This window comes from Schistocerca gregaria, chromosome 5 (assembly GCF_023897955.1).
Source record: "Schistocerca gregaria isolate iqSchGreg1 chromosome 5, iqSchGreg1.2, whole genome shotgun sequence".
NCBI classification, from domain to species: Eukaryota; Metazoa; Arthropoda; class Insecta; order Orthoptera; family Acrididae; genus Schistocerca; species Schistocerca gregaria.
The window spans coordinates 156,641,604-156,778,311 of NC_064924.1; the positions used below are offsets into that span (position 1 = coordinate 156,641,604).

Genomic DNA, 136,708 nt, shown 5'->3' on the forward strand with positions numbered 1-136,708 from the left:
TGTGCACCTGATTTCGACACACCAACTTCACGTTCAATTTGACGTGTGCTAATTTGAGGATTCATAGCTATGGTAGCGAGCACAGCAACTTCAGAACGTTCATCTGTGCCTGTTCTAGGACGATGTCGAGGTCTTGGATTTAAGCTTCCCGTTTCACGTAGACGAGATGTGAGGCGACCAAACATGCGGCGCGAAGGCGATGGCTTGTCAGGGAATCGTCTTCTGTACAGTCGTTCTGCCTGAACAGCATTTCGTCCACCTACAACAGGGTACATTACAGGTATGTAGAAAACAGACATATTTACTTGATAATCATTATATTCGCTAACAGTACTATCAACAAACAAGCAATCTTATAACGTAATTCCCGTCAACGTACGTTCTCCATAGATCAACAGCATTTCTACCATACCTTCATGTGTGTACATTATACTGTACAGTGCAAGTTCCACAACACAACGTTTATTCACAATGTGTACTACCTCCTTGCCGTCACTAGATTACTCTGATGCACGACTACACTGGCAAGCGGTGTACTGCACGCCAAAACAACAACAAATGGGATGCTCGGAGGGTGGTGGAATACAGGAGTTTGCATGGGTCGCAAATCATAAACAAGGTGAAGTGGTAACTGTGGCAGTAGTGGGAACAATGTTGGACACTTGACTAGGTAGAGCCAGGCCCTACGTGACAGCCACAATGGGTCATATAACGCATTAGATAAACCTTATTTTGGGTGTGTAGGATAAATAAGACAACCAGACGGGTGTACACCGATCGGTACTGGTTCATATTGTGTACGTAGATACGTAAAACGTGCATTATGTGCTTTTGAGGGTTGATGGCAGCAGACCGTATTATTCGTTTCGGACCTCTTGATAAGTAAGGAGGTGTGATTACACATGTCAATCACATCGAGATTACGGGCAGCATGGGGTTCACGCCTGAGCCTCAGGCCGTGCGCTAGCAGCGCATGTCGGGTGTTTCAAGCGTCAACTTCGCGTCTCAATATCTTGGGAATATTGCGATGCAATGAACGCCATTGTGTATGTGCTTTGTCATGCTATGGATTGCTGAAGAAACAATATAGGATGTCCATTTAAAAAAAAAACATAAGTTTGTGTTAAAAACACATATGCTTTCGTTTTAGAATGTTTCCAAATATGTACATTCATGGGCCCCAGGGTTACATTGATACCGGTGAAAGTCGTTTTCCTATAGCTGTTATTGTTCCAGAGATATTTTGGGTGGACAAGATAGCTGGGGCATCCATATATATATGTGAGGGTTGGAACTTACATAGTGGAAACTATTTATTCACACAGCATTTTGTAGAACCCGTTGCCAGAGATGTGGAAGATGTAGTATACTGTTAGCACAGCCTGTTCTTTGATGGTGCGAGTGGATCAATCTACTGCCTGTCAAATCTCTGGAACAGTTCTGAAGCGAATGCCACGAAGTGTTTCCTTCATCTTCGGAATCAAATCAAAGTCACAAGGACCTAAGTACGGTTGGTATGGTGGATGGTACAATACTTCCCAGTCCCATCGACTGAAAGAGTAGCCACAGGTTGCACTGTATGCGCCCGTGCATTGTTGTGCAAAATAATGGGTGGGTTGTGAAGAATGTGCCATCGCTTCTTTCGCAAAGCTGGTCACAGGTGATGCTCCAAAAACGAACAGTAATACGACTTAAGTCCTTGTGACTTTGATTTGATTCCGAAGATGAAGGAAACACTTCGTAGCATTCGCCTCAGAACTGTTCAAGAAATTCGACAGCCAGTAGACAGCTCCATTCGCACCATCAACAGAACAGGCTTTGCTAACGTTATATCACGCCTTCCACATCACACCGATGGGGACTACATTGAAGGACAGTAACAGGTGCAAACATGTAACACTTCTGTATCAGTTGTGAATAAATAGTTGCCACTATTTAAGTTCCAACCCTCACACACACACACACACACACACACACACACACACACACACACACATATATATATATATATATATATATATATATATATATATATATATATATATATATATATATATATAATTACGAAATTGCCACTTAGACAGATGTGTTTTAAAAATATCAGAATGCAGGCAGCTTGGGAATATTACAACCACTACACCTTTATTTGCTTTAGTTGCCAGCGTATTTTCATTGTCCAGTAGTATAATGAAGCCTTATCCTTAAAAAATATTTCCATGAATCAAAAAAATCTTGAATTACAGGTTGCCTCATGCTATAAGAATGGTAAAAGCACCTTTGGAATCTTGGTAAGCCAGTTTCGAGTGATGCTGACAATTTACATCCATAAAAGTGACGTCTATATCACTAACAGTCTGCATACTGCATAATACATTAAAATACGAACTGTACTTTGCTGACCAATAAAAGAAAAATTCAAAACTTTCTGCAATGTGGCAGGAAAAGTTCCTTAGCAAAACAAATAAGCTAAGTGTACAAAATGCGGAAATTACTTATGTAGTAAACGTCTTGCGTGAGTGGCTGCAAATCATCTTCCAAGCATGCATCACCTACAACGTTATTTGTCCTTGTCAATGTTTTTAATGTTTTCAAGAAAACGTAAGAGTGGGGACCAGTAAATACTTAGTTTGTACACATCTAGAGTCGCTGTCTCCAGTCCCCATACTTCTAGCGATCTATAAACATATGTGAATGGAGTAAATAAGGATAATATCCAAGAACGCTTGCAAGCGATATAAACACATCAAAAAAGTTTTGCCTCACCTCCGTTCCGAGAGTTCCGGAACCTGTACAGAAAACTGGAATAGAGATCAACATAAACATCTTTTCTGCTCTTTTTATTGCTCGTGAAAACGACACATTGCATGTTGTCCCACCATACAGCTAGACCTTCAGAGGTGGTGGTCCAGATAGGTGTACACACCAGTACCTCTAATACCCAGCAGCACGTCCTCTTGCGTCGACGCATGCCTGTATTCGTCGTGTCATACTATCCACAAGTTCATCAAGGCACAGTTGGTCCAGATCGTCCCACTCCTCAGTGGCGATTCGGTGTAGATCCCTTAGAGTGGTTAGTGGGTCAAGGCGTCCATAAATACCCCTTTTCAAACTATCCCAGGCATGTTCAGTAGGGTTCATATCTGGAGAACATGCTGGCCACTCTACTTGAGGGATGTTGTTATCCTGAAGGAAGTCATTCATATGATGTGCACAATGGGGCAGCGAATTGCTGATATGGTTGCACTGTCGGTCGGAGGATGGCATTCACGTACTTTACAGCCGTTATGGCCCCTTCCATGACCACCAGCGGCCTACGTCGGTCTTACATAATGCAACCCTCAAAAAATTAGGGAACCTCCACCTTGCTGCACTCACTGGACAGTGTGTCTACGGCGCTCAGGCTGACTGGGTTGCCTCCAAAAACGTGTCTGATGATTGTCTGGTTGAAGGCATATACGACACTCTTCGGCGAACAGAACATGATGCCAGTCCTGAGCAGTCTGTTCGACATGTTGCTGGGCCCATCTTTACCGTGCTGCCTGGTGTTGTGGTTGCAAGGATGGACCTCGCCAAGGACATCGGGAGTGAAGTTGCGCATCATGCAGCCTATTGTGCACAGTTTGAGTCGTAATACGACGTCCTGTGGCTGCTTGAAAAGCATTATTCAACATTGTGGCGTTGGTGTCAGGGTTCCTCCGAACCATAATCGAGACGTCTGGACACTTCCCTTGTTAAAAGCCCTTCCTGGCACAAAGTAACAATGCGGACGCGATCGAACCGCAGTATTGACCGTCTATGCATGGTTGAACTACACACAACACGAGCTGTGTGCCTCCTTCCTGGTGGAATGACTGGAACTGATCGGCTGTCAGACCCCCTCCGTCTAATAGTCGCAAGGTTTTTTACATCTTTGAGCGAACTTAGTGACATCTCTGAACAGTCAAAGGGACTGTGTCTGTAATACACTACCCACAGCCAACGTCAATCTTCAGGAGTTCTGGGTACCAGGGTGTTGCGAAATTTTTTTTTATATGTGTATTTCGGACGTGCGACTGCCGCGGAGCAAGATGTCGATTCATTTTACAATGGTGAAGTAATCTGTGGCAAAGAATCTCGCTTCGAGCGACAGCACTGACACATAATAAGTGGTAAAGACTATTTATTTTCAGCCTTCTCTTTCCTAACTGTCCTTCCCCATCTTTATAACGTCATCCTGTCTACCGACTTCTACCCCGACCTGTGGAAGACTTCCCGCATCCTCTTATTCCTCAAACCCAACAAACCCCCTTCCGTCGTCTATTCCTATCGTCCCATCTGCCTCACCTCCATCTTCAATAAGATCTGTGAATCCATCCTCTCCCATTGTATCCATAAGTACCGTAATCAACATCACCTCCTCCCCCTTACGCAGTGTGGCTACTGACCCTCCTTCTCTACCAAAGACCAACTCCTTAACCTCATTCACCTTCTCTCTCTTCAGCTTAACTACTGTCGCTCTGCCAATTTTGTTTCCCTCTGCCTCCAAAATGCTTATGATCATGTATGGCATCCTGGTCTCCTCTTTAAACTCCAAACCTACACCTTGCCTATCAATTTTGTCCATCTGGTCGCTTGCTTCCTCTTGTGCCGTCCTTCCTATGTCACCCTCCACAACAAGAACTCCCATATCTTTTATCCCACTGCTGGTGTCCCCCAGGGCTCCGTCCTCTTCCCTCTCCTTCATCTCTTGCACACGGCTGATACGCCCAAGCCACCTCAATCTGTTCATCTTCTCCAATATACTGATGATAACGCTTCCTGGCTCTCTATCCTACCCTTCAACGGTTCCAATGCTCCCTCCAAACCCACCTTGACCACTTCACCACTTGGTGTAACCAGTGACTCCTTCGTCTCAACCCCTCAAAAACCTAGGCAATCATCATAGGCCGCACCACCTGTTCCTTTTATCTCCATGATTTCTACCTCACCCTTTATGGTCGTCCCATCCAACTCACCTCCACCCTGAGATACCTTGGCCTCACCTTCGACTGTCACCTGGACCCTTCACCTCCTAACCATCCAGCAGAAAGCCCATTCTCGCCTCTGCCTCCTGAAACTCCTGTCTGGCTGGACATGGGGACTGCATCCTTCCACCATCCTCCACACCTACAAATCCCTCATCCGTCCTATCCTCTTATATGCCAGCATTGCCTGGATCTCCGCACCCACCCACTTTTACAAGGCCCTCAGAATCCTTGAACGCCATGCACTCCACCTTGCCTTCCATATCCGCTTTCCTTCCCCCATACAGCTCTTGTATGATCTCATCCCCTTCCTCCACCTCCTCCTTTTCCTCCAGCATCTCCACATCCTTTACACTGTCTGCAGGCTTCATCCCACCACCCCCTGGTTTCCTCCTTCCTCTGTCCCCCACCCATTGCCTTTCCTCTATCGCTGTATCCCTCTCTCTCTCTCTCTCTCTCTCTCTCTCTCTCCACCTCCATACACTCCATCTCCTTCACCAGGGCAAGTTTCAGCACATCCACCTCCCAGATGTTGAACTTCGCCATGACATATATCCTTCCTTCCAACTGTAACCTGGCCTTGTTCTCCTCCTCCCCAGGGCCCCCCTTTTCCTCTCCCCTCCTTCCCCCAGAGCGGATTTTCCTCCACCCCACCTGAGTCCCTGTACCCCATCTTCACCTCTCCCACGTCCTTCCCTCCCCGGCCCTCTTTGGGACGCTCCCCGCCCGTCTCCCCCATCTCTTCCTCCCTTCTTTCCCTTTTCCCCCATCTCCTTGCACCTGGCAGATCCTTCGTTTTGCTTATCGTCATCAGTGTGCTACATGTGTTGTGTTTGGTGCTGTTCTCATCTGCATCGCGAGGTGTGATTTTAATTGTGTGCTGCTCTTGCACATAGTGTTACTGTCAGTGACTGTTATGTGCTTTTGTGCTCTTTTCGTACTTCTCCTGCACTCCTGAAAAGGCGGACATACTGGTGCAAAACGACGCCATGATACGCTGACCTCTTACAGTTCCTCTGTCAAAGATATACAGGGGTGTACGTGCACCACTCATAATCTCACTCCACACCACCAAACCACGACCTCCATACAGGTCCCTTTCAAGGACATTAAGGGGTTGGTATCTGGTTCCTGGATCACACCAGATGAAAACCGGGCGAGAATTGCTGTTCAGACTATACCTGGACTCGTCCTTGAACATAACCTGGGACCACTGTTCCAATTTTAACATTTTTAAATGTTCTGATAATAAGTTGCCGTCTCTTCAATTTAAGAATAGATGATCAATGCAGCTAGTCGCTATATCTGTGTAATGTCTTGTCTGTATAGACGTGTATCTGTTGCCTTTAAGATCCCTTCACTTTCACACATAAATCTATACAGTAAAGTAAGGCCCTCCCAGTTCTCTGCTGATCCGTGATAAGACAGGCGAAAAATTAGACTAATGGAGGATTATTAGTATTATCTCTATTTTCATTCGCTCTCTCTCTTTCTTTCCTTTATCTATGTACAGTTTTTAATATAATATTTCATTACGTGATAAAGGTATTCAGAAAAATAGAATCTTTGGTGGAGTCCTTCGTCTTGGTAATCAGCGGCTGGCTTGCTTTAAGATATCTTTACATTTGTTATTACTGTTAAACACTGCAGTCAGTCGGGAGAATTAATCGTTTGGACAATTTGTGCCTTTTACGAAAGATTGCGAATTCCAGATGTGTAAGAAGCCTTTCTGGGCGATTTAACTCAGACTCAGTGATTGCAGGCTCTCTTCGACACAACTGAAACTTCCCCACTAATTACAGGGCCAACGTGATCAACAAATGATTCAGAAAAAAACTCATTCGTTCATTCACTCCAGAACAAAAAAGTCACAAACCTTATTTATGGAGGAAATCGTGTATTAAATCCATCTCCACCACATGTCCAGTTCTCCGGTCATTCAACGCCTTAATTATTTTCCTTTTACAATCTCTCTCTCTTCAAAACAAACCGCTAGCGTCACAAATGTTAATTGGCTCGCTTTTGCGAGAAGAAAAGCAGAATATGTGTCTCTCAGATACACGTCAATCTCTCAACAGATACTCCAGAAGTTCTCCTAGTTACCACTGTAACAACCATGGAGAATGCATATATGCATGTCTGTTATTTCAAAGAATAAATGCATTAGAAAATACTTTGGCGTCGACGAGCTGTCGCCGCATTTATTACGAGAAAATCAGATCAGATAACTTTTCCAAGGTGAATGAATGTGGATGGTTTGATTGAAAATGATTAATTGGTGCGTGGTAGAGGGTATTTGCTGTGTGGACATTACACAATGACCATGCACTGTGTTCTTGACACCAGGCTCTACGGGCTCTCCTGTTACCAGGGGTCAGTGGAATGCACCTTGCAGGTCTCCTGGCGAATAAACCATGTCTGTTCAGCCGTCTGTAGACTGTGTGTCTGGAGACAACTGTTCCAGTGGCTGCAGTAAGGTGCCGAGCAAGGCTACCTCCAGTACTCCGTGGCCGTCTGCGGGCACTGATGGTGAGTTATCGGTCTTCCTGTGGTGTGCTACGACCTGTTGTGTCTGACCAGCCTCCAGGCGCCCTAGTATTCTACCCCTCATAACGCCATCAATATGTGTTCTTTGAGCCATTTTCAACATACAGTCACCATTAGCATGTCTGAAAACGTGTGCACGCTTACTCGCTGCACCGTACTCTGACATGCACCAACACGCCTCTGCGTATGCGGAATGCTGCCAGTGCAACCGTGCGACGACCGCGGGTCAAATGCATCGCATGGTCATACTCCAAGGTGATTTAAACCCGCAAACGGCCCATCAGAGCGTTGTTTCACCATGTGTCAGCATTATCCTTAATTTATGAGCATGAGTGTAGTAGGAAGGTACATCAGGAAACTCTGACAGGAATAAAACTGGTATACAATCTGTGTCGGGAGACCTGTCTTTATTAAGTATTTGGAACTGCTTTGCTACTCTAAGGATATCTACTTCTAAGTTGCTCGTGTAGGCAGCAGATCTTGATTCGAGTTCTGGAATGCCCACTACACTTTCTTTGGTGAAGCAATTTAGGAAAACCGTGTTTATTAACTGGACTTAGTGGCACTGCCATCGGCAATGTTACCATTGCTACACGCAGTGAAGATATTGATTATTTCACGTAGCTGGTATATTTAACATACCTGCAGAGTCTCTGCAGATTTTCTGCCAAATTTCGAGACAGAGCTTCGTTGTGGAAATCATTAAAACTACCTCGCATTGAAATTAGCACTAAATTTGCAGCCTGTGTAAAACACCGCCTCTTGGTGATTTTGCGTTCTTCTAAATTTGGCATGCTTTTTTCGTTGCTTCTGCAACAGTGTTCTGGTCTGTTTTGTGTACCATGAGGGATCAGTTCCGTCTTTTATTAATTTATTTGGTGTAAATCTTTCAAATGCTGCCTGTACTATGGTTAGTTCGGAAGAATTGTCGATGGTCTCTTACTAAGGCTGCCAACACTATTTCTTTGAATCTAAGTCACATCTGACCAATTTTACATAATTAGTTCCGAAGGAGTGGAGACCATCTCTTAGGTACGCTGCTCTTTCAAATAGACATAATAAATGTTTAAAGCCGGACGTAGGCATGACACGTTGTCCGAAATTGTTCTAGATGCGTTTTCAGAAGATTATATTGGATAATTAGTTCAGGAGTCCACTCGAAGTGTAAACGGTTGCGAAAACATACTTGAGCTCTTAGCAACAAATAATCCTGAGCAAATAGGGATCATACGGATTAGTAACCACACGGTGGTTGTAGCGAGACTGAATACTGTAACAACCAAACCCACCAAAAATAAATATGGAAGCGTAGACCAGATGTGGTTTAAATCCAAAGAAAATATCGACGGCTTTTGAGACGCATATACCAAATTACTTAATAATAAGAAATTGTACTGATCGCCCATGGTATATTAACAGGTCAGAACACTATTGCAGAAGAAAGGAAGACAGCGTGCCAAACTTAAAAGAACGGAAAAACTCTCAAGACTGGTAAACTTTTACAGAAGCTGTAAATGTAGCACGAACTTCAATGCGAGATGCTTTTATTACTTTCCACAACGAAACTATCTCTCGAAATCTGGCAAAAATCCAAAGAGATTCTGGTCATACGAATTTACACCAGCAGTAAGACACGATAACAATGGCGATGTTACTTCTAAAGAAAACCAGCGGAAAGACATAGTCAATACCTCCACTGCGTGATAGCAGTGGTGATGGTACTTTGTGAGAATGTCACTTACGCAGATTTACTAAATACGGTTTTCCGAAATTCCTTCACCATAGAAAACGACGTAAATATTTCAGAATTCGAACCAAGAACAAATGCCAACATGAGTAACTTAGAAGCAGATATCCTTGCTGTATCAAAGCAGCTTAAATCACTTAATAAAGGCAAGGTTTCCGATACCGACTCTATTCTAGTCAGGTTCCTCTCAGAGTATGCTGATACAATAGCTCCATATTTAGCAGTCATGTACAACCGATCTCTTGTTGAAAGATCCATACCTAAAGACTGGACTGTTGCACAAGTCACACCAATCTCAAGAAAGGAAATAGGAGTAATCCGCTAAATTTGAGATCTTTATCACCAAAGTCGATTTGCTGAGTTCGAACATTATGAGATATCTCGAAGAAAACGATTTATTGGCAAACAGCCAACGCGGATCCAGAAAATATCGTTCTTGTGAAATACAAATAGCTCTTTATCCTCACGAGGTAATGAATGCTATTGTCAGTGGATGTCATATTGATTCCACATTTCTAAATTTCCAGGAGGCACTATACCTCATAAGCGACTTCTAATCAAACTCTGTGTGTATGGACTATCAAGTCAATTGTGCGACAGAATTCGTGATTTATGTCAGAAACGTCTCAGTCATCGAGTTACAGAGAAGTAATATCTCCCGTTTCCGAAGAAAGTGTTATAAGCCTTCTGCTGTTCCTGATCTGCATAAACGATTTAGGAGACAATTTCAGTGGCACTACTAGATTGTTTGCAGATGATGCTGTCATGTATTGTCTTACAAAGTCATAAGATCATCAAAACAAATTGCAAAACGATTTAGACAAGATACCTGTATTTTGTGAAAAGTTGCAATAGACACTAAATAACAAAAAATGTGAAGCTATTCACATGAGTACCGAAAGGACTCCGCTAAATCTCAGTTAGACCATAAATCACGCGAATCTAAAGGATGTAAATGGTTCAAATGGCTCTGAGCACTATGGGACTCAACTGCTGTGGTCATAAGTCCCCTAGAACTTAGAACTACTTAAACCTAACTAACCTAAGGACATCACACACATCCATGCCCGAGGCAGGATTCGAACCTGCGACCGTAGCAGTCGCACGGTTCCGGACTGCGCGCCTAGAACCGCGAGACCACCGCGGCCGGCAAGGATGTAAATTCAACGAAGTACTTAGGGATTATAGTTACAAATAACTTAAGATGGAACTATCAAACAGATAATGTTGTTGGTAATGCAAACCAAAAAGTACGATTTATTGGCAGAACACTGGGAAAATGCAAGAGGTCTACTAAAGAGACTCGCCACATGACACTTGTGCATCCTCTTCTGGAGTATTGCTGTGCGGTGGGGCAGTTGCATCAGATAAGTTCGACGGAGGACATTGCAAATTTGAAAGATGGATAGCTCGTCTTGTACTATCTCGAGAAAGGGGAGAGAGCGCCACTAATATGTGAATTGGGGTGGCAGTCATTGGGGTGTTGCAGGGTCTTCTCATGAAATTTCAAACACCAAATTTCTTCTTAGAATGTGAAGATATTTCGTTGGCGACCACCTAAATAGGGACGAATGATCGTCACAATAAAAAAAAAAAAAAAAAAAAAAAAAAAGAAACCAGAGCTCACGCAGAAAGATTTCAGTGTTCTTTCCTGTGCACTGTTCGGGAGTGGAACGGTAGAGAAATAGCTTCCAGGTGGGTTGATGAACCCTCTGCCAGGCACTTAACTGTGAATTACAGAGTAATCATTTAGATGTAGATGTAGATGAGACCTCTTTCGATTCAAAGTGACATACATCATTAGTAACAACATGAGCCACCACCTGCAGCTGGCTGCACCCTGTGCTCTTCGTGGCATCTGCAAGGACCCAATTCATACCTGGGATGATTCGTAGAGTGCACACTAAACTTTTTCCTCTCCTTGGCAGATATATCCCTAATAGACTCCACTACAAGCCCATATTGTGAATGACCAATCTTTCAGGTTTATCGGCTTCCTCTGAAACAGGACAAGTTACCGCATCTGGTTCAGGACCTTTATGGGCCGCAGATAGCAACTGAAACCTATTTGTCAAACCATGGAGGCCTTTCGGGCAGCATTTTGGAAAGTCTTTCGCCATCTGCCACACCTTGGAATGACTCCCACTCGATCACGGTTGGGAGGTCAACCTTAACACGGGCAGCAACCGAGGCGGCAACAATAGTGGACCAATAGGGGGACATGTCCACGTCCATCTCCCCACAGCGATGCCCGTTGTAAACAGCCTCAATCTGGTGACCGAAGATTGCATCGTCTGGAGCTGTTAGCGAAGGATCACCAACTCAGCCTGCATATTGTCCGTATGAAGAAGGTTGTTTTGGTTGGTTTATTTGGGGGTGGGGAGCAAACAGCGAGTCATTGGTCCCATCGAATTAGGGAAGGATGGGGAAGGAAGTCGGACATGCTCTTTCAAAGCGATGCCTGAAGCGATTTAGGGAAATCACAGGAAACCTTAATTAGGATGGCGGGTTTGAACCGTCGTCCTTTCGAATGCGAGAGTCCACTGCGCCACCTCACTCGATACTGAAGAAGACGGAACTTGCACCATGCAGTAATTAAAATGCGGGAATGTGTCCAGTAAGCACATAAACACGCAAAGAATTTACAAATTAAACTACTAAGCACACAACTGAATGAAAATAAGTCGCTTCTAGATAGAAGCAAATAAAAATATTTCACAAATTAACGCAGCACTGTTGGGGACTTCTGGAACAAGAGCTGCCGTCTAACTGAGCTCTTTAACTGACACTGGCTGTTCGAACCAAAACAAACAAACTCCTGCGACGATACAGTTAGTGGAACTGTACACTACATAGTTATTATTATAACTACAGTCTGATTTCCCCTGCTACCTTCAGGATTTCGATGAGGGTATTCCAGTCAGCATTGTCAAAAGCTTCCTCTAGGTCTACAAATGCTATTAACGCAGGTTTGGCTATCTTCTAACATAAATAGTAGCGCCAGTATTTCCTTGTGAGTTTCTACATTTCTCCGGAACCCAAGCTGATATTCTCCAAGATCGACCTCTACCAATTTTTCCATTCTTCTGTAAAAAATACTTGTCAATATTTTGGAACGACGCTGTATTAAACTGATGACTCAGTACTACTAACACCCGTCAGTAACTGCCTTCGTTGGAACTGAAATTATTTAATTCTTACTGCTGCCTGGGTGTATTTCACCTGTCTGGTGTATCTTGCACAGCAATTTCTATAATCATTCCACGGCTGTCTCTCAATAATTCAGAGGGAATTTTGTCTATTCGAGGACTTGTTCCCATTTAGGCCTTTCAGTGCTTTGTGAAATTCTTCTCGTACTATCATCTCTCCCTTTTTATCTTCGACTACTTTTTCTTCTATTTCTACAATATTGTTCTGAAGTTTGTTTCTCTTATATTGATCCTCAAAGTACTCCAGAGGTTCCTAACCGGAGGATCATTCACTCTCAAGAGTAAAATAAAATTTACTGGGGGGTGAAAACAAATGAATTTCCAACAGCTTTACAACCGATGTCAGAAGTTTGTTGTCGCTAATGATCATTACTTTGAAGGCCAGTAAAGGTATTTTACTTTTAACTTTTGCTTTCTTTATTTCTCAGACCATTCACCGAATTTTTTAGACGCGCCTTGTAGGTAGCAATAGACCAGAAACTGCTCCATTTTCACATCGCAACAATAACCGAACCCACTGGCAGCACAACACAACAATAACTATGTAAAGCTACTACACTGCTTAGGATCTACACTGTAATCTTCTTCTTTTATCGATCTCGGCCATCTATGGATCATACGGAGTAACTTCCTCATGATTTTGTCCTTTCCTGATTTTAGGTTTTTCCAACATTTTTTTCATTTTTCCACAGTATCCTTTTCTTCTTTCATCTCTCCTCACCGTTATGCGTCTTCTGACCATCTCCTTAAAACTCTCGAAAAGTTGGCCTATCTAGAATTTCTGCTTTTGTAACTATTTTTGCTATTTTTTTTTTTTTTTACTTTCCGGAACCAACTGATTTCCGTTTCGGGATTTTTGTCGAAGTGGTGAAGTATGTTTAGTCAGTCTTTCCGGGTTCATTCGAACACGTGAAAAATTCTCCTTTTCCTGAGAACACCAGACAGTTTCTCACTTTGGGTGCAGATTTCTTCGTTGCTTCTTCTTATCGAGGTACTAACTTTTATTGGACCGAGTATTTTCCATAGTACCTTCCTTTCCTTTCCCCCCAACTCTTCATTTTCTCCCTTTTTGATGAGGAGTTACTATCCTGTTGCCTAAAGGTAATCTGGTTTTCTTATTAGCGTTATTAATGGCAGTGGCCAGACAGTTTGTCTTGTAATTCCTGTCAGTTCAGAAGTGAGGAGTCAAACAATCAAGTGATTTACAAACACTAGGTCTAAGTACAGTGTACACATTTTAATTTGTTTGATTTTAATTGGGGGTGCTGAGTAGTGAAGAGGAAGAATGTTTTGTGACAAGTACCAGTTGTCCCATCGACTAATTAGTTCGTAGCTTAAAAAATCACCTACAAACATTAAATATCAATTATTTTTGCTATTCAAAAATGGAAGTTTTCAAATAAGATTCTTTTTCATTCTTAAGTTAGGCGCTAGTATTGGTGACGGTGAGTGAAAAGGGTGGGGAAAGGGAACAGTGGGAGAGGGGGATTACTTGCTAATATCTGATTGCATTCAGGGGTAATGGTCATAGAAATGTTAGGAATCTCTGATACAGGGTGGGCAGAAACAGTCTGAAAAGCGTGTATGGTTGTTGCAGGGTAGATTGTGCTGACAAATAAATCAATCGACAAAAATTCGATATGTTGCGCCGTTTCCGCGTTAATTAGCATTGAAGTTAACCAATCAGGCCGTTGTGCGTGCAAATTCAAGCGGTCAGCCAGGGACGGAATCGCAAAACGTGTGCTTCGTTTGGTTTCCTAAAATCGAACAATAGAGCGATACAAAATTTGAACAAGGGAAGGTAAAAAGAATCGAATCCGAGCCAAAGGCTGAGTGGTCTCGCGCGCTGTCTCCTGTGCTATGAGAACAACTGACACTAATAACTGTATCTGTCAGGCCGCTTGAATTTGCTCGCAACTGCCTGGTTGGTTAACTTCAATGCTAATTAATTCGGAAACGGCGCAATGCAACGAACTTTTTTCTTAGCAATTATTTTTCAGCATAACCTACCCTGTAACGCATTTACAAGCTTTTCAGGCAGTTTCAGATAGTTCTGACTATCCTGTATAAACGATCTGACGGATAATCTGCTACTGTTTGATGATGATACTGTAGTGTACAGGAAATTTTCGTCGTTAGGTCGCTGTAGAAAGATACAGGACGACTTGGATAGGATGTGTGCTTGGTGTGACGATGTCCTCACAAATAGTCAACATTAAATGCGATTTTTGAATGAGGAATGTGCTGCCATATCATATATGGAGAATGAAAATTGCATTTCTCCTACCTATCTCGTGCGGCTGCACTGAAAATACTAATCGTTTGCATACGTAACATTTAGTACAGTCTGACTTTAAAGCTGCTGCAGTTTTGACGCTCAGTAGTGTTTAAGACTTTCGACAATTGGTTGAGTACTACAGTATCGTCTCCTATTGACGCGAAAGCAGGAAGAAAATCATCAGGCCGACCTTCAAAAGAATTTGAAGAATTATTAGACAGAGCAAAACGATGGAAAACAGAGGCTTTTGTGTGAATTACAGACCCACTGAGCCATCATTCACTGGGCAAATAGGTCTGCGAGCTTCAGGGAAATTATGAGTTTTAAAGTCAGCAAAATTCGTTTCAACTTCCAGTATATCCAATGAAACTTAGAGTTGTATAGCAAGGGTTTCAATTCAACATTTTTAGACAAATTTGATGGCAATGAGGGCATGGCAATATTTCTTGCACTCAGTTCTCCAAATCTTTTGAGTATTTGAAAAAGGAAGACATGGCAACCGGGAAGCATCAGCGTGACTGTTCTCTATTCAGTGGATGCTTTCGATAGCACTATTGTCAAGGCAGCATAACTAAGTCGTACTGGGTGACTACGAGTCATGGTACACGAAGACTATGGCTCGCCATACTTCGCCAGTTACGATGGGCAGATGATTAAAACGGTATTGAAACTAGTCGTTCAACAAATTTATATTACAGCTTCACGACAGCCAAATTATCTTTCTTGTCGAAGAAGGGATTGCTCTAATTTTTGACATTGGATTATCAAAAGAAAAGTATCAATTATTGACAAATTGAAATAAGAGAAAACACTGCATCATTTTCCATCGAACTCGGCTGCTTATTCTGCAAAGAGAACGTGCTCTCCGTATCATGAGAACCTTAACCTTTTCGGAATCGAATGGTGAGGTAAAACTGCAAGGCTTTTTGGATCATACTTTGGAACGTATTCTATCACTTAAACGACATGACATTACAGAAACGAGTGATTTGTAATTGGTGAATATGATTTTCGACCTACACGTACATTTGTTTCAAAGAAATACCCCCTACATAAATGCAATATTTCTCCAATTACACTTTAAAATAATAGTCTTTTCTACTTACTTTTTAGTTCTTCCATAGACTGTTTCACAATTCTTGTAACACATAATATTCTTATCCAGTTTTTGTTAAAAAAAGACACTTCCTACCTACAGGCAGTATTTGTCTAATAATTCTTTAATATGCGATGTTTTTTTAACTTAGTTTTTAGTTCTTTCTTTGATTATCTCATAATAATCTTCTGTAAACGAAATTTTATGGTTTTTGGATCCATTACTTTGGATTTCCCAATTTTTATGACAAATTGTTGATTACAAAAATCCCAAATTTCCAATTTTCGTCCAAATAATCGTTTCAGTCGGATTTTGTCGACCCTATTAGACTCGCAGTTTCGAACTTTTCAGTTTTGGTATCAGAGGCGTTATCACCCATATCACAAAAGGAATTATTCCGATTTCTCTCCTCACTGAATGAAGTTTTAGATTTTGGTCATGTTTCCATAATTCTGACCCATTGCACAAAGCACCGACTACATAAAATGAAGCTTATGGGCCGTTTTCCAATACGAGTTCCTTCAACGGTGGAGAACATGTACGTAAATGAGCCACGGTGACACTGCCGGGCAGAGTCATATGATCACAAGAACAACAGTGTACTCAGAGGTTCTGTCTTTACAACATACAGTATGTTAAAGTAGCAGGAGGGAGGATATCTAGTCAACAGCTGGTTTGCTTCAGATATTTCATGTTGCTTGCAGATTCATTCTTACGATTCACTAGCTAGTCGTAAAATCGTTATCAAACAACACTGTTGGAATTTCAGTGCAGATCTTACATAATCCGCACAGACGTCAACGCACACTGCCTCCGTACATTAGGTAACATTAATCTCTCTATGACGTCGACGCTGAATATAAAAAACACGTTAAGCGCCAGCAATAAGATACCACACGACAACAACAAAACTTCCAATCCTGTCTCTTCTTCTTCTGAATGGCGTTCTGGGGAACGTAGCTTTTGAAACAGTGAGATGAAGGTATACGTCCTCTGTAGTCGACAGAAGAACACACTAGAACATGAGAGCGAAGAATGTGAGAATTTTATTTAATTCCTAGTACTGAAAAGCTTACCAACGATGTGAGCTAGGTCGGGGTCGAAGGGTGAATTGTGATTCATATTGCACTTCAAGGGGGGAAAAAAATTCGACGCACCTTGAGAAATTCATGCTTGAATATAAATGCAGATACTAACCAAGCCTGCAGACTGCGCTGTTGTATTTGACAACGAACATCACCCGTCGAATGTCCTTAATACGTTATTAAGTATCAGTCGTGCTCGGAACACAGTTGTATGTAGTGACTCATTATGTCGGAACTAAATGCACTCGAACGTAGGAAAATTGTTGGTTCTTGTGTGGAGCGCGCTTTCGTAATCAAGGTAACTGAAGTTTTTGATTTTCAAGAGGCAGCATGTCAAGATTTGTATCAAATTCAGGGTAAGAGGGAGAGGGAACGCATCATCCGCTAAGTCATAACGCGGACGAAAGTGAGTGTTGAGTGATCGTGACAGATGGTCATTGAAGACGACTTTGACGGAAGCTACAAAAGTCACGTAGAACTGAACGTCGCACTAGCGAACCCTGTCAGCACCAAAACAACACGAAGGGAGCTCCGTAAGCAGGCAACTGCAAGGGTGAGTCGGACATCCAGAACCTCTCATCAGTGATCCCGTAACCATAAAATCTGGACTATGGTGAAATGGGAGACTGTCATGTGGTAGGATGAGCCTCGTTGCGCACTGTATCCTGCTTCTGGCCGAGTTTACCTACCAGAAGTGAAACATAGTGGGCGATCGGTGATGCTTTGGGCAGCCATATCGTTGTCTTCCATGGGGCCTATGGGTACTCGGCAAGGTTGCATTACTGCCGATAGTTACACTACTGGCCATTAAAATTGCTACACCAAGAAGAAATGCAGATGTTAAACGGGTATTCATTGGACAAATATATTATACTAGAACTGACATGTGATTACATTTCCACGCAATTTGGGTGCATAGATCCTGAGAAATCAATACCCAGAACAACCACCTCTGGCCGTAGTAACGGCCTTGATGCGCCTGGACATTGAGTCAAACAGAGCTTGGATGGCGTGTACAGGTACAGCTGCCCATGCAGCTTCAACACGATAGCACAATTCATCAAGAGTAGTGACTGGCGTATTGTGACGAGCCAGTTGCTCGGCCACCATTGACCAGACGTTTTCGGTTGATGAGAAATCTGGAGAATGTGCTGGCCAGGGCAGCAGTCGAACATTTTCTGTATCCAGAAAGGCCCGTACAGGACCTGCAACATGCGGTCGCGCATTATCTTGCTGAAATGTAGGGTTTTGCAGGGATCAAATGCAGGGTAGAGCCACGGGTCGTAACACATCTGAAATGTAACGCCCATTGTTCAAAGTGCCGTCAATGCGAACAAGAGGTGACCGAGACGTGTAACCAATGGCACCCCATACCATCATGCGGGGTGATACGCCAGTATTGCGATGACGAATACACGCTTCCAATGTGCGTTCAACGCGATGTCGCCAAACACGGATGCGACCATCATGATGCTGTAACCATAACCTGGATTTATCCGAAAAAATGACGTTTTGCCATTCGTGCACCCAGGTTAGCCATTGAGTACACCATCGCAGGCTCTCCTGTCTGTGATGCACCGTCAAGGGTAACAGCAGCCATGGTCTCCGAACTGATAGTCCACGCTGCTGCAAACGTCGTCGAACTGTTCATGCTGATGGTTGTTTTCTTATAAACGTCCCCATCTGTTGACTCAGTGATCGAGACGTTGCTGCACGATCCGTTACAGCCATGAGGATAAGATGCCTGTCATCTCGACTGCTAGTGATACGAGGCCGTTGGGATCCAGCACGGCGTTCCGTATTACCCTCCTAAACCCACCGATTCCATATTCCGCTAACAGTAATTGTATCCCGACCAACGCGAGCAGCAGTGTCGCGATACGATAAACCGCAATCGCGATAGGCTACAATCCGACCTTTACCAAAGTCGGAAACGTGATGGTACGCATTTCTCCTCCTTACACGAGGCATCACAACAACGTTTCAACAGGCAATACCGGTCAACTGCTGTTTGTGTATGAGAAATCAGTTGGAATCTTTCCTCATGTCAGCACGTTGTCGGTGTCGCCGTCGGCGCCAACCTTGTGTGAATGCTCTGAAAACGTAATTATTTGCATATCACAGTATCTTCTTCCTGCCGGTTAGATTTCGCTTCTGTAGCACGTCAGCTTCGTGGTGTAGCAATTTTAATGGCAAGTAGTGTATGTGGCCATTTTCGCTGATCAGATCCGTCCCTTGGCACAATTTTTATTCCCCAAAGGTGATGGTGTGCTCCAAGACCACAGTGGCTCTTCACACAATTGACGTCGTACAGGACTGGTTTTGTCAGCACGACAACGAATTGTCTCATCTCACCTCGCCACCACAGTCACCAAATCTCAATATTATAGACTCTTTGAAGTCTCCTTCGGAGAGAATGGTGCGTGATCGCTGTCCACTACCATCGTTACCTAACCTTGTCTCTTTTGCACGAAGAATGGTGTAAGATCCCATAAAATCACGCAGCACCTATAGTTGTCCATTCCGAGAGGACTGAAAGCTGTTTCGAATGCCAATGATTTTCCTACAACGTATTAGGCGCTGTAATGTGTAATATACGTGGTATTTCCATATTCCTGTCAACACCCTGTACTTGTACATTCTTCCTGTACTTACATTCTAGAAGATTTTGACACAGGCTGGTAACACGAGAAAGAAACGTCGCTAACTAAAAGTACAACTCTTCTGGGTACTTCTGTGTCGTTGGGAACGTGAGTGGCTAGAAGTGACGAATAACAAGCTCCGTGTGATCAAGCCCACGACTCGGCCGTGGCGTACTTCCTTCCAGCCACGTCGACGGGACGACGTCATCCTTACTCGTCTTCGCATCGGCCACAGCACTATGAGACATGGATTTTTACAACGGCGAGAGGACCCTCCGATGTGTGGTGCTTGTGGCGTGCAGATCATGGTGCACCACATTTTATTGGACTGCATTTTATTTGCTGACCGGCGGACTGCAGTGGATTTGCCGGCGGATCTGCAGTCTATTTTATGCGATGCTCAAACGAATGTGGTTCGGATTTTAAAGTTCTGTGAATTGTCCCACATTTTTAACAAGATTTTTGGGAGATATTTTTAATGTGTCAACGGGGTGGCTGGCTCACACAAATTTTTTCGTAAGTGGTGAGCCAGTATCATTTCCCTGTGCTGTTCTTTTATATCTTTTGTGGTTTGTTTTCCCTCTTTTACTTTGTCGATTGGCTATCTTGCCTCCTCATTGGTTTTAGTGCATGTGAGAGCTCCTGTGCGATATTCATTGTGTGGTCGTTTCGTGTGCATGCGTGTACGACAGTATTCGTTCTTGTTTCTGTTTCCATCGATGTCAGAGCGCTGATAACCCCGCCATTGGGCGCCCATAAGATCTCAAACCACACACACACACACACACACTAAAATCAAGAGCTGAACGACGAATTGTTCGCCACTACAAGATCAGTTTAATCTCTAACCAACAATTTAACTGGATGTTGCAAGAGTGACCCACAGTTACAACTAGTGAGAAGAATAATACTTACGTGAATAACCGCTGTAAAATGGGATACGGCGAGGGAAATAATGACGAACGACGAAATAGTTACAACATTAACGATGAATGGCACTGTGTTCACACCACAATACGTTATGGCTTTCTTCATGTTTATACTGAACTAAAGCTTCTGTTTGTGTGGCGAGGCGGGGTCCGAATTCGGTTTGCAAATCAGACACAGGTACATAACAGTGATCTCAGTAAGGTACCAATTAGTTGAATGTAGTCAATTGCAGTCACTGGAAAAGGAATGGACAAGGTACAGGACACAATTCTAGAAGTGGCCAAAGAATGTCTTGGAACAGTAGTATGTAAAGGTAGGATGAAGCAAACAGCTTGGTGGAATGACACAGTCGAGGCAGCCTGTAAAAGTAAAAAGAAGGCATATCAAAAATGGCTGCATACTAGAACTCAGGTAGACAGAGAAAGTTATGTTGAAGAAAGAAACAAAGCCAAACAGATAATTACAGCATCCAAGAAGAAATCTTGGGAAGACTATGGAAACAGGTTGGAGACTATGGGTCAAGCTGCTGGAAAACCATTCTGGAGTCTAATTACCAGTCTTCGAAAGGGAGGTAAGAAGGAAATGACAAGTATTTTGGACAGGTCAGGAAAACTGCTGGTGAATCCTGTTGATGCCTTGGGCAGATGGAGGGAAGATTTTGAAGAGTTGCTCAACGTAGGTGAAAATGCGATCGGTAATGTTTCAGATTTCGAGGTAGAAGGGGATAGGAATGATGATGGATATAGGATCACATTTGAGGAAGTGGAGAAAATGGTCAATAGATTGCACTGCAATAAAGCAGCTGGAGTGGATGAAATTAAGTCAGAACTCATCAAATATAGTGGAATGTCAGGTCTTAAATGGCTACACAGGATAATTGAAATGGCCTGGTAGTCGGGACAGGTTCCATCAGACTGGACAAAAGCAGTAATCACACTAATCTTTAAACATGGAAACAGAAAAGATTGTAACAACTACAGAGGTATCTCTTTAATCAGCGTTGTGGCTAAAATCTTCTCAGGTATTGTTGAAAGGAAAGTGCGAGTATTAGTTGAGGACCAACTGGATGAAAATCAGTGTGGGTTTAGGCCTCTTAGAGGTTGTCAGGACCAGATCTTTAGCTTACGGCAAATAATGGAGAAGTGTTATGAGTGGAACAGGGAATTGTATCTATGCTTTATAGATCTAGAAAAGGCATATGACCGGGTTCTTAGGAGGAAGTTATTGTCTGTTCTACAAGATTATGGAATAGGAGGCAAACTTTTGCAAGCAATTAAAGGTCTTTACATGGATAGTCAGGCAGCAGTTAGAGTTGACGGTAAATTGAGTTCATGGTTCAGAGTAGTTTCAGGGGTAAGACAAGGCTGCAACCTGTCTCCACTGTTGTTCATATTATTTATGGATCATATGTTGAAAACAATAGACTGGCTGGGTGAGATTAAGATATATGAACACAAAATAAGCAGTCTTGCATATGCGGATGACTTAGTTGTGATGGCAGATTCGATTGAAAGTTTGCAAAGCAATATTTCAGAGCTAGATCAGAAATGTAAGGACTATGGTATGAAGATTAGCATCTCCAAAACGAAAGTAATGTCAGTGGGAAAGAAATATAAACGGATTGAGTGCCAAATAATAGGAACAAAGTTAGAACAGGTGGACGGTTTCAAGTACTTAGGATGCATATTCTCACAGGATGGCAACATAGTGAAAGAACTGGAAGCGAGGTGTAGCAAAGCTAATGCAGTGAGCGCTCAGCTACGATCTACTCTCTTCTGCAAGAAGGAAGTCAGTACCAAGAGTAAGTTATCTGTGCACCGTTCAATCTTTCGAGCAACTTTGTTGTATGGGAGCGAAAGCTGGGTGGATTCAGGTTACCTTATCAATAAGGTTGAGGTTGCGGATATGAAAGCTAGGATGATTGTAGGTACTAGTTGATGGAAACAATGAGGAAATCAAAGAAAAACTCGGAAAGAACTCTGTAGATGTAGCAGTCACGGCGAACAGGCTAAGATGGTGGTGTCATGTTACACGTGTCATTCTTAACCGAATCCAGGTACCTAATCCTTGGTCTGCCCGACTACTCCTACCCTCTATGCTGAACCCATGAGTCTCTTGGGTAACCTTGCTTCTCCACAGGAGTTTTCTCCCATGCGTGGGAGAAGCAAGGTTATGCAAGAGACTCATGGGTTCAGCATAGAGGGTAGGAGGAGTCGGGCAGACCAAGGAGAAGGTACCTGGATTCAGTTAAGAATGATTTTGAAGTAATAGGTTTAACATCAGAAGAGGCACCAATGTTAGCACTGAATAGGGGATCATGGAGGAATTTTATAAGGGGGGCTATGCTCCAGACTGAACGCTGAAAGGCATAATCAGTCTTAAATGATGATGATGATGATAATGATGATGATGCCACGGTTCACGCCACTCCCCCCGTTGGAGGTTCAAGTTATCCCTCAGGCATGGGAGTGTGTACTGTCCTCAGTGTAAGTTAGTTTAAGTTAGATTAAGTAGTGTGTAAGCCCAGATACCGATGACCTCAGCAGTTTCGTCCCATAGAAACTTACCACCAACGAAGCCAACGCTTCTTATACTAGTGTAAGGTGGCGTGGTCTCCTGACATTCATTTCTTACATGTTCCGACCTCACCATCGTATTCTGCATATCAAGACGTTTCATTCGAGCCCAAACTCGATAGGGTAGAGTCAATTTTACATATTTCGATTTAATTGATATGCAAATCTAAAAAATAAATCGCAAGTGCACACCGAGATTAAAAAGTCAAGGCTGGCATACACAAACCTTCAAGACACGACGGCCACAGGAGTTTTTGTTCGGCGGAGGCAACCAGCCCGCTGGAAAGTATGTAGGACGGTGAGTTAGCAAGCAACTGCACTGGCCGGCCGACTGCCCACAGACCAAAACAGTTTTTGCCAGAGAAAAGAGATAATGGCCTGTGTGTTCACCTTAAAAGCAAAACCCGCTGTATTGTTTGGGAGAGCCCCAGTATACGCATTTTTTTTTGACGGACTTAGTGCGCAGCTTCAGATTTCTCACAAGTGGAGAGTAAACGCCTAACACAGATACTATATATTTAGGGATTGGTCGGCTAAGGCCTTCTCCCGTTTGTAAGAGTAACGCTGATTGGTGGACTATTTCTGACACATGAGCCGGGGGAGTGAGGAAAAGACAGTGGATGATATACCCTTTCGCTTTTTGCGTAGAGGGAAGTTGTTCCGGTGACGGTCTTGTAGCGGGAACACGTAGTGGGAGCGAGTGCTCTCGTGCGTGTACGCAGAGTGTGAGGAACAAAGTCTCTACTCAGTACTGCACTGAGAGAGCACCTGTCTCGCTAGCGAATCGGATTGATACTCTATATTGAGTCACTCGCGATTATTCGTTTGTACACTATGTTGGCCACGACACTTAATGTGCGGTTGAACTCAGACAGAGTACTAGTAAGCGCCTGCGAGCGAATATTGAGTGGCATCACGGTGGTCTGGTTATCTGACCGGTGTACTACGCCAATAGTTAGACTAGGGGCAGATAGGAGCCCTTGACTTCATCAAGGCGTAGTGAGAGTTCGATTGACGAAGGTCAATCCAGACAGAAAGAGACAGTTTTGTTGTTTTTCAGCGGCGAGCGACGCAGGCAGCACTCATCGCAGCTCACGGTATTGTGCGCTATAGTGTAGGCGAGCCCCATCTTTCCTCCATTAGAATTAACATACTTCATTCACGTTACTCCATTACATTTCTCACGCAACAGCCTCGACCGTACTTAGGAAAATTCAGTCGGATAATTATTCAAGTTGAGTAGGCGCGGCCCTCAGCCATTCTGCCGAGTAAATAACGTTCTTAAAGAAAAGGGATAAAACAGGTTTCCCACGCTTTCTATACAGGGTGTTACAAAAAGGTACGGCCAAACTTTCAGGAAACATTCCTCACACACAAATAAAGAAAAGATGTTATGTGGACATTTGTCCGGAAACGCTTAATTTCCATGTTACAGCTCATTTTAGTTTATTCTTCCACCTACGCTCATAGGAGCACGTTTTCATGATTTCATACGGGATACTCTACCTGTGCTGCTAGAACATGTGCCTTTACAAGTACGACACAATATGTGGTTCATGCACGATGGAGCTCCTGCACATTTCAGTCGAAGTGTTCGTACGCTTCCCAGCAACAGATTCGGTGACCGATGGATTGGTAGAGGCGGACCAATTCCATGGCCTCCACGCTCTCCTGACCTCAGCCCTCTTGACTGTCATTTATGGGGGCATTTGAAAGCTCTTGTCTACGCAACCCCGGTACCAAATGTAGAGACTCTTCGTGCTCGTATTGTGGACGGCAGTGATACAATACGCCATTCTCCAGGGCTGCATCAGCGCATCAGGGATTCCATGCGACGGAGGGTGGATGCATGTATCCTCGCTAACGGAGGACATTTTGAACATGACCTGTAACAAAGTGTTTGAAGTCATGTTGGTACGTTCTGTTGCTGTGTGTTTCCTTTCCATGATTAATGTGATTTGAAGAGAAGTCATAAAATGAGCTCTAACATGGAAAGTAAGCGTTTCCGGACACATGTCCACATAACACATTTTCTTGCTCTGTGTGTGAGGAATGTTTCCTGAAAGTTTGGCCGTACCTTTTTGTAACACCCTATATAAATGTCATTAACAGGGTTCCTGTCCATAATAGGTAGCCTCCTATTCCGAAAAGAACCCGGAAATTTGTGTATCAGTTTATAAATAAAAGTTTCACTTGATTTTCTTAAATTTTGCAATAAATGATATTTTCCGTTCGTTTAATGTTTTTCTTACACTAACTAGCAATACTCCAGTACCCTAGTATCCCACTAGTCAAGTAAGAAAATACAATATTTTTGTGTCTTTTTCTTACAGCAGACGACTCCAGAAGATATTTATTGCTCAAAGTTTTTCTGGCATTTCTTTTTGGAACGTTAGTAGCATCTGTCTGACTTATGTAGTAGTGCGGGGTGGAAATTGCTTCTTGCAGGAGCCAAAGGGTACTTGTCAGATCAATCTGTTGCCCAACTCGTCAACATAACACCCACACACTGAGACTAGGCGTCTTTTCATATTATGGTGGCCTCCCTTAAAGAGGAAGTATGTAATAACTGAAGAAAATGATAGCGACACTTCCACACAAGTGAAACAGCTAACAACAGAAAGTGTTGAATTTTTCACGTAATTCAGACAATTCTGCCAAAAGCAAATAAAGCTGTGGCTGGGCCAATATGTCAGGTGTTATTTGGCACGGTTCTCAAGAAGAAAGCTCTTATGATTCTAAAAATGAGCGACAGTGAGTTGAATCTTGCACAAAGCAGTGGGAAGTTCAGTGCAACTGCGCACTTGCAACTAATCTCATGTGAAGTGAAAACAGTGAGCCATGAAGAGGAAATTTATCTGTAGATTCCTGTTCAATTTGTGTGGAAGCAAGAAAGGAACTGTTAAACATTTGCAACGACAGTTTACATTGAAGAAAATAAACATAGCATATGCGTCTTTTCACTGAGGCTGTTTCTTTAAATTAAATCGAAACACATTTCGATAAAAAGGTTTGACTGTACTGAATTAACAAAACAGAATTTTTCTTTATTATAAAACTTATTATCTTAAATATCTTGAGACAGAAAAGTACTTATTGTTGTATCAATAATTTTGATCGAGAAATGTGTCAAATTGGACATGTATATGCAGTGAACGTTGTAATGACTATGTGCATTTGCAGATAAAGAATTTTCACCCAAAAACTAGTAATCTGTTGGAAAAAGTTATGCACACAAAATTTGTTAAAGATGAGGTTAACTGTAAAAAAATACTGTCACGTGAAACACTACTAGTGATTTATGTTAATCTTTGATGGAAAGTGAATTAAGTGAAACAGTTGAATAAGGAGAGAAGGAAGTAATTATGGTGCATCGTATTATTAAAAGATTGAATTGTTTGCCACTACAAGATCAGTTTAAACAGCAATTTAATTGGATGTTGCAAGAAAGACTCAGAGATACAATGAGTGAAAAGAATAACACTTCCGTGAATAACCTCTAAATGGCTCTGAGCACTATGGGACTTAACATCTGAAGTCATCAGTCCCTAGAACTTAGAAATACTTAAACCTAACTAACCTATGGACATCACACACATCCATGCTCGAGGCGGGATTGGAACCTGCGACCGTAGCGGTCCAGACTGAAGCGCCTCGAACCGCTCGGCCAGGCCGGCCGGCCGAATAACCTCTGTAAAGTCCATTGGCGTGGAACCGTTGATATACGACTACAGAATAGCAGTAAGTTCAAATTTTATTAGGAGCATTGCAAAGTCGGTAGTCTAGTCATCAATTTTGATTTGACTGATTAAAGGAATTTACAGTGACATACAATTAAATCTGACAACGGTGAAAATTACAGAATTTTACTGCAGGGCCGCGCGGGATTAGCCGAGAGGTCTCAGGCGCTGCAGTTATGGACTGTGCGGCTGATCCCGGCGGAGGTTCGAGTCCTCCCTCGGGCATGGGTGTGTGTGTTTGTCCTTAGGATAATTTAGGTTAAGTAGTGTGTAACCTTAGGGACTGATGATCTTAGCAGTTAAGTCCCATAAGATTTCACACACATTTAAACATTTTAATGCAGATTTTTGCGTTATTTATGCCTTAACTTCGTTCCGTCGTGGATATAGTCTACTGTCAACGGCTTTTAATTCGTTCCAGAGTGTTCCGACAATATTATTTGACTAGGAACGTAACGGTAGATGTGAACTAGGCTCTGAGCACTATGGGACTCAACTGCTGTGGTTATTAGTCCCCTAGAACTTAGAACTACTTAAACCTAACTAACCTAAGGACATCACACACATCCATGCCCGAGGCAGGATTCGAACCTGCGACCGTAGCAGTCGCACGGTTCCGGACTGCGCGCCTAGAACCGCGAGACCACCGCGGCCGGCTGTGAACTAGGTAAGGGTGCCAAAGCAATGCTACTCCAATTAAAGATAAGATTATTTGCTTTATGTCAAGACTAAGTTTCAACTGCGATAAACGCACGGGCCTAAAACAGTCAGAGACAGACGACCTTAAGAACTTTACTTACTAAAAACAAAAGATTTTAAATGAAGTTTGGATGAGTGAGCAATCATTAACAGTGTGAATATCCTAAAATGATGCTCTATTTCATCGTGTCAGAGTAAATTAGATCGTGATACTTCTTGAAGTCGATTTTCCCGTATCCAAAATACAACTAAATACACCAAATGCTCAATGCGGGTGTGTTAGTATTACCCTCACATCCTAATTTAGGACCTTGATGCAATAACCGCATTTATCTGTTTACGATTTTATTGCATAAACACCATATTCAGAATTCCAGAACTCTCTGCTGTCCAACAAACTGTGTCGTAGTTTCGTACACAGCTTCTAGAGATCAGATGATAGAAGTGAACGGCGTGAACATAAAGCTGTTGTTTCAAGGAACGGGAGCGGCTCTGCAACAACAGCGCAAGTAAGGGAAAATGGCGCTTGCTAGTGAGACGATGCACGAGGAAACGGGACACATTCGGTCTAGTTGCCCACATTGTTATGATTGAGATGTGGCTAAGGATGAAAGTTTTACACCTATGTCGAGAGGAAAGAAAAGGAAGAGAAACTCCGATAGCTGAAAGAGAAACGTTGCAGAACGTGAGTTAAGCAGAGACAATAATTACGTTTCCCTCGCAACCGGCAAGGAGGCGAAGAAGAAGATATTTCGGCATGTAAACAAATCCTGTAGGAAAAGGTACCGTCCCGTAGTGTTTGGTTTACATACTCTTTATTCAAGCTGGAACACAAATAATTTGCAACAATTGTAGTATCGGACTTTTTGCGTAATTTTCTTAGGATGTTTTGAGGCTCTCGGGGAGGAGGAACAAAAAGACAGCTTTAAATGGTTTTGGGAAATTGGGGACAAAAAATGCAAGACACAATGTTACTGGGTTACTTGGAAAGAAAGGAGAAGATCTTTCAGAAATAAGAAAGAACATAAGAGAGGCATAATTTACGGTATTACTACATCAAAGTGAGAAATGATGAAAAATCCATTTTTAGGCAGTTTATACTCTCTGTATTGCAAATATCTGAAATGAGAGTAAGGACTCACAACGTTCTTTGAAAACATTAAGTATTTCTGAAAATAAAACATTTATGCGTTATACGTATAAAGATGGTTGTGGCTAGTACTGCGTGAGGAAACGAATCTTATTATTTTCATTCCATTATTGTCTGCAGGTGGTGTTCTAAAAGCCCGTAGGGGAAAACATACCAGTCACCACAATACAATGAAGGAAGAAGGGTGGCAACTTGCGGAAGAACAGTGCAAGCAGATTCCTCTAAAGAAACCTGTTATAGCAGAGCAAAGACAGCTATAACTATTTTGAAAAGGTTTAACTGAATGTTCTGAAATTGTATAAAGCATTCAAAGCCGTAGTTTTATGTCAGAACAGGTAAGCCACTGAAAATGTGCGGAATGCGAAATATCTTTGAAAAGCAAACCCAGGCAGTGAATATAAAATACAGTTTAAATGCCTTCAAAAGAAAGCTGAAGTGTACAATAAAATAAAATCAGACATTTTGTCCGATGTAGGTAACGACAGTTCCGATTTACTAGTGCTGGAATTTGATTATGCACAGAATCTTCCATTGCCTCCTTTAAATATAACTGCCTTTTTTTTTTTTTTACAAATGACTGTTGTGGCTGTATACATTAAATCGGCATTGTCACAATGATGGGATTAGTATTTTCTATTGCCTGTTAGAATCTGAGCTGAAAGAGGATCCTAATTCTGTATATTCGTTTCTGTATGATTTTATTGTTCATAAGCTTGAAAGAATGCCCAACAAGGAAAAGCTAATATTGTCTGATTCGCGCGATGAGCAGAACAAGAATATTGTCATGACAATGTTTTGCACACGACTGTTCAGATTCTTACAAGTAGATATCGAACACCTTTTTTTTTTTTTTGTAAGGGGACATCATTGAATCAATGTGACAGAAATTTTAGCAAATATGACATGACTCTGAAACAGGTAGAAAGTATACAAACTGCTGAAGAGTACATCAACATAATGAACATGTGCAGAAAGAGACAGATCCCTTCTTTTCAGCTATGCCAGCCAGCTTAATAAAAGACTGGGCTTCAGCTCTTAAACCACTGTTTCTAAGAGTACCTGCTGAACAAGGATATAAATTCTCAACTCATGTTCATTATGAAAAAGGTATTGTGTCTATGCCTCAGACACACTTTTCAGCCATTTGTGTTCCTAAATGAAAAGATTGACTTTCTATTTTTCAATGACTTAAAATTAAGCAATGTAAATAAGCTTGGTGTGAAAGCACAAGAAGGGGCTGAACACAAAGTTCAGGATGTGATTCCGATTGTAACAACGCTGAGTGAAACATAGAGTTCATCTCAATGGAAGTTCAGAAAGTGAATCCGATTGTAACAACGCATGAATGAAATAATTAAACTGAATGAAAAATATGTTAATTAATTCAAAAAGTAGGGAAAGTTTTGGCATTAAAAAACTAAGTAAGAGAAATACATTTTATTATATACATCTGAAAGAGCGGCTGACATACTACTTTTGCACATAATCACCAAACACATTGAAAGACCGTCGTAAAATTCTGCCGCCTGAGACTTCAGCCAGTGAGTCACGACCGCCTGGAGTTCCGCGTCCTCATCAAAGCTCTGCGTTGCTAGCCAGTTCATCTGGGGAAACAAGTGAAAGTCGCTTGGTGCAAGATGGGGGCTGTAGGGCTGATGAGGGAAAATTTCCCATTTGAATGAATTAAGAAGTTCTTTAGTGCAGTTAGCTAAGTGATGTCTGGCACGGTCGTGCAAAAACAAAATTTAGGACGTCAGCTTCGCTCGGCGATTGTTTTGAACCGCTCTTCAAAGGCTGTGCAAAGTTTGACAGTACTGGGCAGAATTTATGGTTGCTCCACGTTCGAGAAAATCAATAAGAAACACACCTTACCTATCCCAAAACACTGTCGCCATCAACTACCTTTTTGACAAGGTTTGCAAACATTTCCATGGTTTTTGGAGGGGACCTTGTGCACCCCCGCTCCATGAACTGTAATTTTGTCTCGCAATTAACGTGTTTACCCTAGTCTCGTCATCTGTTACGATTCGATCCAATAATGAACCACCATGTTTGTGGTAGGCCTCCAGAAATTTCAATGTTGCCCCCATTCTCTATTCTTTATGCTGCTCTGTAAGCATTTTGGGCACCCATCGTGCACAAAATTTGTTGTAGCCTTGCTTTTGATTGACAATTTCAAACAACAAAGTCCGCGAAACATGTGGAAAAGAAAGCGGAAGCTCCGGTTTTCGCGAACCGTTTCATCAACTTTAGCTACAAGATCGTCAGTCACAATGCTCGGGTGTCCACTCTTCATCATGAACGTTGGTTCGGCCATTTTTAAACCGAATGCACCATTTCCGGACGGAACATTCACTCATTACGTTGTTTACGTACATTTCGCACAGGTCACGATAAATTTCTAAAGGTTTTAGGTTTTTTTGCCAACAAAACCCGTATCACAGACCGCACCTCACAACGGGCGGGGTTTTCGCTTGTAGCGCACATTTCAAATTCGAATATCGAAAAAAGCCAGAGGCGCAGAGACGTTCCCTCTGTCATGGATGGATGCCGACCGAGCTGCTGAGCACGCCCATATCTTATTTTAGTGTTCAACCTTGAGGTTGGTTTGCAACAGAGCGCCACTCCTCTCTTCTGTCTTCCTTTCGGTTCATTCCCACGTATGTGTTACATCCAACGTCATTCATCATCTGTTGCATGTATGATATCCTTGGCCGCCCCCTCCGATTCCTTCCCTCAGTAGCTCCTCCTGCTATTGTTCCAATGATGTTGCTGTGTCGCAGGATGTGCCCTACAAGTTTGTCTCTTCTTGTTTGGGTGTGCCTCCACAGAGATCTGGTTCCCTGTACTCTTCTAAGCACCTCTTCATTTGTTACTTTGTCTCTCCAGTTGATATTCATCATGCTTCTATAGCACCACATCTCCAGGGCCTCTAGCCGTCTTCTCACTTCTCTTCCAATTGTCCAAGTTTCACTTCCGTGTAGGGCCACACTCCAAACGGAACCTTTCATGATACGTTTCCTTATTTTCAGACTGATGTTGTTGCTGGTGAGTAAGTTCCTTCTCCGATTAAATGCAATTTTGGCCTTTTGTATTTTGGTCGCAATTTCTTTCCGGCTTCTACCATCTCTTGTGATTTTGCATCCCAGGTAAGTAAATTCCTCTATCACTTCCAGCTCCTCTCTTCCAATTTTCATTCTGAGAGGTTCATATTCTGCTCCTGCACTGCATACCACCACTTTAGTCTTTTTCTTGTTTATTCTCATTCCATACTGACTGCATAGAATTTTTTTCATTGTTCTGAGGACTTCCTCAAGATCTTCTTTTATCTCCGTGACTATGGCAATTTCATCTGCATAACGTAGCACGTCTATCTTCTGTCCATTAATTTTGGTCCTCACCTCAGTAGTTTCTCGAATTTGGTCTATAGCTTCTTGGATGTAGGCATTGAATATAAGAGGAGAGTGAGCACATCCTTGTCTTACCCCTTTTCTAATATTTGCTTCTTGTTCCTGGTGACAGTTCCTAATCGCTGCCACCTCTTTCTTATAGAAACTGAGTATCGCACGGACGTCTTTGTACTTTATCTCACTTTTCCTCAGCACTCTGAACATCTCTTGCCAGATTACGTTATCAAATGCCTTCTCCATGTCTACAGAGGCAATATACTCATAAGTTGGTTTATTTTTCTGTAATTGCTTTTCAATAACGAGCCTCAGTGCCAGAATCGCATCTCTTGTTCCCAATCCCCTTCTGAAACCAAACTGATTTTCACTCAGCATATCCTCCACCTTCTCTTCAATTCTTTTCAGAACTATTTTTATGAGAATTTTTGATGCATGTGATATTAGGCTTAGAGTTCGGTACTGTTCGGATTATGTAGCTGCTGCCTTCTTTGGTATAGGAACAATGATGCATTTCTGGGAGTCTGTCGGTATCTCTCCTGTGTTATAGATGGACCTAATAAGATTAAGCAGCATCATTTTCATGCTGTCACCAGCATTCTTTATTAGTTCTGCAGGGATGTCATCAATACCCGTTGCTTTGTTGTCCCGTAGTTCTTTTGGAGATCTGTCAAATTCTTCTTGCAGAATGTCATCTTCGTCTACCTGCTCTTCTCTTCCTATTACTTCCTTCGAAAGAGGTGTTCCGGCATACAACTCCTCTATGTATTTTTTCCATCTTTTCACCATGTCTTCATCAAACAGCATTTTCTCACTTTATTTTCTATTGTGCCTGAGAGTGTTGTTTTACATTTGTTAAAAATTGATTTGCTGTTCTGTAGGCTACATCAGTTCTTCCGTTTTCTTAGACTTCTCTGCACATTTCTTTAAGAAAATTTTGTTTTGCTCTCCTAGCTTCTCTATTGACTAAATTCCGTAGTCTTCTGTATTCCGCTTTTCCTTGTTCATCAGTTGCATTTTTGTATAATCTCCTGTTTTCCAAAAGCTCAATAATGTCTGCTGTAATCCACTTCCTCTTGTTTTTGGGGGTCAGACGGATACGTTCCCTACTTTCTAAATAGCCCTCGAATCATCCAACATTGTCTTCCAGTCACAGTTGATCTGTATTTAGCCGATGTAATTACTTCGAACCTGCATTTACATAGTATTTCGGCGTTCCATGGAATAACAGCGTACAACTTTATCCTTGTATCTCGTCAAGATAATAGAGCGCAAATTTTAGAATGTCTTGTCTGATTTTGAATAAATTATGTTTACGTATCACATTACCTTATATCTGAACTAGTGTTTTTATTATGCAGATTTAAAAAATTGACTTCCTATTTCTAAAAGCAACTTAAATCTATTAACGCTGTCATTGCATGCAGATCCTCAACTGCAGGTTATGATATGAAATGAAATGATCGTATGGCATTACTGGTCGGAAAACCTCACCTGGAGTTGTTCGATCCCGTAGGGTGCAAGTCTTTTTATTTGACACCACTTTGACGACTTCCGTGTCGAGATAGTTACAATGACAGTTTCATAGAGTAACATGGGGTCTATGTTGGGTTACTGCTGTTTTGTGGTGACGATGTGAAATGAACGAAAATGTATATGATACCTTTGCTCCCATCATAGGTTGATATGTAGCGTAGTCCAAGACCTAGTTCGTCGTTTGCAAAAAACACTTCATTTGCAATACACGTCATCATGTCGAACTGTGCTACGTGATTTGTTCAGCATGTATGTAAATTCGGACAGAGTTCGTCGGCTCACGAATTTGCACCATATTTTATATATTTGTAAATGAATAAAATCGCAATTTCGAATTGTACATAACAGAGAAATCTCTCACGAACGCTGATACATGTTATGTACATGTTGTCTACATCAACTAAGGGGAAGGAGGCAACAAGTAGTTGGTTGGTTGGTTGTTTGGGGAAGGAGACCAGACAGCGTGGTCATCGGTTTTATCGGATTAGGGAAGGATGGGGAAGGAAGTCGGCCGTACCCTTTCAGAGGAACCATCCCGGCATTTGCCTGGAGCGATTTATGGAAATCATGGAAAACCTAAATCAGGATGGCCGGAGAGGCAACAAGTAGCCCCCAGCCTTATGCTTACATGAAAGTAAGAAGTAGCAACAGTTCAGAGTATTAGATGTGTAGATGTAGCTCTTTCAGACTGATCATACTGAATTTCTGGGCGTAATCCAAAAAAATAAGACCTCTGCTTCAGAGAAGTTAACTTGATACCGCAAGTGAGAACATATCTGAAAGCACTTCATTCTACGAGGGTCACTCCAAAAGAAATGCACACTATTTTTTTTAAATCCATCTCTTATTTTACATGTTTCAAAGTTTTACAGTATGTAGATACATTCTTTGGGAACAATATTTTCATTTCTCAACATAATTTCCATCCTTCTCAACTGCCTTACACCATCTTGGAACCAGCGCCAGTATACCCATGTGATAAAATTCAGGACCAACCTGTTGGAGCCACTGTTTGGCAGCGTGCACAAGGGAGTCATCATCTTCAAACCTTGTTCCACAAAGAGAGTCTTTCAGTTTCCCAAAGAGATGATAGTCACATGGAGCCAATTCAGGACTGTCAGGCGGGTGTTTCAGTGTTGTCCATCCGAGTTTTGTGATCGCTTCCATGGTTTTTTGACTGACAAGTGGCCGTGCATTGTCGTGCAACAGCAAAACATCCTGCTTTTGCCGATGTAGTCGAACACGACTCAGTCGAGTTTGAAGTTTCTTCAGTGTCGTCACATGTGCATCAGAATTTATGGTGGTTCCACTTAGCATGATGTCCACAAGCAAGAGTCCTTCGGAATCGGAAAATCACCCTGTACGTTGTAATACACAAATGATTAAGAAGGGGACCTTAAAGAGTGTATTTGTAAAATTTGAGGATTAGTCAGACGTTAGTTTCCTTCGCCAGCACGACGCAATTCTCAAAAACGCTGAAAAAATGCCTTTGAAGTAAGATTTCCGAGTACAGCCTTTCTTTAGGTTTTGATCTCGTGTAAAATAAAACACTTAGGGTATTTTGAAATGAAAATTTTTATTTGTTATGCCACGTAAGGCTAGTGTAAATATTACGTTACTGCATTAAACACAAAATTAATATATAAAAATATAATTAACATAAAAAGATTACGTTATATATAAATAAATATACAGGTTTCAGTTGGAAATGTAGATCGAAAGTTTGTAAGTCCGCTGACGGATTCGCGGCCTCACTGCGCTGTTCGTGGAGGTTTGCGCTTGGAGATGCACAGGCGGATCCCGTTCTGCGCGGACAGCACTGGTGTATACGGGTCCAAGACCAGCGGGATGTCCGTTTCGCTGCTCACGTCCACCGTGTAGTTAGACAGCAGGTGCACAAGTCCCAGCTTCGCCTGGAGCAGCCCCAGTCGCATGCCTGAAACATATTTCGTCGTGTTGTTGGCAAGTGGTAAACGCAAAGAAACGGTTGCAAATGACAAGAATTCTCCGTTGGCGACTGTTAAATGGGTAAATCTACACCACTTGAAGTCTCTAGACATTACAACTACAACTGTCCGCCACCGGGAGCTGCGTGGTCAGCGCGATAGCGTGTCAATCCTAAGGGCCCGGGTTCGATTCCCGGCTCGGTCGGAGGTTTTCTCTGCTCTGGGTTTGGGTGTTGCGTTGTCCTAATCATCATCATTTCATCCCCATCGACGCGCAAGTCGCCGAAGTGGCGTCACATCGAAAGACTTGCACCTGGCGAATGGTCTACCCGACGGGAGGCCCTCGTCACACGACAACTCCAACTCCAGAAAAGATGGGAAGTATGAACTTTTACTTATTGTGCATTTACAGTATAATGGAAGAAATACTTCATGAAATTTATGATTTGGTGGTATGCGTGGTGCACGAAGCATCGATCGGAATTGAGCTTGAATGACTGATACAGAAATCACGTTCTGTGCTGCTTCACTTCTATGTTAAGAGTTGATCAGAGATAGTGGCTGCCGGTGGCGGGGCGACATTCTGTCGGTAATAGTGTTTAGTGTATCTGGGATTGTAAAACAGTTAATATCCTTAGACACCAGGAAGGCATCTGGCCCAGATTTTATGTTGACTGTGCTACGAATGTAGCACCATTCTTATCCATCATCTGTCAGAGATCGTTGGAACAGCGGGAAGTTCCACGGGACTGGAAGAAGGCCCAGGTCATAGCAATCTATAAAAAGGGTAAAAAATCGGATGCACACAATTAGCGGCCAATTTCACTGACATCGATTTGCTGTAGAATCGTGGAACACGTTTTGTGTTCAGACATAATGACCTTTGTAGACTCTGAGAAGCTCATCTGCAGAAACCAGCTCGGTTTTAGAAAACAGCGGTCATGCGAGACACAGCTGGCCCTCTTTGTGCATCATATACAACAGGCTCTAGATACCGGCTCCCAGTTTGATGCCATACTTCTCGACTTTCGAAAGGCGTTCGACAATTCCACACTGTCGCTTGATACATAAAGTGCACGCTTACGGTCTATCCGATGACATCTGCGGTTGGATAGAAAGTTTTTTAACAGACAGGGAGCAGTATGTCGTTCTGAACGGGGTGACTTCAACAGAAACAAGCGTAACTTGAGGTGTGCTCCACGGCAGCGTAATAGGTCCTCTGCTTTTTACGGTTTACATAAACGATCTGGTTGATTGTATTGACAGCGGCCTTAGACTGTTTGCCGATGATGCTGTAGTCTACAGGAAAGTAGTATCACACGACAGTTGTGAACAAATCAATGAGGATTTGAAGAAAATAAATGCGTGGTGAATGACTGGCAGTTATCTCTCAATATTAATAAGTGTAACCTACTGGGTATAACAAGGCGAAAATCCCCATTAATGTACGAGGAGAAAATAAATTCCCAGTCTTTGGAAGCGGTAACATCTGTGAAGTATCTGGATGTGACTATTCGAAAGGATCTCAAATGGAATGAACAGATTACACAAGTAACGGGTAAGGCGAACACTAGATTGCGGTTTATTGGTAGAATCATGAAGCGATGCTGTCCTTCAACAAAGGAACTAGCTTACAATACGTTAGTTCGTCCAGTCTTGGAGTATTGTTTGTCTGTATGGGACCCTTACCAGTTGGGTCAGATTCAAGAGATTGAGAAGGTCCAAAGAAGAGCGGCAAGATTCTTGATTGGTACATTTAGCCATCGCGGGAGCGTTGCAAATCTCATAGTTTGAAGTGGGACACACTTGCAGATAGACGGCACGCTAAACATAAGGGGCTGCTCACTAACTTCCGAAATCCGGTCTTCACTGAGGATGTACACTCCTTGCTCCGGACACTGCGAGAGGGCTGTACAAGCAATGGTCACACGCACGGCACAGCGGACACACCAGGAACTGCGGTGTTGGCCGTCGAATGGCGCTAGCTGCGCAGCATTTGTGCACCGCCGCCGTCAGTGTCAGCCAGTTTGCCGTGGCATACGGAGCTCCATCGCAATCTTTAACACTGGTAGCATGCCGCGACAGCGTGGACGTGAACCGTATGAGCAGTTGACGGACTTTGAGAGAGGGCGTATAGTGGGCATGCGGGAGGCCGGGTGGACGTACCGCCGAATTTCTCAACACGTGGGGCGTGAGGTCTCCACAGTACATCGATGTTGTCGCCAGTGGTCGGCGGAAGGTGCACGTGCCCGTCGACCTGGGACCGGACCGAAGCGACGCACGGATGCACGCCAAGACCGTAGGATCCTACGCAGTGCCGTAGGGGACCGCACCGACACTTCCCAGCAAATTAGGGACACTGTTGCTCCTGGGGTATCGGCGAGGACCATTCGCAACCGTCTCCATGAAGCTGGGCTACGGTCCCGCACACCATTAGGCCGTCTTCCGCTCACGCCCCAACATCGTGCAGCCCGCCTCCAGTGGTGTCGCGACAGACGTGAATGGAGGGACGAATGGAGACGTGTCGTCTTCAGCGATGAGAGTCGCTTCTACCTTGGTGCCAATGATGGTCGTATGCGTGTTTGGCGCCGTGCAGGTGAGCGCCACAATCAGGACTGCATACGACCGAGGCACACAGGACCAACACCCGGCATAATGGTGTGGGGAGCGATCTCCTACACTGGCCGTACACCTCTGGTGATCGTCGAGAGGACACTGAATAGTGCACGGTACATCCAAACCGTCATCGAACCCATCGTTCTACCATTCCTAGACCGGCAAGGGAACTTGCTGTTCCAACAGGACAATGCACGTCCACATGTATCCCGTGCCACCCAACGTGCTCTAGAAGGTGTAAGTCAACTACCCTGGCCAGCAAGATCTCCGGATCTGTCCCCCATTGAGCATGTTTGGGACTGGATGAAGCGTCGTCTCACGCGGTCTGCACGTCCAGCACGAACGCTGGTCCAACTGAGGCGCCAGGTGGAAATGGCATGACAAGCCGTTCCACAGGACTACATCCAGCATCTCTACGATCGTCTCCGTGGGAGAATAGCAGCCTGCATTGCTGCGAAAGGTGGATATACTCTGTACTAGTGCCGACATTGTGCATGCTCTGTTGCCTGTGTCTATGTGCCTGTGGTTCTGTCAGTGTGATCATGTGATGTATCTGACCCCAGGAATGTGTCAATAAAGTTTCCCCTTCCTGGGACAATGACTGAAGTGCCTAGAACCGCTCGGCCACAACGGCTGGCTCATCATGCTAGGATTGGACCTGTAAGATGATGACGAATGCATTGTGGCAACGTAGATGCCTACACGCATGGATATGACCACTGTAATGCTGCATGCTGTAACGGGACTCGTCTGAAAAGACGACGGGATCCGATTCCTGCGGCTAATGCCGTCGTAGGGCGGGGCGCCACTGTCTGCTGCACCAATCGAAACCGCGACAACTATCGCCGTCATGCCGGTTCTTAACGCTCCAGACGTCGCAGTATCCCTGTGGATACCTGTCGTTTGGGAAATAGCTGCACGGGGCCACTGAGATAGTGCATGGCGTTCAGTATGGCCCTCCTACACCCTTCGAGTCCATTCTCGTATGACTGTCGTGAGATCCGTAACGACGCGAACAGAAGAATTCAAGAATGGTAAACCGCAGTCTCGATACTCCACAATCTTGCCTCTGTCGAATTATGACAGATCTCCTTCCTAAATAAGGCATAACACGATCTTCCCAGAAACAGACAACATTCAGATGGGATATCTGCTTGAGAAACTCTATACATAATCTTTACTTATGTGTAGAGTGAAGATAGTGTTACACCTACTAACGACAGGTGTTCAGTAAGTAAAACAACGTATTTGTTCTCGGCCAATATCGGTTGAAAAAAATCGGATTCTTTGTGAGATATCATGGAATATTCTTGTTTAGCCCCTATACTTTCATCATGTTCCATGGGTGGCGACGCTGTATGAGCCTTCAAAATGGCGGCTGTAACGGAGGTGTGTTCCAAGTAGAGTGCTGTCATTGAGTTACTTTTGGCGAAAAACCAGAGCATCACAAATATACATAGGCACTTGCAGAATGGCCATGGAAACATAGCAGTGAACAAAAGCACGGCGAGTTGTTGGGCGAGCCGTCTGTCACCATCGCTAAGAGGTCGTTCAAACCCTTCCGATCTCCTGCGTGCCGACCGGTTGCACTCAGCCGTAACTCGTGCAATGTTGGAACGTGCAGACACTATGTCGAGGTGACCGACGGTTCACAATCAAACACCTCGCTGCACAGCTGTACATCTCTGTTGATGGTGCTGATACACTCGTCCACCAGTTGGTATAGTCAAATGTGTGTGCCTGCTGGCATCGACCCTACAGACCGGATCTCGCACCTTTCCGATTCCCATCTTCACCCTGCCAGTAAGATGGCATAAGGTCGTCCCATTGAACAGAGATTAAGTTGAAAGACAATGTTTTGTAGCGAAAAGAGTGGAGAATAATATGGTATATTGAATTCCTGGATAAAATCATCTTGCTTTCAGAAATTGTTCAACGGCCCTCGTATTCTGTTGACCCCCACTTACAAAGAGTGAACTGATCAAGGCAATAGAATAAGAAAAACCAGAAATCACACTAAATATTTAGGTATTTATTTTCCCCGTGGACTGTTTGAGGGTGGACGGTCGAGAAATAGTCTGAATATTGGTCTATGAATCCTCTGGCAAGCACTTAGGAGTGAAACGCAGAGTGATAATCTAGGTGTATATTGATGACATTACGACCACATGCTCAATAGGTTGTTTTCCCGTCATTGCAACAAAATACACCACTGATTCTGTGTATCATGGACCCGACAATATGTTAGTAGATTTGTGGAGATATGTGGTATCAGATGTCGACTACACACAGGTTATGTAATTCGCGTGAATAATGCTGCTGATATGTGTACACCGTGATGGTGTCCGATAGCGACCCAGATGGGTTTCATAGGAAGCGCTGGAGAATGTCTCCCCTGGCATAATACTGCTCCCACCAGCGTGCATCTGTGGTGCACTGCATTCTTCGAACCGCCATTCACCTCAGTCAAGGCTTTTGTGGAGACGACTATCCACCTTGTGTAATAAAAATGTGATTCACCCGAAGAGTCAACACTTTTCTATTGATCGACGGTCGAATCTCGATTGTCCTGTGACCACTGCAATCATAATCGACCATGCCGTTGGGTCAACATATCAACACTTAGGAGTGCTCTGCTTCAGAGCTCCAAGTTCAACAATGTACGATGAACAGTGTGCGCTGGAACACTTGTACATGCACCGCTCATTCGGCAGAAACGCCACAGATTACCATCTATCCCACTTTACAGACCAGACAAGCCCCTTTGTCAAAGCCGCTTATCTGAATAGATTTCCCCATTTGCAGCTCATACACTATGTGATCAAAAGTATCCAGAAACCCACAAAAATATATGTTTTTCATATAAGGTGCAATGTGCTGCGATCTACTGCCAGGTACTCCATATCAGCGACATCAGTAGTCATTAGGTATCGTGAGAGAGCAGAATGGGGCGCCCTGTGGAACTCACAGACTTCGAACGTGGTCAGGTGGTTGAGTGTCACTTGTGTCATACGTCTGCACTCGAGATTTCCACACTCCTAAATGTCCCTAGGTCCACTGTTTCCGAAGTAATAGTGAAGTGAAAACGTGAAGGGACACTTACAACACAAAAGTGTACAGGCCGACCTCGTCTGTTGACTGACAGAAATCGCCGACATCAGAAGACGGTCGTAATGTGTAATAGGCATACATCTAGCCAGACCATCACACAGGAATTCCAGACTGCATCAGGATCCAGTCCAAGTTCTATGACAGTAAGGCGGGAGGTGAGAAAACTTGGATTTCATTGTCGAGCAGGTGCTCATAAGCCACACATCACGACGGTAAATGCCAGACGACGCCACTCTTGGTGGAAGGAGCGTAAACATTTGACGATTGAACAGTGGAAAAACGTGTGGAATGACGAATCACGGTACATAATGTGGCGATCCGACGGCAGAGTGTGGGTATGGCGATTGCCCAGTGAACGTCATCTGCCAACGTGTGTAGTGCCAACAGTAAAATTCGGAGGCGGTGGTGTTATGGTGTGGCCGTGTTTCTCATGGAGGGGTCTGGCATCCCTTGTTGTTTTTCATGGCACTATCATAGCACAGGCCTACATTGATGTTTTAAGCACTTTCTTGCTTCCCACTGTTGAAGAGCAACTCGGGGATCGCGACTGCACCTTTCAACACGATTGAGGGCCTCTTCATAATGCACAGCCTATGGCGGAGTGGTTACACGACAGTAACATCCCTGTAATGGACTGGCCTGTACAGAGTCCTGACCTGAATCCATTAGAACACCTTTGGGATGTTTTGGAACGCCAACTTCGTGCCAGGCCTCACCAACCGACATAGATACCTCTCCTCGGTGCAGCAGTCCGCGAAGAATAGGCTGCCATACCCCAAGGCTAAGGGTGGGCCAACACCATATGGAATTCCAGCACTTCCGATGGAGGGTGACACAAACTTGTAAGTCATTTGGATCACATAATGTATCTTCGATAGGGTGATCCCCTGTCCGTGTCTGCTCCGCATGCATTCTTTGTCACCACTTCAGTGCCCGTAACGCCAGCTGGTGGCAGGCAAGGTCGCTGTGGGCAGTGGTCATAATGTTTTGGTTTTCCAGTGTACATATGTTGTAGGGTTGAACTCACCTATGCAGAAACGTGGTCCCTCGCCGAACGGCAGGTAGACGAAGGGATGTCGTGAAGCTTTGGCCTCGTCTGAGAAGCGTTCGGGATCGAACCGCTCGGGGTTGGGATAGTGGACAGGGTCGTGGTGTATGCTGTGCACAGGGATGACGACGATGATGCCGCGGTCGAGGATCACAGCTGTGTCGCCGCTGCCGTCTGCGCTCGGCAGCCGGTACGGCCGCAGGGTCTCCCGGTTGATAGTAGTCAGTGGTGGGTACTTCCTCAGCGTCTCTGCAAAATTTCGATGCTGCGTTAGTTGTTGGGAGTGACAGTCTTCACGCAGGACTGGATGTAGATGAACTGATGAGAAGTAAGCTGATGTACAGCTCCTGGACAAAATCTTAGGTTGGTGCATAAAAATGGTTCAAATGGCTCTGAGCACTATGGGACTTAACTTCTGAGGCCACCAGTCCCCTATAACTTAGAACTACTTAAACCTAGCTAACCTAAGGACATCACACACATCCATGCCCGGGGCAGGATTCGAGCCTGCGACCGTAGCGGTCGTGCGGTTCCAGAATGTAGCGCCTAGAACCGTTCGGCCACTCCGGCCAGCTTGGTACATGAATTCGAAGCGGTTTTGTTTTGCATGTTGGTATTCCGATTGCTTTGGAATTATCTATTAGTTGTCTTTTTTTATTTGTAATTCACAGCTCCTATTTCAGTTTACATATTGTCATGTTGTATTCTGGAGATAGTGGGTGCAGCTATAAAAAATCGAGTGCCGACTGTAGAAATCGGAACACTCACGACTAATTATTCTGCTCGAGTTCAGTAGAGGGGTGACAGCAGCAGAGACAGCCAGAAACATTTGCGCCGTCTGTGGGGATAATACTAATGGACAGAGCACGGCAAAAATATGGTTTTTTCGTTTTGAGGAGAATCGTTTGACATTAGTGACTCTCGTTTGATAAAGATCGTGTAAATGCATGAAACCACACTTACCCACATCAATGTACTCGAGAACTGGTACATGTGAGGAACTGTGATCGCTCCACCATCAGGCGACAATTGCATGAAATGGGGAAGATTTAAAAATCGGGTGTATGAGTCCGCACGCTCTAAGGCAAGAGCACAAAAATCAGCAGGTGGTCATACACTACTGGCCATTAAAATTGCTACACCAAGAAGAAATGCAGATGACAAACGGGTATTCATTGGACAAATATGTTATACTAGAACTGACATGTTATTACATTTTCACGCAGTTTGGCTGTATAGATCTTGAGAAATCAGTACCCAGAACAACAACCTCTGGCCGTAATAACGGCCTTGATATGCCTGGGCATCGAGTCAAACAGAGCTTGGATGGCGTGTACAGGTACAGCTGCCCATGCAGATTCAACACGATACCACAGTTCATCAAGAGTAGTGACTGGTGTATTGTGACGAGCCAGTTGGTCGGCCACAATTGATCAGATGTTTTCAGTTGGTGAGGGATCTGGAGAAAGTGCTGGCCAGGGCAGCAGTCGAGCATTTTTTTGTATCCAGAAAGGCCCGTACAGGACCTGCAACATGCGGTCGTACATTGTCTTGCTGAAATGTAGGGTTTCGCAGGGATCGAATGAAGGGTAGAGCCATGGGTAGTAACGTCCACTGTTCAAAGTACCGTCAATGCGAACAAGAGGTGACCGAGACGTGTAAACAATGGCACCCCTTATCATCACGTCGGGTGATACGCCAGTATGGCGATGACGAATACACGCTTTCAATGTGCGTTCACCGCGATGTCGCCAAACACGGATGCGACGATCATGATGCTATAAACAGAACCTGGGTTCATTCGAAAAAATGACGTTTTGCCATTCGTGCATCCAGGTTCGTCGTTGAATACACCATCGCAGATGCTCCTGTCTGTGATGCAGCGTCAAGGGTAACCGCAGCCATGGTCTCCAAGCTGATAGTCCATGCTGCTGCAAACGTCGTCGAACTGTTTGTGCAGATGGTTCTTGTCTTGCAAACGTCCCCATCTGATGACTCAGGGATCGAGACGTGGCTCCACGATGCGTTACAGCCATGCGGCTAAGACGCCTGTCATCTCGACTGCTAGTGATACGAGGCCGTTGGGATCCAGAACGACGTTCCGTATTATTCTCCTGAACCCACCGATTCCATATTCTGCTAACAGTCATTGGATATCCACCAACGCGAGCAGCAATGTCGCGATACGATAAACCGCAATCGCGATAGGCTACAATCCGACCTTTATCAAAGTCGGAAACGTGATGGTACGCATTTCTCCTCCTTACAGGAGGTATCACAACAACGTATCACCAGGCAACGCCGGTCAACTGCTGTTTGTGTATGAGAAATCGGTTAGGAACTTTCCTCATTTAAGCACGTTGTCGGTGTCGCCACCGGCGTCAACTTTGTGTGAATGCTCTGAACAGCTAATCATTTGCATATCATTGCATCTTGTTCCTGTCGGTTAAATTTCGTGTCTGTAGCACGTGATCTTCGTGGTGTAGCAATTTTGATGGCCAGTAGTGTATGTTTATCTCTGCTTGATCATCAATTTGCTCGTGAACGGCGACGACCATTTCTTCCCGTACCATTACTGGCGACGAAAAATGGTGTTTTTATGCTAACATAAGGGAAAGGGAAACATGGTTGAGCCCAAACAAAGGAGCAACTCCGCGTACAACGGCCTGAGCGCATCCACAAAATATAATGTTATGCATCTGGTGGAACAGTGACGATGTGGTGAACTGCGAACCGCTTCCGCGACGTGTAACCATAACTGCTAACATTTATAGTCAGTAATTGAGACGCCTTGATGACGAAATCCAGGAACAACGACCAGGAAGATTGCGTGAAGTGATGCTACTGCACGATAACGCCCGCTGCGAGACCGACAAAAAACACTATACAGGAATTGGAGTAAGAAATCAATCCGCAACCACCTTATTCACATGTCTTGTGCCCTAAGATTTCCAGCTTTTCCTGTCTCCATCGAACAGCCTTCAAGGAACTTCCTTTCCGGATGAAAATGCGCTCCCAACGTGCCTCGACGAGTTCTTCCCCTAAAAACTAAATAATTTCTACAGTCGGGAATCGGAAAGTTACCCAAGCGTTGCTAGACTGTTGTAAATAGTGACGAAAAAAAACACTGTTTATGAGTAAAGTCTCTGTTATGTCTACCTGTTTACTGAACTTACGGAAAACGCTTCGATCTTATCCACCAACCCAACAAGAATATCCATCTGTACGGTCTAAAGATAGCTTTGTCATCTAAAACAAAGAATCGATACGTACAAATACTAAACAGAGTTTAGGGTCTTTACGGTGTTCCTCGCAAAGAAAATGTTCCAGTCATGGGTTATTAAACGTTTCTTCATTGTTTCAGCAGTATAGTGCACAAAAGACGTGTTAAAAGACAGGAAAAGCTGCTTATTTAATAGTCCTGTTGATCGAACCATTATTGAAAATCATTTTATTCCTCTGCACTTTGATTTCAGTACTCTATAAGGGGGAGTCACGGTAGCGAGTAAAATCGACCTTCAAACTAAAAGAGAACACAATTTACAACGTACGTAGTAATTCGGATTGTCACAGTCGTCTTACACGTTTTATTTTTTTTTTTTTTTTTGTAGCGATCTAAATTGTGCACCGTTGCTTGGATATCGGTTTTACCTGCTACCGGGTCACCCCCTTATAGTCTATTGAAATATATGTACAAAGGGAAACAACGACGTGATTTGGTTTTATGTTGTATTCATTTGTGCACACTGTAAATATTTTTTAATTTCCCAAAATTTATTTGTTCCTAAAAATGTTGCAGAATGGATGTTTTTCGGTAAATTTGGTAATGTAAGTGATATTTAATGACGTCGACGTCATCAGAGTGGTTGTTATAGAATAACTTTGGAACGAGCCAGTTGCAGTCGGTAATGGAAAGGTGGATAGGTCTATGTTGTATTGTACTGTATGTATTGTATGTTAACTGGGGACCTAGAAACGACGGAGAGGCTTCGTCTCCGCCGCAGCCGCAGTGGTCCACAACCCCACGACGACTACCGCAGTCCACTTAACCCTCCCGCCGCCCCACACCGAACAGGGTTGTTGTGAGGTCGCCCCCCCCCTTTCTGTAGCTGTCTGTATGTGCCTAAGTTATGAAATGTAGAAAAATGTAAGCCAGCTTGACACAGTCACGTCGTTTAAATATTTGGTATAACGTTGCAAAGCGATATTTATAACGGAACGAGCATGTGAGAATTGTGGTAGGGTAGGCGAACGGTCAGCTTCACTTTATTGGAAGAATTTTAGGACAACGTGGTTTACCTGTACAGAAGACCTCATATATAGGAGGCTAGAGCGACCTATTGTTGAATACTGCTCGAGTGTTTGGGATAAGCACCACCCACGTCGAATCAAACGAAGACATAGAAGGAATTCAGAGGCGGGCTGATAGATTTGTTATTGTATTCTCAAATGCTGTAGTGTCTGCTTATTACTTAAAGTATTTCCATGCTATGCATCTCCTATTAATTTCAACAGAAGTAACGCTGTTTTTATAGTTTTCATACGGCTACCAGGGACCGACTGCCTGTCGGCAAACGTCGTAGTTAAGGCAGAAGGCGCATTGCCATTTACCTTGTTTGTGATTTAAATCAAATTTCTTTTAATATGTGGTGTAGTATAGCAAAGAAAATTCCCAGCTCTGTCTGGTCCCTTATATTTCTCTGTTCGTAGTTGCTATGTCTCGTATCAGGTCGTGATCGACACATGATCACGACACAAATAAATTAAGGCGGAATGCGAATTCTGTTCTTAATCTCGAGAACGTTACGTCTTCAGCAAACTATTTCAGGTGACATATAAACTATCACATACAGTACTTCAGTTTTTGAAAAGTCTTTGTTCTTCCCGCCAAGAAGTGGTGCAAAAATCACAACAGATCTCTGAATCTTCACAAGAGAATAGTAATTTAATGAAAATATAAATATGTTTTTAAGAGAAAAAACACCACAAACACTTTTGAGAAAATTTGGAGAACCGACATTTGAAGCTGACTCAACATTTCGCGCAAGGACCTCCAAAAAATATACGAAAAATTAGGGCTCTTACGAAGACATACTTACTTTGCAGTCCGCTTGATAATGGAAATAGGCCGAAAGAGATCTGTCGTGTAAAATACTAGAGAAACATCATCGCAGCTGGTTTCGAGCATTCATTTCCATATTGTCTTTTACTGATGTATACTATGCTGCGGGCCCAACAGAAGTAAAATATTGACGACAGTGCCATACGAAGTAATGGCGAATATTCTGCGATTTCTACGCTTAAAGATTAAATTTTGCCGTCGCTCTATCTGCTAGTGGGACAGGAAAGGAAATCACTACTAGTGGTACGTGATATCCTCCACCACGCACCTTATGGTGATGTGCGGAGTGTGCATGTAGATGTAGATTATGGACCTACTGATTTCAGTGAGACAGCTACAAAGGACTGAGAGCGTACCTGCCAAGACTTTGTCCAGGTACTTCATCTTGCTGAGAGCGTCGTACGTGACGGCTCCACTCTCGGCGAGTACGGAGTCTATCTCATTCTGCGCATGCTCTTGGATGTCCGGGTTGACTGCCAGCTCGTAAATGGCGAAGCTCATCGTTGTCGACGACGTCTCGAAGCCGGCGGTGTAGAACAGGAAGGCCTGTGCTGCCACTTCGTCCTCCGTCAGTTCTACAAAATTTCGTAAATCGAAGTTATTCGTAGTTAACATCTAAAAGAGTAAGCTCTACCGTCGCTGCTTAGCAACAGCTTTTGGAATGTCCTAGAAAGAATAAATGTAACACAGAATCAAATTTTCTTAGCTTAGAATGGATTTGATTTTGTTAGGTTTTAATTCATACCAGTGTCCATTTCAGGACATGGAGATAACGGTAGAGATAGGATGAGGGAGTTAGAAAGAATCCTTGTTGGTGAGAGTCATCTGAAGTGTTGTAGCAGAACCATAAGAAATGGCCAGACGGTTATTTGAAGTCGAATCCTAGCTCAAAGTGGTTGAAAGAGCTACAGAATTTCATTACTTTTGAATACATTACGGGAAAGGCAGTTATCAATGTCTTACAAATATTTACTATTAAAAACAGTCTTGATCACGATTTATTTATCAAGGTGACCGGTTTCGACCACTACTGTGGTCATCTTCAGACAATTGAGTAGGACCCTCTTTCTGTTGAAGAATCACCGACAAAAGAGGTTCCTACTCAATGGTCTGAAGATGACCACAGTAATGGTCGAAACCGGTCACATTGATAAATAAATCGTGATCAAGACTGTTTTTATTAGTAAATACAGATTTCAATCCAAATTATACCCAGGTGCTCCAAAGTTTGTGCCAAACTGGCATAGCTAGATACTCTGTATCTAATAATTATTGTCATGGAAAACGACATATTTCTTTGGCTGTCAAAGACTGCCCACACTATTAGAAGAAGCCATTAAATGCATACACATTATAAAAATTTGTGTGTGTGTGTGTGTGTGTGTGTGTGTGTGTGTGTGTGTGTGTGTGTGTATGTGTCCTCCTAAATCACTCGAACGATTTCGGCCAGATTTGATACAAACATTCTTTGCTGTCGGGAAACAATCGCCATAAGCATCTACCTAATAGAGTTTAGAAGATATGACGCCATAAACACTGATATGCGTGAAAAACTGCCGCATTATGCTGGACGTTTAAATTTATTGCTCATTTTCTACTAATACTATCGCAACATGTTTCACAGGCCGCTGAATGTACTTACATGAACACACAGTTCAAGAGATATGAGATCATAAAAACTGAGATGCGTGAAAAGTTGCCGTATCATGCATGACGTTTTAATGAATTTATTCTTTACTTGTAAGACACTCTACAGTCGAGTCAAATTAACGTAATCCCTGACACCTGACAGCTCTTTTGACAGCTTTCAACCACGAAGCACAAACGGCTGGGGGCAAAAAAAGTAGCAGTCTATAGAGCCACGAGGCGCCGCCATTGAGACGTTTACAAAATCGCGTTGTAGCTACGCGAAGCATCTGTGCTCAGCGAACAGAAACTGTCCGGAGTCGTGTTCCTTAAATTGGATACAGTAGTTATAAATTTGTTAAATTTCTACAATACACATATTTCTTTTTACGACTGTTTCATAATTTCAAAAATGTTTACGTGATACGTAGAAATGAAGTATTTTCGATACTTCACTACAAACACATTTCATTTTTTTGTTTTCGTTCCTGATAAAAAAAGTGCTAAAATGAATAACGAAGGACTGCCGCGTTTTTTTTCAGCTAGTGTTCAAAAACAGAAAAATGAAAATAATTTGAATTTGACAAAAGAAGTATGAGCCTTAACAACCCCCTCTCTCTCCCTCTGATAGAAAAAGAGAGAAAGAAACAGATTTTGCAGTGATTTTTTGTGCCGAGCAAGCTTTCCGTAATATTTTGACAGCCAACAATAGCCCAGAAATGAGTGGGTTAGCGGCTGGATTCTAGTTAAGCGTGCATTTCCAACGTTTTATTTATTTATTTATTTATTTGGCAAATTTAACCAAATCCACGTGGAAGTAACTAAATATGAGGAATAATCAATCTGATTTCTAACCACGGTGACGTGATCTTCCGTTTCGGTAACCTTAGTATAAGTGGTGGTCTCCGCTGGTCTTTCTTTCTTTTCGTAAGCGTTTACGCGGTCTTAGATACTGATTTAGCTGTAATCAAGTTTTGTTGGTTTTATTTTTATGTAACTTTGTGGCCGGATGCCCTGACTGCCGTCGCAGTCATCAGTTATAGCTGTAAATATGAGTAAAGCTTTTGCGTTCCGTGTCTGCGAAGATTTTAATCTGCCAGGAAGTTTCATATCAGCGCACACTCAGCTGCAGAGTGAAAATCTCATTCTTGATAAACTTTGTTCACTGTGTGATCGTATTTCAACCCTTATATGATATGAAAAGTGGGGACCAGCCTAGCATATGTCTAAATGAGCGTGGGAAACCGCTCAAAAGCCACGGTACGGCTGGACAGTACAGCGCTTGTTGATGGCCCAGCATTGAAATCTGCAGCAATTTGCGGAAGGGTTGCACTTCTATCACAATGAACGATTCTCTTCAGTCGTCGTTGGTCTCATTCTTGCAAGATCTTTTTCTGGCCGCAGCGATGTCGGAGTTTTGATGTTTTACCAGATTCCTGATATTCACGGTACACTCGTGAAATGATCGCACGGGAACTGCTACGTCGGAGTGCTGTGTCCCATCGCTCGTGCGCCGACTATAACACCATATTCAATCTTAAATTTTAGTAACCCGCCATTGTAGCAGCAGTAACCGACCTAACAACAGTTGGTAACCTGCCATTGTAGCAGCAGTAACCGATCTAACAACCGCGCTAAGACAATTGTCTTTTATAGGCGTTAACGACCGCAGCGCCTTATTCTGTTTGTTTACATATCTCTGTATTTGAATACGCATGCCTATACTAGTTTCTTTGGCGCTTCAGTGTAAAACTCCCTATTGTTAAATTTTACGAAGGGAAAAGAGAGCAGGAAACAAAATTAGATCCTCCGGAATGGATGGCGGACCTCGCATTTTTCATGTACTTGACTGCACGCTGCTTACAGTAAGAAATTGCAAGATATGGAGCAATCCATTTCTCATTTGATGGTGACGCATTTAAAAATAAAATCGCCTGACAAAACACACCACCCATTTCCCTAATCGCACAGTTCTTAACGAAAATGCGAGTTTTGAAGAATTCAGTACGGCCTTGAAAGAATTATAAGTTTAGTCTTCTAAACGTTTTGAGGGGAACGCCAATCTTACATCTGTTTTCCAGGTGTTTACGAGACCGCTTGTCGGTTCATTTGAAATTGCACCTGTGTGTATGCTGATGGAAACGATTGATCTGCAGTGTAATTCACGTTTAAAAGGCAACTTCTTCTAGGTTAAAACTGTCGAGCACCTCTACATTGTTACCATCAGGAAGACTAACGAGGTTGGAAACTTGATAGAATATTTAGATCTGCTTCTGTGTGTCAAAAACATTTTTCGATTATGAAGCTAAGTAAGTCACAATAACGTGGCAACCTGAGTGCAAAAATCTATGAAATTGACTGTGTTTGTCCGTATGCCGACAGTTTGTACCACATAAAAATTTTATGTCTTCAGCGCGCCAATAATAATTTAATAATATTTAAAATTTGATCTGTGTTGTTGATAAATGTCAAATATAAAATCAAATCGTATGCACTGCCACTACGCTGCCATTTAAATGCTTTCGAGCCTGATTCCTGACCGCCCCTTCCATACAGGATAGTTATTCTTGTTTCGATGACTAGTACCACCTCTCAATATATGCAGAACTTTTTAAACATATGTAATACGTATGTAAAAAGCTTCCTAAATGTCGACATCTGCATTTATAACTGTTTTGTGAAATATCTGGAAAACTACAAATCTGATTTTTTAAAAAAAAGTTGTGAAAAAGCTCTTCCTCTCAAGGTCAGAGGGCAACGGCCTTGCCTTAGTGGATACACAGGTTCTCGCCAGATCACCGAAGTTATGCGCTGGTGGGCGTGGCCGGCAGTTGGATGGGTGATCATCCGGGCCGCCGTACGCTGTTGCCGTTTTACGGGTTGCACTCAGCTTCGTGATGCAAATTGAGGAGCTAGTCGACTGAATAGTACCGGCTCCAGTCAAAGAAAACCATCATAACGACCAGGAGAGCGGTGTGCTGACCACACGCCCCTCCTATCCGCATCTTCATCTGAGGATGATACGGCGGTCGTATGGTCCTGATGTGCCACTTGTAGCCTGATGACGGGTACGAGATTTATGAGACGGAGTGCTCTCTTAGGGAGACATCCAGTGACATCAAATTCGCCCCCCCCCCCCGCCCTCCCCCGCTACCCCACCCTCAGGAGACTAGAGGGAAGTCTTAGATAGGAACGCCCATTTTCTTATAGCGGATTCGGTTTCTCCGCAAAAAAAATACGTAACTTTTGTAGACAACATTTTCTCGTTGGGTGATGGAACGCGCTGTAGCAGATAAAAATCTAAATGGGTTACAAGCGCTGAAAAATGACAATACGCCAAGAAATACGGGTCAGTTTAGGAACCCAGGAGATCAGAAAGGCAGTTATTCTAAAAAATTTAATGAGAAATCGGTTCTTATAGCAAAAAAACTTGATTCTCCAGAATATAATATAATACTTTGTTCATGTTACTGGTGTAATTCATTTCACAGTTCCTGGGTAACTCTGAAAGTAGTTTCTAATTCATTGAATAAACCAACGAATTGGTCCAACTGCTTTTCATCTTAGTAACAAATGCGACAGAAATTACACCAGACTAATTAAAGTATTATGTTCTGGAGAATCAAATTTGGTTGCTTTTAAAACATGTTTTTCATTAAAGATTTTAGAATAACCGCTTTCATAACATCTTGGGATCCTTATCTGATGTACTGCGTGATCAAAAAGTCAGTATAAATTTGAAAACTGAATAAATCACGGAATAATGTAAATAGAGAGGTACAAATTGATACACATGCTTGGAATGAAATGGGGCTTTATTAGAAGAAAAAAAAAGAAACTGGAGTTCAAAAAATGTCCGACAGATGGCGCTTCATCCGATTAGAATAGCAATACTTAGCATAGCAAAGTAAGACAAAGCAAAGATTATGTTCTTTACAGGAAATGCTCAATATGTCCACCATCATTCCTCAAAAATAGCTGTAGTCGAGGAATAATGTTGTGAACAGCACTGTAAAGGATGTCCGGAGTTATGGTGAGGCATTGGCGTCCGATGTTGTCTTTTAGCATCCCTAAAGATGTCGGTCGATCACGATACACTTGCGACTTCAGGTATCCCCAAAGCCAATAATCGCACGGACTGAGATCTGGGGACATGGGAGGCCAAGCATGACGAAAGTGGCGGCTGAGCACACGATCATCACCAAACGACGCTCGCAAGAGATCTTTTGCGCGTCTAGCAATATGGGGTGGAGCGCCATCCTGCATAAACATCGTACGTTCCAGCAGGTGTTTGTCAGCCAGGCTGGGGATGATGCGATTCTGTAACATACCGGCGTACCTCTCACCCGTCACGGTAGCAGTAACAAAACCAGAATCACACATTTCCTGGAGGAAAAAAGGCCCGATAACGGTAGATGTGGTAAATCTAACCTAACCCGTGACTTTCTCATCGTGCAATGGAGTTTCCACGACAGTTCTAGGAATTTCGGTAGCCCAAATTCTGCAGTTGACAGACCCTCGGAGCGTGAAATGAGCTTCATCGGTCCACAACACGTTACTCAACCAATCGTCATCTTCCGCCATCATTTGAAACGCCCACACCGCAAATGCCCTCCGCTTCACCAAATCGCCAGGTAACAATTCATGATGCCGATGGATTTAGTACGGATAGCATCGGAGGGTACGCCTAAGTGCCAACCAAACAGTAGTGTATGGAATGCCGGTGCGACGTGCGCTGCAGTCTCCTTCCTGAACTGTCTCAGCAGCATTACGCCTTGTGCTTGGTCGGCCACTGCGGAGTCTATCGTCTAAACAACCCGTGGCTTCGAACTGCGAAATCATTCTCGCCACAGCTGCATTTGTCAACGGACCTTTACCCGTTCGAATCCCGTTCCTATGGCGATAGGATCGTAACGCTGAAGTAGCACATTCTCCATTCTGATAATACAGCTTCACTTAAAGCGCCTTTTCAGGTAACGTCAACATGCTGCTACTGCTGGCGCATCTCTTTCTCTCTCTCATTACAGCTCCTTTTATACACGATTGTAATGCGCAGTCACTGACGTTTTGCTGTCCATCGCCATCTGTCGGACTTTTTTTTTTAGTTCTCATAAAACCCCATGTCATTCCAAGCATGTGTGTCAATTTTTACCTCTATCTACATTATTCCGTGGTTTATTAAGTTTTCAAATTTATACTGACTTTCTGATCACCCGGGATATTTCGTAAGATATTATAATTTTTTATGGGTTTTTAGTCCATTTTGATTTTTGTCGATTACAGTACCATCTGTCAAGCAACGAAAAAAATGTTAAATTCAAAAGTAAAAAAATAATGCGGGTTCCTATTTAAGATTTCAAAGTCGACGCCCCTCCCGCTCCCTGGGTGTCGGCCAGGAGTGTCGAGTTTAGCGTCATTGGATGTCCCCTTAGAGACGAATAACTTTTATTTCAACTTTTTGTAGATCCGATTTGTAGTTTTCTAGATATTTCCAGTGCCCCACTTCATTGTGATGAAATCTAAATATTCTTTGCAGGACGTAAACAGTAACGATTTGTATCACACTGCTTTAAGAAATCTTACTAAGCTTACGTAAATTATGAAATGGGGATAACATCTTTTAAGTAGTAACAGCACATTTGCAAATAGACAATCAGTACTCACTCCATCCCTCGCCTCCATTCTTCTCCCCGTCGACGGAGCCCTTGGTGTGTAGTTGAGTGAACAGGTCCATGAAGTCGTTTCTTTTTGTACCACTCGTCAGGCGCTGCTGTAGCGTTTCCTTTGCCATGTCATCGAAGTATTTGAAAACGTCCCTCCTACCTGCTTTGTATCTGAAAAATAAATGAAAATATGCTGAAAGAAGTTTTGAAACCGGTACCGTGAATAATGTGAAAAGAAAATCCCTTCCTAGACTGATACATTGTCTAAACTGAAAACAGTGATATTTCTGTGGGGTGATTTTGAACAATAGAAACAGACTGTGAAAGACAATTCCTAATCTGTCTCACTCCCCAGACTTAGGATTAGGCTATAACAGTACAGCAATACTATACAAACGGAACTGCGCTGTATCGTGTGATATAAGAAGGCACTCAGTGAATTGTATGCCAGGATTTGTACAAACGATAGAAGTCGAATGATATCGAGCAGTATTAGCTAATTTCTAGTTGTTGCCAGTTTAATATAACAAACAGTAACATGGTTTTTTCGAAATGATCTGGATATTCAACCAGGCGGCGTCGTCCAAATGGTGCGGTATTTCGGAAAACTGCCTGGTTGCCATCTTCAGGCGGCCCTGATGACTGACTGTCTTATGGTCGCTTATCTGTCGAGCACACCTTGCTCGGCTTGTGCGCAGGTTAAACATTAGCATGTTATTTCTGATACACCTCACGTTGTGATATCATGATTACCTGACTTGACGGATGGTGAGTTGCTTGTCCTCAGTTTCTGCGGACAAAACTACTCTAGCACAAGGAGTGGCGTCTGGTGATGTGGAAGCGAATTGTCTTCAGGCAGCTGCAGAGAAAATTATTCTCTCAGCAGGTCTGGCCAACGTGTTATCGCTATGTGATGTTGTTGGCGACCCAGTTCCAGGAGGAACCGACTGGAGGATGACTCGACTTCTCACATGGAAGGCCCTTCCAGTGAGGTAGGACCAAAGAAAGACCCAGTGCGACGTCAGTAACCCGAGTTCAAAGAGCTTGCACACAAAGCCGTCGAGCCATATGGAGCCAAATGCCCTGGATACGTCGAGAAGCACATCTCCAAGGTGATAAGGTACTCACTTGTTTCCAGCACCCTTATCGCCGGTTCCATCAGCAGCAGCAGCAGCAGCTGGTGAGAGGTGGAGTGGCCACTCCGAAATCTAAACTGTTTGTCTGGTATGATACCCTCTTGACTGACGTGTTGCATGCGCCTCTTCATGTACAGACTCTCGAACACATTCTAGATGGGCAGAAGGAAGCTGATGAGACTGTAGCTGGCTGTCTGATGTTGTTCCTTGTAGGTTTTTGAGATAACCACTGCTTCCACATGCTTCCATATGGAGGTGTAGCTTACGACCGATGTATCTTACTGAAGATATCGGTTAATGGCTGATGGATTCCTGGTGAAAGGTTCTTCGGCAAGTGGTTGTTGTCCCCACCACTGTCTCCTGCCCTCCTGGAGTTCCAGTGACCAGAGTCGCAGAGCTACTTCTTCCTCTGCGTTCAGCTGAATGATGTCTGCCTCTGCCATGGCTGCCAAGAAGGCGGGCAGGCTCCCTTCAACTCGACGGAGGTGATTCTCCTTCACGGTGTCAATAACTGGCTTCAAGTTGGCCACAAATGTGTCGACCAGCACTCTGGCCTTGGCGTCTGGCTCGCAGATGAGTCTTGGCAGACCTGCAGTGGTGGGATGCGCTGCTGGTGACGCAGAAAAACTTTTGATAACTCTCCATGTGCTGCTGTCATCAGGATTGTCTGTGCACACAAGATCTGACCAGTTTCAGTCCCTGTGATCTTCAACGGCCACTTTTACCTCCTGCTACACGCGACTGAGGCAGCGTTTCGTGTCTGATTGGTGGGTGGGCTGCCAATCAGAGAACAGCCAGTCCTTCTCGGTGAGCGCCGCCAGCATGTGGGACGGGAGTCGGCGTGAGAAGTCTGTTGTGCTGTTCAGAGTGTTCTGCAGTTGAGAGAGGCTACTAATGCTTCGGCCCCGACTTTATCGGGAGTGAGGTAAGTCGAGCGCTCGCCGTCCATGTTTCGGTAGTTTGGGCAGCTAGCTGACAGCTTTGCACCGATAACGTCCACGTCGAAATTGAAAGGGGCGTGCTTCAATGACAGAATGTTTTGCGTCATGGCAGACTTGAATTGCCCTACAACCCAGTGGAGGACAATGTAGAGCATCAAGTTACCTTCCATTAGGAATGTGGGTGCAGTCAACGACTGTGATATGACTTTCAAATGATAGACGCCAGCAAACAGGCATCCTTTTCATTCAGGTTTTATTAGGCAAATCTAGATTTTGGCTATTGCCTAGCCATTATCAGTGCACTATTTCATGATATCAATGCATGTCCTAGTACGTCAGTCCCTGTTGTCTGGGTTCATTTCGTTCAAGAGTAGTCTGTAACAGAAGCCCGAACAACAGGAGATGGACGTACTATGACATGCATTGATACTACGAATGAGTAGTCTTGAACGAACTGTGGCAGAAGCCCACACTAGGACATGCATTGATAGTGCATTGATAATGGCTAGGAACTAGCCGAAAACTAGATTTCCTTAATAAAACCTGAAAGAAAAGGACGACTGATTGCTGTGCTCTATCATTTGCAAGCAATGTAGAGCATGTCTGGCAGGCCTCTGCTGAGATAGCTGGTGGGGTCGAATGACCCCAGGGTGACAGAGCCGTTTCGTTGTACAGCGTGAGAAAAAGGACGACCACTGGCCAGAATTCCATTCCGTGCTCTTTGTGTCGAAATCGACCGCAATAAAAAGTCCCCACCCCCTCCCCCAACATCACGGCGAGCAGGGGGTTGAAGTCTGCCTCTTGGAGCAGTCCTCGTGTGGCCGGTTCCACGACGAAGACTATATTCCGGCAGTGGTGTTGACAGGCACCCCTTTGGTTGGTGTGACTAACTCCGGCAGATGGATCTGGTGATGCCGTAGTGATATCTAGACATACACTCCTGGAAATCGAAATAAGAACACCGTGAATTCATTGTCCCAGGAAGGGGAAACTTTATTGACACATTCCTGGGGTGAGATACATCACATGATCACACTGACAGAACCACAGGCACATAGACACAGGCAACAGAGCATGCACAATGTCGGCACTAGTACGGTGTATATCCACCTTTCGCAGCAATGCAGGCTGCTATTCTCCCATGGAGACGATCGTAGAGATGCTGGATGTAGTCCTGTGGAACGGCTTGCCATGCCATTTCCACCTGGCTCCTCAGTTGGACCAGCGTTCGTGCTGGACGTGCAGACCGCGTGAGACGACGCTTCATCCAGTCACAAACATGCTCAATGGGGGACAGATCCGGAGATCTTGCTGGCCAGGGTAGTTGACTTACACCTTCTAGAGCACGTTGGGTGGCACGGGATACATGCGGGCGTGCATTGTCCTGTTGGGACAGCAAGTTCCCTTGCCGGTCTAGGAATGGTAGAACGATGGGTTCGATGACGGTTTGGATGTACCGTGCACTTTTCAGTGTCCCCTCGACGATCACCAGAGGTATACGGCCAGTGTAGGAGATCGCTCCCCACACCATGATGCCGGGTGTTGGCCCTGTGTGCCTCGGTCGTATGCAATCCTGATTGTGGCGCTCAGCTGCAAGGCGCCAAACACGCATACGACCTTCATTGGCACCGAGGCAGAAGCGATTCTCATCGCTGAAGACGACACGTCTCCATTCGTCCCTCCATTCACGTCTGTCGCGACACCACTGGAGGTGGGCAGCACGATGTTGGGGCATGAGCGGAAGACGGCCTAACGGTGTGCGGGACCGTAGCCCAGCTTCATGGAGACGGTTGCGAATGGTCCTCGCCGATACCCCAGGAGCAACAGTGTCCCTAATTTGCTGGGAAGTGGCGGTGCGGTCCCCTACGGCACTGCGTAGGATCCTACGGTCTTGGCGTGCATCCGTGCGTCGCTGCGGTCCGGTCCCAGGTCGACGGGCACGTGCACCTTCCGCCGACCACTGGCGACAACATCGATATACTGTGGAGACCTCACGCCCCACGTTTTGAGCAATTCGGCGGTACGTCCACCTGGCCTCCCGCATGCCCACTATACGCCCTCGCTCAAAGTCCGTCAACTGCACATACGGTTCACGTCCACGCTGTCGCGGCATGCTACCAGTGTTAAAGACTGCGATGGAGCTCCGTATGCCACGGCAAACTGGCTGACACTGACGGCGGCGGTGCACAAATGCTGCGCAGCTAGCGCCATTCGACGGCCAACACCGCGGTTCCTGGTGTGTCCGCTATGCTGTGCGTGTGATCATTGCTTGTACAGCCCTCTCGCAGTGTCCAGAGCAAGTATGGTGGGTCTGACACACCGGTGTCAATGTGTTCTTTTTTCCATTTCCAGGAGTGTAGATAACAGTACCATCTGCTGCCTGTATGGTAGCAGCTGTAGTTGACTGTATGCACATTGACGCTGAGTTTGAAGAAATTTTCCTGTCTTCTGCTGGACGTGGTGTTATATATCCCCAACCCTCCCTCCTGGAGTTGATCAAAAATGGTTCAACTGCCATATTGGGGAAATGAAGCTGGGGTAGCAAGATACAACTTTCAGGGTTTACTTAACGCTAGTGCTGTGGTTGTAGATTTGGTAGACACAGGAGACCCAGTGTTATCGTCAGAATTTGGCAGAGCTTTGGAAGACTTGCAAACAAGCAAGGCAGGAGGCATAAATAACATTCCTCTGGTGTTTTTGAAATCTGTGGCTGAAGTCGGAACCAAACGATTATTTAGCTTAGTGTCCGAAACTTGTGGCAGAGTATGATCCTCACAATTCTGAAGATGACAACGGCAGAGGAATATAAGTCTATCACATAATCACCTTAATAGTATATGTATCCAGGCTGCTGGTAAAAGTAGGTTAGAGAAGAAGAGAAAAGAAAATTAAGGATTTGTCAGATGATGTAGTTCCAGCATTGTATGGAAATAAATCATGTACAGTGGGAAAAATGGAAAGAAAAGCAAACTGAGCTGGGGTTGAAACGTGCCGGGCTGAATCCTTGTATCAGTGCCACTTAAAGTTCACGTCACCCGGTAGATAGTGCGCAGTGTTCCCGACCTACCTTGCTTTGCTTATTCAATATTGTTTTCTAGGTAGCTGCGTCCGCCTCACCTAAATCACACTGCAATTAAGAAGCCAGGATCCTAGATTACGTTTCCCAAAATCAAAAGTCAAGACCGTATTCATTGTTGAACGTTTATGACAACCACAGTGAGATTTACACTCCTGGAAATTGAAATAAGAACACCGTGAATTCATTGCCCCAGGAAGGGGAAACTTTATTGACACATTCCTGGGGTCAGATACATCACATGATCACACTGACAGAACCACAGGCACATAGACACAGGCAACAGAGCATGCACAATGTCGGCACTAGTACAGTGTATATCCACCTTTCGCAGCAATGCAGGCTGCTATTCTCCCATGGAAACGATCGTAGAGATGCTGGATGTAGTCCTGTGGAACGGCTTGCCATGCCATTTCCACCTGGCGCCTCAGTTGGACCAGCGTTCGTGCTGGACGTGCAGACCGCGTGAGACGACGCTTCATCCAGTCCCAAACATGCTCAATGGGGGACAGATCCGGAGATCTTGCTGGCCAGGGTAGTTGACTTACACCTTCTAGAGCCCGTTGGGTGGCACGGGATTCATGCGGACGTGCATTGTCCTGTTGGAACAGCAAGTTCCCTTGCCGGTCTAGGAATGGTAGAACCATGGGTTCGATGACGGTTTGGATGTACCGTGCACTATTCAGTGTCCCCTCGACGATCACCAGAGGTGTACGGCCAGTGTAGGAGATCGCTCCCCACACCATGATGCCGGGTGTTGGCCCTGTGTGCCTCGGTCGTATGCAGTCCTGATTGTGGCGCTCACCTGCACGGCGCCAAACACACATACGACCATCATTGGCACCAAGGCAGAAGCGACTGTCATCGCTCAAGACGACACGCCTCCATTCGTCCCTCCATTCACGCCTGTCGCGACACCACTGGAGGCGGGCTGCACGATGTTGGGGCGTGACTGGAAGACGGCCTAACGGTGTGCGGGATCGTAGCCCAGCTTCATGGAGACGGTTGCGAATGGTCCTCGCCGATACCCCAGGAGCAACAGTGTCCCTAATTTGCTGGGGAGTGGCGGTGCGGTCCTCTACGGCACTGCGTAGGGTCCTACGGTCTTGGTGTGCAGCCGTGCGTCGCTGCGGTCCGGTCCCAGGTCGACGGACACGTGCGTCTTCCGCCGACCACTGGCGACAACATGGATGTACTGTGGAGACCTCACGCCCGACGTGTTGAGCAATTCGGCGGTACGTCCACCCAGCCTCCCGCATGCCCACTATACGCCCTCGCTCAAAGTCCGTCAACTGCACATACGGTTCACGTCCACGCTGTCGCGACATGCTACCAGTGTTAAAGACTGTGATGGAGGTCCATATGCCACGGCAAACTGGCTGACACTGACGGCGGCGGTGCACAAATGCTGCGCAGCTAGCGCCATTCGACGGCCAACACCGCGGTTCCTGGTGTGTCCGCTGTGCCGTGCGTGTGATCATTGCTTGTACAGCCCTCTCGCAGTGTCCGGAGCAAGTATGGTGGGTCTGACACACCGGTGTCAATGTGTTCTTTTTTCCATTTCCAGGAGTGTATTTGTTATCACTCACATACACAATATTCATGTGACCAGGCCTCTTACACTTAATAACCGTCACACTAGGTAGGTCAAAAACTTCCAGTCTTTAACAATGTTCACAATACGCGTTAAATGTTCAAAGCCGAATACAATTACACGTTTCTGGTACCGACCGGAAAAGTTAAGCTTCTGTTTCAAGTATTATCACATCACATTCCGGCTCCGACTTGCCGCACTTTTGCTTCATGAGAATCTCACCGAGAAGTAACTGAGAACTGCACCAGCTCGGACCTTATATAGACGAGTGCTTGAATATTTGACTATTTCTGTTAATATATTATAGTTTATAAATTCCCAGGGTTAAAATGATCCGTTGTAATTGGTTTTTAAGTTAAATATTGGGTTTTATTATTTAAATAACATGAGTGAGCTGTATCAATTTAAATACGTAGACCTAACTTATGCATCCGCAGTGGGAATTCCCGACTTACAACCATCGCAGCCCTCTTGAACAATAATTTTTACTTATTCAAATTTACTTAATTCTTAATTAATGCACTTACAAAGTTGAGACTGGAGTTATTTTACGTAGAAAAATATAGTTAGCAAAAGTACCAGAACAGATCTCGGAATTATTCAGTAGTTTGGCCACAATTGGCACTGAAAGTCATACAGGTTACAGATTTCAAGTCTTAATATCTACTCAACTAATAGAATTTAGGTTAATTTAAACACATTGCTGGAATCAGTAAAATGTAGGCTTTCTTTTGGATGCAGTCTTATAGCTGAATTCAGTCTTATAAGATAAGAACTGGTTCTCTGTACAAGCGCCAAAGAAAGGAACAGACATTGACTGGAAGCTGGCTGGAAGAAGACATAGGATGGTAGGGCACGTGTTAGAGCACAACGTAATTACTTGCATGGTACTAGAAGGGAGTTGCAAAGGGTAAAACCCGTAGGGCAACCAATTGCGTTCCGTGTAAGAGCTGCAATGAGATGAAGAGGTGGACGCAAGAGAGGAAGTCATGACAGACTACAGCGAACCTGCTGGAAAACTAACAACGCAAAAATGTAAAAAGCGCCTCCGTCGTGCACGCGCGTGGCTTACGTGAGGAGTTTCCAGATGTGCGGGGCAAATGTCTCCATAAGGGTTCGCTCGATCTGAGGTGGCTGTGGGCGGAAGAGCGCTCGCGCCCAGCGACGGAAGTCGCAGTCGGGGTTCCGCTGGCAGTTCAGCTTGACGCCGAAGGCCAGCGAGCCGATCACCTCGGTCGTGTAGAGCGCGCACGCCTCCCGGAACTCGATGACGCTGCACTGCTGCGCCGCTTCGGACAGCACATCCACCATCTCGGTGCCGCACTCGTTCAGCGTCTGCGAACAAACGGGGCTTCAGCTGAGGCTCTCTGGACGAGGCAGCTACCACGCGCGCCTGCCTCCGCAGCTCTGACACTGCCCCGTAAAGCTCTAGATGGCAAAACGCAATCTTTCGACGGAACTTTGCTTGTGCTTGAATGAGGATATCTCAAACCGTGTGTAAATTTACTGTGACCACTTGTACACCGATGAGCCAAAACATAATGACCACCTCCTGAAAGCGTGTTGGTCCACTTCTGGAACGCAATTCAGCTGTGATTTTGAGTGCCACAGATTGATAGGCTCCCAGAGGTTTTTGGTGCCAGGTGCCTTCGCACAGGTCACACACTTACCGTAAATCACAGGCGGTTGGTTTGTGGGAACGGAGATGGTGCCCGATGACGTCCCAGTAGGGTTTCATTGTATTCAGATAATCCGAACTTGATGGCCAAGACGTCAACGTGAGTTCACTATCATGCTCCTCGGATCACTGCAGCAGATTTTGGCGCTATCTGCCAGTTCTCAAGTACACTGGCGTGGGTAATCTTGGCGTAATGCGTTTAAATGATCTTCATTAAACTCCGAAGGTCTTTTTCTGAACGTGGAGAGTCACTAATGTCAAAAACATCCTCTTTAAAACGAGAAAACTATTTTCTTGTAGTGCTATGTCCGACGGCATTACCCTCATACAAGGCACAAATGTTTCTGGCACCTCCGCTGCTGTCACCCCGCTATCGACAATCGATAAATAACCCCATAGCAACTGGAATATCAACAAGCAAAACAAAAACGTTACGAATTTATGCATAGAGTAAATATCTCCGGAGTGAGCACCCACATGGGCAGAACAGATTTTGTGTTGTCAACATACATTGCCGGCCTGGTCACGTGTTCTCGGGACGTCGTGTGTTTGCCCGTACAGCGCAATGTATATTTCGAATGTCACTACATCCCTGGTACAGACGCATTCTTTTCGTACGTGTCGTGGATTATTTATATATGTTGCGCAGACATTTTAACAGTATCCATTTGATACCAGGAATAAACCAGCTACATAATTTTTAAGGGCAAGTGGTATTGCATTCTGCTTCTTTGCGATAGGTTCAGATGCACTCGACTTTTGGTATTTTTCACTATGATACGGCACTTTATAGTATTACAGACCCTGACGTACATTTTTTCTGTGATAGTCTTGCAAAACGACTTGACAGTACGCTAGTACTTTTGCAAGTGTCCGAAAAACACCGAATTTGCCACACGTTAGCGATTATATCCCTGCTAATTCGTCCTTTTTTCTGCTATTTCTGCGAATTTATTTCCTCGTTTTTGCAGACTAAAGCACAATTTTTCTTACTAGTGACACTTTGAACTGTTTATTTAACGCATTTTAAGTAATTGCTCCCAGTTTATTAAATAAGTAGTAGACTGAGTAAGTAGGGAGAAAAAGGGCGATCGGAGAATAAATATACTGTAAAGCAAATACAGTTGGTCATGTAACAGTCAACCCATATAAAACCATTAAGGGAAGTGGAAAGTGACACAAATGAAAGAGTTTGGGGACATGTTTACTAATATTTTACGCTTCTTAATCAAACGGCGAAGAAAATAAATTGAAGGCAAAATACACAAAAGAAGATGAGTGTGTGCTTTGATTAGCTACACTATTGTGTTTTTTATTTGATTTGTGCAGAAAATGTATTTAAGCTGAATGCAGAAATTGGCAGTAAGTGGTATGGAAAATTAAAAATAGTTGGTATAGCATCTACCTTCAGCCACACACGTCCAAATTTTTCTCTGTCTAAACATTCTCCTTCAAAGTGTTTTGAACATACTTTGGAATATTTTATGGGGACAAAATTACTCCTCCTTATTTTCTGGAGCCACATCTTTACTCGTTGTTCATCCTTCGGGAAACTAAAATATAAATCACTCCATGTCCTAAACACACTTAACATGGTCTCCTACTGTAACATTATAGTAAACAAAAAGGTTTGGACACACGTATTGTACCAAGACAGTTACAGACTCCCACTCTATTGAATTTATCTGTCTCCCGTCTTTAAAATCTATATAAATAATCGACAAGTGACTGATAAATGCATGGAGGATAGTATTTGCTGAAACAACTAACCGTTCCCTTTCCTGTTCCACTAGCAAATTTACGAGAGGAAGCGATTGTTTGTAAGCTTTTGTAGGAGCCGTAATATCTGTTATATAGTCATAAAATCGTAGAAAAATAGGTCTACAGAATCAAGCTTTAATTATAATTCGTCTCGAAAATTTTAAACATAGTGCGCATGAAAAGTTACTATCCCTCCTTTCACACATTTTTCTTTGCATCCGTAGCAACAACAGTAACTCACCATCGCTATTACACTATCAACAAACGGTGAAAACACTACAAAAACTCTTGATATTATAAACTTCAAACTCTTTGGAAAGCACACACGCACAGCGAAGTCCCGAAAACACGTGACAATCCTGGTTTAATGTAGACAACATTCGCAGAACGCAATGCTCACTCCAGAGATATTTACTCTATGAATTTATGCACCGACCTAATGTACTCGCCTTAATTTGAGGAGTAAATTTCTGAGAACGTAAGTATGGAGCAGAGCGTTTGAAAGTTATTTGCTCTGACTCAGCGATTCGTTCGTTCGTGAGCATTAAAATGTTTCCCTGCTTTTAGTTAAAATTGAATGTACTGTCCTCTGTTATAAAAAAGGTTGAACTGAAATTACTATTGCGAACAGCGTTCCTCAGTGCACACATTTACATAAAGACAAAACTAACTGGCGTTCATTGTGCAGGATATTAAGTCATAACTGTTACTCAAAAACCACTGCCAAAATCAAACTATACACTCCCCCAAAAAATTGAAACATTGAAAGAACCTAGCAACACTGTTCACTGGCACAGTAAAAATTCGAATTACATAGAAAATTCTTAGAATCTGGGCAATGGAAACGTGAGATGAGAAGTGGATGAACCAAAAAAATATGAAAAGAATCTCACCTAAAAAATTACAGCCTAGTCAGCAGCAGCATCACAAAATCATGCCAACTAAAATATGCTAAAGTAAAAGATTGGGATGATTTTCTCATACTAAAAAAAGAAAACCTTCCTACTTGAAATGAAAATAATAATTCATTCATTATAATAACAATGTTGTATTTTAAACTTTTATTTCACAAAAATATAAACCCACAGAAAACCGAAACCTTTACTTTCTTTACAAAAGTCTTACAAGGCAAAGGTTTTACGATTATACAAGTTGAAATGAATTAACCTGAAATGACCTAAACTGAGGTGGGGAGGTGGAATGTTCTGTTGCAAGAATCGATAACACTATCAATATGCGACAGCAAAAATTATTACATTAAAAACATATCCATAATGCAAATTCATTCTCTCTGTTCCATAAATGTTACGCCTGTAAGTCCTTCCTTCGGATTAACGATTCCTAACAATTTTCTTCAGCAAAATCTTCCTCCAGTATGCACGATACTAAAACTTCTGCCAGCTTATTCCATGTCTAAACTCGACTACTTTCCGCTCTACAGCTGAGCCGAAGATACACAAGTTCAGATATAATTCTTTCGCTGCCGTAAGTTGACTATTCCACAGATGTCACACGTGACTGCTTCGCTCTCGTAACATGAAATTTCCAGTAATTCTTAAACAATGCGAATATAAATGTCCATTCCACCTATATATGAACACTTTCACATTGTATGGTATTGAATCATGGACAGTGGGAAAACTGAACTAGAGAAATAGTACTAGAGAGAACTCTAGAGGGAAGAAATTGTAGGGGAAGAAAAGAGATATGAATACATCCAACAAATAATTGAGGGTGTAGGCTGTAAGTGGTACCCTGTGGTGAAGAGGTTAGCGTTGGAGAGACTGTTTTTAAGTCTGTTTAGAGCACCTTAAACGCGAGAGTCTATTGTTATAGAAATCACCGTTTGCACTCAAAGTGAATGCGTATGCTATGTGCTTTGCTTCAAATAATCTAGACCTGTGAGAATCGCATATGGATTTTTCGTGCACATCATTGTACATTACCTATTTGCACTGCGGTGACAAAAGTCACGGGATACCACGTAATATCGTGTCGGACCTCGTTTTTCCCGGTGTAATGAGGCAACTCAACATGGCAGTGACTCAACAACTCGTTGCAAGTCGCCTGCAGAAATTTTAAACCTTGCTGTCTCTACAACCGTCCACAACTGCGAATGTGTTGCAGTGTAGGATTTTGTGCACCAACTCTCTCGATTGTGTCCTATAAATGTTCGATGGGATTCATGTCGGGCGATCCGGGTGGTCAAATCATTCGCGCGAAGTATTCGGAATGTTCTTCAAACCAATCGCGAACAATCGTCTCCTTGTTTCGTTCCATGAGTTCCATGAATGGATGCAAATGGTTTCCAAGTAGCCGAACGCGAGAGAAACGCTGCAGATGGTGCTGTGCTGTTGGCTAATACACTCACGTCGCACGTCTGCTGCGATAGCCCATTAACAGGAAATTTCACCGCACTGTCCTAACGCATACTTTCGTCGTACGTCTCACACTGATTTCTGTTCTTATTTCACTCAGTGCTGCTTGTCTGACAAGTCTACGCAAACGCCGCGGCTCTCGATCCTTAAGTGACGCTGCTCGCCACGGCGTTATTCGTGGTGAGAGGTAATGCCTGAAATTTGGTGTTCGCGGCATCCTCTTGAAACAATGGTTCTCGGAATATTGAATTCCCTAACAATTTCCGAAAATGAATTTTCCGTGGATCTGCCTCCAACGAGCACTTTACGTTCAAAGTCCGTTTACTACCGTCATAATCACGTCGGAAAGATATTGACATGAATTACCTGTGTACAAATGACAACAGTGAACTGCCCTTTCGCATGTTGTGTACGCAATAGTATCGCCATCTGCACCTGTGCATATTCCTGTCCCATGATTTCTATCTCCTCAGGGGGTGCAGCGAGAAGCAGCTAAGATACATTACACCAAATACAGTGAATATATCGAGCTGCGATTTTCGCTACGCTATATCAGTCCATTTACTAATATGGAAGTAATTTTTAAAGATTATTATTATTTTTTTTTTTTTTGCAATTCGCTAGCTATTATCGTCCGCTTTTTCTTATTGAACTTCGTACCACGACGTAATTACCCGTTCTGAGTGTATTTGGGGTAACCTGTGGTAGCTGCATAACCGTTTTAATACGCAATTTGTGGATTAACACGTTGGGCGCAGAACCGATGTTACTGGGCTTCCGTTGATACGGCATCCTGCGTGCTGGCGACTACTTACATGTTACACTACTGGCCATTAAAATTACGACACCAAGAAGAAATGCAGATGATAAACAGGTATTCACTGGACAAATATATTATACTAGAACTGCCATGTGATTACATTTTCACGCACTTTGGGTGCATAGACCCTGAGCTTGGATAGCGTGTACAGGTACAGCTGCCCATGCAGCTTCAACACTATACCACAGTTCATCAAGAGTAGTGACTGGCGTATTGTGAGGAGCCAGTTGCTCGGCCACCATTGACCAGACGTTTTCAATTGGTGAGAGATCTGGACAATGTGCTGCCCAGTGCAGTAGTCGAACATTTTCTGTATCCAAAAAGGCCCGTACACGACCTGCAACACGCGATCGTGCATTATCCTCCTGATATGTAGTGTTTCGCAACGATCGAATGAAGGGTAGAGCCACGGGTCGTAACACATCTGAAATGTAGCGTCCACCCGTCAATGCGAACAAGAGGTGACGGAGACGTGTAACCAATGACACCCGATACCATCACGCCGGGTGATACGCCAGTATGGCGAAGACGAATACACGCTTCCAATGTGCGTTCACCGCGATGTCGCCAAACACGGATGCGACCATCATTATGCTGTAAACATAACCTGGATTTATCCGAAACAATGATGTTTTGCCATTCGTGCACTCAGGTTCGTCGTTGAGTACACCATCGCAGGCGCTCCTGTCTGTGATGCAGCGTCAAGGGTAACCGCAGCCATGGTCTCGAGAAATTTGAGCTAATACGGAGGCTTTAGACAATCCATTCTTTCCAGACGCCCTTCGCGAGTGGCCTGCCGCGGTGGTCTCGCGGTTCTAGGCGCGCAGTCCGGAACCGTGCGACTGCTACGGTCGCTGGTTCGAATCCTGCCTCGGGCATGGATGTGTGTGATGTCCTTAGGTTAGTTAGGTTTAAGTAGTTCTAAGTTCTAGGGGACTAATGACCACAGCAGTTGAGTCCCATAGTGCTCAGAGCCATTTGAACCATTTTTTTGTCTGTGATGCAGCGTGAAGCGTAACCGCTGCCATGGTCTCCGAGCTGATTGTCCATGCTGCTGCAAACGTCGTCGGACTGTTCGTGCAGATGGTTGTTGTCTTGCAAACGTCCCCATCTGTTGACTCAGGGATCGAGAGGTGGCTGCACGATCCGTTACAGCCATGCGGATAAGATGCCTGTCATCTCGACTGCTAGTGATACGAGGCCGTTGGGATCCAGCACGGCGTTCCGTATTACCCTCCTGAACCCACCGATTCCATATTCTGCTAACAGTCAATGGATTTCGACCAACGCGAACAGTAATGTCGCGATACGATAAACCGCAATCTCGATAGGCTACAATCCGACCTTTATCAAAGTCAGCAACTTGATGGTGCGCATTTCTTCTCCTTACATGAGGCATCACAACAACGTTTCACCAGTTAACGCCGGTCAACTGCTGGTTGTGTATGAGAAATCGGTTGGAAACTTTCCTCATGTCAGCACGTTGTAGGTGTCAACACCGGCGAAAGCCTTGTGTGAATGCTCTGAAAAGCTAATCATTTGCATATCACAGCATCTTCTTCCTGTCGGTTAAATTTCGTGTTTGTAGCGCGTCATCTTCGTGGCGTAGCAATTTTAATGTGTAGTAGTGTATGTGTTAGAGTATACGGCGAAAGGACACGTAATGGTGCTCCTGGCGGCCAGCAATCCATCCGACGCCCGCGCAATACTTATTTCGCACAACACAGGCGTTACCGTGGGGAAAAATTTCTCGGCGACTGCCGCCGAGATGGGCAAGTAAACATAATATGAGCACACCACTTCACGGTTGTCGAGATCGAGTATGGCGTGGTATGGTAAGAAGACTACATACATGGGACTACCAGTCAGAGAAAGTTGCAGTTGTGTGAGGAGGGACTAGTTTCTCAGCGATTATTTTCAAAAAGCTTTGTTGCCCGTACTAGCAAAAATATCACGAAAAGAAGACAGTGATTCATTGAGTGCTTCAATCTCACCACGTAAAAGTCTCTGCGTAACGCGAGATAGATATGAATCTATACGTGCCGACAAACTAAGACGGCATTGAGCGATTGTCTGGATTTATTTTGTGGATGCAATTGGTGAAATTTCATCCATACAGTTTTATTGGTCCCACTATCTACTGTTTATTGGATCATTCTCGCGAAAGGTAATGACTAGCGACCGTTTCGAAATTCCATTCAGAACGCTCCATTTTGTAGACAATAAACAAGTTGATGCTTTAGATTGTTTCTTAAACGTTCAGTTCATTTTCGACTCACTAAAGAAAAATTTCTGAAAAATGTTATGATTCTGTCAAAGTACTATACATATCGACGGGTATCTAATACGATTCCGAGGACAAGTTACATTCAGGCAATATTTGAAACAAAAGAGATACAAGTGTTTAAATTTTGCAGTGATAATGGACACTGTTACAGTTTTCGAATTTATATTGGCAATGTCCGTAATAAAGGAAATACCACTCGAACAAATGTGATAAATTTGTGTCAATCAAGGCAGTACATTATGTAGCGATAATTGATATACCAGTGTAAATTTGGCAAGCAAACTCATTACAGAGAATACGCATTTCGTTTATACCCTTCGACTAAATCACCGAGTAATTCCCAAAGAAATACTAACGACCAAATTCAAACTCAGGGAAGTGATTGAAAAAGAGAATAGGCCAGGAATTACGGTGCTGAAATGGAAAAAACAAAGAGACATTTTGGTTCTTTCCACCAAACATTCGAGTAAAATGAAAACCATAACAACCGAAAGAGGAGATTATTGTAAAGCAAAAGGGTTACTAAATGTAGTAAAGGAAAAAACTGCTATTGATCTATGTGTTCAGATGATTGCTTATAGTAGCCCATTGAGAAAGACAATAAAATGTTGTCGAAGATAGTTTATATTTCGAAATATTGAAAAAAAATTATTTTCTTTAAGGAAATCTATCGAGATGCCATAAATGTTTCAAATTTTTGAGCTTAGCTTGAGCCATAATTTTAAGTCACAGTAGTAGATGCGACTTTTCACAGTGAATGTCATGTTCAATACATTCAGGTGTAGGACCCAACTAACACATCAATATCTCTTTAAGAAATATGTTATCAGTGAAAGTGAACAATAATTAACGAAATTATTTTTGTGGTGGGCGCAAAGTCGTCATCGTCGTGCCCTTCCCCCCCCCCCCCCCCCCCTCCCCCTTCCTCCCCCTGGTAGTACGCGTTATTGAAATTGCACTGATATATCAACGAGTGCGCTAAAAGATATTTTAAATTTATGGACTCTGATTACACGTCAGTACCTCTTTAAGAATTCTGTTGTTGATACAAGCCAACAAAATTTAACAAATTATGTATTGCTTCCTTTTTTTAGAGTGCACATAAAGTATCTCCCCACCCCCTTCTCCCACTGTGATCTGCCCCCCCTTCCCCCCCACTCCCCCCTCCCACCAACCCTCACTACCCATTGGTAATGCACGTTACTGAAAATACGTTGGAATTTCGAGGGTTAATAACGTTCCCATGCGCTGATATCGACTAGTGTGTAAACAGTCAATTCCGTCAGCTTGAAATACACTGTATTTCAAGCTGACGGCATGGATTACGGACACACAAATAAATATATCGTTCTGAAATTTGGCTGAATTACTCCTGATGGAATGGATTGCGGGCCCACTAATAAACTTTTTTTGGGGGGGGGGGGGGGGGGTCATTAGTCTTCTGACTGGTTTGATGCGGTCCACCACGAATTCCTCTCCTGTGTTAACCTCTTCTTCTCAGAGTAGCACTTGCAACCTAAGTCCTCAATTGTTTGCTGGATGTATTCCAATCTCTGTCTTCCTCTACAGATTTTGCCTTCTCCAGCTCCCTCTAGTACTATAGAAGTCGTTCCCTGATGTCTTAACAGATGTCCTATCATCCTGACCCTTCTCGTTATCAATGTTTTCCACATATTCATTTCTTCTCCGAGTCTACACAGAACCTACTCACTGCTTACCTTATCACTTCACCTAATTTTCAGCATTCGTCTGTAACACCACATCTCAAATGCTTCGATTCTCTTCTGTTTCCGTTTTCCCACAGTCCATGTTTCATTACCATACAATGCTGTACTTTAGACGTGCATTCTCAGAAATTTCTTCCTCAAATTAGGGCCGATATTTGATATTAGTAGACTCTTCTTGGCTAGGAATGCCCTTTTTGCCATTGCTAGTCTGCTTTTGATGTCATCCTTGCTACGTCCGTGACTCGTTATTTTACTTTCTAGATAGCAGAATTCCTTAACTTCATCTTCTTCGTGACCAGCGATCCTGATATTAAGTTTCTCGCTGTTCCCATTTCTACTACTTCTCATTACCTTCGTCTTTCTTCGATTTACTCTCAGTCCATACTCTGTACTCATTAGACTGTTCATTCCACTCAGCAGATCATGTAATTCTTCTTCACTCTCACGCACGATCGCAATGTCATCAGCGAATCGTATCATTGATATCCTTTCGTCCTGAATTTTAATTCCACTCCTGAACCTTTCTTTTTTTTTCCATCATTGCTTCCTCGATGTACAGATTGAACAATAGGGGCGAAAGACTATATCCTTGTCTTAAACCCTTTTTAATACGAGCACTTCGTTCTTGGTTATACACTCTTATTATTCCCACTTGGCTGTTGTACATATTGAATATGACCCGTCCCTCCCTATAGCTTACCCCTATTTTTCTCAGAATTTCGAACATCATGCACCAATTTACACTGTCGAACGCTTTTTCCAGGTCGACAAACCCTATGAATGTATCTTGATTCTTCTTTAGTCTTGCTTCCATTATTAACCGCAACGTCAGAATTGCCTTTCTGGTGCCTTTACCTTTCCCAAAGCCAAACTGATCGTCACCTAGCGCATCCTAAATTTTCTTTTCTATTCTTCTGTATATTATTCTTGTCAGGTACCTGGATGCATGAGCTGTTAAGCTGATTGTGCGATAATTGTCGAACTTGTCAACTCTTGCCGTCTTTGGAATTGTGAGGATGATGTTTTTCCGAAAGTCAGATGGTATGTCGCCAGACTCATACATTCTACACACCAATGTGAATAGTCGTTTTGTTGCCACTTCCCCCAACTGTTTTAGAAATTCCGATGGAATGTTATCTATCTCTTCTGCCTTATTTGATCTTAAGTCCTTCAAAGCTCATTGAAATTCTGATTCTAGTACCGGGTCACTTACCTCTTCTAAATCAACTCCTGTTTCTTCTTTTGTCACATTAGATAGACTTCCCCCTCATAGAGGCTTTCGATGTATTCTTTCCACCTATCCGCTCTCTTGTCTGCATTTAACAGTGTAATTCCCGTTGCAGTCTTAATGTTACCTCCATTGCTTTTAATGTCACCGAAGGTTGTTTTGACTTTCCTGTATGCTGAGTCAGTCGTACAGACACTCATTTCTTTTTCGATTTCTTCAAATTTTTCATGCAGCCATTTCGTCTTATTTCATTCCTCATTGACTTGTATTTCTGTATTCCTGAATCTCTCGAATCATTTTTGTACTCCCTCCTTTCATCGATCAATTGAAGTATTTCTTCTGTTACCCATGGTTTCTTCGCAGCTACCTTCTTTGTACCTATGTTTTCCTTCCCAACTTCTGTTATCGCCCTTTTTAGGGATGTGCATTCCTCTTCATCTGTACTGCCTACTGAGCTATTCTTTATTGCTGTATCTATAGCCTTAGAGAACTTCAAGCGTATCTCGCATTGCTTAGTACTTCCGTACCCCACTTCTTTCCGTATTGATTCTTCCTGACTAATGTCTTAAACTTTAGCCTACTCTTCATCACTACTATGTTGTGATCTGAGTTTATATCTGCTCGTGGATACGCCTTACAATCCAGAATCTGATATCGGAATCTCTGTCTGACCATAATGTAATCTGACTGAAATCTTCCCGTATCACCTAGCCTTTTCCAAGTATACCTCCTCCTCTTGTGATTCCTGAACAGAGTATTCGCTATGACTAGCTGAAGTTTATTACAGAATTCAATTAATCTTTCTCCTCTCTCATTCCTTGTCCCAAGCCCATATTCTACTGTATCCTTTTCTTCTACTCTTTCCTCTCTTACTGCATTACAGCCCCCCATGCCTATTATGCTTCATCTCTCTTTACATACTGTATTACCCTTCCAATAATCCTCATACACTTTCTCTATCTCTTCATCTTCAGTTTGCGACGTCGACATGTTTACCTGAACTATCGTTGTCAGTCTAGGTTTGCTATCGATTCTTATGAGAATAACCCTATCACTGAACTGTTCACTGTAACACACTTTCTGTCCTACCTTCCTATTCATAACGAATCCTACTATTTTCTGCTTCTGTATACTCATCTGACCAGAAATCCTTGCCTTCTTTCCACTTCACTTACCCCTGCTATATCTAGACTGAGCCTTTGTATTTCCCTTTTCTGATTTTCTAGTCTCCTTGCCACGTTCAAGGTTTTGACATTCCACGACCCGACTCGTAGAACGTTATCCTTCCGTTGATTAGTCAATCTTTTTCTCATTATAACCTCCCCCATGGCAGGCCCCTCCAGGAGATCAGAATGGGGGACTATTCCGGAATCTTTTGCCAATAAAAAGATCATCAAGACACTTCTTCAATTACAGTCCACACGTCCTGTGGATACATGTTACGTGTCTTTAATGCAGTGATTTCCATTGCCTTCTGGATCCTCACGCCGTTAATCATTGCTGATTATTCCGCCTTTAGGGGCAGTTTCCCACCCCGCACAAGAGAGTGCTCTGAACCTCTGTCCGCTTCTCCGCCCTCTTTGACAAGGTCGTTAGCAGAATGAGGGTGACTTCATATGCCGGAAATCTTCGGCCGCCAATGCTGATTATTAATCAAAATTTAAGCAGCGGCGGGATTCGAACCCTGGACCGAAGACGTTTTGATTATGAATCAAAGACGCTCACCTTTCTGAAACTTGGTGAGTTACTCCTCGAGTATGCCCTCAATGAGTAATAGACCTTTTTTATTTTCATTTATTGATTAGTTATTGCCGGAAACGGATCAAAAACATACTTCAGTACTACATCTTTGTTTCAGACGTCTGCTGTTTTTTATTTTATCAGATTTCAGAAAACTGTGCTACTACCCCCTGCGCAATATCCTAAAAGGTAAGAAAATTATTAGTTTTCTTATTTCAAATAAAATTTGCAGATTGCAGGACTTAACGTCATGGACACACTTCCGATGGACAGAGCAACTTTAACTCCGCCGATGGGGGGCTTCATGATGATTGAATTTCTTTAAAATATTAGAAAATGTTGTCCAAGAATCAATAGATAATGTACAAAACAATCTAAGTTGATTTCTTCATTAGTTTTGTCAAAACAAATTCGTAAAAAGTCTTACAATATAGGCTGACTGAGGAAAATGGAGTCCAGCATTTGCTTAATGACCAATTGCCTGCTTAGTGGAGAAGTCGAGTTAGCCCTTTGAATGCTCAACCCATTCTCAGTGCCAGACACAATTTGATTTTTACCTTGGGAATTAACCAAATAGTTACACTGGACGTAAAGATGTACGTCAGTCATGCTTAATTGGGTTTGGCAAAAATTCGTACCCAGGTCTGTCATATGTCGAATTCCAACAGAAATCACTTTGGTCCTTAAAACATAATGAAGTGAAAATCTGAACTATTGTGAGGCAACATTTTATGGAGTGAGTTGTTCTTCTTCTGGTAAGGATTACTGAGATTAAGTTGTAATGTGCATGTATTTTTCCATCAGAGTTACAGGTGTCGTGGCAGTGCACAAAAGACATTACGGCTTAAATTAAATGTTTTATTTTATAACGTAGGTAGGAATGACGGGAGTAGAGTTTAATTATTGATTTTTTGTTCTTATGGATCATAAAAAGCCACTGTTGTACACTCTAGAGGAAAAGACGATCCGAGAAAACAACCTGGCTGGCTGTGAGCAATAAAAACTTGAGAGACAGAGAGAGAGAAAAGAATTACCTACAGTTTAATTACGTCTCACTGGCCATGATCTATAAATGTATAATGTTCTTTAGTTTAGAGATACAACAATGATATACAATTACTGCGATTGTAGAAGGGAGATGGGCATTAAAAACGTTGTTCGAGATTGTAAAGATGTATGTTGCAATTTGTTCTAGATGCAGTATGAGCACATTTTTGAAAGGAGCTATTATTCATTGTTCAGATTGCTGGCTATTATTTTTTAAAAAATATCCGTTTACAGAGAAATGAATATAGGCCTCTGGTTTTTCCGTAAGGTGTACCTCTACATCTACATCTACCTGATTACTCTGCTATTCACAATAAAGTGCCTGGCAGAGGGTTCAATGAACCACCTTCAAGCTGTTTCTCTACCGTTTCACTCTCGAACGGCACGCGGGAAAAACGAGCACTTAAATTTTTCTGTGCGAACCCTGGTTTCTCTTATTTTATCGTGATGATCATTTCTCCCTATGTAGGTGGGTGCCAACAGAATGTTTTCGCAATCGGGGGAGAAAACTGGTGATTGAAATTTCACGAGAAGATTCCGTCGCAACGAAAAACGCCTTTGTTTTAATGATTGCCACTCCAATTCACATATCATGTCTGTAACACTAACTCGCCTGTTTGGTGAGCTGCCCTTCTTTGTAGTTTTTGTCATCCGTCAGTCCCACCTGATGCGGATCCCACACCGCACAGCAGTACTCCAGAAAATGGCGGACAAGCGTGGTGTACGCAGTCTCTTTAGTAGACCTGTTGCACCTTCTAAGTGTTCTGCCAATGAATCGCAGTCTTTGGTTTGCTCTACCCACAATATTATCTATGAGATTGTTCCAATTTAGGTTATTTTTTAATTGTAATCCCTAAGTATTTAGTTGAATTTACAGCCTTCATATTTGTGTAATATAACGCGTAATCGAAATTTAGCTGATTTCTTTTAGTACTCATGTGAATAACTTCACACTTTTCCTTATAAAGAGTTAAAAATGGTTCAAATGGCTATGAGCACTATGGGACTTAACATCTGTGGTCATCAGTTCCCTAGAACTTAGAACTAGTTAAACCTAACTAACCTAAGGACATCACACACATCCATGCCCGAGGCAGGATTCGAACCTGCGACCGTAGCGGTCACTCGGGTCCAGACTGAAGCGCCAAGGTATTCAGGGTCAATAGCCACTTTTAGCACCATACAGATATCTTATCTAAATCATTTTGCAAGTCGTTTTGATCATCTGATGACTTTACAAGACGGTAAATGTCAGCATCATCTGCAATAAAGCTAAGACGGCTACTCAGATTGTCTCCTATGTCGTTAATATAGATCAGGAACAATAGATGGCCTATAACACTTCCTTGGGGAACGTCGGGTATTACTTCTGTTTTACTGGCTGACTATACGTCTATTACTACAAACTGTGACCTTTCTGACAGGAAATCACGAATCCAGTCGCACAACTGAGGCGATACTCCGTAGGCACGCAGTTTCGTTAGAAGACGCGTGTGAGGAACGGTGTCGAAAGCCTTCTCGAAATCTAAAAATATGGAGTCAATTTGACATCCCTTGTAGATAGCACTTATTACTTCATGAGTATAAAGAGCTAGTTGTGTTTCACAAGCACGACATTTTCTGAAACCGTGCTGGCTATGTGTCACTGAATCGTTTTGTTCGAGGTACTTCATAACGTTCGAACACAGAATGTGTTCTAAAACCCTACTGCAAATGGACGTTAGTGATATATGCCTAAAATTCAGCGGATTACGCCTACTTCCCTTTTTGGGTATTGGTGTGACTTGAGCAATTTGCAGTCTTTAGATACGGATCTTTCTGTGAGCGAGTGGTTGTATATAATCAGCATACTCTGACAGGAACCTGACTGATATACAATCTGGTCCGGAGGCCTAGCCTTTGTTAAGTGATTTAAGCTGCTTCGTTACACCGAGGATATCTACTTCTATGTTTCTCAATTTGACAGTTGTTCTTGATAGGCATTCAGGAATATTTACGTCTTCTTTGGTGAAGGAGTGTCGGAAAACTGTGTTTAATAACTGTGCTTTAGTGGCACTGTCATCAGTGACTTCACCGTTGTTATTGCGCAGTGAAGGTATTGATTGCGTCTTGCCAGTGGTGTCCTTTATACAGGGTGGTCCATGGATTCCGTAGACCTTCTCGGCAGACGTGGACCCTTCACAAGCTACAATAGAGCATACGATTAGATGACTTACGTGGTAGCTACGTCTGTACTGGCCTGAGGATAGTGCCAGTAAAACTGGTAGCTAAATGGAAATGAGAGTATGGCATCGTTGGCTGGGAGGCCCCATTTGCGGAAGTTCGGTCGCCAAGTGCAATTCGTATTTCATTCGACGCCACATTGGGCGACTTGGGGGCCGGCGATGAGGATGAAATGAGGGCGAGGACAACACGGCACCCAGTCTCCGAGCGGAGAAAATCTCCAACCCGGCCGGGATTCGATCCCGAGCCTGCTTGCATGGGAGGCAAGCACGTTACTACCCAGCTAAGCAGGTGGACTGGTAGCTAAATAAAATTGCTAAATAAAATTACGGCTGTCGGTATCTATTTTCTTCGAGTTATCGACCAGCCGCAGTCCAATTCCATCTACAGAAGATGGAGTTACAGAAAACTTTGCTTCATAGTCTGCCTGATCTTGGATAGCCGAGTCACGTATAGTAGCACCTCATTTCAGTCAACAGGACCTGATCAGAATTCTGATCCCTCGTCTTTCACGGTGCTGAGACAGTTACTTAGACTGATGACGCCAGGTCACTACAATTTACAGAACTTTGAAATCTTTTCTGTTACGTTCAGATCCATGGACAGAAGTTTCAGTGGAAAAGAGGTCACTACAGTGGACACAGTGTTAACATTTGTAAAGGGGGGATATTATACACTGAATAACGGATGTTAAAACCATTTGCAACGTGATTCAATTGCTGAGGTGTGTCAGCTTTCATATAAGTTACTGTACAACAGCTTGACCACTGTAACGGAAGAAGCGTAGAGCCTGATACTTCTCTTAACTGACTCGCAGAAAATGCTATAGAGCTCATTAGGCACCTCAAGGCTCAGCTTTTGTATACGCTAACGAAAAGTAAAACACAGTGAAATTAACCTGATCACAAATGCATCAAATAAAACTGGAAAAGCTCTCAATGTGAGCTATCGGCGCATGAAGGATTACTGGTCAATTCATCGGTTTCAGCAGAACAATTTTGCAATGTACTATTTGCCCATGACACAACAGTTTTTGTCTTCGGTACTTCAATAGCTTAATACCTACTACTTCTCTCCAGAGAATGTCAAATGCTTCTCTAAGGTTAACGTATTCTTGTTTCCAGTTTACAGTTTGGTGAACACAAGGCTGTAATGAGCATCGTCGATAGCAAAGCTCCCGCAGCTATTCTCCTAGACTATAAGTAGCATTGTCTTTACAATAAACACTTACCTGAAACATATTCTTAAGCTTTCCACTGGTGAATAAGGGGCTCAGTTTGTTGCGCAAATGCCGCCATCTTTCGCCCTTCATGAAGAACAGTTGATTCTCCAGTACCGGTTCCTTGAAGGGGAGACGTTCTCGGTCCATGAAGAAATCAAAGTCTTTGACGAATACTTGACGAATGAGTTCTGGATCGATGACTAGCAAGCTGGGAGTCCGTTTGCGATAAATCCCTACGTAACGCTTATCTGAAACAAATATTGACATCTGTTTTGTGAGTCAAATAAACAAATGTGTACTCATTGTGGCCTTCACATTCAAAAAGCTGATCACAACTGGGAAAATTATAAACGGGAAGAGAAAATATGATTAATCACTGTAAATAAACATCAAAATTTTTCACAACCTGAATTGCGCTCTGTAAGTAGAAAACTTGTAGTAATCTACTTCGAAAAGACACTTGAATCATCGTAATGAATAACAGTACATTAGATCCAATATATAGAGCATGTCAAAGTGTTTACATATGTAGTGGTGAAACTAAGAAGCGATATGAAATGGTACTGGAAGAGAAAAGGAGAATGAAAAACTTACATGCAATGAAAGGATTTTAGGAAGTTCACTTAATCTCTGAATGAAATGACACATAAGGTAACAGCGTGACAAGATCTAGAATATTGCCCCAGCGTTTAGAGTTCTATCAAGTAACCACGACACAAAACATCTAAAGAAATCAGAGGCGCTCTGCTAGGATCGTAAAAGGGCAGCTTAGCCCCGACGATAGTGCAACAGATATACTCGGGAAGCTTAAATGGGAGCACTTGGGAGCTTGACATTCTCGCAAAACCCCGTTGACTAAATTTAGGGAATTATTTTTCGAGAAAGACCGTGGGAAAATTCTGCTTTCGCAGTCGTATATCTCTGGTAGGGATCGTGGGAACTGCGTAAGAGAGCTTAGGGTGCTTGCAGAGATAAGTTGACGATCATTTCTCTTCCGCTCATAACGCCAACTGAGTACAACAAAGTCGCTAATATTGACAGATAGACTACTTATGGTACTCTGGAGAAGACCAGAGAACTAATCTGCCTGGCTCTTGCAAGTTCAACATCAAAAGTAAAATATCTTAGGAAAAAGTAAAATCCCTTCGTAAAGTCTCTGAGCCTTCAGACATACGTACTAATTTTCGACAACGAAACAGTCTTTCCCCCTTCGCCTCCCCCCCCCCCCCCGCCTCCCCCCCCCCCCCAGTCTCCCTCCCCCTCTTCCTGCTGTTGTTTGACTAAATTCTGGACGGAAATTACGAACGCAAAATCAATGTTAACTGCTTATCCTTCGCTGATGACTTAGAAACTAATATTAAGGCTAAGACTGAAATTAAGTATGTCAGAGAAAAACTCAGCAACGTAGCGACACTGAGAAAACCCATTACTTTGAAATCTGCGTCAAAACTTCGTTTATATTTACCCCGTTATTGGTTGCGAACATCAGTAAAGACATTACACCTCACTGTAAAGTTTATTTCAGTCAATACTTACGGGATTATTTATTGAATATACCGGTGTAGATTGTATGCTGTGAGTCAGTATTTCATTGAGGCTATTACTAGAAGAGCATTGACCGAAATAAACTTTGTAGTACATCAAAGCAGCACGGAAGTTCCATTGAAGATAAAATAGCGGACTGTTTTACAAGCATCCTTCTTCGGATTCCTTGGATAAGTCATCAGAATTAGAAAATAGCACAAATTTAGAAACAGCCACCAAACTTCGAAAGACAGTGAGAATAGCGTTAAACCAGTTCAACAAAAAAAAACTAATTCTGTCCAAACAAAAACTGCAGTAAAGGAAACAGTTCTTTAGCCGGAAGCAGTAAATCCATTAAAGGTAACGAAATATAATGCCCTGCGAGAAAGAATTGAATTCGGATGAAACGGAGAAGTTTACGCAATTGATGTTTGAAATTCTATGGCCATATTTATAGAGTGGTCAATAATAGACTCCCAAAAGATGACTCAACGTTATGAATTCAAAGAGGCGCAAAATCAGTTAGGGGCGATTTTCATGCCATAAATATCGCAGAGAAAAGGCGTAGTAAACTGTCTAGCCTTTGGAATACTGGTTACAAACCACAGATTCATGGAGAAACTTAAGAAGAGAATTGTATAGTTGTGGGCAGAAGAATGAAACAAAAAATAAATAATAGTGAATACGTGAAAATATTTTGGTAGGATAATAGGCAGAAACCGTCAAGCCAGTTACCAAATTTCAATTCGCTCTGTATGCGGACAAAACAAAAAATGAAGAAGGTACGAAGTATACTCTACCAAGCACTATATAGCGCCTTCCGGAGTATATACAGGTAAATATTTCAGTCACATTTGCAATATCTTAGTGAACATGGCGCATTTTCTTAGTGAAGTTAAAATCTTAATGGCACAAAAAGACGACTTAGATTTTGATTCGCATGGGAGAGTCCGTCCATTGTATGTAATCTCTCCAAATAAACTTTTAAAGTAACAGCGCCTTCCACACACTTAATGTGAAACAGAGTATATGAGTTTGTCAAAGTGCAATGCCTGAGGCTTTCAGTGACTACTGTAGCAGTATCTTATGGCAAAACCTCTCACAAAATCCAAAGAAATTCAGAACATAATGTGGCACCAAAGTTAGTGTCCAGACGTTCATGAAGACGCAGAAACTGAAACTAGGTTTAGCAAAGCACAAGCAGAAATGCTAAAATCTGTTTTCAAATTTTTCTTCACAAAAAGAAGATACAAGACGACTCTTCCAGATCAGTTCTTGAACCACTGCAAAGATGGGTGATATAGATATTAGTGTCAGATATTAGAAGCAACTGAAATCGCAAATACTGAACAAAGCTCCAGAGCCCAAAGGAATCTCTATAAGGTTCGGTACAGAATATGCAACTGAGTTAACACCTCCTTTAACCATAAAAGCCGGCCAAAGTGGCCGAGCGGTTCTAGGCGCTACAGTCTGGAACCGCGCCACCGCTGCGGTCGCAGGTTCGAATCCTGCCTCGGGCATTGGTGTTTGTGATGTCCTTAGGTTAGTTAGGTTTAAGTAGTTCTAAGTTCTAGGGTGCTGATAACCACAGCAGTTAAGTCCCATAATACTCAGAGCCATTTTAACTATAAAATCCCCACATCTGGAAGAAAGCTAAGGTCACATTCATCTACAAGACGGGTATTAAACGTGATTCATAAAACAACTGTAAAGTGACATTCATCTGTTGTAGAATCTTTGAACATATTCTGAGCTGCAAAGTAATGTCATAACTCGAGCATAATGGCCTCCTCTGTGCCAACCAGCATGGATTACGTAAAGGTCCGTCCCGCGAAACCCAACTCTCACTTTTCCCTACATGACATCCTGAAAGCCATGATTTAAGACAATGAGATAAATGCTTTATTTCATGACTTCCGAAAAGCATTTGGCTCAGCACCACTCTAACTCTTGTTAACGAAAGTAGGATCGTACATAGTAAATTTGCGATCGGGTTAAGGATTTCTTCTACTGGCAGATGTAGAAGTAACTTCAGGAGTGCCCCAGGGTTCATATCGCATATTAATTGCGTGGCAGACAAGTTTATAGTAGCTTCAGATCCTTTGCAGATGATGCTGTTATCTATAGTGAAGTATTATCTGAGTAAAGCTGCACAAATATTTAGTCAGCTCCTGATGGTATTTAAAAGTGGTGAAAATTTTGGTAATATGCTTTAAATGTTGAAAATGTAAAATTCCGCATGTCATAAAACGCGATAACTTAGTATCCTACGACTACAATATCTGTTTGAAAGTGGTGAGAATTTTGGCAACTTGCTTTAAATGTTCAGAAACGTACAAGTGTGCACATCATAAAACGCAAAAGTATCAGTGAGTAACAACTGGGATCACTCACCTTCTACAAATACCTGGACTCAACACTTTGTAGGCATATGTAATGAAGTGATCATATACTCACTCGGTAGTAGATGAAGCAGGTGAGAGACATAATTTCATTGCCACGGTAGAGGGAAAATGTGATGAATCTATAAATGTGACTGCTTCCAAAAAACCTGTGCTACTGATCCTCTAATATTGTTCAAGTGTGTGGGACCTATACGAAATACACTCTCCAATCACGTTGATGCGACCACCTGTCAAAAACGTGTGTAACCAGTTTTTGAAGCGCGGGCCGCTGCGAGACGAGCAGGAAGACTCACAGTGAGGGTCTGGAAGGTACCGACTGGGATGTGGATTCATGCCAACACCATTTCCGTAGCCAGCTGCGCCAGGTTTCTCGTTTCCGTGGCGCGGGCATCCTCAACAACGTGGTCCCACGGATTCTCGATTGGGTTTCAATCCGCGGAGTTTGGTGATCAGGGGTGTACGGTTTACTCACCTTGGTGCTCTTCGAACCACGCACGTACTTGCCTAAGTGTGTGGCACATTACATTGCCCCGCTAGTAGATGCCCTCGCGCTGAGCAAATACAATCTGCATGTAGGGGTGGAGATGGTCCCCAAGTATAGATGCTTACTTGTGTTGATCCATTGTTCCTTTCAAAATGATGCGCTGCCACCAAAACATTCCCCAGACTACAACGCTCTCTCCCTCGTCAATAATTTCTCACAAGAACTATTTTTGTTGTGCTTTGTACGACGAGGGTCGTGATAGGAGCTCTGAAATTCACACCAACGCCTTGGCTGTCAGTACTCGCCAATACTGCCCTTCTAAATCTCCGAGGACAACAAGCAGTAACATATGAATGGGTTAAACTCAAAAGATCCAAGACACCTACCTACTCATGGAACATTGAACAACTTACCAATCACTCGATTAAAATCTAGAGAACCGGTCTGGATAAACGCTGGCCAACTCGTCCTAGAAAGCTATAATCTATGAGATGAATGGCGAAATCAGTGGACGGCCTTCCATAGTCATAAGAAATTAGGCGACATATGTCCAACCATCCAACTGCCTGAAATGAAACAGCCAGGAAAAATACGGATCTTCCTCAACCGTATGAGAACTTGCGACTCCGTGAGCAAAGCAAAGCTACTCAAGTGGGGACTTACCGATGATGGCTAGTGTGACTGCGGAACATCGGAACAAGAACACATTTTGCACGAACGCCCAAGAAGAAAATTGCGGGCACCTGCAGAGACTTTGCAGAAGCAACTCCCGCAGCAATTAACTCGTTAAAGTCCTTCGTTATCGAGCTCAGATGAAAAATTGATCGGTCAACTTCTTCTGCCTGCTGCCGGTTCTCCAGCTTCGTTTACTTCCTGTGCATACATATTTTCTGCATATATATTGCATTATATCAATTCAATTCTATGTACTTTTAAAATACCTATAATTCTGTGCGCCACTCGCTAAATAAATAAATAAACTCTACCTCCTCTGGCCTGAACCCCTTTGGTTTATGGTGCCCTGTTGAACTGGTGGCGGGGATGCCCCTTCTATCGCCGCAGTCGTCGGTTAACCTAAAAGCGTCTGTGAATAATGTAAACTTTGTTTTATGTGTCACCCTATTTTTACTGTTTGCGTATCGTATTTTCTGAGGCCGAGATTGAGGAACACCCCAGAATTTTCCTCAATGTGCTTGGAAAATCGCCAAAAAATCACACTCAGGCTGGCCGGTATGCCAGACCGACGATTGTTAATCCGCTGCGTGTATCCCATCCGGTTCTGGTTCACCTCCCTGTCTCGTAAGCTAGTGTACCACCTACTATTATAACCTAACGCACAATGCGTTAGGTTATAATACTGGGTCTACTAGTAGCGTACAAATTTGTAATAATTTTAAACGAATTGAAAAGACATATACAGTGAAAAAAACTACACTTATATAAAGTATCTGGATTTTGTGAAAATTTTCTTTCCTGTTAGTCCATATGGAAATTTCTGTCTGTCGTTTGAACTCGATTACGTAACCCCACAAGAAATTAATGTACAATAACAATGGTCGCTTGGGCGATCTAGTTCACTCAGCGTAGTTGTACCCTACGAAAATACTACATTTAAGAGCCAAGGAAACTGGTACACCTGGTTAATATCGTGTAGGGACCCCGTGAGCACATAGAAGTGCCGCAACACGACGTGGCGCCACTGAAGTGGTGGTGGAGGTAATTGAAACCATGAATTCTGCAGGGCTGTCCATAAATTCGTAAGAGTACGAGGGGGAGGAGATGTCTTCTGAACAGAACGTTGCAAGGCATCCCAGATATGCTCAATTATGTTCACGTCTGGAGAGGCTGATGGCAGCGGAAGTGTTTAAACTCCGAAGAGTGTTACTGGAACCACTCTGTAACAATTCTCGACGTCTGTGGTGTTGCATTGTCCTGCTGTAATTACCCAAGTCCGTTGGAATGCACAATGTACATGAGTGCATGCAGGTGATCAGACAGGATGCTTACGTACGTGTTATCTTTCAGAGTCGTATCTAGACGTATCAGGGGTCCCATATCACTCCAACAGCACACGCCCCGCATCATTACAGTGTCTTCACCAGTTTGAACAGTCTCCTGCTGACATGCAGGGTTTCTGGATTCATGAGGTTGTCTCCATACCCGTACACATCCATGCGCTCGGTACAATTTGAAACGAGACTCGTCCGACTCGTCCAGACATCACCAGTCCAACGTCGCTGTTGACGGCCCCAAGCGAGGCGTAAAGCCTTGTGCCTTGCAGTCATCAAGGGTACACGAGCGGACCTTCGTCCCCGAAAGCCCATTTAGTTCGCACTCTGACACTTGTTGATGGCCCAGCATTGGAATCTGCAGCAGCGGTCAGGTTGCACATCTGTCACGTCTAATGATCGTCTTCAGTCGTCGTTGGTGCCGTTCTTGCTGGATCTTTTTCGGCAGCAGCAATGTCGGATATTTGATGTTTTACCGGGTTCCTGATATTCACGGTACACTCATGAAATAGTCGTACAGGAAAATCCCAAATTCATCGCTACCTCGGAGTGCTGTGTCCCATCGCTCGTGCGCCAACGCTCAAAACTCACTTAAATCTTGATAAACTGCCACTGTAGCAGCAGTAACCAATCTAACAACTGCGCCGGACACTTGTTGTCTTATATAGGCGTTGCCGACCGCAGCACCGTGTTCTACCTGTTTACATATCTCTGTATTCGAATGTGCATGCCTCTATAAGTTTCTTTGGCGCTTCAATATTCACTCCTGGAAATTGAAATAAGAACACCGTGAATTCATTGTCCCAGGAAGGGGAAACTTTATTGACACATTCCTGGGGTCAGATACATCACATGATCACACTGACAGAACCACAGGCAAATAGACACAGGCAACAGAGCATGCACAATGTCGGCACTAGTACAGTGTATATCCACCTTTCGCAGCAATGCAGGCTGCTATTCTCCCATGGAGACGATCGTAGAGATGCTGGATGTAGTCCTGTGGAACGGCTTGCCATGCCATTTCCACCTGGCGCCTCAGTTGGACCAGCGTTCGTGCTGGACGTGCAGACCGCGTGAGACGACGCTTCATCCAGTCCCAAACATGCTCAATGGGGGATAGATCCGGAGATCTTGCTGGCCAGGGTAGTTGACTTACACCTTCTAGAGCACGTTGGGTGGCACAGGATACATGCGGACGTGCATTGTCCTGTTGGAACAGCAAGTTCCCTTGCCGGTCTAGGAATGGTAGAACGATGGGTTCGATGACGGTTTGGATGTACCGTGCACTGTTCAGTGTCCCCTCGACGATCCTCAGAGGTGTACGGCCACCATGATGCCGGGTGTTGGCCCTGTGTGCCTCGGTCGTATGCAGTCCTGATTGTGGCGCTCACCTGCACGGCGCCAAACACGCATACGACCATCATTGGCACCAAGGCAGAAGCGACTCTCATCGCTGAAGACGACACGTCTCCATTCGTCCCTCCATTCACGCCTGTCGCGACACCACTGGAGGCGGGCTGCACGATGTTGGGGCGTGAGCGGAAGACGGCCTAACGGTGTGCGGGACCGTAGCCCAGCTTCATGGAGACGGTTGCGAATGGTCCTCGCCGATACCCCAGGAGCAACAGTGTCCCTAATTTGCTGGGAAGTGGCGGTGCGGTCCCCTACGGCACTGCGTAGGATCCTACGGTCTTGGCGTGCATCCGTGCGTCGCTGCGGTCCGGTCCCAGGTCGACGGGCACGTGCACCTTCCGCCGACCACTGGCGACAACATCGATGTACTGTGGAGATCTCACGCCCCACGTGTTGAGCAGTTCGGCGGTACGTCCACCCGGCCTCCCGCATGCCCACTATACGCCCTCGCTCAAAGTCCGTCAACTGCACATACGGTTCACGTCCACGCTGTCGCGGAATGCTACCAGTGTTAAAGACTGCGATGGAGCTCCGTATGCCACGGCAAACTGGCTGACACTGACGGCGGCGGTGCACAAATGCTGCGCAGCTAGCGCCATTCGACGGCCAACACCGCGGTTCCTGGTGTGTCCGCTGTGCCGTGCGTGTGATCATTGCTTGTACAGCCCTCTCGCAGTGTCCGGAGCAAGTATGGTGGGTCTGACACACCGGTGTCAATGTGTTCTTTTTTCCATTTCCAGGAGTGTATATTGAAGAAAGAGGAGCATTGTTATGGTCTGAATAGTTTTCTTACTACCTCTATCAGGCTACGACGCATTGCACTTCATCACAAAAAAAAAAAAAAAAAATAAAAAAATAAATAAAATGTTCAAAAGTGTGTGAAATCTTATGCGATTTAACTGCTAAGGTCATCAGTCCCTAATCTTACACACTACTTAACCTAAATTATCCTAAGGACAAACACACACACCCATGCCCGAGGGAGGACTCGAACCTCCGCCGGGACCAGCCGCGTACTTCATCACTTCACGCGCGTATCTCATAAACGATGATAAATGATGTTCTGTAACTGTAATATAATTCCTCAAAATTTGTCTCTACTGCCTTGAAACATCCTATACAAAAATGTTGTACAGTCATTCGTTTAATTGATAAGCCCACGCAGAACAGCGCTGAAGCCATTGGCTATGAGAAATGCATACGCTAGGAGGTGTTCTTCAAACGTGAGGTGACTTACTGGTGAATAACGCTGTCTGCCACTGTTCGCGGGGGAGCGTAGGTGGCGTAACTCGTAAGCCGGGTCGTATATCACTGAGACAAGCTAGTCAGCACACAGCTTTCACACCGACCCAGTACAGTACTTCTCTGTTCATCACTCCTTTTTACCTATCTCAACTGTATACATTTAACTCTTGAGTGTGACCTGAGAGATTAAGTGCAAAGCCTGTTACTGTTAGGAAATATTTGTGTTGTATTGCTACCGCACAGTTAACATTCACGTTATATTTTAATTAGGAACATGGCGATCCGTTTCGGGAGTATTTCCCCGATCCTCTCATATGTGATCCCTGAACCTCAACCACTGTGGAATCTAGCTCGATTAAACGATAGACAACGTACTCAGAGACTTTATATTTTACTAGTTGCAGTGCTCAGCATTGCCCGTGATGCTTAATAATTGCCACCCAAAGAAATTGGATCTGCGCTTTATTGAAAATCATAGTAAAAGCAAGCCGCATTGGTAATAGCCGTCGTTTTAAATCGAAGGACATTTTTTGGATGACTGGATGTCAACGGAATGCGACGAATGAGTTCGTCTTCACCCGTTGGAAAAGACAATTAGTTGCGCGACCTGTTGTTACATTTTGCGATAAGTATCTCATTGTGTTTTTGGAGAAAACGTCTTCCACTGTTTCAGCTCTGTTATCACTTTTTCAGATATGCCTGTGATTACGTCACTGTGTGGGAATTCTTCGGTTCTCTTCGATCTTTTGGTCGGCCGCCGACCGACCGATCAAGTGATTTTATTGGAACTGTATCCACCACCTGCATTATGGCACTGTGGATTTTAATAATAAAAATAACTGTGTAACGCGGACTAAAGTATCTTCTATGGTATATGCCATATGTAATCAATGGTTCAAATGGTTCTGAGCACTATGGGACTTAACATCTGAGGTCATCAGTCCCCTAGAACTTAGAACTACTTAAACCTAACTACCCTAAGCACATCATACACATCCCTGCCCAAGGAAGATTCGAACCGGCGACCGTAGCGATAGCGCGGTTCCAGACTGTAGCGCCTATATATTTTTTGGTAACAACCTTTCCCCTTTATATACTACATACATACATGTTTCAAATCAGGTTACGATATCTTGTGTAGGCAATGATCTTTCTCTTGTCTTGAAGGCAAGGCGTGCGCAATAAAACTGTAGATTTGTATGAATTACAAACAAACAGACACTCTTTGTATACAGGGTGTTACAAAAAGGTACGGCCAAACTTTCAGGAAACATTCCTCACACACAAATAAAGAAAAGATGTTATGTGGACATGTGTCCGGAAACGCCTAATTTCCATGTTAGAGCTCATTTTAGTTTCGTCCACCTACGCTCAATGGAGCACGTTATCATGATTTCATACGGGATACTCTACCTGTGCTGCTAGAACATGTGCCTTTACAAATACGACACATTATGTGGTTCATGCGCGATGGAGCTCCTGCACATTTCAGTCGAAGTGTTCGTACGCTTCTCAGCAACAGATCCGGTGACCGATGGATTGGTAGAGGCGGACCAATTCCATGGCCTCCACGCTCTCCTGACCTCAACCCCCTTGACTTTCATTTATGGAGGCATTTGAAAGCTCTTGTCTACGCAACCCCGGTACCAAATGTAGACTCTTCGTGCTCGTATTGCGGACGGCTGTGATACAATACGCCATTCTCCAGGGCTGCATCAACACATCAGGGATTCTATGCGACGGAGGGTGGATGCATGTATCCTCGCTAACGGAGGACATTTTGAACATTTCCTGTAACAAAGTGTTTGAAGTCACGGTGGTACGTTCTGTTGCTGTGTGTTTCCATTCCATGATTAATGTGATTTGAAGAGAAGTAGTAAAATGAGCTCTAACACGGAAAGTAAGCGTTTCCGGACACATGTCCACGTAACATATTTCCTTTGTTTGTGTGTGAGGAATGTTTCCTGAAAGTTTGGCCGTACCTTTTTGTAACACCCTGTATAAAGATAATTAATGTTCAAATGTGTGTGAAATCTTATGGTACTTAACTGCTAAGGTCATTGGTCCCTAAGCTTACACACTACTTAACCTAAATTATCCTAAGGACAAACACACACACCCATGCCCGAGGGAGGACTCGAACCTCCGCCGGGACCAGCCGCACAGCCCATGACAGCAGCCCCCCTGACCGCTCGGCTAATCCCGGGCGGCGGTAATTCATGCTAAAGGCAGAAACTGAAGTTTCAAACTTAAGTAATGGGCAAGAAAATGTTGCGTATCAACGTGGCACGTGGTCGTGTTGTCTTTAGACCTGGCAATCTTAGTCGCATTTCTCCTGAAGACGATCAAGATACGTCAGACCTGCTTATCAGATCGCGACTAGTTGCATGGGACTGTCCATCTCTCAGAGCAAGCAGGCATTGTGAAAACGTGAACTCTGGTAAAACTGCTGCTGCCGAGGTCCACTGCTTTCCTGCAGTCAACAAAGTACGGATAACAGGGCTCACAGTCAACTAGCTGGCACTGTCACAGTGGATGCACTATCCACAGTACGACATTTCAGGAATGGCCAACAACGTATGAGCTACATACAACCTATAACCATCTCGAAACTTCCTGGCAGATTAAAACTGTGTGCCGGACCGAGACTCGGCAGAGCACTTGCCCGTGAAAGGCAAAGGTCCCGAGTTCGAGTCTCGGTCCGGCACACAGTTTTAATCTGCCAGAAAGTTTCATATCAGCGCACACTCCGCTGCAGAGTGAAAATTTTATTCTGGATACAATCATCTTACTAATCGGGCACATTATCCAAAGCTCTGTACGAGTAAACCTGAAACTGCAGCTCACTGGGCGTACAGAGATTAGCGTGGATGCAGGAACATCAGCATTTTCCCCTCGGAACACAGGGAAAGACCGTCTGGATTGAAAAGTCGCGGCACACGTTGATACACGCCAAAAGAATGATTCTAGTATGTCGTACAGCATACGGTATGAGGTTTCCCTCTAGCCACCAAGATACAAACCAAGCCGATGGTGGTCTGTGTATATGAATTTTCTATAGTGAACAGATCTGATGTAGATGTTTATTAGGTATCCCATCCTCACAAAGTGTTCGTGCAGCGTATGGCGAACACTCCATGGAGCTGGAAGTAGTTGCAATGTTTGACTGACTTCACAGCTGTTCGTGCATTTCACTTTCTGTCGATAGATGTGTAAATATGTTAAGTCCTGCTCTGACTGCTCACCATGAAGTTTACTCCACAGTCAAGATTGAGTGTGGGCCGCCAATGCTCCCATTTTTAATAGAGACCATCCCACAACAAATCATAAGGGACACTAACTCCCCTTCGAAAGAAATCTTTCAATTGAACTTCTCATTAGTGATCGACACTAAAATATGCGATACGCTACGATTTACCAGTAGCTCACAGAATTCCATGTGGAATGCAATGTAACTATGATAGTGGTAAATGAGCCGTGCGCTCCTGTCGTGTTATCTTCTGAGAACCTGATACGGGTTTGTTTGCAATAGAATTTAATCTGACAACAACCTCTGAACCGTAGAGAACAAGCGCCACAGATTCACGTATGCGTTCGCTACATGTTTGCTACATTCACAGGGAGAGTAATGCAAGAATCGAATACAGTAGGTGAAAAGCAAAAACTGAGCTCGCTGTCAAAACTAATGTAGTGCAGTTATTGATCACTTGAAAGTGGTCATTGTGGCTGAAAACAGCTGACTGTGCAAGATGTGTAATACCGTGTACCGGTCCTGTAGGGCCATAAAGTCCCGACCGACCGCCACGTCATCCGCTGCCAATGGCGTCATTCGGATGCGACATGGAAGGGCACTGGGTCATCACACCACACTCTCGGCCACTGTCAGCTTCCCAGGACTTAAGAGGAGAACACGACAAGTGCCATAACTCAATTTCGCAGGAACTTCCATCAGTGGAAGTAAAGACAAAATAAGCGACTACGTTTCTCGTCTTTTCTGTAGTCGACCTTATCTGAGGAAACGGCCATCGAAGTGTTCGAAATACCTCAGATGCCTTTTAGCGCACGATAAACTCAGCACAACTGGTGGCTAGCGTCGTAGCCTCTCACTTTCGTGTCCCATGTTCGAAATCTGACTACTGTTTTTAATTATTTCATTTTTTCATTTATCTACTCATGTCCGTAGGAGGTTACTACACGAATGTTTCTTATCCAGTTGGAGGATATAAAGACGTTATATTAACTGTAATATCACAACTGGGTTACGCTACATGTGTCACACATTTATTTCATGATGTATGAGTGTACGCTATTTTCTGAATTTACAGTCTTTTCAAATTATCATGTTTTTATACTTCATTGGTATATCAATTCTTATGATAACTCTCATATTTTATTCTTGTTTATTCTTTATGAAAATGTGATGCATAACCATGGGGGATACCGATCGTAAAAGTATACGAAACATAGTGATTCCGATCACCAGGAACATCGCGCCAAGGCAGGTTCGCCACAGCGACATTTCTTGAAATGAATCTCACTCAGGAAAGAAACGTCGTTAACATTGCTGAAGACTTCCCGCCCGCAATAATTTCGCAGCAAAGCACTTATAAAGGATCAATTTTCCAAAAAGTGGTCGTTGCAACTGATTGAATGAATAAAGATACAGTACAGGAATTTCACCGAAAAAAATTTCAAATAATTTTCATGCAGTTATTGTGTACTTTTTGTTCATTCACTACACATACAATTAGTAGATGAGTAAAGTCAACATTATTACAATATACGTGGGAAACATTCGGGCAGTAATCTTCAACGGACACGGTTAGATAAAAGAAAAACAAAAATAAAATTGAAAATAATAATCAAGTATCGAACACGGGACGCTAAAGTGTTAAGCCGCGACACTGGCCACTGTGCCACCGCTTTGGTTGAACTACACTACTGGCCATTAAAATTGCTACACCACGAAGATGACGTGCTACTGACGTGAAATTTAACCCACAGGAAGAAGATGCTGTGATATGCAAATGATCAGCTTTTCAGAGCATTCACACAAGGTTGGGCGCCGGTGGCGACACCTACAACGTGCTGACACGAGGAAAGTTTCCAACCGATTTCTCATACACAAACAGCAGTTGACCGGCGTTGCCTGGTGAAACGTTGTTGTGATGCCTCGTGTAAGGAGGACAAATGCGTACCATCACGTTTCCGACTTTGATAAAGGTCGGATTGTAGCCCATCGCGAATGCGGTTTATCGTATCACGGCTTTGCTACTCGCGTCGGTCGAGATCCAATGTCTGTTAGCAGAATATGGAATCGGTAGGTTCAGGAGGGTAATATGGAACGCCGTGCTGGATCCCTACGGCCTCGCATCAGTAGCAGTCGAGATGACAGGCATCTTATCCGCATGTCTGTAACGGATCGTGCAGAGACGTCTAATTCCTGGGTCAACAGATGGGGACGTTTGCAAGACAATAACCATCTGCACGAACAGTTCGACGACGTTTGCAGCAACATGGACTATCAGCTCGGAGACCATGGCTTCGTTTACCCTTGACGCTGCATCACAGACAGGAGCGCCGGCGATGGTGTACTCAACGACGAACCTGGATGCACGAATGGCAGAACGTCGTTTTTTTGGATGAATCCAGGTTCTGTTTACAGCATCATGATGGTCGCATCCGTGTTTGGCGACATCGCGGTGAACGCACATTGGAAGCGTGTATTCGTAATCTCCATACTGGCGTGTCACTGGGCGTGATGGTATGGGGTGCAACTGGTTACACGTCTCGGTCTCCTCTTGTTCCCATTGACGGCACGTTGAACAGTGGACGTTACATTTCAGATGTGTTACGGCCCGTGGCTCCACCCTTCATTCGATCCCTGCGAAACCCTACATTTCATCAGGATAATGCACGACCGCATGTTGCAGGTCCTGTACGGCCCTTTCTGGATACAGAAAATGTTCTACTGCTACCCTGGCCAGCACATTCCCCAGATCTCTCACCAATTGAAAACGTCTGGTCAATTTTGGCCGAGCAACTGGCTCGTCTAAAAACGCCAATCACCACTCTTGATGAACTGTGTATCGTGTTGATGCTGCATGGGCAGCTGTACCTGTGCACGCCATCCAAGCTCTGTTTGACTCAGTGCCCAGGCGTATCAAGGCCGTTATTACTGCCAGAGGTGGTTGTTCTGGGTACTGATTTCTCAGGATGTATGCACCGAAATTGAGTGAAAATGTAATCACATGTCAGTTTTAGTAAAATATATTTGTGCAATGAATACCCTTTTATCATGTGCATTTCTTCTTGGTGTAGCAATTTTAATGGCCAGTAGTGTACTTACTCGCCAAGAGGCACAAAGTTTGCTCAGTAAAAGATAGAGTACCCACACCTAAACCGAACCGCGTGTTTGCTTATTTTGAGCACTCTTCCACTCAGTGAAGCTTCTGGGGAACCGAGCTATGGCACTTGCCGTGTTCTCCTCGTTAGAGCCGCTACATTTCGCTCATATGGCACCTTAACCGGCATCAGGAGTGCATCTGTCTCCAGTTCTTCCACCAGGGAAAAATCTCTGGCAGTACCGGAAGTTGAGTCATGGTCGTCCACATAGCTGTCAGACACACTGACCATTTGGCTAAGGAGGCGGGGAGGGTGCGTAGAACTGGTCTCATTAGTACAGAGAAATATGGGAACTAGGGCTTGAGTTAGGACATTAAAACCGCGAAATGCCCTTTCTGATGTCAATGCTCGTACGTCCATTTGGAGCGTGTTCTCACCTCTGAACTGTTGGTACATCTCGTCGAGATCATTGGCGAAACTCTGGGTGCCGAGAATGCTCTTGCGGGTGTTGCCAAACGGCGTCCAGGGCCAGAGCTGCGGCACGTCCCTGGTGCTCCAGTAGATGTAGTGCCTGTAGTAGCACACCCACAGTACCACCAGCACCGCCAGCGCCGACAGCACCAGCTCTCTCGGGCACCACTCCACACCCTCCATCAAGGCGATCCTCTGCTGCGGTCAGCGGATGTCGGGACTATGCAGATTCTGAAAAGAATGAGTACCAGATGCGTATGACCAAGAACCTTGCGAATGAACCATTTCAAGCTCCGTTCTCGACGCAGTCTTAGGAAGATGTAAACGTCAGCTCCTCCTGTGGTTTTCCTCAGTCACTTCACTTGAATGCCGAGGTGGCTCCCTCAACAGCTCTACACATTACGGTCAAAACTCTACGGTTACTCCACTGAAGGCTTTCTGTAGGACACCAGGCTACTCGTCCAAGTCTGTCACAATACCCCTTTTATTCCGTGAATGACTCAAAATATGGAAACGAGGTTGTCGGCAAATGGCAGCATGCAGAGTGGCGTGTAACTCTGTTGTATGGTTAACACTCATAAATCTCGTATCGACTGTTACAGCAAGCACCCTGTCATCGGGCCACAAGTGCCACATCGGGACCATCCGACCGCCGTGTCAACCTCAGCTGAGGATGCGGATTGGAGGGGCGTGTGGTCAGCACACCGCTCTCCCGGTCGTTACGATGGTTTTCTTTGACCGGAGCCGCTACTATTCGGTCGAGTAGCTCCTCATTTGGCATCATGTGGCTTAGTGCACCCCGAAAAGTGGCAACAGAACATGGCGGCCCGGATGGTCACCCATCCAAGTGCCGGGCACGGCCGACAGCGCTTCGGTGGTCTGACGGGAACCGGTGTATCCACTGCGGCAAGGCCGTTGCCGACTGATACAGTGAAGCAAGTATATTTCTCGGAATAGAATGATACACTAGCGCCGTTCAATAAGTAATACAACACCTTTTTTGTCTCGGCCGAGTTCGGCTTGAACAAATGCAGGACTGGTGACGGCTTCACACGTAGCCTTAAAAATGACGCCGGTAAGGGAGGAGCGTTCCAAGCAGAGAGCTGTCATTGAGTTCCTTTTGGTTGAAAACTAGAACATCACAAATATCGATAAGTGCTTGCTGAATGTCTGTGAGACCTGGCAGGGAATGAAAGCACGCGCGTCGATGGACGAGACGTCTGTCATCATCGCAACAAGTTGCGCAAACCTGTCCGATCCCCCGCTGTCGGTCGGCCGCACACAGTTGCGACAACTGCAGTGTTGAAACATGCGAATACTCTCACTCGAGGTGATCGACGGATCGCAATCAAATACCTCGCTGTTCAAGCGATCGTCTATGATGTTAGTGCTGACACACTCATCCACTAGTTGGGATTCTCAAAGGTGTCTGCCCACTGGGGTCGTCGCCCCCTAACAGGAGACCATAAACAATGACGGTATACCCTGTGGGAAGGAGTACGTGGATGATGGGGAAGTTACTGATGCAGCAAGACTTTGGCTCCGACGTTGAGCAGTAGAATGGTACCATACGGGCATACAGGCGTTCTCAGTAAGGTATCGTAAGGCTGTCGTCTCGATGGAAATTATGTTAAAAAGAAGGTTTAGTAGCCAAAAAAATTGGGGAATAATTTGAACGCCTGTCGTACATTTTAATGACAGACGAAATCTCTGTAAAAGGCTAATACTGTGATACGAGGGTTGATTGAAAAGTATTGCCTCCCCCTTCGTAACTCTTCAACAGTTGGCGGCATTGGTATGCGGCAGGTACTGGCTTGTTCCGTAGCCACTTCACTACACCAACAGTTGGCGGGAAGGCTTAGCACTGAACGGTTGTGTTGTTACAGTGTTAAGTATGGAACCCTGCGCAGACGGTCAGTCTATGCGATTTAGGCACGTTGCGGTCATTGAATTCTTGACAGGAGAAGGCGTCACTCCAAAAGAGATTCATCAGAGAATGAAAGCAGTTTATGGCGTTTGTGTTCATGTAAGTGTTGTGCGTCGTTGGTCTAGTAAGTTTAAAGATGTTGAGGTGGGAACATTTGACCTGCATGACAAACAAAAAGTTGGACGTCCTGTGACAGCAACCACCGAGTTTCGTAAGCAAAATGTTGATAGATTGATTCAGGACGCCGGCCGGAGTGGCTGAGCGGTTCTAGGCGCTACAGTTTGGAACCGCCCGACCGCTACGGTCGCAGGTTCGAATCCTGCCTCGGGCATGGATGTGTGTGTCATCCTTAGGTTAATTAGGTTTAAGTTGTTCTAAGTTCTACGGGACTTATGACCTCAGCAGTTGAGTCCCATAGTGCTCAGAGCCATTTGAACCATTTGATTCAGGACGATCTTCGTTATCACTCAGAGAGAAAATGCAAGCGCAATCTGCATTTCAAAAGAACGTGTGGGGCACATTATTACTTTGCTGGGCTATCGGAAGATCTGTGCAAGATGGGTATCCCGGATGCTGACTTGTGAAATGAAAACGCACACACTTGAAATTTGCCAGGAACTCCTCTCGCGTTAGGAGAATGAAGACGCACAGTACTCGCACCAACACAATCACCAACAACTGCTTTTATTCTCTGATGAATCTCCTTTGAGGTGATACCTTCTGCTGTCAGGAATTCAAAGACTGCACGTTGCATAAAATGCATAGACCGACCGTCTGGGCATGGTTCCATACTTTGCACCGTAACAACACAACCGTTCATGCTAAGCCTTCCCGCCAACTGGAGCTGTGAGGAAGAGGCTACAGAACAAGCCTGTACCTGCCACATACCAATCCTGCCAACTGTTGAAGAGTTACGAAGGTGGAGGCATTACTCTTCAGCCAACCCTCGTATTATGCTTGCTAATGTTGCTTTGAAACTTTTAGTTGTAGTTTTCGAGAAGTGTACTAAAACTAAAAGTTTAGGCGATCAGAATCAGCTATTGGGATGTAAACATGGTCATGTGCAGTCCTGAGGCCGAACTCCTTCGTTTTATGCAGCAAGAAGATAGGTATATGCTGCTAACATAAAACGGGTTTCCTTTTGGCGCTACTGCTACTACACACAGTACTTGCTGATAAATTTGTTATCAGTAGGCTCGATTAACAAATGAGTGTTACGGACATGCTTCGTGCACTGGAATAGCAGTTTCTGGAGGGAACGCGATGTTCTTTCAACAGAACACTACTGAGAAAATTCAGAGAGCCGGCATTTTCGGCTGACTGCAGAACGGTTCTTCTGCCGCCAACGTAATGACCGCGAAGACAAGACAAGAGTAATTAGTGCTCGTACAGAGGCATAAGACAGTCGTTTTCCCTCGCTGCATTTGTAGGAATGTACAAAATAATGTCTGCCATGCAACGCACGGTGGCTTGCATACTATGCACGCAGATTTGTCTGTAGATGTACTTTTTACAACACAGTAGGAGGGAGTGTCGGCTACGAGTGTCGTTCATGGTATTATATGCTAACTTCTAGTATATCAGAAAGAGCTTAGGAAAACGATTTCGGATGTGCGGAAGCACTTATGTTCAAGTTAAGGGCTTCTGTGAAAACAAGTAAACAGTCTCGAGGCTTGATATAACGCTAGAGAATGGAACGAGAGACGCACTTCACGACGTTTACAACGGAATGGCTGATTCTGGCTCATTGCCTTTCATTTTTAGCATATTTCTCGGATATTTTTGCTAAAATTTCGATTTCAGCATTAATAAACTTTGTATCACTATACTCTTTAAAAGCTTTCAAAAATGCCTTTAAAGAGGTAGTTCCACTTTAGAAATCATACTAAGTACCTTGGTATGATAAGAGTGTACACACAACAAACTATGTGCCTATCTGCGTACAATCCTTGGCTGAAAACCTAGTTGCTATCGCAATGAACCATTCACGAAATAAAAGCGCTGTTGTGTTTTACGATATTCGCCTTGTTCAGCTGTAAGTGCACTATGCCAACATCACATCCTGTTTTCTGTCAGAATGAGCAAGCGGAGAAAATTGAGTGAAATCATACGGGGTGTGGCTGTAGGAAACCACAAGATTTCACAGTCCAGTTGAGGGTTGCGACAGGATTTGCATGTGGCCGGATGATCTTTTAGTTGTGTTGGTGCAAATTTTACCGTCAGGGACGCAACCTACCGCTAGAATAGAAAAAAAAAATTGATAGAATGGATCCCATCTAAAGACTGCTTTACAAACCAGTCGTCAAGGGCAGGGAATTAGGCTTCAACGTTCCGCCGACAGAGAGATCATTAGAGACGGAACGCAAGCTCGGACTCGAAAGGAAATCGGCCTTGTCCGTTCCAAAGCGTACCACCTCAGCTTTTGTCGATGTAGGGAAACCACTCTAAACGACCGAACGGGGATTTTAAGACCAGAGTCTTACCACTGCTTTACGTTACTCGGTACCAGTTGTCAGACATGCGCCTCAGCTAACCAAAGAAAATCAGAAACGCTGTGCTCTGCAGCAAAGTCAACTTTCTAACTCATCCCAAAGATGTGCCATTAGATTCAGATCGGATTTCTCGGCAGGCCAGTCCATTTCACGAAAGTTGTTGCTCATAAACTGTTGCCTCATTGATGCTGCTTTATGACAGGCTGCATTGTCATGTTGAAATAGCCACCGTGTTCTACTATTTCTCTATTGCACGCAGTACACTATGCTATGAAAAGTGTTCGTATCCTTCCGCATTTAGCATTTTCTTAAGCGTAATAAGTGGATCATACCCTAACTGCGACAAACGCACCCATACTGCAACACCACATCACTTGTACTTCACTGTTGACACTACACATGATGGCACTTATGGACCCCAGGCATTTGGAAAACCATGCCTTTGGGTCCGGGGGTCCCAAGTTCGATTCCCGCCAGGTTGGGGATTTTCTCCGCCCGGGGACTAGGTATTTATGATGTCCTCAACATTTCGTCATCATTCATGAATACATTATGGGAGTGAACAGTGATCAATGAGTTACAAATATTTACTATCAAAAACAGTCTTATTTATTACAGTTACCTGTTTCGACCACTACTGTGTCGAAAGAGGTCACTGTAATAAATAAATTGTGATCAAGACTGTTTTTGATAGTAAAAATTCACGAATGTGGCGAGATTGGACTGAGTAAAGACCGGGAATTTGAACTGGCGCTGATAACCGCGGAGTTGAGCACCCGTCAAACCAAACATCATCATCATCGTCATCGGAGCACCTAGACCCTTCCATCGGATTGCCACAGGGTAGAGCGTGATTCATCAGCGAAAATCACTCGTTTCCAGTCATCCATTATCTAGCGATCTCCCTCTTTACACCACGTCAGTGGTCACTTAACACTGACTACAGAAACGTGTAGCTTATGAGAAGCTGCTCGGACATTGTACCCCAGTCTTTTTAACTCCCTACGCACGGTCTCTGTGCTACCTGAACTGCCGGTAGCAGTCTGAAACTCAAGAGTGATTGCTTTCGCTTATTTTAAGCGATTTTTTACAACAGCCCTCTGCAAGTTGGACGGTCCCTGTTTGTTAGTGCTAACGGTTTTCCTTGTCTTGGTTTAGCTGTGGTTATTCCTTCGCGTTTCCACTTCACAATCACATCATAACAGTCGGGGCAGCTTTAGAAACGTTGAAATCTGCCTGATGGATTTTATTACTGAGGTTATGTTCAATGAACAGTGCACGTTTGAAGTCAGTGAGCGCTGCTGACCGATCCACTCTGCTATTACTGCCTCTCTACTGACAACAAGATTTTTCGTTTTTTTGTTTCTCCTTTTTTGTTATTTGAGCTCCCTGCAACGTGGGCGGGCTGGCAGCGGACAAAAATCGCTCTTCAGCCAAATGTTACAAGAACTGTACTTAAATACATATAAAAGGTGACAATAACAGATGACTTTGTAAAAAATGCGTAGCTGAACGGTAGTGACAATTTTTACATAAAACAGGTGACAATAAACGAGGATTTGTCAAAATACACATAGACAAAATTACTGGTAGTTTTTGTAACTCATCTGACTATTTTATAAAGCAATTAAAACACAGTCACTCTTGAACGAGAATGATGCAATGCTGTAATGTTGATGCTAGGTGACACGCAAAAAAATTGTCATGATGAAGGTGCGATGATGACTAGTAGGCGCTGTAGAGCCGCAAGCAGCGACTAGAAGTCATCAAGGTGGATGAAGGGGAAGGAGAAAATTGGAGGCTGGCGTGGAGTGGAGCTTTGTGATTAGAGTTGGAAAGAGGGGTATAACGCGGAACGGATTTCATCTTTTGGCAGTAGGAGTCTGGCGAGAATGGATGGATAAGGCGTGGAGGTGCATGGAATGTGGAATATGGATGTAGTGGCGCAGCAGGTTAGCAGGATTGTCGATTAATCAGTGGGAAACGGGTGCTGGGACCGGGTTTTACGGCTTACGTATCGGATCCAAATGTGCTGCATGAAGAGAAGACGGTGTGAGATGTGGATGAGTTACTGTAGGATGCGAGTTGGAGAAGCTAGGCGGATCTGGAAGGCAAGGCGGAGTGGATATCTTTCCAGGATTTCAAGGGACTTGTAGAATTTAGACGAGGGACGACATGATATTACCCACCAGCTTTTATACTAGCGGGTGCGCCTCTCGTGACATCTAATGGGCAGTTGCGTACTACGTAGGGTGTCCGGATACCTTAGATCAGACAGTGTACGTCTATAAATTTAGGGAATGGTTTTCTTACAGAAAAACAAGAAAAGGTTCGCGTAAGCGTACTTGAAGTGCAGTCAGTGGACCTCACAGAGCAAGCTGAAAACAGCTGACTGCTGTGACGAGACGGGAATGAGTGCTGAAATCTTGTTTGCTGTTGTGGAATATCACGCGCCCCTTCTGGATGCTATTCTGAAGGCTGATGGCCTTCGCGGAACATATGTAATCGCAGCGGGTTTGGTGTTGGCACTACGCCATTACACAAACAAAGTAAATAAAAAAAGAGAAAAATCAATAATCGCAAAGTGTGGAGAGATGCGGTTTTCAAAGACTGTACAGAAAAACGTGGACTTTTTTTATACCTCATTGAAACTGCTGTCAGAATACTTCCCTTTCCACCGACTGGTGACGCCGCTTCTTGGTCACACATCGGATATGTGATTATTCTGACAGTAACTTTAATTGATTACAAAAAATTTCCATGTTTTTCCGTACTGACTTTGAAAACAGCTTCTTACTGCTCCACATATTTTGTGATTATTGATTTTTCGCTTTATAGGTTTCTTCTGGATTCCCTGATATGAGAGTATTTAGACGGGAAGCTATACTATCTCTGTTTTCTATCATACAAAGAACTGATTGCTGTTATCTGGTAGCGATAAGGTGGATCTTTGCGTCGCACTGGGAATCAAGGAGGCCCTTCGGATCGCGTGAAGCGGTGCTCCAGTCAAGGATAGAGCCTCCGTCTCTACTTCTGAAGATTACTTGAAAACGTTCGATTACTCAGTCGTTTCCTGACAGAGTTTGTGCTTCATCTTCGACTTCATCGCTGTCAATGGGACGTGAAAACACAAAAAAGTGAAACATTTAGCTTTACACAACGGTGATTCTCAATAAGACTGTGCAATACCCAAGTAAAAGGTGTGAGATGCTCTATCGTTGTCATTCTAGACTACACTCGAATAAGAACGCGTACGTTGACGAAGAAATGCAAGTGGACGCGCAATGTTTTATATAGGTATTAGGTTATTTTTTAGACACTTACCTATCAGCCCAGGTCTACAGGTTTTTGACTTTCGGCGCGGCAAGGGCGCGACTTCACTTTGCAAATATCTTCGTGGACTGTGCTCCTTGCGAGCGACGGAGATTGTATATAAGAACAGCGCAGAGACAGGCGCGCCTGATAACGCGATAAGGGCGCATGACTCCACAGGAAACAGGAAGCAGCTTCTTAGGTACCGACAATGATTACGAACGAGTCGACTACTTGAGACAGAGGCAGCATCTACACTACGTGCGAAAAGTCGCCATATCACTCTTGGCTTTGCACAATTGGTAAAATGAGTACACGTCTTATTGGTGTTCCTACTTTGACTCTGACTAAAAATGTTGTTCTTAGTGTTGAATTTTGTTCTCAGTATTATTTCAGATGAGAAGCCACGGCTGATGTAAGCGTACACAGTTGGACGTTTGAGGAGCAATTAGTGTTGTGTATGTGGAGGCTGCAAAATACTAACGCGAATTCTTTACAGGCGAATCGAAAAACTGGTAGAAGCCGACCTCTGGGAAGATCAGTTTGGATTCCATAGAAATGTTGGAACACGTGAGGCAATACTGACCTTACGACTTATCTTAGAAGAAATATTAAGGAAAGGCAAACCTACATTTCTAGCATTTGTAGACATAGAGAAAGCTTTTGACAATGTTGACTGGAATATTCTATTTCAAATTCTAAAGGTGGCAGGGATAAAATACAGGGAGCGAAAGGCTATTTACAATTTGTACAGAAACCAGATGGCAGTTATGAGAGTCGAGGGGCATGAAAGGGAAGCAGTGGTTGGGAAGGGAGTGAGACAGGGCTGTAGCCTCTCCCTGATGTTATTCAATCTGTATATTGAGCAAGCAGTGGAGGAAACAAAAGAAAAATATGGAGTAGGTATTAAAATCCAGGGAGAAGAAATAAAAACTTCGTGGTTCGCCGATGACATTGTAATTCTGTCAGAGACAGCAAAGGACTTGGAAGAGCAGTTGAACGGAATGGACAGTGTCTTGAAAGGAGGATATAAGATGAACATCAACAAAAGCAAAACGAGGATAATGGAATGTAGTCGAATTAAGTCGGGTGATGCTGAGGGAATTAGATTAGGAAATGAGACACTTAAAGTAGTAAAGGAGTTTTGCTATTTGGAGAGCAAAGTAACTGATGATGGTCGAAGTAGAGAGGATATAAAATGTAGACTGGCAATGGCAAGGAAAGCGTTTCTGAAGAAGAAGAATTTGTTAACATCGAGTATAGATTTAAGTGTCAGGAAGTCGTTTCTGAAAGTATTTGTTTGGAGTGTAGCCATGTATGGAAGTGAAACATGGACAATAAATAGTTTAGACAAGAAGAGAATAGAAGCTTTCGAAATGTAGTGCTACAGAAGAATGTTGAAGATTAGGTGGGTAGATCACGTAACTAATGAGGTGGTATTGAATAGGATTGGGGAGAAGTTTGTGGCACAACTTGACTAGAAGAAGGGATCGGTTGATAGGATATGTCCTGAGGCATCAAGGGATCACAAATTTAGCATTGGAGAGCAATGTGGAGGGTAAAAATCGTAGAGGAAGACCAAGAGATGAATACACTAAGCAGATTCAGAAGGATGTAGGTTGCAGTAGGTACAGGGAGATGAAGGAGCTTGCACAGGATAAATTAGCATGGAGAGCTGCATCAAACCAGTCTCAGGACTGAAGACCACAACAACAACAACAACATGTGGATGCCTCAAAGTCCAGAGGCAAGATAAAAAATGACAGAATTTGTTTTGGGAACGCTTCCCCTCGTAAAGAAACCCTGCTTCATTCAGAGAAACTTGCTTTTGTTTCAGGCAGTATCACGGACAGGCCGTGTAGCAACGTAAGAAAAGACGAAAGGAAACGTGTGCGACCATCGTCCAATCGACTGAGCGGTGTCCAATGAAATCTGTTAGCAAAAGAGCAACTGACCTTCAAGTACTGATTCTAACAATCTATGACTACTTCAAAAATTATTTGAAAATGAATGGACTTAGACAGAGTGTTGTTAATGAATTGTCTGACAACGACATAGAGCACCGGTTTTCACACTGCTATGCTTTGTTGGCACAATTTACAAATGCCCTGGGGACGCGTCATTGAGGGAGGAGGCACAGCAAGAGTGGCATGTGTGTTTAATGTCGATCACGCGCGCCATCAGCAGGGATTTGTCCAAAGTATTCTACATGGTTTCTCGATTTCAGTCGGATCAGGCTGACTTCTTGTCACAATATTTCCGCTGGCAACCACCAAGCCATCTTTAGGTGAGCGTCCGTCACTGAAGGCTGCCTGTTTCCCCCCCCCCCCCCCCCCCAGCCCCTCTTTATTGTGACTTCATTCCACTGCCCCAAATGGGCAGGGGAGAGCTGGCACTGTCACAATCCGCCGCTCTTCACCCGGGTGATACATTTAGTTAAAAGATGAAAACGATACATACAAAAGGCGATAAAAAGGGGGACATAAGAACATAATAAGGGGAGACAGTGGGGGTTGAAATTTACAGGAAGACGTTCATTGTGGAACAACTGCAAAGTCGACATAAAGTTAAAAAACATGGATGGAGAGTCGTGGAGCATGGGAGATACACCGAAATCACACGCACAAGTTAAAAGGTGGCCACAGTATTAAAACATCCCAGAACGAACACACTTTGAAGCCACTGCATGAGACGGGGCACACCTGACAAAGAATGAAAACTGCTGGGAGGAACTTGCCGAGAGAGAGGAGACCTGACAGTAGGGAGAAAGAGCAGCAGGGAGGGGGACTGGATAGGGTGGGATGAAAAGAAAGGGAGGTCGGGGGTCGCACCAGGGGGAACGAGACGGGTAGCGTGAGAGATGGAGAGGGAAGGCAAGTGAGGAGGGAGTGCAGGGACAAAGAAGGGCTTTACGGGAAAGGGAGGGGAGGAGGAAGGTAAAAACCGCTCAGGGGAAGACGAAGGTGGTAGGAGGGGTAGAAATCAGGGCGAAGTTCGTCATCTGGGAGGGGTAACTGCTGCAAGTTGCGTTGGGAAAGGAGGTGGAGGGTGTGGAGATGGAGAGAGGGCGGGACAACAACGGTAAAGGCGAGACAAGGGGCTGGGGCAGAGAGGATAGAAGACACCAGGGGTGGGGACCGAGACTGCAGAAGGTCTAGAGTCTGCAGATGTGTTCGAGGAAAAGGAGAAGTTGTGGGAAAGGGATGAAGTCGTAGAGGATCCGTGTTCGGGATGGCAGATACGAAAGGCGAGGCAGAGTGCATGGCGTTCAAGGATTTGAATCTGCCAATTCAGGGTGTTGGCTTTATAGCAAAAACTGGTGAGAAAACTCATGCACATTGGCAGCTGTCACAGGAGCGTTCTCTTTCGAAATCCGCTCCCTCTGCAAACACTGTTCCCTCTGTGGCGCACGAGAGCCTTCTTAAAGGTGAAACTACATGTCCGCACTCTGTCGGAAAGCGCGCCCGCGACGCTAAAAACTAACGTCAGTTGTCGCCAGATGTGTCATTATGAATAGCGTGTTTTCTCTCAGAACAAATTAAAGAGATCAGTGTTCCAGGCCTTGTCCAGTTGAAATCCGACGTCACGATTTTTAAGATCTTGCGCTAGACGTATTTCCAGAGAATCTTTATTTTCTGAATTCCAAAAGGATCTCTCCGGACCCAAGATTTTTGTGGCATAATAATCCATAGAATGTCCCGTGGTAATGCAATGATCAGCTATGACCCTGTTACTGGGGAGCAAACGGCGTGTGTATTGCTCATCTTCAACACACCTTTTGTGTACTGTGTGTATTGCCTGACACACTCGCAACGAATTTTGTAAATATCGGCCTTCCGCAGTCCCTGATCGTCTTTTGCCGAACCGAAAAGAGCACTAACCTTCAACAGTGGCCAGAAGATAACTTTAATTTGATGTTTGCTTAGGATCGTGACTACTTTTGACAAAATGTGGCCGACTTGTGGAAGGAATGCTCTGGACATAAATAGCTCCTTATTTCTTGATATTATGGGTGGTCACGTTTCTTCCTCCTTAGCGCAGCACTAACCTGATGTGAAGAGTTGGCATTATCTTCGAAAATCGACTGTAGATGTTGTAGCTTCTTTGTAAGGCTGTCTTCATGAGAAAAAAAAAAAAAAAACATGTGCCCGGTGCACCAATGTTCTAAGGACATTGGTAGTTTGTGAAGGGTGCTGTCAGCTCCACATCTGCAGATAGAGGTTCGTATATGTGGTCTTACGTTAGTAGTTTGCAGCTTTTGATCCAGGGCAAAGCAAACAGTTTCATGGCGACCGAGTTCCGAGTCGGACCTAAGAGGGAAGCAAGCAGAGCATCTGCGTTCGCTTGATAGGCGGTGGGATGAAAATGGATGTCGTGGTGGTGCCCGCCTAAAAATAATGCAGACTTTGCGTCGTCTAATCCGGGAGCTTAGACCTATGCACGAACAAGGGAATCAAAGGTTTGTGGACAGTCAACAGGTGAAATTAGCTGCCACGCAAATATTCAAGAAACTTTTTTACTCCATAAGTAATCGCCAAAGCTTTCTCAACGTGGGAGTAGTTGAGCTGGCCAGAGTTCGACGTTATGGAGGAGAAGGCAATTGGGCGCATCGAACCATGTGTCAACTTGTGCCACAAAACCATCACAATGCCGTACTGCGACGCGTCCGTCTACAACGTTAACGGCAGACCCGGCATATAGGGCATGGGACATGGAGCTACCTTAAGACGGACCTTCAGGCACTGAAAAACCTCTTGACAGGACGGCGACCGCACACATTTGACACTTTCCTTGCGCAGCTGATTTAGAGGGTGCGCGATTTGTACGACTTGGGGAATGGACTTGGTGTAGTACGTGATTTTATGCAAAAACGCTTGCAGTTGTTTATGGTTAGTGGAGTCGCTTAAAGAGGGATTCATGATTCTCGTAATGTTCTGCATGGGCCGACCTCGTAACGATAACAACGTCCAAATAATTTACACAGTGTGGAAACCCTGGATCAGTACCTTCCCTGGTAGGACTGATAGAAGAGATAGAGAAGATCGAACGTTTCGTCACAGGATCATTTGGTCGGCGCGTTACAGAGACGCTCAGAAAACTCTGGTGGCATGCTACAAGAGAGGCTTTGAGCTTCACGGAGAGGCCTACTATTGGAATATGGAGATAATATTTTCCGGGAAGTGTCTGACAACATATTACGTCATCCCACATACATCTCAAGAAGCGACCAATACGAGAAAATTCGAGAAATTTGAGCTAATACGGAGGCTTTAGACAATCCATTCTTTCCAGGCGCCCTTCGCGAGTGGCCTGCCGCGGTGGTCGAGGCGCTTCAGGCCGGGACCGCGCGACTGCTACGGTCGCAGGTTCGAATCCTGCCTCGGGCATGGATGTGTGTGATGTCCTTAGGTTGGTTAGGTTTAAGTAGTTCTAAGTTTTAGGGGACTGATGACCATAGATGTTAAGTCCCATAGTGCTCAGAGCCATTTGAACCATTTTGGTGTAGAACTAGGCAACTAACGGGAAAACTCATCAAGTGGCAGTTGTAGATATGCGTCCTTTAAATCAGTTTTAGAAAAATATTGGCTCCCAGTTAGCTTAAAGAACAACGCCTCTGGGCGAGGTAGTGGATATCGATCAGAATTAGACTGTGAATTAACTGTGGACTTAAAATCACCGCGGAGACGTAACGATCCGTTCGGATTTTAATGACCTCTATAGGAGTTGTCCATTGACTAGTGGAAACCGGGGAAATAACTCCTTGGTCTTGAAGCTCTGCGATTTCCACTTGAACAGCCTCATGAACCGCAAATGGAAGCGGGCGATCTCAGGAAAATTTGGGCACCGCTGAGGGCTTCAGAGAAATTCGCAAAGTTACGTCACTCGAGCGCGTGTTCAAATACCTTCCCATATGTCATGCACAGTTCATCAAGATCTTAAAAAAGCGCTCTCTATGACGCTAAATTAACTGGTCCTCCACTATGAAACCAAAACTAGTAGAGATGTCTAACAAGCAGACTACACGACAGTTGGGCTTTTGTAATTTCTTATATTTGTGGTGCGTGACCTTCGGAATTCAAATATCAGTTGCCCAAAGCTGTTTGATGCAACTCTAAAGATTGTCGAGTAAATCGACTTTCAAGTTTTCCGTTTTTTCTCTAATGCGCTAAAGTACATTCAATATTCCGACCGGCATCGTGGCTCTGCGACGTAGAGGACCTGCTTTCCATCCCTGGCTGACGCCGTTTTTTAAATAAAGGTGCAACGTTCTGTGAGTCTTTCCGTGAAGCGTAAAATAATCAAAGATGCAAAAAAAAACCACTATTGCCCGAGACTGGTTACCGCCAGATGGTTGGTTCGTGTCTCGTGCAGTCATTACTTTTTTAGTTTTTTTTCGGTTCAGTTCGAAAACACACATTATTTAAATATAAAACTCAACTAATATATGATTATTAACGCACTGAATAAACTCTGTCCGAACAGACCTCTGTAGACCCATCACTATCGACCGACCGCCGCCGTGTCGTCCTCAGCCGATGGGCGTCTTGCTGTATACGTACGAGGGGTGTTTGAAAAGTCAGTGCAAAGTCCGAGAGATGGCACCACCGGCGCGTATCCAGGTCATGTTTAGTTAGTAGCATCTTTGGAAAGGAAGCACATTGGTGTATTTCTTTGTGTTTGACATTCGTGTGAATCAAGGAAGTCGAGTGATTCTCAAAAAGTGGACGAAAATGAATTTCGTGTGGTGATTAAACATTACTTTATGAAAGGTAATACGCCCCAGGTGACTAAAGAGAAGCTTGGAAACATCACGGTGACTCTGCACCTTCGATTAGAACAATTTATAAATAGTTTCAAAATTTTCGGAGTGGCCATATGGGTACAAGTGATACTGAACGTTCTGGACGCCCTGTGGAGGTTACGACTCCAGAAATCATTGATAAAATCCATGATATGGTGATGGATGGCAGAAGAGTTATGGTGCGTGAGATTGCTAGTGCTGTGGGCATCTCGAATGAAAGGGTGCATAATATTTTGCATAAACATTTGGACATGAGAAAGCTATCCGCAAGATGGGTTCCGCGATTGCTCATGCTTGACCAAAAACGGAATCGTGTGAAGTGTTGCAAGGATTGTTTGCAGCTGTTCAGGAAGAATACGCAGGACTTTAAGCGTCGTTTCGTCACTGTGGATGAAACATGGATACATTAATATGCTCCTGAGACCAAAAAATCTAAACAATGGGTTACTAAGGGAGAATCTGCACCAAAAAAGGCGAAGACCATTATTCCTTCGGCCGGAAAGGTTATGGCTACTATCTTTTGGGATTCGCAGGGGATAATACTCATCGACTATCTGAAAAAGGGTAAAACTATTACAGGTGCATATTATTTTACGTTATTGGACCGTTTGAAAACCGAGCTTCAAGAAAAACGCTGCCGATTGGACCGCAAAATGGTCCTTTTCCGACAGTGCACCAGCACACACCTCAGCAGTTGTGGTCGCAACATTATTGGAAACAGGATTCCAGCTCGTTTCACATCCCCCAGATTCTCCAGACTTGGCTCCCTCGGACTACCATTTGTTCCCCCCAATTTGAAGAAATGGCTGGTGGGACAAAGATTTTATTTAAACGAGGAGGTGATTGCAGCAACTAATAGCTATTTTGCAGACTAGGACAATTCCTATTATTCGGAAGGGATCAACAAATTAGGACAGCGTTGGACGAAGTGTAGAAGTGTAAAAGGAGACTATCTCGAAAAATAAAAAAGGTTTACCACAAACACGTAAGTAGCTTTATTTTTGCACAGACGTTTCAAACGCCCCTCGTATATGGAGAGGCATGTGGTGAGAACATCGCTCTCCCGGCCATTTTCAGTTTTCGTGACCGGAGCCGGTTCTTCTCATTTAAGTAGCTCCTCAATTAGCCTCCCGCTTACCAATAGCGCTCGGCAGACCCTGTAGGAAGTCGTCCAAGTGCTAGCCATGCCCGAAGCCCTAACTTCGGTGATATGACGGCTAGCGGTGTTACCACTGCTGCAAGGCTGTTGACGAATTAACAAGAATACAACCGTAATTATTATGAAAATTGCACGTATTCTTATTTCTAGTTGTGCACTGCACACACAGTCATTATAAAATATTATTAATAGAGTGTGTTTCAGTTTTAAAATAATAATTTTTTGTCTTTATGTATTTTACGCTTCACGAAAACGTTCGTGGAAAATGCATCTTTGACTAAACTTTACCACAGCCAGGAATCGATCCTGGTTTACTGAACGCACATAGCAGTAGAGCATTCTACCACATGACATGCGGTCCCTAGAAAAATCTAACTTTTATTTATGAAATTAAAGTCGCTCGAAAAACTTCGGAGTACATTCCTCGAGAATTTTTGAGAGATACATCGAACTGCTTTGGCAGATTAGTATTTGAGTTGTGAATTTTGCTTACCATTAATACACTGACGGAAAAAAAGTTCCCACACCAATAAGGAGTTGAGCGATATAAACGAAAGTCGGTAAGTATGTTTTTACATATGAAAGACGGTGTCTACTAAAATTTCGCTGCTGTCGCATAAGAGTGGTGCTAGTGGTACCAAGAGGATGCAAACCAGGTTTGCTTTAAATACACGCTGTAGCGGTCGTGAGCATTAGTTACCTTTGAGACTGGGCGTGAAGACTTGATGTTAGTCAAGAATGGCACCATGATCAGCCCCTAATTGAGTTTGAAAGAGGTCGTCCAATAGGGCCATGAGAAGCTACATTTTCCTTCTGCGATATTGTACACTACTGACCATTAAAATTGCTACACCACGAAGATGACGTGCTACAGACGCGAAATTTAACCAAAAGGAAGAAGATGCTGTGATATGCAAATGACAAGCTTCTCAGAGCATTCACACAAGGTTGGCGCCGGTGGCGACACCTACAACGCCTGACATGAGGAAAGTTTCCAACAAATTTCTCATACACAAACAGCAGTCGACCGGCCTTGCCTGGTGAAACGTTGTTGTGATGCCTCGTGTAAGCAGAACAAATGCGTACCATCACGTTTCCGACTTTGGCAAAAGTCAGATTGTAGCCTATCGCGAATGCGGTTTATCGGATCACGGCTTTGCTACTCGCGTCGGTCGAGATCCAATGACTGTTAGTAGAATATGGAATCGGTGGGTTCAGGAGGGTAATATGGAACGCCGTGCTGGATCCCTACGGCCTCGCATCAGTAGCAGTCGAGATGACAGGCATCTTATCCGCATGGCTGTAACGGATCGTGCAGCGACGTCTAATTCCTGGGTCAACAGATGGGGACGTTTGGAAGACAATAACCATCTGCACCAACAGTTCGACGACGTTTGCAGCAGCATGGACTATCAGCTCGGAGACCATGGCTGCGTTTACCCTTGACGCTGCATCAGAGACAGGAGCGCCTACGACAGTGTACTCAACGACGAACCTGGGTGCACGAATGGCAAAAAGTCATTTTTTCGGATGAATCCAGGTTCTGTTTACAGAGTCATGATGGTCGCATCCGTGTTTGGAGACATCGCGGTGAACGCACATTGGTAGCGTGTATTCGTCATCGCCATACTGGCGTATCACCCGGCACGATGGTATGAGATGCCATTAGTTACACGTCTCGGTCACCTCTCGTTCGCATTGACGGCACTTTGAATAGTGGACGTTACATTTCAGATGTGTTACGACCCGTGGCTCTACCCTTCATTCGATCGTTGCGAAACACTACATATCAGGAGGATAATGCACGATCGCGTGTTGCAGGTCGTGTACGGGCCTTTTTGGATACAGAAAATGTTCGACCACTGCCATGGGCAGCACATTCTCCACATCTCTCACCAATTGAAAACGTCTGGTCAATGGTGGCCGAGCAACTGGCTCGTAACAATACGCCAGTCACCACTCTTGATGAACTGTGGTATCGTGTTGAAGCTGCATGGGTAGCTGTACATGTACACGCCATCCAAGCCCCGCTCAGGCGTATCAAGGCCGTTATTACGGCTAGAGGTGGTTGTTCTGGATACTTATTTCTCAGGATCTATGCACCCAAGTTGCTTGAAAATGTAATCAAATGTCAGTTCTAGTATAATATGTTTGTGCAATGAATACCCATTTATCATCTGCATTTCTTCTTGGTGTAGCTATTTTAATGGCCAGTAGTGTGGATGGACTTGGCAGGAACGTAGTAACTGTACATGATTTATGGTAGCGGTGATCATGGGAATGTAACGTCGCAACAACATCGGACTCCGGACGACGACGTGGCACTACCAAAAGGCAAAACCGTCGTGTTCGGCGTATTGCTGTGCTCATCGTACTGCATCTGCAGCAGCAATTTGAGCAGTAGTTTGCACCATAGTGACGCAACGAACTGTTACAAATCTATTACTTCAAAGTCAACTCCGAGCCAGACGCCCTGTCTCGTGCATTCCGCTGACCCCAAACCACAGCCATTTCAGCGATTTCAGTGGGATCAAGCGAGAGCTCATTGAAGGGCAGGCTCGAGATCTTTGTTTTCTTCCTGATGAAAGGTGGTTCTGCCTCAATACCAGTGATGGTGTGTTGGTTGGAAGTATGCCAGCTGAGAACCTGCATACAATCTTTCTACATGCTAGACACACTGACCTACACCTGGAGTTATGGTCTGGGATGCGATTTAGAATGACCGCAGGGGCACCCTAATGGCTATCCCACACACCCTGATTGCAAATTTTCTGTCAGTCTGGTTATTCTATCCGTTTAACTGCCATTCATGAACAGCATCCCAACAGGATAACGCTCGCCCACATACCGCTGTTGTAACCCAACATGCTCGTAGAGTGTCGACACGTTGCGTTGGCCTACTTCATCACCAGGTCTGTCTCCGAAGTGCACGTATCGGCATCATCGAACGACAACTCCAAGGTCATCCACAAACAGCATTAACCGTACCTGCATTGACTAACTAAGAATAGCAGGCATGGAACTCCCACAAACTGACATTCGGCATATCTACAACACAATGCATGCATATTTACACACTTGAATTCAACATTGTTGTTGTTACACCAATTATTAATGCACCAGCATTTCACTTTTCCAATGGCCTGTTTCACACTTACATTGACCAATGATCTTGCAATGCTAACCACTTAAATACACTGAAGCACTAAAAAAACTGTTATACACATGCCTATTCAAATACAGAGATATATAAACAGACAGAATATGGCGCTACGGTCGGCAACGCCTACATAAGGCAGCAAGTGTTTGGAGCACTTGTTAGATTGGTTACTACTGCTATAATGGCAGGTTATGAAGATTTAAGTGAGTTTGAACGTGGTGTTGCAGTCGGCGCACGAGTAATGGGACACAGCATCTCCGAGCTAGTGATGAAGTGGGGATTTTCCCGTACGACCATTTCACGAGTGTACCATGAATATCAGAAATGCAGTAAAACATCAAATCTCCGACATCTCTGCGGCCGGAGAAAGATCCAGCAAAAACGAGACCAACGACGACTGAAGAGAATCGTTCAACGTGACAGAAGTGCAACCCTTCCACAAATTGCTGCAGATTTCAATGCTGGGTCATAAACAAGTGTCAGCGTGCGAATCATTCAGCGAAGCATCATCGTTATTGGTTTTCGGAGCCAAAGTCCCACTCTTGTACCATTGATGACTGCACGACACAAATCTTTACGTCTCACATGCGTCCGTGAGCACCGACTTTGGACTGCTGATGACTTGAGACGTGTTGCTTGGTCGGACGAGTTTTGTTTCAAATTGTATCGAGCGGATGGGTGTGTACGGGTATGGAGACAACCTCATGACGCTGCATGTCAGCAGGGGCCGGCCGTCGTGGCCGAGAGGTTCTAGGCGCTACAGTCTGGAACCGCGCGACCGCTGCTGTCGCAGGTTCGAATCCTCCCTCGGGCATGGATGTGTGTGATGCCCTTAGGTTAGTTAGGTTCTAGGGGACTGATGAGCCCAGATGTTAAGTCCCATAGTGCTCAGAGCCATTTGAACCATTTGTCAGCAGGGGACTATTGAAGCTGGTGGAGGTTGCGTAATGGTGTGGGGCGTGTGCAATTGGAGTGATATGGGTCCTTTGATACGTCTGGTTAGGACTCTGATAGGTGACACATACCTAAACATCCTGTCTGATCTTCTGCATCCGTTCATGTTCATTGTGCATTCCTACGGACTCTGGCAATTCCAGCAGGATAATGCGACACCCTACACTTTCGTGATTGCTAGAGAGTGGCTCCAGGAACACTCTTCTAAGTTTAAACACTTCCCTGCCCACCAAATTCCCCAGATATGAACATTAATGAGCATATCTGGGATGCCTTGCAACGTGCTATTAAGATGTCCACCCCCCCTCGTACCCTTACCGATTTATCGACAGACCTGCAGGGTTCATGGTTGAGTTGCCGAGTCCGTGCCACGCTGTGTTGCTGCACTTCTGTGTCCTCGCAGGGGCCCTACACGATATTAGGTAGGTCGACCAGGTTCTTTGACTATTCAGTGTATGTTACCTAGACAAATATGTTGTAGAAATTCCATTACTCTACATTACTGTCTGGTGTTGCGAGTAGTGTATAAAAAATGCAAAAATATGATTGCCATGCGGCCTTGTTGCAAGACGAAAATGTTAGAAGTAGAAAGCTAGGGCAGCCTCAGAAAGGTTAGTACGCATTCAACATTTTGTTCTTAGTCGCCAGTGACAACTCGTCGAGGAGAAGAATGTCCTGCTGCAGCAGAGGAAGCAAGGGGCAGCTGTGGAAGCGGCGGGATGAAGAGAGGAGGGGTGTCAGTGGGTTCACGAAGAGGCAGGAGACACGTCAGGTGGGAGATGAAGAGGGAAGACAGGGCAGGAGGGAGTGCAGAGACACTGAAAGGGGGCACAAGAGAGGGAGGGGGAGTAGGAGGGGGAAGCCACTCAGGAGGAGAGAGGAGGGAGGGGAGGGAGCCTTGATGAGGAGGCAGGAAGATGGGGTTAGAGTTGGTAGGAAGGGTAGATGTCAGGGCGAAGCTCATCAGCCGGGAGAGGTATATGGTGGAAGTTGCGTTGGGAAAGGAGATGGAGTGTGTGGAGATGGAGAGAGGGTGGGACATGGTAAAGGCGCGGCAACTGGTTGGGGGTGGAGAGGAAGGGAGACACCAGAGGGTGAGGGGGATCAAGGCGGCGGACAATGTATATAGTTTGCAAATGTGTTCAAGGAAAAGGAGAAGTGGGGGAAGGGGATGAGGTCGTAGAGGAGGCACATGGGGGACGGAAGGCGAATGCGGAAGGTGTTGTGGAGCGCATGGCGTTCGAGGATTTGGAGAGCTTTATTGAACTGGGGAGGGGTGGAAATCCAAGCTACGCTGGCATAACAGAGGATCGGGTGGATCAAGGATTTGTAGGTGTGAAGGATGATGAAAGGATGCAGACCCCACGTCCAGATGGACAGGAGTTTCAGGAGGCAGAGGCGGTTGTGGACTTTGTTTTGGATGGTAAGGAGATGGGGAGTCCAGGTGAGGTGTCAGTCGAGTGTGAGGCCAAGGTATTTGAGGGTAGGAGTTAGGTGGATAGGACGGCCATAAATGGTGAGGTAAAAATCATGGAGGCGGAAGGAGAGGGTGGTGCAGCCTATGATGATCGCCTGGGTCTTGGAGGGATTGGTTGCACCAAGTGGTGAATTGGTGAAGGTGGGTTTGGAGGGTACGTTGGGACTGTTGAAGGGCAGGATAATGGCGAGGAAGGCGGTGTCATCAGCAAACTGGAGAAGATGAACAGGTGGGGGAGATTTGGGCATATCAGCATTGTACAAGAGATAGAGGAGAGGAGAAAGGACAGAACCTTGGGGCACGCTGGCAGAAGGATAGAAAGTACGGGAGTTGGAATTGTGGATAGTCACATAGGAGGGACGATTGGAGAGGAAGGAAGCAACAAGGCGGACGAAGTTGATGGGGAGAGCATAGGTCTGGAGTTTGAAGAGGAGCCCGGGATGCCAGACACAGTCATAGGTGTTCTGGAGATCAAGGGAAACAAAGATAGCGGAGCGACGGGAGTTAAGTTGGGCAGAAAGAAGATTGGTAAGGTTAAGGAGCTGGTCCTTGCTGAGTGAGATGCAGCCATCTAAATACATGGCAGGGTACGTTGTTATTGGCCGCTGGGACCACGTGCTCTACAGTGGCGCCCTCACATTAGACTCGGGGCCAGGAGTGCGTGCAGCCATGGCTTATGGCGCGACTATAGCAGCGACCTCTAGTGTTCATTGAGTTCCATGGCGCGTGTCGCGGATTCGAAACCTGCGGCACTCGGTACTTCATTATTGTGCATGACAACGCTGGACCTCATCGAACAGCGCTGCCACATGAGCTCTTGGAACAAGAGGGTATTCGGCCAGTGGACTGACCTGCCCATTCTCCCAACTTAAATCCCATCGATATCATGTGGGATGCATTTTGCTGAACGTCCACATGCATCAATGACCATACGGGAGTTTCCAACCGCGCTGATGGAGGAATGGAACGTCTCACCACAAGAACTCCTTGCCAACCTTGTGGGCAACATGGGTGGTAGTGGTGGTGATGGTGGTTAGTGTTTAACGTCCCGTCGACAACGAGGTCATTAGAGGCGGACCGCAAGCTCGGGTTAGGAAAGGATTGGGAAGGAAATCGGCCGTACCCTTTCAAAGGAACCATCCCGGCATTTGCCTGAAACAATTTTAGGGAAATCACGGAAAACCTAAATCAGGATGGTCGGAGACGGGATTGAACCGTCGTCCTCTCGAATGCGAGTCCAGTGTGCTAACCACTGCGCTACCTCGCTCGGTGGGGGCAACGTGGGAGCATTTTGGACAGCATGTACTGTCGTCCGTGGTGATCAGACACTTTACTAAGAACGACGTCCCACCTTTTACAATGTCCTGGAGAGCATCATGAATCGCGAGGTCTTCTGTCTGATTGTTGTCTTTGATTAACGGTTTCATTTTCGATTGTCTCATTGCGTATTTGTTTCAGTTACCTTTTGTACTATACTGTAGCAGTTGTTTCTACATGTGGTCCAAGTTTCATTGAGCTGTGTTTCCTTACAGTGACATATCATGCGAAAATTAGGAGTCATAGTGGCTTACATTCTCTGACCATCGGTATTTGCCCCACTGTCGTGGATTCAGTTCCAAACCCCTCCACAGTATCTCATGAAGTGACCAAAGGAAATAAATACATCAGCTGCTATTGGGCACTGAAATACATCAACGGGGAAAATTGAGAATTTGTGCCAGACCGGGACTCGATCCCAGATTTTACTGTTTCTCGCGAACGGTCGCCTTGCCCGCTTTTTCTTTTTTACATTTTATTTTTTTGCTATATCATTTTAGTTTTTTTTAAGAAAGTAGAGCAGTCAGTTTCGGCTGGTGGAAGCAGGTTGGACAGGATTCGAAACCCTAGGCTTAGCCACAATGCTTTCTCCTCCCTATCCCTAAACCACTTCCTTTATTGATTTTTTTTTGTGGAGCAGGAAGGCAGGTTAGGCAAAAAAATTATTAGTACATTCAGGGATAAGCAAAGTAACTAATAACATTCAGGGATAAGCAAAGTAACTAATAACATAAAAACCACCCTTCCAGCAGAACCAACATTAGACCCTACACCTGCTGTTACCATTGATCAGCACGTCCATGGATCCTACTAACTTGCCATTAGGGCTGGGTATTTCTTCACAAAGAGAGGATCCATATGGTTCTGTCGCCTGTTGCTGTCCATTTCGTAAAATTGACTTGCACATAGGGTTACCTTCTCATACCCGGCACTCCCCAGTTGTGGTGAGGGTCCAAAAAGACACTATCCAGATAATTAGAAAACTACTGGCGGCAGCGCAGGTGGCGTCGTAGACGAGGGGATCGTTCCAGTAGGAAGGCCCAAAAATCGAGGTAGTGTTTGTCACCATCCCAGTAAAGATACAATATGGTCAAACCATTTATCCATATCACTGCATCCATTTTAGTAAGTGGTTAAAACGTCATATTTGGGATAGAAATGGATGTCGGAGTCAATGCTGTAAGGGTCGCTGGGTGAATGAGGGACATCATCTTCATGACATACCTACATTCCAGACGGTGTTTATCTGTATCAAGCACTGGGACATAACAGAGAATATGCCTTACATATGGAATGGAGTCTCTGGCAGTTCGTGTATTTATGGTTGACCACCAAATACCAGGGCACTCTGGTGTCTGAATCGAGTAGAGTGCAATGGCAGACCACCGGCCACGTAACTGAGGATAGTCGGTCTTCAATCGGATTTTGTGCATTGCCTCGCTTCATTCGGCAATAAACATCACGGACCCTCTGCAACCACTCACTGGGCAGGTCAGCATTGACGTAACTGTAGTCCACAAAAACTCCGTAAGGTCAGACGGAGTCGGCGAAATATGCGCCACTGTAGTTGGTGGTTCATGAGTATTAGGGGAGAGTACTTCAGGGTTCCCAAGAAGCTGCTCTGGCTGCGAATTCACATTTTCATCACCTTGGTGGTATTTAAAGCAGCTGCTGTAACCCACACATCCCGGGTTAGATTCCCGGCGGGGTCAGGGATTTTCTGTGCCTCGTGATGGCTGGGTGTTGTGTGATGTCCTTAGGTTAGTTAGGTTTAAGTAGTTCTAAGTTCTAGGGGACTGATGACCTAAGATGTCAAGTCCCATAGTGAGCCATTTGAAGCTAACCCACACATTGACCATTCTGAGACTGACTTTTGTGGTAGGGAGAGCTAGCATATTAGCCATTCTCGCATGGGTAATGTAACCTAAGACTGTCTGTAAACTGTATGCTGCCATCTTTGGCATCGAGAGGCCCATATCCAGACGAGGTATACTGTACGCAAGGTAGATGTTGGCATAAGTCAACCGCTGGACCATGCTCAAAGATCGCAGCAAATTACTACAGATATCTGTGTGTAGGCCTTGTAGGAGACGAGTAAAGATAAGATGCGCTGTCCATCGACTGTCACTCATAAAGATGACCCTCAAACATTTGATTGAAGCCCCCTTTCAAGCGCCGCTGACAATGACCGTCGCCTCCAAGTTAACCAGGCTGCTGTCTATGGCACTGTATTCGGCAACCTAGTCCAGTGATCTTTGGACTTCTTCTAGGATATGCACGAAAAACACCAGATTCTCCACAAATGCAAGGCAGATGAAAGTATGCTCTCTCAGCATAAGTACCTGCTGCTGGCGTCATAGTCCATGTGACAGTGGCTTCATGGCAACGACATACATAACCACCGACAGGGGGCAACCTTGCCTCATGAGCAGGTGACAGTGATCTTGCCACTGTACATCCATTGACCTTAACCTGTGAAGTCGCGCCACACAGAAGTTGCATTATGGTACTTATGAAGGTCTGATAGAAGGCCAACTGCCACAATATCTTGTCAAGATACTCGTGAGATACCTTATTGAAGGCGTGGTCCAAGTCCAGTAACGCTAAGGCACCATATGTGCGGCACGCCTCTGCCAGTGTGATGACATCGTGGTAATCACTGAGCGCTGTCTGTATGTTGTTGTCACTTCTAAGACAAGTCTACTGTATAGAGACGACTTGGTGCAGAACACTCTGAAAGCAGGCAACCAGAATTCTCGTAAATATCTTGAAATCACCGTTGAGCATCGTATAAGGCCGGTAATGGTTAACTCCCCTTCTGGCAGAAGGCTTGGGGATCGATATAAGTAGGCTGTCGAGAAAGATAGTTGGCGACTGCTCTGCAGGTTTCATCAGTTCTTGATACATCCTAACCCATCAGGGCATTATAACATCATGGAACATATTACATCCCAAACAGGTCTTTGGCTGGCCGTCATAAATTACGATGACACGGCATCTGCCGATGTTCAAGTGGAATGGAATATGTTTAATAATGTCTGTGCACACCTGGTGCACCCCATTCAGAACTGGATACGTGGTAAAGTGAGCCCATTTTTCCGCTGTATGGCCTGTCACAGTGCCATAGGGTCTAAATGCTATGATTACCATCTCTGCTCAAATGGCAACTCGAACATGCGCACTGCCCTCAGGCCGACACCTGCATGTTCCACTTCACAGGGTCTATGGGTACATCCGAATGTCTGAATTGAAGGTCGCTCAACTTACTGAGAATACTTTCACAAGCCACGCTGTCTACCGATTTCACATAGACCAAGACATTCACGATGGAGAGGTGAATCCCTACTAGTTCATGATAATCGATGCGAACGTAAAAATTGTTCAGTTTCCGATGCTTTTGGTCACGCATACTCTGTTGTAAAACTGAACTTCAGTGTTGACCTTCGTTGTGATGCTTTTAGTCGCACATACTCTGCCGTAAAACTGAAGTTCAATGTTGACTTCCGTTGTGAAAATGCCATGGTGCCTCAAAGGAAGAAAGGTGCACGGAGACGACTGTAAACCACCACACCGTGAGGGCGCTAACGCGGCAAGGACGTAAACATTATGTTTAGGACATTCCCCTGCCGAAGACAAACTGCGTCCGCCTTGGCCATCCAGACACGGTCTATAACTGACTAAAGTTTCCGACTTATCCACGCACTACTGACGTAGCGTCCCTGACCATAGCTCTCACTACTCGCAACAATTCGCTGATTTCCCTAAACGTTCGACTCTATTTGCGCATCTGCACTGAAGGTATCATTGGACCGTCTCGAGCTAGTTATATATGTGCGATGTCCGTTCTTTAGGAAATGTCCGAAAGAAAAGAAACCACTTTTACATCTCATAAATTGTCGATGGTGGTCCGTCCATAGGATGGGGGCGTTCATCACAGCCGCCCCTTTGGTGCTCTTCGAGTGAGTTGGCCATGTGGATTTTATCCTCTCTCTTCTCTCAGCATCACCCAGTACGAACATTATACTACGCTACACACACCCGCCTACTAAAGTCAGCTATACTTAGTGTATACATATACACTCCTGGAAATGGAAAAAAGAACACATTGACACCGGTGTGTCAGACGACGCTTCATCCAGTCCCAAACATGCTCAATGGGGGACAGATCCGGAGATCTTGCTGGCCAGGGTAGTTGACTTACACCTTCTAGAGCACGTTGGGTGGCACGGGATACATGCGGACGTGCATTGTCCTGTTGGAACAGAACGTTCCCTTGCCGGTCTAGGAATGGTAAAACGATGGGTTCGATGACGGTTTGGATGTACCGTGCACTATTCAGTGTCCCCTCGACGATCACCAGAGGTGTACGGCCAGCGTAGGAGATCGCTCCCCACACCATGATGCCGGGTGTTGGCCCTATGTGCCTCGGTCGTATGCAATCCTGATTGTGGCGCTCACCTGCACGGCGCCAAACACGCATACGACCATCATTGGCACCAAGGCAGAAGCGACTCTCATCGCTGAAGACGACACGTCTCCATTCGTCCCTCCATTCACGCCTGTTGCGACACCACTGGAGGAGGGCTCCACGATGTTGGGGCGTGAGCGGAAGACGGCCTAACGGTGTGCGGGACCGTAGTCCAGCTTCATGGAGCCGGTTGCGAATGGTCCTCGCCGATACCCCAGGAGCAACAGTGTCCCTAATTTGCTGGGAAGTGGCGGTGCGGTCCCCTACGGCACTGCGTAGGATCCTACGGTCTTGGCGTGCATCCGTGCGTCGCTGCGGTCCGGTCCCAGGTCGACGGGCACGTGCACCTTCCGCCGACCACTGGCGACAACATCGATGTACTGTGGACACCTCAAGCCCCACGTGTTGAGCAATTCGGCGGTACGTCCACCCGGCCTCCTGCATGCCCACTATACGCCCTCGCTTAACGTCCGTCAACTGCACATACGGTTCACGTCCACGCTGTCGCGGCATGCTACCAGTGTTAAAGACTGCGATGGAGCTCCGTATGCCACGGCAAACTGGCTGACACTGACGGCGGCGGTGCACAAATGCTGCGCAGCTAGCGCCATTCGACGGCCAACACCGCGGTTCCTGGTGTGTCCGCTGTGCCGTGCGTGTGATCATTGCTTGTACAGCCCTCTCGCAGTGTCCGGAGCAAGTATGGTGGGTCTGACACACCGGTGTCAATGTGTTCTTTTTTCCATTTCCAGGAGTGTAGTTATTGAGAAGCCACATCATCCACTGTAATTTACGACAAGTTAGATAAGTAATTATAGATAATTGAGGGCCACTGTAGACCATTTTGATAGTTTTCTCTCTTGTGAAACTTAATTTAAACCTAGATTATAGATGTGATATGGCATAGGTCATCCTTCGATCCATTGTAGAACTTGGAAACCCACTCAGGGAATATTCGTTCACATTTTTGTTGAACGCAGTTTTTATCATCCTGTATTAGAACATTTCCTTTTACCGATAGTGCAATTTATAAACAATGTTTTCTGAGTAGAATAAAATTTCCAGTGGTAAACTTAACTGCTTTTTCGGCGTTATTTTACCAGCTAACTAAAAATAGGAAAGCCTTGAACCTCTTCCACTAAATTTAGTTAGTATTAAGATTCTTTTACAGGGAGTGCAGAGGAGCTGACGCTGAAATCATTAAGTATTTGGTTATATCATCGCTAGTCTCACTGAACTCTTCTGAACTCTACATGTCATGTGTGGTCTGGCGTCTCCTTACCAGCAACAGGTCCCAGGTTCAAACTAGTCAATTCCCTAAAAAACACGCTCAGAGCGTCGTTGCGTGAAAGTGGTAGGGAGACACGATATAGAACAAACCGAAACCACGCAGAATGTTAGAAGCCTTCAACCCGTTGATGCCCCGTGGTGTTTTATTTTACCTGTCTTAGAATGTAATTGAAAGATGAGTTGCTCTTCTCGCATAACTTTCTTCTAGGTGGAAAAATTTTGTACGTAGGTGATTTATCTTACTGCCTATAATAGCCGGAAGTTATCAATTGATAACATACATGCAGCGGAAATGAGCAACCGATAAGACGTGATAAAAAGCCCTGACGTCAGATACGTTCACTTACTGATAAGCACCTATCGCTGACAGGCTAAGATACAGTCGACTAGGTCAATTCTGTATAATCATAAACAGTGAGAAAAACAACAGCATTCAATAAGCAGATAAAATGTTCACATCCAACATTGATTGGTCGGCATGTACAACTCCAACACAAAGGAATAAGGCCCGAATCCCAATGTTGCCATTTTAATGAGTTCTGCTGTCTGATTTTGGTTTCCTGTGATATTTGATAATACGTATCAAGTGCAATGTACCACAGCGAGAATAACTTTATGAAAATTCAAGCAATACCAATTTCATGCAGTATACCGACACGAAAATAATAATATAGATTGTGAATAAAAAGCACTATAGCGCGTATGTTCTACAGTATGAATTTATTTTGTTAACTAGCTGTAGTCTTACAAGATCATAATCGGACTATGACTATCGTCGTCAGCGAGAGTACAATTTTCGTGAAAAACATTGAAAAAATTGTTACAAAAAAAAAAATGGGACTGAATACTATGCGACTTAACTTCTGAGGTCATCAGTCGCCTAGAACTTAGAACTACTTAAACCTAACTAACCTAAGGACATCACACACATCCATGCCCGAGGCAGGGTTCGAACCTGCGGCCGTAGCAGTCCCTCGGCTCCAGACTGTAGCGCCTAGAACCTCATGGCCACTCCGGCCGGCAAAAACATGTTACATACCGAGAGTGAAGGCTGCTTAATATGTCGAAAGCCCTGGAAATCAAAAATCATCTCACCACAGTCCTGACTTAGTGGCCGAGCGGTTCTAGGCGCTTCAGTCCGGAACCGCGTTGCTCCTACGGTCGCAGGTTCGAATCCTGCCTCGGGGATGTCCGTGTGTGACGTCTTTAGGTTAGTCAGGTTTAAGTAGTTCTAAGTCTCGGGGACTGATGATCTCACATGTTAAGTTCCATAGTGCCTTGAACCATTTGAACCAGTTCTGACTTATTATTAAATCACCAAACACAACTCAATACTTTCACTCTTCACTTAATCCTAATAGTTTTTCAGTGCTTCTCACACTATCTGTCCAAGTCGTTCCTCCATTCTTCCTGTATTTATTTATTTTATTGTGTTTGTCTAGGTGCTCCATATATTCTGTTGTTTTATAATATGTATAACTGCCCTACACTATGAGAAATTCTTCATCCTGCAGGTATATAAATTTAGCTTATTTATTCCATTTTAAAACTGTCAATTCTGTCTTTACATCTGCATCTAAATCCATACTCCGAGGAGAGTATTTTGTGTGCCACTATCACTTCACCTTTTTCTTATTCCAGTCGCCAATGATGGGTCGAATCTCTCTAATTTTGTCTTCAGGTTCTTTTCGCGAGATATATGTAGTAGGAAGCAAAATATTGGTTGACTCTTAACAACGTACTCTCTCAGAGCTTTGACAGTAAACCATAACCTCATGAAGAGCGCATGTCTTGCAGCTTCTGCCACTAGAATTGGCTGAGCATCTCCGTGACGCGTTCGTGCTTGCTGAATGAACCTGTAACGAAACGCACTGCTCTTCTTTGGATCTCCTCTATTCCCTCTATCAAACCTATCTGGTACGGATCCCCAACTGACGAGCAATATTTAACTATTGGTCTAATCAGGAATTTGTAAGCCACTTCATTTGTTGATACACTATTTTCTGAGGACTCTTCCAATGAATCTCAGTCTCTCATCTTCCTTATCTGCAATTAGTTTTGTGTAGTTGTTCCACTTTAGATTGCACCGTATACATACTCCTTAACATTTTACGAAAGCTATTACATACAGAGATTGTTCTGTAATAGCGTATTTACACAACAATTGGTGTGTGTGTTCAAATGTGTGTGAATTGCTAAGGGACCAAACTGCTGAGGTCATCGGTCCCTAGACTTACACACTACTTAAACTAACTTAAAGTAACTTACGCTTAGGACAACATACACACATGCCCGAGGGAGGACTCGAGGCGCACGATTTGTGACATGGCACCTCTAACAGCACGGCCACTTCTCGCGGCCAACAATTGGTCTTTCTATATATTCGCAATACGCTGCATTTATTTCGGTTGAGGACCAACTGCCACTCCCTGTATAAAGCGTCGATCTTCTGCAGGTCTTCCTGCATTTCGCTACAATTTTCCAGCGTTGCGACTTCTCTCTATATAATAGCATTATCCGCGAAAAGCCTCATGGAGCTTCCAGTGTCTACTAGGTCACTTATGTACGAGGGCTTGCTGGAAACTAATGCTTTCGAATTTTTATGTGAAAACTATTGAAGTGTTCTAAATAAAACGAACATTGTTAACATACTACATCTTTTGTTCATGCCTACATATTTATTTCTCAACATAATCACCGTAGAGACGAACATATTTCTCGACGGCTACCAGTTTATTGATACCGTCACTGTAGAATCTTTGACTATGTTAACGGAGCCACAACCTAACCTCTGCCAGCAACACTTTGTCCCTATCATAGCGAAATCCTTGAAAGTGTTCTTTCAGGTTTGGAAACAGATGAAAATCGGAGGGGGCCGAGTCGGGACTGTTCGGAAGATGATCAAAGGCAGTGAACCCATGGTGTCGGATTTCTGCATACGTTGTAGCCCTCGTGTGTGGTCAGCGTTGTCATGCAGAAGGAGAAGGCGCTCCATGTGTAGATGAACTCTTCGAAATCGAAACTCGATTCTAACTTACTATTTCTCACGCAACGACATCGTTGTTACTTATGGACTGAGAATGAGGGGTACACTTAGGATGGAAGGTCAAGGCTCCTGTAATGTTACTCCTTTAACAACAACTACCAAATACATTGTTTATTCAAAACAGGTAAGAGACAATCAACGTGGGCATCTTTTTATAAAATATTACAAATATCTTGCTTCTCAAGCAAGAGAGCAGATAACAATTACCAAAAGAATTAAAGAGATGACCCACAGCGATTACAAATAAATTACAGTATGAAGCTGATTTAAAAAACAGCACAATTTTATTAAAGAAATTTACAATATGAAGGCATTTTCAAATAACTTCCGGGAACTCAGCCAGGTAACACTTTCAGCAACAGCCGATACTGCAACGGACAGGCGGCGTACATGCAAATTTAAAACCTCGGTTCTCGGACTGAAACAGGAAAGATAACACACACACTGGACACTAGTGCCACCAAAGATGACCAAAGTCAGAGCTATAGATACTGAGACTATGAATTCGCAGGTGAGGTAGCATTGACTCTGACCCTTTGTTTTTTGTCAAGGGAGAGAGCCGGATTCCAAACAGAGTTTAAACAGAAACCTCCATCCCTGTTAACGAGGTTGCTCACTAATTTAATCTCAACTGCCTCCATAATAACACTGTCCCAATAGCTGCACGTGCATGCCAATATCTCGGTGTTATTATATAACATGGGGTGACCAGTATCCAAGCAATGTTCGGCAATAGCAGATCTACTTGGCTGCTGTAATCGTGTGTGCCATTTATGCTCAGTACATCGGTCCTCCACGGTCCTTGACCGATATATGCCATGCCGCAGCTACAAGGAATACGATATACACCCGCCTTACGCAGTCCAAGATCATCGTTAACGGAACTCAAAAGTGCTCTAATTTCAGATGGAGGTCGGAAAACACATTTCACATCGTATTTCCGTAAAATACGACCGATCTTGTTGGACGTGTTTCCTACGTAAGGCAAAAAGGCAGTAGACTTAGGTGTTGAATCAGAATTATCATCAATCACCCAATGTACAGTTGGTCGATAGCGCAACGTACGTTCAATCTGTCTATCACTATGACCATTTTGACGAAATTTAACTTCGAGATGGGACAGCTCAGCTGGCAAAGTGTCAGCGTCAGAAACGACATGTGCCCTGTGTACCAAGGTACGAAGTACCCCTTCACGCTGAGACGGATGGTGACAAATATTAGCCTGTAAGTACAAGTCGGTGTGAGTACGTTTCCTGTAGACTGCATTTCCCAATGATCCGTCATCCTTCCTCCTAACCAACAAGTCAAGAAAGGGAAGGCAATCATCCTCTTCCACCTCCATGTTCAGATGTTCTAGAAAGAAATTCAAATTCTCCCTCCCATGAGGGCAAACAACGAAGGTGTCGTCAACGTATCTAAAGAAACAGGCGGGTTTAAAAGGCGCCGACTCCAATGCACGTTCCTCGAAGTCTTCCATAAACAAATTTGCGATCACAGGCGACAACGGACTACCCATCGCAACTCCATCTGTCTGCTCGTAATACTGGTCATTAAAGAAAAAGTAAGTGGATGTCAACACATGCCGAAAGAGATTAGTTAATTCAGCACCAAACCTGGCCTCAATTAACCGCAACGAATCAGACAGAGGAACACGAGTGAAGAGGGAGACCACATCGAAACTTACTAAAATATCAGTCATTCAATCGCAGTCCTTCCAAACGACGTAAAAAAATGATAATTCTGAGTCAACACCTAAATCTACTGCCTTTTTTCCTTACGTAGGAAACACGTCCAACAAGATCGGTCGTATTTTCCGGAAATATGATGTGAAATATGTTTTCCGACCTCCATCTAAAATTAGAGCACTTTTGAGTTCCGTTAACGATGATCTTGGACTGCGTAAGGCGGGTGTATATCGTATTCCTTGTAGCTGCGGCATGGCATATATTGGTCAAGGACCGTGGATAACCGATGTACTGAGCATTAACGGCACACACGATTACAGCTCCCAAGTAGATCTGCTATTGCCGAACATTGCTTGGATACTGGTCACTCCATGTTATATAATAACACCGAGTTATTGGCATGCACGTCCAGCTATTGGGACAGTGTTATTAGGGAGGCAGTTGAGATTAAATTAGTGAGCAACCTCGTTAACAGGGAAGGAGGTTTCTGTTTAAACTCTGTTTGGAATCCGGCTCTCTGCCTTTTCAAAAAACTGAGGGACAGAGACAATGCTATCACACCTGCGAATTCATAGTCTCACTATCGATAGCTCTGACTTTGGTCATCTTTGGTGGCACCAGTGTTCAGTGTGTGTGTTATCTTTCCTGCTTCAGTCCGAGAACCGAGGTTTTAAATTTGCACGTACGCGGCCTGTCCGTTGCAGTTTGCCTCGAAAATGGCGGGGTGTTCTCCCGCCGAATTATCGGCGGTCGCTGAAAGTGTTACCTGGCTGAATTCCCGGACGTTATTTGAAAATTGTATACGCCAGGGGAAACTCAGGTCGCATATGAAGGCAATTTATCAAAAGCATCAGTTCGTTTAGAACCCCCAGAAGCCCAACCAGCACAACACGTGACTATAATAACTATAAGTTCACTCGCTGCAACGCAAATCGTTTAACGAAACAAAGGCATCAAAACTACTTACACGTACGATGGGGAGCGTTGTTCGAGATGGTCTCGAGGGATGGGTCTCTGCGAGGAAACAGGCCCCAAAGCAGTGCGACGAGCAGCGCCCAAAACTGACATCAGACAGGTGCGCCACAAACTCGCGACCGTCTTGCAAGTCAGAGCGGCCGCGCCACCGTTGCCTGAGCCTGCGTGTTTGCTCTGTTGTCCCCTCAAGCACGTCCTAGCGTCTCGTAGAGAGTCCGACGACCAACTCCCCTACCGCAAATACCCGCCGCCAGATTACAACAGGGGCAAAGATAGTAGTACAGCTGGGTAGTCGATAGTTCTGTCAAAGAGCCGGTGGGCCAGAAAAGGCGCACCACGGTTCAGTTATGTTACACATCACCATGTTACAGGCCACAATTCGGAGCCCTCCAGAGGCAGAAATTACGTAAAGAATATTAAGATGTAGACTGTTAATAACGTTTGTTCTATTTAATAAGCTTTAAGGGTTTTCACATAAGAAATTCGAAGGCATTACTTTTCAGCACGCCTACTCCTATACCACTATCTCGGCGTGCGCCTTAGGTTGCATTTACATCTGTGTTCAGAATGATATGCTGTGTCCTGTTTGCTAGAAACTTTTCAGTCCAATCACAAATTTAGTCTAATATTCCGTAGGCTCGTGTTTCGTCCATTAGGTGGAAGTGTGAAACTGTATCGAACGGCTTCCGGAAATCAAGGAACATGCTGTCTTCCTGGACGCCTGTACCTACTGCTTTCTGAATGTCATGGCTCTGAGCACTATGGGACTTAACATCTGAGGTTATCAGTCCCCTAGACTTAGAACTACTTAAACCTAACTAACCTAAGTACATCACACACAACTGTGCCCGAGGCAGGATTCGAACCTGCGACCGTAGGAGCAGCGCGGTTCCGGTGTGAAGTGCCTAGAACCGCTCGGCCACAGCGGCCGGCCACAGCCGCCGGCTGAATCTCATCACCTGTGAGTGACGCGATCGGTGTTTCCGTAATCCATGTTGATTCCTACAGATGAGATTTTCGGTCTCTAGATGTGTCATAATATAGGACCGTCAAACGTGTTCCAAAATTCTAAGACAGAATCACGTTTTTTTTTTTTTACTTTGTTTTTATTAAAATCTTATACCCGTAATACCTCTTAAGCTATTCTCCAATAAGCCTACTCTTGTCTTGTACTAATTTTATTTTGTTGTGATTGTTAATTTAGTTTAAATTCTTATATAGGCACTGTATTTTCGAGTTGTAACATTTGCCCGGTCTGTTTCCTTTATATCAGGCTTACTCACAGCGTACCAAACTGCATGCGAGCACAAGTATCGGTCGCGAGCGGTGTGAAATGAATCTGTACTTTTGTGATGCATACCCATTCAGCAGCAGATGCCTGTACATCTGTGTCAAATGAACCGTTCGATGCCATTCATATTCTGACGGTGTTTCTTTGTAATTGCAAAATTTATTTTTGTTATGGGAGTTTCTAGGATCATGATGACATTTGGCGAATATTATTTGAAATTCCGCTTATCATATTATATCCCATCCGTTATATTTTGAAAATACATTTCTTACTTATGAAATTACATTTCCTTCTATCGTTAGTAACTGGCAACCATTTGAGCATTTAACGTCATTTAGATACCAGAACTACGTTACGCTATTATACGCTAAATTATTTGATTGGAGTGTTACTGTGAAACTTGTTTACGTCTTGAATATTAATTATTCGGTAAATATGAAATTCAGCTTCCGTAAATATTCATCTTTGACTCATTGCACCACTGAGTCGCGGTATATCTTTTTTAATGTGTATTTTGTACGAGTTCGCGCAATCTTTAGTGTGTACTGAGAGAGAACAGATTTGGTGAGATATGACAGCGATTTGTGTCTTTGTAAAATGAAGTGTGATTATTGTTTTACGAGGTGAATTCTGTTCAATAAGTGTGAAATCAAAATGTTAGTTTCTGTAAATCTACAATTTTGACAAATAATACAAATATTTCAAACTGAAAGCCAGAGTTCACTTCCAAAGCTAACCGATTTCATTCACACTGTTCTATGATGATAATTAGAGTAACTACGACAGTTTGTTTCTTGACAGCTAAGTGTCTTCACGCAAACTCGTCAGACATGAACCTTATATGATTCTTCCGCTGTCACATTACTGGACGACGAACTGAGCCATCGAATCTAAGAGAAAATAAAGACGTGTATTTACATTGCCTGAAAGTTTACGTAACAATTATTTTAAAGTCAGTCGACAAGGCGGTTTCCCATCAAATGCAATCAAACATCAGATTGTATTGTCAGAAAATTTTTGAGAACTTGAACTTTATGAATTTTAGTATGTGAAAGTCAGTTTCAGGGGCTGGGCATTTAGAGGACCGAGGCTCGGTGCTTCTCGGAAGTACTTGGTACAGTGCGACATTTCATTTAGCATTCCGGAGGGGCACTCTTCGAGCGGTTCGACTTGTTTTACTTCGACAGAATCGTAGTGTCTGCGCTGTTTATCCGTCGCTATTTTTTTCATGGCGTAAAGGAAGTTCACGGCTCCACTGGCTATTGCAAAAATGTCGCAACCTAGAGATCTATCGTCAGTAGCCTTTGGAAATGAATGGAAATGACAGAAGAGAAGTATAAGAGTTCTCAATATTGCATACAGTCGCATAATCGACAGGTACCTCAAATTTGCTACGCAACAACGTTACAGTACTACCGTAATTTCCTACAACTATATACCACTTTTGACATACACTCCTGGAAATTGAAATAAGAACACCGTGAATTCATTGTCCTAGGAAGGGGAAACTTTATTGACACATTCCTGGGGTCAGATACATCACATGATCACACTGACAGAACCACAGGCACATAGACACAGGCAACAGAGCATGCACAATGTCGGCACTAGTACAGTGTATATCCACCTTTCGCAGCAATGCAGGCTGCTATTCTCCCATGGAGACGATCGTAGAGATGCTGGATGTAGTCCTGTGGAACGGCTTGCCATGCCATTTCCACCTGGCGCCTCAGTTGGACCAGCGTTCGTGCTGGACGTGCAGACCGCGTGAGACGACGCTTCACCCAGTCCCAAACATGCTCAATGGGGGACAGATCCGGAGATCTTGCTGGCCAGGGTAGTTGACTTACACCTTCTAGAGCACGTTGGGTGGCACGGGATACATGCGGACGTGCATTGTCCTGTTGGAACAGCAAGTTCCCTTGCCGGTCTAGGAATGGTAGAACGATGGGTTCGATGACGGTATGGATGTACCGTGCACTATTCAGTGTACCCTCGACGATCACCAGAGGTGTACGGCCAGTGTAGGAGATCACTCCCCACACCATGATGCCGGGTGTTGGCCCTGTGTGCCTCGGTCGTATGCAGTCCTGATTGTGGCGCTCACCTGCACGGCGCCAAACACGCATACGACCATCATTGGCACCAAGGCAGAAGCGACTCTCATCGCTGAAGACGACACGTCTCCATTCGTCCCTCCATTCACGCCTGTCGCGACACCACTGGAGGCGGGCTGCACGATGTTGGGGCGTGAGCGGAAGACGGCCTAACGGTGTGCGGGACCGTAGCCCAGCTTCATGGAGACGGTTGCGAATGGTCCTCGCCGATACCCCAGGAGCAACAGCGTCCGTAATTTGCTGGGAAGTGGCGGTGTAGTCCCCTACGGCACTGCGTAGGATCCTACGGTCTTGGCATGCATCCGTGCGTCGCTGCGGTCCGGTCCCAGGTCGACGGGCACGTGCACCTTCCGCCGACCACTGGCGACAACATCGATGTACTGTGGAGACCTCACGCCCCACGTGTTGAGCAATTCGGCGGTACGTCCACCCGGCCTCCCGCATGCCCACTATACGCCCTCGCTCAAAGTCCGTCAACTGCACATACGGTTCACGTCCACGCTGTTGCGGCATGCTACCAATGTTAAAGACTGTGATGGAGCTCCGTATGCCACGGCAAACTGGCTGACACAGACGGCGGCAGTGCACAAATGCTGCGCAGCTAGCGCCATTCGACGGCCAACACCGCGGTTCCTGGTGTGTCCGCTGTCCCGTGCGCGTGATCATTGCTTGTACAGCCCTCTCGCAGTGTCCGGAGCAAGTATGGTGGGTCTGACACACCGGTGTCAATGTGTTCTTTTTTCCATTTCCAGGAGTGTATTTTAATGTGTAACTTTACCGTATAATCCCTGAAATTCAGAAAACTTTTTATACAGATACTAGGTTATGTAAGACATTAAGTTACTGTGAGAGTTGGACTCAACACTGTCCATGTCTTGGTGAAACATTATACCAAAATGTGGTACATTGTTGTACATCAAGTGCACAACTATAGACCACTATGTATTTTATACACTGGATCAATGATGCCGTTATTTTAAACCATTCATTTTACTCCTTTTTACACGTGTGAGGATGTAGAAGTATTTTAATACAGATATAAATCACAATACAAAGGAAAGACCTTCTCAAATATTTCTAAGCACATCTATAAGAAATCAACAATCTACTCCTTTATACCCCACTTGCCTTTTAGCTCTGGGATATTGTACAAGTCCCTTTTTGAAGAGATCTTCACTGGCCCCCAAATTTTACTTACGGTATCTGACATTTTGTATTTGAAAATGTCTTTTACAGTTGGCCATTTCCAAACATTCCCACTTCTTTCCATACAGCTGACTGTGATGTCTGATTTATGCACATTCAGCTCAACACCAGGCCAGTGTTCCCCTTCATACTGGACTATCACATTATCACCCACCTGAGGCACATATGTTACTGTCACATCAGCAGACTTCATTTGACCATCATGACTTTCTTCTGATGTACTCAAGTCAAAGGTATCATCATCATCTGATACAAATGATGTTGTATCATCATCACTACTAGTGCTCACAGTCTTCTCGGGAATCTGAATATTAAAACGTACTGTAATGTGAATCTCATTGCCTTAATGCAAATAATAAAAATAAAGGAGAATAATGTAGGTACCGGTACGTGACATATACCTACTGTAAATCTCTTTCGCTTCTTTGAAATTACTGAAGGTCCAGGTGTGTCTTCTTGGCCACAGTTGGCTGAATGATCAGCAAGATCTGTAGCACATACACTCTTCCATGGCTTGACACTCACGCTTCTTCTCCTTCTCCGAGTACCAGAGTTCGTACAAGTTTCTTGTGCTCTCAATGATTTAAGATAATCTATGAATGAAGCACTCACTAATGGTAGTGAGGAATCGAGTTCATTATTCCGTAACCTATTGAAAAATTCATTTCTGTTGACAGGGTACAGGCCTGATTTTCTGAATCTAGCTTTCAGATTAGAAGGTCCATTGGCCTCCAACCTATCCACCAACTTCTTTAACAGCGAGGAGAAAATGCCTTTTGGGATTGTTGGGTATTTTCTTCTGCAAGAAGTACGTTTGTATTAATCTAATATACAGAAAGAATTTAAAGATTCAGTTGACGACGCCAAGAGAAAAAAAATCACAACGATCGACAGAAGGAATTCATTGTTCTGTACATTAAGAAGCACTTTGTGTTAAATTTACAGGCATGGAGCACGTAATGAAACTGACGGTACTTTTTCTGAAGTCGCACGCGTTATCCCACTGTCAGTTTCAACAATTGTTGATGGATATTACTCCAAAGGGCGTTGGTTAAGTCATGGGTCATGCTTGGAGCGATTTTTCGGTTAAAATACTCCATTGGTTAATTTGAGGAAGAAAAAGTGGTGCAGGGACGAAAATTAGCACATCCGCAACGGATTACAGACCTCGTATTTTAAGTGCACTTGGCTGCACACTGTCCACAGTAAGACACTGCAAGGCGAGAACCAACTTTTTTCAGATTTGATGGGGATGCATTTAAATTGAAAATCATAATGTGGAACGGAACTACGACAAAAAAAAAAAAAAACTAAGTCCATTGCCGTAAGCTTGTGGCGTTAAAGATATAGCTAAGTTTGAGGAATTCATTGTGGCTTTAAAAGGATAACAAGGATGTTTTCTAAACGTTTTGAGCAAACTGTCAGTCTCATGTGTGTTTTGGAGCTTGTTTCTGGGACCATTTGCCTTTTCATTTCAAACTGCCCTGTGCATGTGCGGATGGAACTGACTCATCCGCAGTGTAATTCCCATTTAAAAGAAAAATTCTTTTGTATTAACTCTGTCCAGGAGGTCTACATTGTTTTCCTCAGCAAGAGATTCCACATTTCCATAATGAAGCTGCAAACGTGGTAAAATATTTCGACCAACATGCTGATTTCCATTATCAACATTATGTGACAACCTAAGTGCGAAAATTTGTGAAATTGTCTGCTACTGTCTATATGCATCAATTTCTACCAGATAAAATTATGTCTTTCGTGTCAAAGTAATCAAATAATACTGAAAATTTTCGTTGTAACCTACGTTGTTGAGAAATACGGAACCAAGTCGTATGTAGTGCGACCGCATTGCCATCAAAATACGGCACTTTCGCAGTTTCCCCCCCTTTCCTCCCCACTCAGTGTGATGGGGCGGTGGGGGAAGTATGCAGCCAGGCACGAGAGGTATGACACGCGAGCCAGAGCACTGGTAGCATGACGAATTCCTGGTGGCCCTTGCATTGTATTTATTTCCTGTCTAACGTTTTTAATTGTATTACTACCGAACTTTGTGTTCGTACCTCACTCTTGATGTGTAACATTAATTTCAACATTTTTCTCGAATATTGCGCAATCATCAGCAGGAACTTTAGTCATCCAACAATCTACATCTACATCGATACTCTGCAATTCACATTTAAGTGTCTGGCAGAGCGTTCATCGAACCACCTTCACAATTCTCTATTATTGCAATCTCGTATAGTGCGAGGAAAGAATGAACACCTATATCTTTCCGTACGAGCTCTGATTTCCCTTATTTTAGCTTGGTGATCGTTCCGACCTATGTAGGCCGGTGTCAATAAAATATATTCGCATTCGAAGGAGAAAGTTGGTTATTGGAATTTTCTAAGAAGATTCCGTGGCAACGAATAACGCCTTTCTTTTAATTATTTCCAGCCCAAATCCTGTATCATTACTGTGACTCTCTCTCCCATATTTCGCGATAATACAAAACGTGCT

General features: G+C 44.2%; 1 protein-coding gene across 1 annotated transcript; it reads right to left on the bottom strand.

Annotated features, from left to right (window-relative positions):
- Positions 1–34,467: 34,467 nt before the first annotated feature.
- Positions 34,468–103,384, bottom strand: LOC126272799 (probable cytochrome P450 6a14). The gene is made up of 8 exons (XM_049975956.1): positions 103,275–103,384; positions 95,498–95,762; positions 79,642–79,880; positions 62,594–62,856; positions 54,776–54,945; positions 47,842–48,060; positions 42,343–42,612; positions 34,468–35,578 (listed from the first exon to the last, which is right to left on the bottom strand). Exons 2-8 carry the CDS (start codon positions 95,712–95,714, stop codon positions 35,394–35,396), a joined length of 1,563 nt encoding a protein of 520 aa, XP_049831913.1. The 5' UTR covers positions 95,715–95,762; positions 103,275–103,384; the 3' UTR covers positions 34,468–35,393.
- Between the last annotated feature and the right edge of the window lie 33,324 nt (positions 103,385–136,708).

Coding starts and splice junctions, on each gene's coding strand:
- LOC126272799 (XM_049975956.1), bottom strand. CDS start 95,714: ATGGAGGGTGTGGAGTGGTGCCCGAGAGAGCTGGTGCTGTCGGCGCTG. Junction 48,061..54,775: donor GAATGGAGGCGAGGGATGGA/GTGAGTACTGAT, acceptor GAAATTTTGTAG/AACTGACGGAGGACGAAGTG. Junction 42,613..47,841: donor CCTGGACAAAGTCTTGGCAG/GTACGCTCTCAG, acceptor GAAATTTTGCAG/AGACGCTGAGGAAGTACCCA.